This window comes from Ruditapes philippinarum, unplaced genomic scaffold, assembly GCF_026571515.1.
Source record: "Ruditapes philippinarum isolate M1 unplaced genomic scaffold, ASM2657151v2 ctg1459_1_1_1_1, whole genome shotgun sequence".
NCBI classification, from domain to species: Eukaryota; Metazoa; Mollusca; class Bivalvia; order Venerida; family Veneridae; genus Ruditapes; species Ruditapes philippinarum.
The window spans coordinates 9,034-123,912 of NW_026865326.1; the positions used below are offsets into that span (position 1 = coordinate 9,034).

A 114,879-nucleotide genomic window follows, 5' to 3' on the forward strand; every position below is an offset into this window, starting at 1 on the left:
GACAAAGGCCATCTGACCGATATTACATTTATAAACAAGGGGTCCTTATTTAGAGGTTACTCTGTTCTGTGAAATCAGCCACAGTTTTTGAGGAATGGCCTTTATTAATAGGATGATCTTAATTCAAAGAAAGTCTTTAACACAAGTTTGACTGTATAATGATAATTAATCTTTGTCATAATTGAATATTTTGACATAATACCAGGGTTTTTTTACATTATTCATACATGATTTCAAAGAGATTCTTCATTTGTATAAAAGTTTAAGATAAAGACATAATAACTTTATATTCAATATACTAACATATTAATGGATTATTAAATGGCAAATTTCCCTTTTGATCCCCATTATTTTCATTTCTTAGATCCTACAGAAAGTCTAGGTCAAGCGGAAAATAATTGGACCACTCTGAAATTAGAAATGTTTTGATTCATTTCATTTAAATGATCTAATTCTGAAGATTTCTAACACTACATGCATATTCTCTGTATAATTTACATCATAAACAATATTGTACTTCCATTGTAACTGCATTGGTGTGTAAATGATGTAATTTCCAGAGTAAAAATAATTATTGCAGGTCAATATGACATTTAGAGGGCTGATATAGAAGGAATATTAATGCAGTATGGGTCAATTGGGTAATTTTTTTGACCATACCTGTGCAGATAAAAGCACTGGTACATGTATCTCAAGAAAGTGTGTGAGAATACAACATAGCTGTTAGATATGTAGACTTAATATTACACAGGTTATATGCTATGTTAGACATAATATCATAATGTAATCAAGTTGCAGACATATTATCAGTGTATTTACATCAGATAATATGGCACCTGTTAATGTCATAATTTATCTTTAGTTAAATTTAATTGATAAAGTCCTCCTTGAACCTTTTTAACAAGTTAAATATGAATACCAAGTTAATAGTAAATGTATGTTATCAAGTAGAATATGAATTGAATCTTGCCAAATGGAATATGAATGGTATCTTTCTAAGATAAATACAAATTGTATCCTACCAAGTTAAATATGAATTGTATCTTACCAAGTTGAATATAAATAATCAGTTGTATCCTGCCAAGGAGAATATGAATTGTATCTTAACAAGTACAATAGGGCATAGTATCTTACCATGTTGAATATGAATTGTATCTTACTAAGCAGAATATGAATTTAAATATGAATTGAATCTTACCAAGTTAAATATGAATTGAATCTTACCAAGTTAAAGATGAATTGAATCTAACCAAGTTGAATATGAATTGAATCTTACCAAGTTAAATATGAATTTGAATCTAACCAAGTTGAATATGAATTGAATCTAACCAAGTTGAATATGAATTGAATCTTACCAAGTGGAATATGAATTTGAATCTTACCAAGTAAGATATGAATTGTATCTTACCAAGTGGAATATGAATTATATCTTATCAAGTTAAACATGAATTAAATCTCTAATACACAGTTAATTATAAATTGTGCCTTACCAAGTTAAATATGTAATATAACTGTATAGGTAAAGAACTAAAGATAAAACCATAGTTTTATGTCACTATTGGTATATTCAGAACATGTTTTACTATATATACATTGTTTTGTTTCCAAAGGTGCTATTTTTTATTTCACAATCATTGTTCACAACAGGATTATATTGATGTATTATACTTTATTTTACTCATTTGATATTCTAGGTAGTCTCAGATATGTTGTATTTATGATCGAATGGAGGCCCTTTTTTGATAAAAGTATTTTTCTATATATAAATATATTTATAATATGTACATTTAGGGTTATGAAATGTTTACACATTATTTTTTAAGGTTTTGTCTGGTTTTACTAATATTGAATATATTTTTGTTTTGTATGCACTCAAATTTACTTTTCTATCTTAAACATTTCAAATATAAGAGTTATTTGTGTTGAGTGCAGATGTTATAAATTATGAAGAAATAACTATTTAAGACATGTAAGTACAATTTATGAACTTGATAAGTCATGACATAGGGCATACTTATTTTGATTACTTTGATAAATATTCTAAACAATATATTTGTACAGGTTAAGTAACAATGAATTCTGTTTTTAGCTCGACTATTCGAAGAATATGAGAGCTATTGTAGTTGCCCCGGCGTCGGCGTCCGCGTCCGCGTCGGCGTCTGCGTTGGTTAAAGTTTTTTGTAAAGTCAAATATCTCAATTATTACTTGAGATATTCAATTGAAACTTACAATACTTATTTATAGTAACAAGGTACATTAGATTGACAAGTTGGATAACTCTGCCTACAATATTGACAGAATTATGCCCCTTTTTAACTTAGAAATTTTGGTTAAAGTTTTTTGTAAAGTCAAATATCTCAATTATTGCTTGAGATATTAAATTGAAACTTACAATACTTATTTATAGTAACAAGGTACATCAGATTGACAAGTTGGATAACTCTCCCTACAATATTGACAGAATTATGCCCATTTTTAACTTAGAAATTTTGGTTAAAGTTTTTTGTAAAGTCAAATATCTCAATTATTGCTTGAGATATTCATTTGAAACTTACAATACTTATTTATAGTAACAAGGTTCATCAGATTGATAAGTTGGATAACTCTGCCTACAATATTGACAGAATTATGCCCCTTTTTAACTTAGAAATTTTGGTTAAAGTTTTTTGTAAAGTCAAATATCTCAATTATTGCTTGAGATATTAAATTGAAACTTACATTACTTATTTATAGTAACAAGGTACATCAGATTGACAAGTTGGATAACTCTCCCTACAATATTGACAGAATTATGCCCCTTTGGAACTTAGAAATTTTTTGGTTAAAGTTTTTTTGTAAAGTCAAATATCTCAATTATTGCTCGAGATATTCAATTGAAATTTAAAATACTTTTTCATAGTAACAATGTACATCAGTTTGCAAAATTGCATAAATCTGCCTGCAATATTTGCAGAATTATTTGCCCCTTTGAAACTTAGAAATTTTTGTTAAAGGTTAAAGGTCTTCAAAGATATTTACTTGAAACTTTACACATGCACTTAGGGTCATAATTGGAGGGTCATAATTGTATGTCACTGACCAAGTTCCATAACTCCATCTTGCATTAAGGCTGATTCATATCCCCTTTCTACTTAGTCTCTTGGTTAATGTTTACATGCAAGTTTTACATATCTCAATAACTATTAAAGATATTTATTTAAAACTTCTCATATGCAATTAGGGTCATAATTGTAGGTCACTGACAAAGATCCATAATTCTATCTTGCATTTAGGCTGATTTTTCTCCCCTTTTTTCAACTTAGAAATTCATGGTAAAGTTTTGCTTGTAAGCTGTTATCTCAATAACTACTTAAGGGTTTGTGTTTTTTTTGGGACAATTTTATGCATTCATGATAACAAAGCAGTGATTTACTTGATAAAACATCTTAATAACAAGCCTTTGTACCTTTTCTGTCAAATTTATGTATTCATAGGTAATTAGTATTATTATACTCAATAAAACACCCTTGTGACATTTCCTTCCGAATAGTCAAGGCAATACTGTATAATTAGACTCTCTCTAAGGCCTATAACACAAATTTATAAAAAAAAATTAGCCCTTTTGTGAACTTAAAAAATTATACATTATCAAGGCTCTTTTACTATCAAGCACTTAGAATAGTCGAGCGTGCTGTCCTACCGACAGCTCTTGTTGTTGCTAAAATAACACATCAAGTAACTGCAATAAAATGAACATATGTCTGCAAATCCCCTGATTATGTTCTTGAATGAAATTTGACATTTATAGAGTATTTGTATCGAAAAATTAATGTTAAAATGATGCTTAGACACTTTAGGCACTACATTCAAAGACAAAACTTTATTTCACCTGTAATAGCTTTGCAGACATTGTTTATTTTTAAGCCTAAAATAAGATACCAGGATTCTTTTGCTGTTACATATTTTTATAATAACAAAAACTTATGGAGGCTTGACAGTAATTGAAGTGTATGTGATTTGAAATCCTTTATATGTTTGTTCTGTTTTATTACCAATCAGTTGCAAAATATACATTCATTCATTTTACATTCATTCATTCATTCATGCACTCACTCATTCAATCAATCACTAATTCATACATTTATTCATTCATTTATTCATTAACTCATTCATCCATTCCATATCATATTATTACCTTCATGGCACATAAGTATCTTTATTCAATCAAGCTTGTTAATGCAGTTCTGCTTTTATATGGTTTTAAAACCTTATGTTGCCGATTAAAATTTGATGGTATATTTAACACGATAACAAAGTTAAACAAGATAACTAGAAGTTCAGGGCACTTGGTACACACGGATGACTGCAGTAGGATTGCCCATATTGGCTTGGCTTCTGTTAGTACATAAATATTTTGCATTTAATATGTAATCTCTAATATCTTTAATATATGAATCTCTAAGTACTGTTTAGGTATGCATAATTAAGTAATTTATGTAATGATTAATAAATGAAGGTATTGTAAGTTGTAAAGCTTGATTGATTTATATGAAATACAAAAATGAATCAATCAGTCGAGGTGATTCCAGGAAAAATATGTGATAGTTATTGGTATTGGTGATTTTTTTTTATTATTATATTATGTGATAATAGAATGACTATAAATTAAATTTAATCCATTAATTTAATAGAATTCAGTATTATTTTTCAGAACAACTCTTTTGCATTTCTTAAGGTGTTATTAGAAAACAACTACAAGGGCAGTTCTAGATTTTTCTTTTGTGGTGGACATAATTCAACATAAATCAATATTTGGACTATTTCTGGATGGACATTTCTCCTTGACTTTTAGGATATTTTGAGGTGAAAATAATTCATATCTTTTGAAATGTATTGGAATTGACATAACTTTATGATCATGTATGTTTTGTGATTGATATTGTTACTGTGTGTATACCACACTTGCAAAAAATTATACATGTATAAAATTATGCAAATAAAACAATTTTCAAACATCAAAGAATATGTAAAATGTGTACTGCAAATATTTGTGCACATTATATTAAATCAATAAATTAAATGCATTCATTTTTTATTGGAAAATTTGACTTAGAATTTATAGAAAATAAATTTCTAATTACCTCCCTTTATTTACATGAAATGTTAAATTGGGTAATATCTTTATAAATAATGCTTATTTGAACCTACAATATTGACAAATCTTAATTTGAGCATCATATTTATGAAATGAAAAAAATGTGTTACAGGACCTTTAAAAGTAAAAAAGTGAAAAAAAAATAAACATCTTAAAGGATTTTATGGTTAAGGGTACAGCACTAAGTTAATGTCTACTGCATTTATTGAAATATTTGATTGAACATTTTATGAAAGAATAATTGAAATTAGAAATACTTGCAGATAAATGAAAAAGGAAAATAGTTCAAAAAAGCAAACTCAATTTTATTTGAGTCTGTTGAGGGATAATGATTATGTTAATATGTTAAAATATTGTTAAATTGTAGATTTTAATTTCTATTATAAATATTAATTTTCTTTGCATGTTTTTATCACACAATGTTTCTATTTTGTCATTATTTTCTATGAATACTTTCAATCAATTTTAAAGAAGACACATATCTCTTTATCTAATATCTCTTTTCTACAAAAAAAATATATATATATAGTAAAAAAAAGCAATGTAATCATATTCAATTGTATTATTTCTTTTGTCTTTTTTTATGATTATTTTTATATATACATTTTTGTCTGATTATATTCATGGATTTTATGCTCTTTTTTTAACATTTTCAGTATTATTTTTGTATCGATTCTGACAGCTTGAATTTTTGTATTTATTCTTGAAATGGAGTGTTATTATAAAATATATTATTAATTTTATTTAAATGGATTGCATTATCTCAGCAGACAATCATAACATATTTTAATGATGAAATGTATATTTAAATTAAGTCCAAACAGTTTTTTGTTGTTGTATTACACAAAGAAATTCAAATTAAAAAACCTATAAGGAAACGAGTTATGCAAAGGGAGAAAACTCTATGTGAAATGTAAATAAAATGAATTATCTGGTTTTTACAGGCTTCGTGATGACCAAAAGGAAATTCAAATTGAATATCAAAAATTTTAAAACATTTACTGATTTATGAAGAATCAATACGTTAATTGAGTTTAAAATGTTTATTTCCATTAGACCCCATATTTAGGCCTCTTTGTAAAAACATGGCTGCCGTGTCTATTTTAGTGATATCGTAGGGTTTCCTTGTCATTCAACAGTTGTCATTCCCTAAAAGATTGATTTCAATTCACAACTTCAAAATATTTTGACACAAAATGTCCAGTAAATTGAGTTGTCTACGTGATTTTTTTCTCTTATAACGCCCTATTTTGAAGATCTGATTTTTAAGTAAAAATGTTTAATTTCGTGTTTGATAAAGTAACGTTAACATGTATTATGAACCCAAAATCAATTTGGTAAAAACCCATAATTTTTAGTGGTTTTAAAAAAAAGTTACAGCGAAACATCATATCATATTTTGTCTGGTAATATGACGGATCCCAGTATTCTAATATTGACACAAATGGATGAACATCATTATATGCCGAAAGAATTTTGGCATATAATGTTATGCACTTGATCCTCCCTCAATCATTCTGTAAGTTACCAATTTAATGTTTGCACTGTATCTTTTGGACTGATGAAAAAAATACTAAAAACTTCTGGACAGAATTATTTTATACAAATTTGTTTTAGTTTGATAGTGTTTTGAAGCTTACTGAAACACTCTCGAGCAACCAGTACTAAGCAATGAATGTAAAGTTTCTTCCTCATGGAAACAATGGTTTGCCCCTGACAGAGATTGAACCCACATTGTCAGCAGTTGTCCAGCATGTTAACCACTTGACTTTCCTGCCACTCACTAGGCAGAATTGTTAACCTTACCTAGGCAATGTACCCAGCCTCGGTTTCTCAAATAAAGGTCAAGGTCACATTGGGTCTTTATGTATGAATTTCCAAATTTTGTATCTACTCTGTATCTTTTGAACTAATGGAACGAATGTCAACCAATGGAAGGAATTTCAAGTTATTTTCACAATCAGATGATGTACAGTACATAGATTTGACCTTCCTCAGATCAAGGTGAAGGTCACACTAAGTCATTTTAATTTTGAAATCTTTATTTAAGTATTTATTAAAGGGAGATTGCTCTGTAAAGAATTTTTAAATAAAATGGTCAGTAGATGACCAATATTAATTTTGAGATAAAAGGTCAAGGTCACAGTGACAAGATAATCTATTGGCAAATAAAAGAAACATTAGGTAGCTTGACAACTTGAATAAATACTCGTTATCACAAGAAGAAGTAAGATAAAACAGGTTTCTGACTAAGTTCATGAATGGGACTACTCTCTTCTTGAAAGATTACTTTTTGATTTCTTCCTCAAATAAATTTGCATTCAGGAATATATCGCCCCAATTTTGCGGTGCTCTTGTTTATGATCTGGATAGACCTGTACAATGTTTTGATGTGATAGCACTTCAGTAATAAGACATTCCATAAAGATGGTTAGTTTGATATTGTGTTGTAGGTTGTTGTTTTTTCTTCAGTGTATGTTTTTTATTAATACCAATATCAAATGGCCACTTGATGCACATGAATTTTTGTTTTTTCCTCTGTTTTATTCACCCTAACGACACATTGCTGTGTGGATACTGGTATATAAAAGATTTTATTATATTTGTTAGAGATATTTAATACAAATGTATAGAAATAAACATGTAAAAGGTCAATGATAAAAAAAATCACATTTAGAGAGGAAATAATTATCTGATAGAACAAGAGTCTAATGCAATACAAAAAGTCAGACTGACCTATAGTAGGTGACACACTCTGAAAAACAGCACCTACAAACGTCTTGAAGACTTGTATGTAAAAAGGATTATAAGATAGAAATGTTTATACCTTCTCACAATTACTGTGCAGTCCTGTTTTCTATTATGTTCCATATCTTTTGTAAGCATTTTGTACTTTTATATCATATATTCTGATTGTTTTGTTATACTTTGTTGCTGAATGCTCATATATTCTGATTGTTTTGTTATACTTTGTTGCTGAATGCTCATGTATATTAAATTTTCTGGTCATTAAACTGTTGCCAAAATATTGTTCTTAGATTTTTTGTTAATTTTTAATACACATATAAACCTTTTTATAAACCCCCACCAAACATTTGTGTGTTTTTGAGTGTGTTTATACTTGGCGCCGGAATAAACGATATGTCCGAGAATGCAGCATCCTTGCTGGTCCACTATGGTAGTCTCATCGGGGACATTTCATGCTGAATCTTCGGTAGCCAGTTCTTTGTTCAGTGGTGGTGAAGGAGACGACAATACTGCCAAGGCAAGGGCTTCCTGACCAACGATAACAAAAACAGCCTTTGTTAGCGCCAACCCTCCAGAGTTAGTCAAGACAGGTCAACCAATCATCTCTGGTACTTATGGCGACTTGACCTTGACCTGCCGTTTGCCTTCTCCGTGATGTGCACGCCTCTGGAGGGATTTAGAGAAGGACCCCCACCAAACATCGTTTGTTGGGGGTTTATATAGTAATCAATTTGTCCCATCCCTGTCCAACCGGTAAAGATATTAACTAGAAACTTGGTGAATCAAAGCAATATCACAATACAACTGTCTTTGTCATGTTTCATAACTTAACGTTGGAATGTTCCTTCAAGTTGACCAGACTGGCCTTGACCGGGATTTATAAATGACCCTGACCTTTATGGTCATATTATTGAATTTTGCTCTTTTCTTGCTGTAACTGGCTAAAAAAAATTTTGTGAATGAATTGTCTTCACATTGAGAAATTTTAGACACAACACCTTTTAGGACAAGACATTTATGAAGATCAAACTAACTTTGACCTTGACTTCATGAAATTATTGAATTTTCACTGTTTTTTGCTATGATTGGTTATTTGTATATGGAAATTATTAATACCTGGACAAGCATGACATATCAATGCAAAATTACAATGTATCTTTGTGGTTGTGTGTCAAGTTTCATAACTATGACTGTTAAAGTTTGACATAATTGTGTGTCTTTTCTAACTTTGAAAATACGAAAATGTTTCAAAGTGGCTATAGCTAAGTTATTTATGAATGAATTGTCTTCATACTTGGACACAGCAATCCTGAGAGATAGACCTGCAAGTTGATGAGATTTACATTGATCTTGAGTCATAAATGACCTGAACTTTCACAATTATTTGTTGAGGTTCTATCAAATTTTGATCAGCATGGCTCATGGAAAATCCATGCCAAAGTTGGTGCTTTTATACCTTTATACATTAATATCAAAGTTTGGTGCTGTTATATCTTTCTTCATTTAAAATTACTTGCATACCAAAGTAGCAGAGTATCAGAATTAATGACTTCCAAGTCTGAATATACTAGATACTATAGTAGTTAAACAGTGCATCAATATGCAAGGGGTTGATAGATCAATAAGATATCTTTTTATTTCCTTTTTTATTCTAGTCATATTTTATTTTCTACATTTTATAACAAAGAAAACATCTATCACAAATGACCATAAAATAGTCTATCACAACCCATTCTAACACAACCATAAAAAGCAAGTAAAAGTGATTTCATAAAATTGTTGGAAAATATCATTCTGTCACTGACCAACATTAGCCAATATTGTTCATTCCGATGTCAACTGTACATAAACCAAATACAAGCTCTAAACAGAATCTGACATAAACACATGTATTATTCCAAAATAATTTATAATTAGAAAAAAAAATGATATTCATCCTCAACATTTTATTACAGAATTTACAAATGTTAAACATGATGTTAAGGGAGTTAACTAGGAACAAATTTTGTTGATATATTGAGATTTACAATAATACTAACCACCAGATTATTTGAGATATGTTAATGCCTTACAATGGCATTTAAGAACTACACTTTTTACTATTTTTCACCTTAAATTTCAGCTCTTTGAAGCTAACAAACTGTATAGCTATATTCTAAATGAACTATTTTATTTTAACTTTTTTTTACTTCTTATCAATAAAGCATTCCAATACACTACACAAATTTAAGATATAATAAAGAAAATGTGAAATAAATAGAACTACAAAGTACATGTAAAACTGCAACAATCTGTATGTAAACAGGACGGAATGTTTGGTTTAATGTTGGAAATTTTGGAATTAGTTTACCGATAATTAATAATATGCTTTGAGACAGATTAACCTCCTTTCTAAAAACACATAAAAGGCATTAGCATGCTCAGATCTCCATGGTTACAAGGAAGAACACTGGAATGTGAATGGGTGGCTTCATTAAAAATTTACAAATAAATAAAAAACAAAAAAAACAAAGACAAATAAAACAAATTACTAACACCAGTTGGATAGACAGAATTTCAAGTAAATCTATAAATACATGTATATGTACGTAACAAAGACATGGAATGTGTTAATAAAAAAATGGCGATACTTATAAAATGAGATTTATACAGAATATATTTCAAAAATGATTTTGACTGCAACTTTTAGACTAATACATGCAAATAATAAACAAATGCTTCTGGCAGAACTTTTAAACAAAAGTTTTATACCATTACTGTGGTAAAGTATCACAAATAAATATAAATATATATAATATAAATTGTTTTAAAAATGTAAAAACAAAATAAATATTGAAATAAAAACAAGTTTCTATCACATCAATGTAATATAGTACAGTTCATTATAATTCCCCCCAAAAAATAAAATAAATAAAAATAATCTTTGTGACTAAGACTTTTTTAATTTCTTTTCCTTTTTTTGTTAAAAAAAATCTTTGTGTTTTGTAAAAGATAACACAAATAATCTATTCTTTGGGTTAATAGAAGATACTGTGGCAAACCTTGAGGAAACATTTCTTTTCTTTAGCATTATACTTCAATAAAGACTTGTGTAGGTGACTTTTCTTTGCAAAAAAAATCATTCCCTGTAGCATATCTGATAAGAACAATTTAAATATGCCAAAAAGGACTAAAAAATCAAATACTGAAACATCTCAAAATAGTACAAAGAAAATAATGTAGAAAATATGATAAAATTATGCTATATCTAAGATTAAACATGTACAATTCATAATTATTGAGGGTTAACTGCAAAACCGCTGTAAGTCCTTCTTTATTTCATACATGTTACAGCAGTTTTGCAGTCAACCCTCAATATATATATCACAGGATGTCAAGGATTGTGGAATTTCGATTCAAATTGAACACTCATATCTAGCACAATGTAAAAACATTTTTACAGAATCAGACCTATTTACAAATGTTACCAAATAGTTATCAAATAGTAAATAAATTCACCTTTAATAGATTAAAAACAAGATAATAATATGCCTGTAACAATTTCACAACCATTTTTCTCAGTAAAGGAGTATTCAATAGAAAGTGAGACATCTCTACCTTTCAATAATGCCTTTTTCAGATAATTTCATTCATAAAACTTTTTAAAAAATCATTCCTTCAACTCAATCCATTTTAAAGTCTTCATAAAAGTTTCGTCTGCTGTAGAGGCGACTATTTTTTTGCCCTGCTCCAATTTCTCTAATGACACTACAAGCATCTACAAGGTACAGCAAAGTTGATTCTATGAAGAATTACACGACCTTTCTCTACTTACACAAATGATATTTTTGATCTAATTTCTACCCTGATAAGTCAGAAATCAATTTTCACCACCATTGTGGTGTTCAGCCTATTAAGTCAGACACTGTTAATAATTGTCATAATTGTTTTATTTTGGTTTTGCAGACTGTGGTCTAGTTGAGCTTTGTTCTCCATTGGTCAAGGGCAATGCCAGGGCTGGTGGTCCGAATGGATCAACCTGTTAAAAAAATACATAAATGACAATTTTAGAAAAAGGATAATTTAAGTGAAATAATTTCAAATTAATCAACAAACTACAATTTATTATCTTCTGAATGAAAAATATCAATTATCATAAAAATATTAATAATACTGAAAAAGTAAAAAGCAACCCTTTCATCATTAAATTTGTACAATGAACATGCCCATCTTTGAATTTTGAACTGTCAAATATGATCTAAGGGGTTTGAAAAATCAAAATGCTAAAATATGCAGGCAAATATTAAGGGCCTTAGTTTGTATGGCATTGCTATATACTGGTATCTATTCAAAAAGGCCTGTCTTATCAAAACTCAAACTAGGTAAATCAATATTAATATTCTAATATTATATATAGTTCTTGAGTTACACTTCTAATTAACAAATGTTCCTGAATGATTACATAAACTCTTACACACCACATTGTGTACTACATTACAATATGTGAACAACATTTCAACAATTTGAAGTTACACATTACATAAGGTCTGGGACACAAAAGGGACTCCTATCATAAATCACAGTAAACTGTTGTCCTTTCAATATTTTAAGTGATTAATCATCACATTATGATTCCTTAACATTTAGTCTGCTAGTGCATTTACTGAATCTACCAACGTGACCAGCACAGACCAAGATCAGCCGGCACATCCATATCATCTGATCATGGTCTGAGCAATTTCCTATTAGAATGTTCTGCTAAGATTGCAGAATTAAAATCAGTAACTTTCCTTGCATCACAAGAAAACTGATAAAAATTGCAAAGTGCTGAGAAATTTTGTGAATACCCTTTATATACCGTTAAAGTCTTAATATAAGCTCTGCTGATCATTGAATTATGTCAAAACTATTTTCAATTTCCAAAATGATTCCCAAATAGAAACTGTATGCTACGTACATCCAAAAATATCATAAAAGATTCTATTCTACACAATATTTTAAACAATACAAGGTCACTGTACAATGGCTCAGTACCTCGAACATACTCCCAGACAGATATTTCAATATCTGGTACCAAAATATATAATGGATAATAATTCTAACAAATACATGATTATTGTAACTTATATATGTTCATTTATTCAACAATACTGATAATTATTTTTCTTTTATACAATTAAAACATAAATATCAAAAATATTTAAAATCACTGATATTCAGGTATCATGTAAAGATAATGAGCAACTTAACTTGAGCGAGCATTCAAGAATCAGTCTCTAGTGGGATTCAAACCTACAGCTGTGGGGGGCAAGTGATTTAAAGTTTGTGACCATAACCATTCAGCCATAGAGACCCCACATATTGAGGATGAATCTGATTCAAGACTTAAGTAATGAACACAATGATATCTAAACTTTAAGGATAAATTCATACAATTCAGATATCTGAAATATTAATGCTTGTCACACTGATATTTATCATACACCTATAGTTTTTGCCACTCTGTAAGAACAATGTGGCATGGGCTTGTATATTTTTTTGATGTGATGTCTTACAAAAATAGCATCAAAGACACCCTAACTGTTATAGTTACAGTACAAGCATGTCAATTTTTACTGCAAACTGTTCTTATTTTGGGTATGTGATAAACAGTATATTTGTATAGCTCCACTATTTATTTATTGACATTATGCCCACCAGAGGAATTAGAATGGTATAATTTTACAAGATCAGTAAGGAACAACCAACATAGCAGGTTATATGACCATATGTTAATGGTTGTTTGCATATATAACCTGAGTCAGTAGGTGAAGGTTATATTGCAAATAAAAGTATTTATATGGCCATATATCCTGTCTTGAATCTTCAAAACAAATTTTAATACAGCAAACTTCCTTTTTAAGAGAAAAACTGTGATTTCTTCATAAACTGACAGTAGCCGTGTGTATGAAACTATATTAACCTCATGATTATCCAATGAAAAGTGATGTTACAAACATGCAGTATTATAAACATGTATATTACATGTACTTACATTAACTTTTGGATTAGCCGGAGCCTCAACACGAACATCTGTTGATGTAGGACCATATTGTTTATGAGCACGTGACCAGTTAGCTTTGATCTCTATATCCAGTCTGCTAGATTGTCCATGTTTGAATGGTTTACCTGTAGATACACATAACACCTCATCCTTCTCTATAGCCGAGAACTTTGTTACCTGTATAATAAATCAAAAGATTTTTTTAAAAAACAATCATTATGGCACTGATAACTATTCAAATACATTTGAAAATGGATTAAAAGCATGTACCTAATACTGATATTTGCTGACCTAATAACTGAATTACATTGCCATTCAAGTTGTAACTTTTATATCAATTTTCAATTTATTCCAAGGATTACTTTGAAGATTTTTACTCATGATATTTTGATTTTTCTTCCTTTTTCAGACAAACATTCCTTGAAGGTAAGAAGAGTTTATACCTCTTTTCCCTCCATTGTGAAGAATCTCCTGGCAGGTTGCCAAAGATTCAGTCTCATTGTAGCACTATCGAGAAGATGCTGGAAACTGTCACCCCAGATATACGTAGCTCGCTCCACAGATTCTCCGTTAGGATAGGCCAAGATGCGTTTCTAAAATGATAAAATAAACACATATACATAAATTCATATACGTATACCAGTAATCAAGCTGATTAAAATCAGCTCTAAATAACGCTCCGACATGATCAGAACTTTTTGTAATACATTTTCTATTTACTGAACTAAAAAGTGGGCATTATTGTTAGTCATGAACTCACATTATTATATGTATTATGTATATAGTCTGCCGGACATTTTCCCATCACAATAAAATATCAACTTACAGTATCTGGCTGTTTGTATAAACTTTTATTCAAGTTCAGTGTAAGAGGAACAGTTTTCTCTCTCTGGTTTTGCTTTACTTCTGCAAGGTGCTCCTGTAATTAACAATCAATCAAATGAATAACTAATATATCAACATATATATAAACACAAATTCTGAAGGACACAAAAAAGCAAAGAAATAAAATCCCCAAAAAATTGACATAGCAAAATATGACTCTTTAATTCATTTAAATCTGACACTATGGAATAATATATTGTAATTTAATGGTAAAATGTCAACTGCTAATAAGAAAGCATCTATAAAAAGTAACTTCCCTAAACTGATTATTAGTGATGTAGTTGCATATGTCACAAACTTTAATTTACCACATCAACTGACAATGTTTATCTAAAAATCTAGTGGCAATTCACTGTATGCATGTGTTCCTGTAAAAATCCCTTGGCTATTTTAATCAATATATAGAGGATATTGAATTTGTGTAGATTTAATACTAAATTTATTGAACAAGTTGAATAAAATCAGAGGCTCGCATAATATTGTTTTATTCAACGAGTTCAATAAATTTAGTACTGAATCTACACAAAGTCAATATTCTATTTATCACATATCTAAAAACAGAATGGTTTACAGTTAAAAAGAGCCATTTTTTGTTGATGTGCCTGTAGTGTAATGCCAACATTAGCCCACTTTAACATTATGTTTGTATATATAGCAAATTACATGTAATAGTGTTATTACACTAGCATGATATATCAATTTTTTTAAATGGGTTTTTATTACACTCCTGTGCAGTGGTTTATGTAATATATTTCAACGCTATATTTGTAAATATCACCAAAGTGTGATATAAACACTATTAACACTATTGTAATATCATATTTTTTTATTGGTTAATTACACTCCTGTGCAGTGGTTTATGTTGATCAACATGTATATAGTAGTAAGATTATTACCTGTAACTTATGGACAGTGTCATGTTTCTGTTGTTCTTCAGGGGTCGGCTCCTCCCAATGACCTTCTACTACCACCGGTTTATTGCTATTCTTGGTGCCCTTGTACTCTCCAGGACTTAGTTCATCAAGTCTTCTCCCTGGGGAAATAAAAATGTTCAACCATTTATTTTATAATATTTGCACATCATAATATTAACAAGGTCGTTTGAAAGTTGACACAACTGAATAATATACTTGTTAATCAAAAATTACGGGGGTATTTTCATTTTAAGCTGATCAAAATTAGCTAAGTGGCTCATGTGCATGAATCTCAACCCAGGGATCAAGGGTTCAAACTTTTGTGGTAACTGGACACATTTTTTATTACCTCATCAGGACTTGTTTATTCAGAAATTGACCTTCATAGTGACTCTTAATTCCAATAGTGATCATTCAAAAATGCAACATTTTGAGCAACATATGTATAAACTGATTTAATTAAGTTGATCCAGCTAAATACATTATATAATAAAATTATATAACGTACAATGACAATATTATATGTCTGCCGTACCTTTCATTTGTCTAAGGACATGTTTCTCGATGTCGAGTTCTACAGACACTGCTGACCTAAATGCTCTCTTCTTCTTCCTGTTCTCCATCTTTGATTCAACAACTGTAAACAAAATTGCATAAGTCAAAAGAAGAGCTATGAAGGGTTACAGTAATGTAACCTAAAGGGCATGTAATATATCAGCAACTGCTGCAGCAGTTCAAGTTATTGTGTGGAAACATGGATTTTAAAGGGTGCATTAATTTGCCTTAAAAATAAGTGGAGCTAAAATCGCAATAATCTGTATTTTCATAATTTCATATAAAAACATACTTTATCAGAAATCTTTCAGTAGATAATCTTAATGGTAGATTCTCCAAAAAGTTGTATGATAGAATGTCTCTGTTACTTAGCTGACTCAATATTCTACAAAAATATAATGTTCCAGAACAAATATTCTGCTGCTATTTTAAGCAGGTTTTTTACAATTTAGCAATGATTTAGTGTATGCGCCATTTGCATCATATTTCTTTCATACGTTTTTTTTTTTAATTATTTTTTTATCAAAAATGACACAAAAAGTTTGTAAACTACCAACACACTTTTGAAGCTATAGCATAAATGATCACTTACCTTCGGGTGCAACAAAAGGTTTGCCACTAGATACCCAGATTTCTATAGGATAACGTAGAATAGTTTCCTCAGACGGCAGACGTACTTGACTGAGTAGGTATTCTCTCTGACGTGAAGTTTTATCAGCTTCCTTGGCGTCAGTTTCTAGAGAGTAAATAATATTGGAAACAATTACAATAATAGTTAACAAATATTTCTAGAAAAATAAATTTCTACATGTATCTTACCGCTAAATTTGTGTTAAAAATATTACCTCCCTTAAATCATGAATAAAACCATTCAGAGTACTATGCTCTGAAAGCTTACATATTTTTAAAACTTCAAAAAATCGTATAGAATGTAAAATTTATATACATTAAACCAACCATTTTGACAGTATTCTTTTTTGTACTTATGAAAAACATTTTATGCTAGTAAACTCTTCAATTTTGGAAATACAGGACAATGAATCTCTAATCATCAAAAACTTAACCATTTTCATACTAAGAGTCTGAATAACTGATAATTTCCTTTTATAAAAAGTTTTCTAGATTTTTTTTTCATGTAGATATTTTTTTAAAATACATGTTACAAGAAAAACAGAACACTTAACATTTTGATTTTACATAATTTGCTAAATTTTTTGCTTAGTGGCTTGCATCTAAGAGATAAGGTATACAGCAATAACCTTACTCAAATTACATATTCATTGTTATGCTTACCTCCCTTGTCAGGACCTTCATCTTGCCCCTCCCCTTCATCATCTTGCCCCTCCCCTTCTTTTTCTTGTCCCTCCCCTTCTCCTCTCTGAAAGTTTTCTTCTTCACCTAAAAGAGACAGTGTTACAGGACTTTAAAGCCAGATTAAGCCTCAGAAATGAATATTTTTTTTCTTTCTGTAGAAAGAGCATACATATGTTTGGTAATGCCCTTATAATGGAATTGGAACATGCAAGATGTTAAATACCTGAAGAAAATATCGCTGGAATGTGAAATAAATTGCGAAAAAGTAGCACAATGAAAACAAAATAGTATTTTGACTTCAAACAAAATACTTAATCACTTTAACTGAACTTGAACTACAACCCACCCCCTTGTGCTTGCCTTTTTGAATATCTATAACAAGAGACTGATGTTATAACAAAATAATAAATGTTTACCTATATTTAAACAGGGAAATAATGTGTTTCTTTTGTTACATGCTCAAAATGTACTTTTTTCACATTTAAACTTACATTTTAATAACTGACATAGCATACTTGTATACACATCATCTGTCTATAATATAGCTAATAACAGATGAACAACTAACCTTGTTTACCCTGGTATAGTTTTTCTAGATGATCTGCCATCAATGTTTTATAGTTTTGTATCGCCCGTGAAAATTTTCTTTATCTCGTCATGTCCATCCTCCGTGAATTTCGTACAGTGCCTGTTCAACGTTCTCTGTGTACCTGTTTTTAAATTTTACATAAATAAAAAAATTTTTACCGTGATTATTCACTATTGAATATCAGTAGTTAAATAAAAAAAATACGTTTTTATGTCCCGATTCAGTTCTCTACCGAAAAAAAATAACAAAATTTTTTTTTATTTTTTTTATCATTTTAGGAACATAGCACATGATCAAAAAAAAAAATACATTAAAGATAACATATAAAAATCATATATATAAATGAATCATAAAAAGCATAAAGAGCACACCCCATTATTTAGAACTACTTAATTCAGTGAAAAAATAAATAATATTTTATTAACTATTTAATTTTACTTTTATAAAATAAATTTTTTTGTTATTTATTACACTAGTCAATATTTTTTATACGAAAATACATAACATGTTATCTATGTTACCAGTTAAAATATAGTAGAAAAAAAAAAACAATATTGTTATTTAAGTACATATTAATATCATTATTCCCTTGCTTGAATTCTGTTTTCAATCAATAACATTTAAAAATTTGGTAAAAAATTTATTATACATTTTAATTGTGAAAATGAAAAAAATAATCACGATTTTTTCTAAGAAATTTGATGAAAAAATTTTTTTTTTACAAAAATTTTTTTAAAAAAAACAATAGCCAAAATTTCCCTTTATACTTACCCAACAAACCTTGAGCCAATTTTCCCTGGTTTTTTTTCCTTCCCCCTTTTTCTTATCCCCAAGCATTTTTCACAGTCTGAAGGTTTCGACATTGATTTCCTTGGTTTTATGGCCCTTCGTTGCCTCGACATTTAGCCTTTCTCCTCCTTCTTGTAGTGTCAGTATATCGTAGACGATGACACTTTCCCATTGAAAATAAAAACTTCCCAATTGCTGTAGACTAATTTTGCTTAATTTGATTCAACAAATTAAAACACGAGATCAACCTTTTCTTCAATTTACCATCAGCTGTCAGTTTGACAGCATGCTTAACTATTTTCAGTGCTTGATAGTAAAGCACGAGCCTGGAAAATGTAGAATTTTCTAAGTTCAAAGGGTGCCGTAATTCTGTCAAAATCCATGTTCGAGTTATGGGCCTTGGATAGTGACCTCCTATCATGCTCTCAAATAAGTGTATGAAGTTTAATTAAACATTGAAAAATACTTGTAAAAAAAGGTAACTGTGAAAGAATAGAAAATTTAAATTTGAAAACAAAAACTATATATTTTTTTAAAATTTTCTTTACAATAAGGAACTTTCACACCACTTGCCATTGCAAAAGAAACTGTGTTTTTTTCTAAGTTTAGAAATTTTATTCTGCTTATCCGGGGGCGCACACATGCACACTTTATACGCCTCGAGCGCTCTCTTTTTTTTGTCTGATTGGAACTCTGCATATATCCCCAAAAAAGAAACATACACAAAAATGAAAATATGTGAGGGGAAAAATAAATTTTTCCCAAAAAATATACAGTAGTTAAGTATCGTATTTTTAATTTCAGGAAAACCCCAAAAATCAAAAACGATTACTTTAAAATTTTAATTAGATCAAAAGAAACAAAGAGTTGTCAAATGGGCATCGCACATGCAACTATTCAATGTACTTTACATTACATCAAACATAATTTTTTTTAAGGTTATAAACAGGAATAACTTAGTAAAAATCCATGCTAGAGTTACAGATTTTGGTCTGTGACCTTCATTTATAATAAATGATATTTCAAATTTCCTAGAAAATACAACAATGACGTCATACCGGTTGATCAATCTTTGACGTGTTTGCTATAGCGAATGTGCAGACGTCAGCTTTGTTTGCAGCCGTAATCTCCTTGTCGGGGAGATCTGCATAAAATGCATGAATAAATCCACTCTCAGCATCGTATCTCCATCTCTGGTGAGCTTTTCCAAACTCATTTGTTCTACGTGTCTGTAACATGACCTTGCACCCAATAAAGGTCAAAGGTCGACCCTCCTCGTCCTCTGCAAACGGTTCATTGTTTGGCATGGAAACGGTGAGCACTACTTGCTGACTATGTCTGGGACGAATTTCTCTGAAATTTCATTAAATTTAACGGGTTTTTTTTATTTCAATAAATTCAGCATTTTTGTTTCAATAAATCAATAAAATATAAAGCTAATTCAATTCCACTTTAGCTTTTCCATTCATTATCTGTTAACACCAATATTGATAAATAGGGGTGTTGATAATTCTTATATTTATCACCTGTATCTTTTACCATCTAAACAATATGAGCGAGTAAAAAAAAATAACTAGTAATTGAATTGTTAGACACTTCAATTCCCTCATTTACAATTCTTCAAATATTTAGAAGAAAACGTATAACCACATTATATACAAATCTTAACATACATAGAGTTTCTGTTCAAAACATTAGCTTTCAGTGTAAAACCTGACCTTTTACATCACCAGTGCATTTTTATTTCAGTGTTACTGACATAGATATTACTGAACACATACCCATTTTCTTTCATCAGCCATTGCTGGTATATATCATCAGGCCTTCTTTTCACAAGATGTACCTCAACAATACGACCCTCGGGCTCCGACACGCCCAACACCAACTGACGATTGGTTGCCAGGGCAATATATCCATCTTCATAAACAAACCTTTGTAGTGTATCTCGGGAAATCTTTGTAATTGCTTTTGGTCTAAAATAATTGAAAATGCATGAATTAAATGGGTTGATTACAGTAAAGAGCTTTTTTACATAAATACCTTTCCAAGAAATGTTGCTTCTGACTTGAACATATTAGCATCTACACAACCTTCAACTTGCATGGGAGAGTAGTTCATGTACAACATATGTAGTTCTTGTACAAATTGAAAAAGAAGGATTTGCAGACAAAGTAATGTAGATGAATTCATGTAAATGAATTAGAAAATACTAATAAACAATTATAGCTATTTCAAAAATTACATTTAATGTAAAACTTTTTTAATTAAAAAAAATAAGCTTCAATATAGTCTATTTCAAAGCTACTGCTTATTTATGTCTCTTATTTGCAGTTTTTTCATATGATAAAGTTAACAAGCAACTATCACGCACAAAATCTGGACTGTAAAAGAATTCAGTACTATCTGCAGAATTTGAACCCAATATAGTGAAGGACACATAACATCATCAAACTTCACAGACCTCTTCAAAGACCTCTTATTTGTCATTATATTTTACAATTAATACAGTCATGTATACATTGATTTCAAATATAGAATCATATTTTTTCATCAAGAAAAAAAAAGAGGTAATATTATATGGGACATTAGTATCATATTGAAAACTTACTTGTATTTTTCATACATCTCCCTGTCTGTGTATTTATTAGCTTCAGGATCAGTGTCAAAACTATTATTGACATTCACCAGTCTCTCCCAGGGCCATTTAAGATTGTTCAAGCGTTTTTCTGATTTCTCATGAGCCATCTGGTGGAAGGTTTTAGTCCCGTCCATATCCTCTATAGTTCTGAATAAATAAATTTTGTTAATTAAAATATTGTAAAATAGATTGATGTTATATTGCATTAATGTGAAGTCCGGCCTGGCCTCTTTCTTATGACAAAATTTTTATGCAACTTGATCATTAATAAGTCCCAAATATAGAACAAAAGGTAAAACATTTGTATTTTGTAAACCATTTCACCTGTTGATACATATTACAATATAAGCTATCAGACCAAAAACTGTAAATTATTAAATAAAATTTTTTGTACATACAATAACGAAGGAATACATACTGTATTTGAGGGTTTGAGTCTACACTTGGAGGTAACCCGGAGGCCATACTCTGTCTCTCCATCTCGGTATCATCGTCATCCTTTGACCATTGTCTGTTTATAAGAACCGGTGAACCTGCTGACATACTTGGGTCAACTTGTAACACATATTCTGTAAGTAAACAAAATAAACATTCATCATTTCTCTTGAAAAATCCTTGTCTAGTGTTGCAATTTAAGAACGATGGGGAAAAAACTGTTGGGAGCTATGGCCCGGTGCTAGCACACACTAGCTTTGGAATTTAGAATTTCCAGGCTCATTAGTTTTATCAGGGAAAGAACTAATTTTCTTGAGCAAGGAAACAATTCATCCTAGCAGCCTAATGACAAGCTGTAAAAAGTGAATGTGCCTAGTGCATAAATTTTCATATTATAAAAATGTGAATACTATTACTTTACTTTATAGTCAAATATGATACAATGTTTAAAATAAATAAAACAAGCAATTATCATAGTATTGCAAGCAATCCATAAGTCCCCTACCGGTAAGAACCCCATCAACATTCTGAAGGGCCATTGGCCATTCCCTAGTGTTTCAATTTTTCTCTATTTTAAGTAAATTTGTTGGAAAAGTTCTTTAAAAGTGATCACAGGAAACAGTTTTTATGAACAGACAGACAGACGGACTGAAGGACACTCTGAAGTTAATATTTGAAACATCCCTGTTACCAAAATATAACATTTTAAAAGCAAAATTCTTAAAGAGGAGATAACTCTTGAATTAAAGATGCAATTTCATAAAAATTTTCAGCTCTTTTTGACTAATCACAAATATTGTTATATTTGCCATGTTTTAAGCCTATTTATTGCCAAGGCAACTGATATTTTTCCAAAATAGGAAGAACAGATAAGACATGCATAATCTCAAGACTGCTATCTACCCATATGTCAAGTTTCATAAAAATATTTCCAGTACTTTTTGAGTTTTCACTGGATTCAGTTTATGTGTAAAATTTGCCATATTTTCAGTCTATGTGTTGCCATAGCAACCAGAATTTTCAACATAGGAAGAAAAGAAAAAGACGTGCATAATCTCAAGACTGCCATCTACCCATATGTCAAGTTTCATAAAAATATTTTCAGTTCTTTTTGCGTTATCACTGGATCCAGTTTATGTGTAAAATTTGCCATATTTTCAGCCTATTTGTTGCCATAGCAACCAGAATTTTCAACATAGGAAGTAAAGAAAAAGACGTGCATAATCTCAAGACTGCCATCTACTCATATACCAAGTTTCATAAAAATATTTTCAGTACTTTTCAAGTTATCGTGGGATCCAGTTTTGTGGACGGACGGACTGACGGACTGACAGACAGACGGACAGATGGACAGACGGACGGACAGACGGACGGAGGGTAAACCTAAAGTCCCCTCCGGTAAACCGGTAGGGGACTAATAATGACAAAAAGTTTGAAACTGTAAAAATAAAAAAAGGGATTCAAAACGTACAATATGATAGGCAATAATATAGGTCATACTGCAAAATAATCAAAATCTTTTGCAATACACTTACTTTCAGGATTTCTCAGTGCTGCGTACTGCCTCATTTTAGCAACATCCTGGGATATCTGAGACAACAAGAAACGTCGCTGTTGTTCCATTTTCGTGAGTCTAGGATCCGTCCAGATCTCGCCACAGGAAACATACACCAGCTGGTCCCGTTTTAATGTTTTCAAGGTGAAATGCTCATTACCATTCTCATCAAACAATCTACGTCCAGCAAATGGTAGACTGAGTAGTGATGTGCAGTGGTCAAGGAACTGTTAAAAGTAGATCATAATATTACTAATTAATGTATACGAAAAGGGATTTTTTAAAAATAAAAAAAATCAGATTTTCTTATATATATTTTTACGGTACACAAAAAACATTTATTTGAAATCAATATTTTGCTACGGAGAGTTGTATGCTTTTAAATGATAATAGCTGAGTGTGTTAAATTCAACTTAAATAACACAGAAACTCCTTGCTTAAAAACTATTAAAAATCAATCATAAGTATTTAAAAACAATGTGATAGTACAGTGTTTTAAATTATATATTCCAACACACTTCACACTATTCCCCTATCAAACAGACAGGGCAATCAAGAGCATTATTACACTATATATGCACAGCATAAAAAAACAAATGCTTACACATCATATGACGTCAGATTTAACATCAATAAACCAAATGACATCAGGAAAATTACTTCTACGCTCAATGTAGTTCAAGTATAACATATTTTTTCAATTCTCTTTTTGTCATGTTAGAATGGAAACAGATATGACTTTTTCTTGCATTATAGTATAATAATGCATGGTTTATCGTTAAACAATTTGTAATTAATCACTAAGGCCTATCAACCTTCATGATTATATTTCTGTGCATCTGAACTCGAACCATGCATTATTCTACAACAAAGCATTCTCAAAACTGGTTCAATTTCCAAAGTATTATTTGCCAGTTATAGGTTCACATTCTTAATCTACATACCATGCTGAACTCAAGTTCCCGGATGGACAGATCTCGACAGTGTAGATTAACATCAAGTTCGATGTTATCTGTAGTGTTATCCTGTTGTGACATGATGGCCTCCTCCTGTTGCTGTTGCCGACGACGATTTTTCTTGTCAGGTTTTGGTGGCTTTTTTGATAAATCTTTCATAAACTGGACAAAAAAGAAACAAGAAATAATGTCATACTGCTACAATGTTGGCATGATATAAACTGAAGCTCAAAATACTTGTTTATATTTCATCCCTATTCTCACTAAATATCTTAAATGGACATTCCATGTTTCAATCTGGACAAAACCGAACGGAACAGATCATTTTACTTCTTTCCCAGAGTAAATGGCAATACAACATGGGGATATACTATAAACAGATACAATATGATAAACAAACTTCCGATAGTACTTTATCAGCTGATGAATAGTGTTTTGATTCAAAATAGCATGAAGATTCAGTAAAGATTCATAACCATTCATAACATTTCATAAAATTTCAAAATATGTATTTACTGAATAGGGAACAGTACAGACTATGATCAGATGGCATGGAAATGCTGGCTAATATTGGTCTGCACTGGCCGGTGGATAGATTCTTCAGGCTAACAGTAAAGTAAGCTTTAAAGTTTTGACATTAAATATTTTAAAATATTTAAGAAAAAAATATAATGTTACTATACATTTTACTATATTTTTCACAATTTTTACAAACAAAGCACACTTATGTAACTGCTAGTTTAAATTGTGGAGCTATTCTTACATTGGTAAGATTGGGACCAACAATCGGTACAGCCATTTGTAAGTTCCTCTCTCCGTTCTTTACAGCCAATAACCTAAGTGGCGTCACTGTAACACAAAAATATTTTAATTTATTAAAAGAAAATAATTATTTGCGACTTTTATTCAATTTAAAAACATGGTCCATTTTGAAAATGGTCAAATCTGAGTATTATATGAAAATACGGTAACTGATCTATAAATACTTTTGTTATCTTCTTTTTCTTCTCATTTGCCTGATATGGTATATAAATATGGTCTGAAATGAATATCAAAGCATGCGATACAGATTGTGTTTTAGCTGTATCATCTAAAATCAGTATGAAACTCATACAAATAAGATCACTAGTAATCATTCTGTCTTTTTTACTAAATAAAATTAGATGTTGTTCCTTGCTGGTCTGCCAATTACAGAACATCTTTGTGGAACATCTAAGGGTAACCAGCATAAATATAAAGCAATACTATAAACAACTCTGTCAAACATTTAGACTAATACCTACTTTCTTAATTTTTCTTTACACAAATAAACAAGTGTACACAATCAACTATGAATTGTTTACTATTAAAGATATATTCACTATGTTATCAATTATATACATACTTCCAACAAGGCCATCATCTGCACTTTCTTTCTTGTGTAGTTTTGGGGCAAATGGTAAAATATAACCCTCCATTGGCCAGTCATACTCCTGATAAAAAAATAAATTTCATAAATCATAAAAATAGGAAAGATCAACATGGGAGAGTGCAATTCACCAAACACAGCCCCAACAGTATCCAGCCACACAGGACTATAGATAAGGCACCAAACAAATAAAACAAGGGTACACAGGTAGAATAACGACGGGGCTATAAGCTTTCTTATAACATACTATCTAAAATATATGCAAAATCCACAAGTTGACAAGATGTTTTAACTTATTAAAAGATACTGATAAATGATGCATACTTCATACTTAATTTATTATATATACACAAAATTATTTTTACCATTCTCTAACTGTATATAGATCAATTATAACAATAACCACGAGTGCCATTTTTTCTTACATAGTTTCATGTGCTTCCTTTTATCATTGATGTCTATATTTAACATCAGAATGCAACCTTATGGAAATACAAAGCAAGATGAACCACTTCTAGCAAGGCCATTAGAAACATGTATTTCCATATATAAAAATACTGACACTGTAGAAGTCATATGGTAAATGTCCCATTTTATAAGTTGAGGAATTATTAGTTGAAGAAAACCTGAAAAGACCCTTTAAACATTATTTCAGGCTCAGGTGGGCACTTATGTAGAACCACCAACCTTCTGTAAGCTTGCTGGATAGCTTTCAAACTAAGAGGACTAAGGGGGAAAATGATCTAGAAACCATTCATACCATTCAGCTAAGGAGTTCCCCCACACCCACCTTATAATTCAAATACAGACACAAAGCAGCTTACCATATTAAGTTGGCCATCAGCTTTGACAGGCCAGGAGAGAGCTTGTTTGTTCCATTCTGGATTAGTAGCATCATTAAACTTCCACTGACCCAAGTTTCCAAACTTCTCCTGTTTCAGGGCAAACCTTGGTAAATAAAATATAAAAGAAATATATAAAACATTTACATGCTAATACCAAATTATTCTTAGGCTGTCCATCATACTTACCTATCAATTTAAAGATGAAATTACAAAATTCACTTTACTTAACTTTATCTAGTTATCATAGAAAAACATTAATCTACAAAGAACAAAAGATAATACTTGAACTCTGTACTATTGATACATTCTTAGTATAGGCATATTCCAAATATTTTGTTAGGTTCAGTCATTACAGGATTCCGGGCTACCTAATAAACAAGCTGAAGAAACATTTTAGTTAGTAAAGGACTTTACATACATACCTCTGATATGCTTTATCTTTCTTGACAAGAGGTTCAGTAACGAGCATATATACTCGACTACCTGGCTTCACTCCTTCTGGTTGTTCACTGTCTTCTGTCTCCTCACCAAACTTCTTACCCAGGTATGTCAATAATAATTCTGGATAGGCCTAAAATATACAAATGTAATAATGTAAGTAACTTTAATTATTAGCCTACTGGCAGCAATAGATTCTACCCATGCAGACTAAGAACAGCTAGCACATCAATGATTAAAATGGATCAGGGAAAAATACTTTATCCAATGACTCTTTTAATTTTTTTGCTTACTGCTTTATTTCTTAGTAATTAAAGCTTTCAACAAGATTCATGCTATTTTTCAATGGAATTCAGAAATTATTCAAGATTTAAACTTTCCCCCTTTTTAACTCAATAAGGATAGTATTGGATTTGTAATTCAGGGCACAGTCTCTGGTTTTGATCTTCAGACAAGGCAAACTATTTCTGTGACATAAATCTTTGTAAATTTAAGGGTCATTTGTTTCACACCAATGGTGAAGAAATTATGAAGGATTATAAGCCATTCCCCGGCAAAGAATCTGGTAATTACTAGCTAGTTATCCAGAAAACTTGGTTAGGTAGACTGACTCTGAGATATGACCAAAATGTGTTAAAATCAGCATATAACAAGACAAACAGTATTTAATCAATACGTAATTTGTTAGCCACATACCTTAGATGCTACTGTAGCATCCGGGTTAAATGTCCAGAGTTGATGAGGGTTACCAACCATTTTTTTCTGTAGAGCGACAGCATATCCTGTCACTCTGGTTTCCTTGCCAGTCAACTTAGTCTCAATCTTTACCTCAGTTACCGCCAAACACAGCTGAGGGAATGGTTTGATGTAGATGAAACCAGACTAAAATATAATAAATGTAGAAATAGTAAAGTATTCAGGAATATTATTGTCAGTGTTGCTTTTTTATGACACATTAAAAAAAACAACAACATATTACCATCACATGTCAAGTACCAATGTTCAATTGTTATGAAACACCCCTGAGTGTGCTTCATTATTTATAATACAATAAGTAACAACAGGTAACTGGATAATAAACTGCATTCTGGGATTAAATTTATCATACTAACAGGTTACCCACAGTGGTTAGTCAACCTGACTGATAGACATCAACTCTAAACAATTGGCCACAGGGGCTTGTTAGAGTTATTTTGTAACCTATCAACAACATAGTATTTTCAAATGATAATATTTTCTCAAAATGATATTTTCTCAAAGCAATAGCGGTTGGATAGACTGCACATTTGCAATTCTCAATTTTTCTTTCAATTATATTTTTGTAACTTCTCAAAAGGGGAAGAATGCAATAAAATTAATGGTAGAGTTATCTGTCAAATTTCAAGTGATTTTGTTCTGTATAAATGAGATATTAACTTCCACAACTTGAGCTAAGTGTTACAACAAAATATACACTTAATTGAGTACAACAGGTGACCTATACTTCAAATAAGCGAAATTAAAATTTTGTTGTTAAAATAAACATGACGACAACAAACCTTTGATATGACCCAGATCTGGGACTCCGCTGGCCAGAGTTCTTTGTGTCCTTTTGGTAACTTGTGGTTCATGATGATCTCAGGATATAACACTTTTTTTGGACTAGGCTGAAAAAATAAGAAAAGACAAGTCTGAAGTATGAGACATTATAAAGGTATAAGATATAAGGTTTGAAAATTATTTTTGTATGGAATATAATATTGACCTAATATTTACTTTTCTGAATTCTGAAATCTTAAATATATTCATTAGAATACAATAATTTCACTTAAAGATTTATTATGCTCAAATTTGATATCTGAAAATACTGATAATTGCTATATAGTCTCTTTTTAAGTGCAAAATAATCATCTTTTGAGAAAAAAAGAGACGATATGTTACATTTTAAACTTAACACACTATAGGTAAACATGGCATGAATACAATGTCATTTAAAAAACTGGCACTTTTGTTTTTATGAAAAGACTAAAATTGGAATGCTGCTTCACGCACATAGTTTATACATCTTCATATTCAAATAAGATAAATTCAGTAAGAAGTAAGATTTCTAAAATTTCTGCAATGTAAGTTATTTATCCAAAGATGAGCTTAGTATATCTTAAAATGGTTAGGAAATTTTTCAAATTCAAACTTCAAACAACAAGTTTTTTATGTATAGATCTACAGATATAACATATTACCATAAACTGTAAGAAATGTCCACGTTCATCTAACTCAGCCATGGTGGCATTGTTAAGAATTAAGGACTGCTCAGTCTCAAATTTACACTGATGATAGTCATAGACGGCCGGGAACCCAATACTTGCATCGTAATTCTCATAGCTGAAATGCAACAATTTTTTTTCTATGACAAGTTTTGCACCATAAACTGACATCTTAACTAATTATGATAACTGAATTTGTGTAATGGACTTGCCTAATTTTTAATATGGACCAGTCTATTAGTCATTTAAGGGATTTCACTTATCAAAATATTAAGATTAAGAGGTAAGCAGTATAGTGCATTGTTAAGCTGTACAGATGTGCAGGCTGACTTGCCTGGAGTGTTAGCATAATTTCTTGATAATACTGCTGGCACTCATTTTAAAAATTCTCAGACCTTTGAACATTTAAACTATGTCAAATCAATCTTAATAAATCCAGCTCTCTTACAAAAGGTCAAAGGATCACAGTACCGATGCACAAACCAAATTAATTCATGAAAATGCAAAAGTTGATTTTCTCTAGTAATAAATCTTCAAAATTGGTCACTAAATTCTTAGTACAGTCAATGTAACATTTTCAAACCCAATCAAAAAAGTTTTCTAATACTAAAGAAGAAATGTAAAGAATTGACAAAAAGAGCTTACTCAGTCATTCCATCAATAATGCCATCCTCTGGCATTAGCTGTTCTCGCAAAATCACCTTTCTCTCATCCAACAACTGCGTTCCTTTTGCCATATCAAATATAACTTGTAGTGCATATGCTACAATTAAATAGAAAAATATATATGTAACAGGTGCTAATAAAATATATGAAAATCGGCATGATATCTGAAGAAGAAAATTTAACAAAAAGGAATAACAAGCATTTTCATTTCTTTCATATAGGTAAAGTGAGATTTGGGCTTTGACTGTTTTAAACAGAGTTGTTATGACACAAGGCCAAGAAATGAAATATCATCACTTGACTTGTAGTATTTGTCACATTACAACATTCAGAAGAAACAAAACATAACCTGTTTAAACTTTTAACAACTAAAGGTTCTACAAAGCCCTACTATTTTTTAACAATACATTAGACTGTACTCAGAATCCCATGATTAACATTTCATCATAAAATATGATAAAATGTTAAACATAAGATTAAATCAAGATGTTAAAAGAACAATTTGATGCAAATATCACAGTCAATTTACCTATTACCTAAATGACATTGAGATAATAGAAATTCCAAACCTAACAAAACATTGCGATCGGAAAACAAGATCATATTTAAATTGTGTCAACAGATGAAAATACTATAATTGTGCTTTAAAAAAAGACAAAAGAATCAGCAATTACTAAATGGTGATATGTATGCTTCGCCAAACGAGACCCAAATTTCATCCTCCGATTGTAGAGTGAACACATCTGTGATCTCACGTCCAAACTGATTGAAAATCTTCTTGGCAATAGGTGCTAATTTGGGATTTTGTGGATTTCCAAATGCACCTGATAACTCATCCAGAAGCTGTAACAGAGATTATCATTTGAGTGTTGTCAACAGTAATATAGAGAATACATGTACATGGTTAATGTCGGAATGGTGAAGGTTTATCCAGTGAGCAAGAAATGTATCTTGGCAAGCTTTAGGGAGCAAAGACTCACTTTCGCAGTGAACCGGATAAGATGTCAATTACATGAATTAAATTTTGTCACATAGGATAAAATTTTATGTTTATACACTTTTGGATCTCAGTCGAGATTCTTTAACATTTGAAAATCCCTAGAATAAACATATGACACTTACTCTTTGTAACAAGATCTCCTTCGTACTTCCTTGAGTAGCTTTGCGTACATTAAAGTAGAAATCTCTCGGAGCATTCACTGTTCCATTCTCATGCACCTGAAATAAGCAACCAATATGACATACAGTTTCTTAAATGTTTTTCAAGTTTTACACTTTACATGCTGGAAATGAAAGTGTTTTGCCTTTATCACCAGTATGAAGTCAAGCAAGCCTGCGTGTTGGTGCAGTCTGCCCAGGCTTTATACTGTTGGCTGACCCACTTTAACTTTACATGAACAACAAAGAAAGTACAATATTACTCAATGTTACTCTTTAATTGCACTTAATATAGGTTTTGCAATTCCCTAAGTCTATAAAACCAAGGCTGTCAAATTAATATTAGTTATATAATTAATTATTTCAATGTTTTATCATTTCCTTGTAAATAAAAAGGTGACGGGACAATACCTTGAGTTTCAAACCCGGTGTTCCAACCATTTTGTATGACCTACTTTCAGGCAGTGTTTTGATATGTCTCATCCTATAATTTGTCCCCTCCTCCTCCTCCTTGTCCACCATCTCCTGAAGGTTCAACAACTTCTCCTCAATCCTCTCCAGTGTGGCATTTAACTGCTCTAGGTCACGGTCAGTCTATAACAATAATAACAGCATAAAGGATATTTTCTTATCTTTCATTCTCCTATTCTTTTTATTGATTCTTATTTGTATAAACAGAATAACGTGTGATAACTTTTATTATTTTGAATATTGAGAAAAAGATTGTGTATAATCACTATACATCATAATTTATAGACAATCTATTACTCCTTATCCATTATTCCATTGCATGATATTAACAGCAAATTTAAACATCAAATAACGGATTTCACTTTGTGAAATACGCGATTTAAAAAGCTGAATAGGCAATTTAAAAATTCGAAAAATCAATACAAATCAGTGCAACATGGGCAATTAAAAAAAATCTATAAAATTCAGTGTAACATGTAATTCAATAATGAGAAAAAATTTAGTTCATATATAGAACTTTATAATGAGTAAAAATCAGTTCATATTTATAAAACATAAAATAGGACATACATAAGTAAGGGCTTCCTCTACTTCATCTTTTGACATGGAGAGAATTTTGATGGCGACCTTGATCTGATCTTCCTCTCCGTCCTTCATGTGTGACAGCTATAATACAATATTATATTTACATAATTATCTTAAAGTACATCATTATCATAAAACATCTACATGTAATACAGTTAACAGACTATATCAGACATTTTACACATGTAAATTCTTTGTAGGCATACTTCTATTTTTATAAACCATCACACTGCTGCATATTCAAACTGGGTCTGTCCCTACATTTATTTTTGAACCAGTATCAATTCTAAGGCAATCAAGATTAAAAATTTTGAAGTTTAATAGTCAAAGTTGATTGATCAACTCAGTCAACAGTACAGAGCCTAGACAAAATACACAGATTGGTGGAAAAGGCTTTGCAATTTGGGTTTCAACATACTGTAGTAAAAGCTTTTACTCATTTTCATAAATATTACCAAAAAAAAACCACCACAGAATAGCATCCATCACGTATGTTTAATACCAAAATTTCAAAAGCATTTTTGGATTGTTATTTAGTAACTAGATGCATAATTGTATAAATTTTGTAGAAATCAGTACTTCTCCCATTCCGCTATTTTTTTTTTTTTACAGAAGACCCCAAGATATATTTCAAACATTTAAGATGACTATACAATAGTTTCATTACATCAAGAAAAGTACATTTTATTTAAGCAGACATCATACCTCTTTCCTGAAGGTTTTTGCCTCTTTGATGCGACTTCTGAGGACCTCTTTAATTGTGATCAAGAAATCTCTGGTACCTGATGGGCTGAAACCCTCACTGGTTGACACCCATACAGGTCCTAGAACATAGGTACCCCCTGGCTGCAAACATTCATCTAAAATTGGTGCTGAAAATAATGGACAAATTAGTATTCAGTATCTTTATTCAGCAGCATCTTATATAATTATAAACAAATTATTGTGAAGCTTATGTCCATGCTATTTTTATATAGTTGTTTATAATAAAGTGCCCTTGCAACAGACTAAAGTTGTAACTAGTCTGGGGAATTAAATCTTCACATACAGTGCTTATGTTTCAAGGTTGTTTTAAAAATATCCTTGCTATCTTTTCAAGAACCTAGTAGACTTTTGTGTTAGAAATTTCAATAATATTAACAAAGTTGACAATCAATAGAATCATTTTTTTATAAAACCTACATTAACACTATAATTTTTCATATAACCATTGATAATAGCATTCTTAAAATCAGTTCTTTCACTTCATTTGTAAGACTTTTATTTCATGATTAAGATACTGCTTAACACTACATGTTCATACAAATTTACAGACTTGTTGTATAGCCTCACATGGGCAGAACTAGTAGTTTGTAAGTTTATACAAAACTGTTCTTATTAAATGCAGATTTTGTTTAAAGTTTATAAATCACTAGTGTATTAACTCTAATTAAAGAAGATAATCGTATCACAAGAAAGAGAGAAAACACTTACTTTCTGCAAGTGATGTGATTTCATTTCCTTCCCAATCATATAAAATCCTTGCATGACTCCGTAGATCAAGTTTAGCTGTGCATGCCACTAGAAACTGAAATTGTTCAATGTATAAGACTGTCTTTAAAACTCCTTCATATTTATCTATTAAAAAATAAAATAAAACTAACATCTTCAGTCACAGGTTGAAAATTTCTTAATGCCAAATTAGTGTGATTTTTTTTATATTTCATACATTAGGTTGGTCTAGTCTGTAATTCTTGCCCCGAATCAATCCAAAAATGTAACTGCAGTCTAGTAGACATGCTATCTGTCAAACAATGTGTGCATTCTAGACTATGGTTTGTCAAATTAATATAATACTGAGAAATCAAAGAAACAGACAAATGGCTGAGAAAACCTCAAATCCTTTTGGTGGCTAAATAGCTGTGTAATAGAGGTAACATCCTCTTAACCCATTACTTCATGAGCATTTTGTGAAAAATGGCTGTTTTCATTGAAAAGTCTCCCGTTACAAGTTCAAATTGCTATAATACTATAAAAACTGCTTCAACACTAATCAAACTTGGCACAAATGTTGACTGGACCAATGCCCTTGCAACAACATGCTCAGGCTTAAATTTTCTGTTACCATGGCAACGAGGGGACATCTCAAAATTGCCAAAAATCACTATTTTGCGTTGATTTTTTCCATCAAAATTGATTTCAAAGTGCTGCAACTACTCAATGGATTGAGATAGAGTCAAATGCTTTTCAGCGTTGGTTACACGTTACCTTATGATCAATCTGGGGTCATTTACAGCCTCTCACAAGTCCAAAATTTTCTTGGCGATGAGGGGGACTCTGCCCCCCTTCAACCCCCCCCCAAACAGAAGGGGGCACATCCCCCTTCTGGCAACCCCCTGATGTATCTTTTGGTTGGGGGGCCGCGCCGAAAAAGAGGTCACTTTTTTTAACAACATTTCTCAAACAAAAACAAGTGTTGGGGGCCTAAATAAGGCATTTTTTCATCATTTGAGACAACAAAAAGGGGGGGGGGTGAAAAAGGCGTTAAAAGGCGTGTATATGAAGTAATGGGTTAACCAAAGGAACTGAAGTTCAAGCCTTGCTTGGATCAAAATTTTTTTCAGCACGTGACACCAGTACTGGTTAGTCCTGGAGGCAACTTGAGTGTAATTAATGTAAATGTTGCGAGATCTTATTTTTAAGGTTATTGAACTTCAGAAATAAGTGACCCAAATAATATACCTCTTCTATATTAGACAAATCAGCAACAACTTCAACAGGTTCTGTACATTTACCATTTCTGTATACAATAATACGTACACGCTTCACCTCCGCTAGCTTCCTACATTACAAAATATACATCATTTATATCATTGTTTATAACAAATACTTTGAAATGAAAAGAGTTCTATAAATAGCATCATACAATTGTCGCCGAACTGCAATCTCATTTTGTTTATAAATGAAAAAAAACAACAAAACAACCTAATCTAAATACTGTTAAGAACTATTGTTAGTGACAGTTTTTCTTATTCTCATGACAGTTTTCCTTTACTTTTAGTTTATACCAATTTATTTTAGTTTGACTGTGTTGGAAGCTATAAGCTTATTAAAACACTTTCGAATCCGTTCCTGGAACCAACAAGTACTAAGCAATGAGTTTAAAGTTTTGCTCACAGAAACAAAAGCTTGCACTTGACCGGGGGGTTGAACCCATGCGGTCAGCAATCCTTAAAATATTTGTCTGTTGCTTTAACCACTCGGCTGCGCCGCCACTTTTCATAAACAGTTTTTCTTCTACCAGTACCAGCTTTGACAATTTTCTCTTAATATGATATATACATGTATTTAGAGGTTGTCTTAATTAAGTTTATACATATCAATATCAATTACAAACATGAACATGTTTAAACAGTAAAATATATGGAGACCAGACTATGTCAAATGGTGGATATTATAATCAATCATTGCATGAGGTGTTCTTAACTAACTTACTTCATTCTCTTAGACAGTCGTGGTTTAGACACTTTTTTCTTGCCCTCTTCTGGTAACATTACTCCAGTAAGGGTCCATTTAGCACCATTATTCAATATTATATTTCCTGAAAGATAGTGAATATAATATAATTATTCAATAATCATTTAATATCATTTAGGCCAATAGGCCATTAATTTTGAAAAAAAATCAGCTGAAACATTTTTTAAATATGTAAAAATATCATATGCAAGGCCATCTGTGAGTAAAAAATATTAATGACACAGCTATTTCAGCCCATCGATGTGTAAACATCAGTAAAACTGTGCATAAAAATATCATATGCAAGGCCACGCATGATCAAATACTAGTTAAAAAGCTCATTTCATTTAATAAGTAATACCATATTTGGGCATTCTCAAGTTGTGAAAATGTAGGAGAATTTTGGATTACACTAACTAGTGTACTTACTTTTAGTGGTTGCGTAAGGATCTTTATAATTCTCTCCAGTAGATATATACACCTCTGAATCCACAGGGATATCTTTCTCAGTAAAAACCTCTATCCCATCTTCCAGGAACACACGTCGGGCAGCAAATGGGAGGTTTAATTTGTCCGTACAAAACTCTAACAGCTGTATGGATACAATAATGGTAATTAAAACTTACAAAGCTAAAAATCTTAAATGTATCAATCAATCTAGACATAACCTTTCATTTTTTATAGAAAATTTCAAAATAACTACTGACTGAATAGCAAAACAGTGAAGACCAAGATAAATGACACATTTAACTTATACAAAGATTATATAATGATAATTAATTTCTAGTTTGTGTAGGAAGGAACAAGCTTATAGCAATGAGTGTGAAGCCACTTGATCAAGGAAACAACGGCTTGCTAATGATGGGGTTTGAGTTGAACCCACACAGAAATTCTTAAATAACTAGCCCAATATTTACCACTCAGCTACTTTACCCCTATACTAAAAAACCTCAAGAAAATAGTTGTGTCACATTATGTCAAGGAAACACAAAAACAAATAAGGATAATAATATACATTGTCAGAACATAAAACAGCTTTATTTGACGACACGATTTTAGTTAAAATATAAAATTATTACTATTTTAATGCTTGGTGCTGCCAGTCTGATGAAAGGTTCTCGTGTTCCGTTCCTAAATGCTGTAACACGTATCGTATGTGGTTGTTTCTTATATTGTGATTTGATCTTTCGTCCTGAAAATAAATATTTAAAAATGCTGTGTAATGTACATATTTTAGCAATATACAATAATTTGAATACTTTTTAAGTTTTACTTTATCTCACATCATTGTACAGGCCAGAGTTTGCAAATAAGCTGTTCATTAAAAAAGTCTATGTTTATGCTGCAGGATGTAAACAACATAGCACCTCAACAATTGGAATATGAAACAGTGGAAAAATGGCACAATGGAAAAAGAATGAATGTTTGCCCAGTCATGCTCTTGTAGATCCATTCTTTTAAAATCCCAAACACAAGCATCAGCTAAGAAAACATATGGCCAGCTAAGAAAACTATGGCCAGCTAAGAAAATATAAGGCAAAGTAAAAAAAATTAAAACTTCTGATTTAGAGTCTAATATTAACACTAAATTGATGTCTTAAATTAATTTGTCTGTTTTTCAATCTGGCAAAAACCAATCATCATTTTTGGGATTTTTCTAAAAAATACTTGTACTGACTAAATGGCAAACAGTGCAGACCACGATAAGACAGCATGTGCCAGCTGGTCATTGTGTGCACTGGTTGCATGAGTAAAATATTAAGCTGATTATGGGTTAAGTAAATTTCAAAGTCAGATTATTACCTCCATAGTATGTGGCTGACTTGCCAGAGAAAGGTCGAGCTCTGCTGTAATATGACAAAGTAGATGCAGCACTGGTTGGACGGTTTAACCTAAAATTCATATAAAACAATGTACATTATTATAAACTTCAGGACAAGCAACTCGGTAGATGTGCATTGAATAACACCTACAACGGCAATCCACAGCTCATTTAAAAAAAATTTTTTAACTGTTCCATACACTCTTTTCTCAAAATGCTAGTCATATATAGAACAAGCAAGAGAAACTAAAAATATATATAACCATAACAATGTAATATTAATCAATTTCTGGAAAAAGGAGATTGATTCATAGCAAAAAGTTTAATCTGAGAAATTGTAGACTGTTTGACAGAGTCTGTTGATAAGAAATAATGAAAGATGCTACATCTCTGAAGCCACCTAGAACTGAATAAAAGCAGTATTCAATAGTCAACACTTTGCTTAAGTAGTATTTAATCTTAAACACTCTTTCTTAAACAGTTTTCAATCTTCAATACTTTTAAATTTTGGAAGCAATGATCCCAATGGATGAGAAAACACTGATAAAAACTTCAGGTAAATGTTTAGCTATGTCAGACAACACTTTAAACTTACTTATTTCTTTTCACAGGAGCACTTGCTGGTCGTTGTCGGGCTTTCAAACTTTTCTCAGTCACAATAACTTGGTACATTTCTGGACCTTCATCGTTGTTGTTTCTGGGGGTGGCAGGATCCCATAGACTTGGATCAGCAATGAACTTTGCGTCAATTTTTGGTTTTCCAGAGTTACTTATGTTAGAGGCAGACACTGGCCGTTTTGTGCGGTATTTATATGTGTAGTCAGAATGAGGAAGTTTCTGTGTGTAGGGTGAAGGTTTTGGACTCCTGAAAAAAAAACGGACACATACATAACATGACTTGTGTATAGTGAAGGTAGATTTGAAAAAAACTTAAAATATTGAAAACAAGAGCTGTCTGTAGGACAGCATGCTCGACTATTCTAAGTGCTTGATAGTAAAAGAGCCTTGATATTGTTAAATTTTTTAAGTTCACAAAAGGGCTAATTTTTTTTTATAAATTCATGTTATAGGCCTTACAGAGGGTCTAATTATACAGAATTGGCTTGACAATTCGGAAGGTAATGTCACAAGTTTTTTTTTATTGAGTAAATAATACTAATTAACTATGAATATATAAATTTGACAGAAAAGGTACAAAGGCTTGTTATTATTATTAAGATGTTTTATCAAGTAAATCACTGCTTTATTATTATGAATGCATAAAATTGTCCCAAAAATGGCACAAACCCTTCAGTAGTTATTGAAATAACAGCTTACAAGCAAAACTTTACCATGAATTTCTAAGTTGAAAAAGGGGAGAAAAGTCAGCCTAAATGCAAGATTGAATTATGGATCTTTGTCAGTGACCTACAATTATGACCCTAAATGCATATGTGTTAGTTGCATAAGTTTTAGATAAATATCTTTAATAGTTATTGAGATATGTAAAACTTGCATGTAAACATTAACCAAGAGACTAAGTAGAAAAGGGGATATGAATCAGCCTTAATGCAAGATAGAGTTATGGAACTTGGTCAGTGACATACAATTATGACCCTCCAATTATGACCCTAAGTGCATGTGTAAAGTTTCAAGTAAATATCTTTGAAGACCGTTAACCTTTAACCAAAATTTCTAAGTTTCAAAGGGGCAAATAATTCTGCAAATATTGCAGACAGAGTTATGCAATTTTGCAAACTGATGTACATTGTTACTATAAATAAGTATTTTAAATTTCAATTGAATATCTCAAGCAATAATTGAGATATTTGACTTTACAAAAAAACTTTAACCAAAATTTCTAAGTTCCAAAGGGGGCATAATTCTGTCAATATGGTAGGCAGAGTTATCCAACTTGTCAATCTGATGTACCTTGTTACTATAAAAAGTATTGTAAGTTTCAATTGAATATCTCAAGCAATAATTGAGATATTTGACTTTACAAAAAACTTTAACCAAAATTTCTAAGTTTAAAAAGGGGTATTATTCTGTCAATATTGTAGGCAGAGTTATCCAACTTGTCAATCTGATGTACCTTGTTACTATAAATAAGTATTGTAAGTTTCAATTGAATATCTCAAGCAATAATTGAGATATTTGACTTTACAAAAAACTTTAACCAAAATTTCTAAGTTAAAAAGGGGCATAATTCTGTCAATATTGTAGGCAGAGTTATCCAACTTGTCAATCTGATGTACCTTGTTACTATAAATAAGTATTGTAAGTTTCAATTGAATATCTCAAGTAATAATTGAGATATTTGACTTTACAAAAAACTTTAACCAACGCAGACGCCGACGCGGACGCCGACGCCGACGCCGGGGCGACTACAATAGCTCTCATATTCTTCGAATAGTCGAGCTAAAAATTGGTAATTTAATATCACTTAATTGATTGTTGTTCTGATTTTACACCAAATTAAACAGATATTTGGTCATACTTAGGTGGTCATTATACTCAATGTACAAGATCAATTGTGACAGAAAACTTAACCTTGCCCTTGGATTTAACCAGCCATCCCTTGATTACTTATTTATCCCATGCTCTTCCTAATGACCTTAGTGGGTGAGTGCAATACCACTTAAGGCATTATGATAATAATATAATAATATACATTACTTGTGATACAAAATATTGTAAAAGTGGTAGACTGAATGACTTCCCTTTCAATGGAGTCTAAAGGACACCTTTTTTCATTTTTATAACACTACACACTCAATTATAATGCCTGTTACTGTTTGTCTGATCAATTTCTAATTTTAAAACTAATAATTTTCTTTCCTTGCATGTGTAATAATCTTATTTCCAATATTAAAAAGACCTGAATGACAAATAACTGTCTTTCCTGACAGCCTCATTCAAATGATTCAGAACTATATCTATATAACATATAGCACTACATGTACATAATATTTAGTTTGCTTCATAAAATATTACCATACATCAATATTATGAGAGAATATTTCTACTAAATTATTTCTAATGTTTTTCCTTGGTGACTCATAATTCAAATTTATCTTTGTTTACTTTTGTTTATAACTTGCACAATCTGATTTATAACCTGTTTTAACATGACATCTATCAAATGACATCTACAATTCAATACATCAGAAAAATAAGTAATGCATTATAAATAAACTGTGGAAATGGAGAAGAATAAAAATGTTTTTTTTTCACTTCCAAAGCATGCTCTTTCTTTCTGATAACAGTAAATGTTAATTACAGTATGGTAAATGTAATTTAAGACCAAAGATCATTATCTCGGAATAAGAGAGAAATGTTATATAATGTTACAAAAATAAATCTGAGCATTTTATTGCAATGGCACTATGCATAATTACTAAAAGGCAATATATTACCAACAAGAAAAAAATTGCTTACTATATACTTTTTCCGTCTAAAGTATATATAATTTGTTACTGTTGGAAACAAAAAGACCATAAAAGCCGTAACAGGTTTTTAACAGTTAGTGGTCAAAGTAAGAAGCTAGAGTCCAGTAATATCTTGCAAACAAGTATAAAATATTCAAAGCTTTTATGATATATTGTAAACATTCATAATGTTATTTCTCATGTTTTTTCCAAGTCTGATCTATTCAAACAAAATTGATGAATAAAAATTAAAAAAAATTTTTTATACCTTTGCAAAAAAGAAAACACAGCGATGCCAAAATTAGATAACATTTGCTACATCTGATTAAAGACTACAATGTATATTAACAATTTATTCAGTATTTGAAGTAGATGACACACTTACTCTTCTCTTGTCTGTTTGGTTTTCTTCGAATTTCTCAGTTCATCAAGGTACTGGGCAATCAGAAGGTCCTCATAGCTGACTAGCCCACCTGTGCCACCATGTGTCTGATTCTTTAGATTTATTTGTTGCGTGGTCGTCACAAGTTTCCTTCCCTTAAGACTCTCTGCCCACCGCACAGTCGACATGTTTTGACCTGTAAATGAAGAAAATGATATTACAGGGTTGGCACAATCTAATTTTGATTTATGCAGGCATTGCAAAATATTTTTAGAGTCACTCATTTGGACGAGTAGCTTCTAATCCAATGTGCAGGCAACGTTTTTTCTACTCATCCTGCATCAAATTCTCTTAAATTTTACTGGTAATTACAAGCGGACAAGTGGAATGTTCCATCTCTGAACTTATGTGCCTGTTTTTATCTGAACCACTTCTTAAATTGTCTGTATGATATATATATAGAAAATTCTTGAAAATTTCAACTGTCTGTACAGGCTGTAAGACACTGAACTGAGCAATAAGAACAATTGATTAATTTAGTCCCTGTTTCATAAGAATTTCTTCTAATTCCTCTTATATTTTACTCATTTTTGGACATTAATCAAAATTTTTCAAAATATTACTGAGGATATACATGTATATCACATACAAACCTCTTCATTTAAATTCTTAACAACTTATAGAAAATATTTTGTGCTCAACTAGAAAATAATTGACCTGCCATAAAAAATAAATAACGCCATATTAAGAGCAGAGTGTACATTAAACCATTCAAATTTCTGGACTCTTTTTTATCTCTGCATTATTATGTAACAGTAGAGGATATTTTAACCATTGTAATATCCATAATTTATTTTCCATTAAATTGAAACAGGATATGCAACTGTTACCATTTTCTTTCAAAACTCAGTTATGAACTTATCCTACAAAGTAATAAACTCTTAAACATGTATGTGTACATTCATTATGTAAATATATCTTTATCATTTCATAAACTTGTTAAATTCCAATATTCACATAACAAAATACTTAAAATTGGAATAAGGTTACTATATAATACAACAAATTTGAAAATGTTGCAGGTTTGGTTTCATTGAGCATATTGATGAAGGGTAATTAAATAGAAGTGAACAAAACTAATCATGTCCAAAAGGTAGCACCTGCTTAAGTCTGAAGTAAATGTTAATTTGTTGCATTAATTGAAATACCGGTATAAAAACACTTAAAGCTGCATGCCTCCAGATGATCCAAAAATTTTCAAGAAAATTAAACTCGAAAAAAATGTACTAAGATTTTAAGAAAAGTAAAAAGATTAAAGATTCGAGTAATAGTTTGCATGAATAGTGGGAATAAGAACTTATTTTTCAGTATCCATTATTATATTTTTACTGTATTACTAACGCAGTAAGGGCTTACAGTATTAAGGGCTATTTTTGCTTATTTTGACCTGTTTTTGGTCATTTAAGTGGGTTGCAAGTGTTCCTTGCAATGTGTAAATTATTTTCTTGGCTCACTTCACAATACTTCAATTTTTAATACATTTTTAAAATTATCATGAAAATTAGCATGAATCTGGAGGCATGCTGCTTTAAATCTAACACAGAACATAGACTGTCAAAAAGAAAAATCTTTAAAGAAGGCTTAAATGACACAAACACACATTTCAGTTCAGTTCACAAATTTCATTATTTGTATAAATTTTTGATAGATGGGAATTAGATATACAAAAAGCAATCCAAAGTAAACATCAGATTTATTTACTCAATTTTCTATTAAATACAAGTGGGTTGTATGCACATATATCATAATGTAAGACCAAAATTGCTGGTTAGGCTCAGGATTGAGATGGAAAGCAAAATGTGGGACGTTTACATTATTTATTCAAATGTTTTTAAAAACAGGTGTGGATTGCACATTCAAGTTTACTCATAACATAAAATAATATTAATCATATTACTACTGTAATATAAATATCAAAGGTGTTCTGTTCTGAAATGTTAAAAAAATATCTATCCTTATAATCAAATATTTGTTGTTTTTTTACATAACAATACATCATGTGCAACTAATATGCAATTATAATAGATAATAAGATATTTTTATTTAAACATTAATTACTCTTCAAACTTAAACAATGGACACAAGCAGTTTAAGGTGTTTCGATATGAAGATATTAAAATTAACCATTAGTATGGCATTTGTCGCAAAGGAAGCTATTAATAGCTGACCCTATATAGGTGAAAAAGCAGCTATTAATAGCTGACACTATACTTGTGGCAAAGGCAGCTTTTAATAGCTGACCCTATATAGGTGAAAAAGCAGCTATTAATAGCTGACACTATACTTGTGGCAAAGGCAGCTTTTAATAGCTGACCCTATACTTCTGGCAAAGGCAGCTATCAATAGCCGACTATACAGGTGGAAAAGGCACCTATTAAAGAGTTAAAACCAATAAGAAGGAATACCTTGCTTGCATTTCTCATTTGAGACATCACGTTGGTTAGTTGGGGACTGAAAACGAACATGTTTTCTATCTTCTAGTATCCTATACACAGTCATAGACTCCATAGTTAGTCCAATCAACACTAATTACACTTATCACTTAAACCACTTTAATATTTTCCATAAGTATAGATATTTTATGTGTAAAATTTTTCTTTCTCTTAGACGTCTTTATACATATTGTATTTCAAATGCACACATTTTTTCCCCTTCCAACGTTTTAACATGTTATTCAAATATTATTCCTTGTTTCATTGAAGAATGATCTCTAACTTAACATCTTCACAGAAATTATTATATATCTGTATCCTTTTCTATCTCATTATGTAGTGTTTTTATTCATCTTGTTCTCCTTTACTAAATTCTGGTATAAATTCCATCATCATCGGCTTTTTAAATAAGCACTACTTTTAATAACCATTATACACCTTACAAATCCTATAGAAGCATTATTTCGAACAAATAAATAATAAAAAGAAAAATACAATATATTTCTGAGAGTCGCAAAACGTATATATGGTGAGATATATGATCCATTAGCTTGGTTTAGAGTATAGCTTGTATATATTTAATACTTAATCAATAATGTCATGAAACCTTTAATCTAAGGTGTTGACTGCTATAGATAGGGAGTTGTTAACTTCACAGCAACTGTCAATGACTGGATACCGCCTATAATCTAGGTGTTTAAGGTACAACATCCAGTCATAGTCGTTATTTACAACTTTGTCACTCAATATAATTATGTAGTCTATAACAATGCATGATTGTGTGTGAGCATTGAATTTTATTGAAAAATTGTGATGTTCATGTGACCTATAGAGATGGCTGCTGCAAATTTGTGAATTTATTTACCTTAACTGAAGAAAGGAGAAATTTTGCAGTTTCATTAATTTGTAACAATGACTTTAATACGATTGCTCAGACATTGCAGATATTTCCCTTGTCTAACAGCTGTGGTAATATAATCTTACATGGCCATTTTTACTGTACATGTACCATATTACATGCTATAAAACTTATTTTTTTAATACTACATGTTTGAAACACCTTTTCTTATTGGTCAATTCCAATATTTCCATATTTATATTTTACATATTTGCTGATTGATGTATTTTTATTATTCTGAAAGGAAAATTTTAATGATTTTGTAGAATTATCAATTATTTGTTAAGACATCATTTAGGGGTGCTGTAAAATGCTCACCTTGCACAGGTGTGATTATATAAGCCTGCTCTATCATTTATACTGACCAGAAATATATGTAACTAACTATAATGATACAATAGGAAAACAGCAAGTTGACAAGATTAATGTTTCAGCTCTTTTATTACATATATTAAAGATATACATCTTTAGGTGAAATACTTTTATTGCAGATATTCATTTAAATCTGGGAAATTCTTTCTGAAATTGCCTAACTTGAATAAAAGATTGAACTATTTATATCAATCAAACACGAAAAATAACAAAAGGTGAAGAACTTTCACTAACTTATCTACTTTGTTATACTTTAATTACCATATGTTTTACCTTAACAATCTCACTTCTCATGAAAAGCATGGCTTAATAAATCAATTTTCATCATCATTAATACATAGCTAAGTGGGTGTGTCAACACATAAAATTTTATGTAAAACATAATTATATAAATGTTTATTTTATATGCAGTTTTTTTACATTAAAATAGAGGAAAAAAGGAATCCCTAAAGAATGCCCAAAATGGCAAAACTTAAAATGTTGCAGGCACTGATTAAGCTTGTTCATGGAGGGTACAGGAAAATACAAGCCATCTTCCATAATAAAAATGAACACTATTTTAATGTTTCCCTAGGGTAGTGCTATAATTTACTATTTCATAATGTTCTGAGTGGTTTTACCATGAAACATTCATAACAATACATGACATGATTTAAATGCAAGGAAGTGTTGTAAATTGTCATGCACTTAAGAAAAATTATGTTTTCCAGATATATCAGGGTTTGATATATATCATCAACTAATTATTTCATACCAGTATAATTAATAATAAATACCGTAATTAATTATCAATTAAATGTCATCTGTTTTACTTTCCACTTTAATGTCATTATGTTACAATAGTCATGCAATCAATCCTCAGTAAGAAGGTTTAATAACAATCATGCACATTTCAATTTCGGTATCATCCCAACATTTATGACAGTTGATTACCAAGGCTGTGGAATTTGTTTTTTATTCTCAAAATTTAAGAACCAAATATATGTCTAGGTCTTATAAAAATGTTACAAATTACTTTTATTTATATCATATAAATGAGCTTTTTTTTCAAATTACAACAATTATGTAGGTGACTTGGGAGATATTGCTTGTTTTTTTATTCATACCTAAAATCAATATAAATACTTGGGATGTAACATCAAAATGAACTTAAACTAATGGTTTTCATATTCTGTCACTGATCGGCAATGCAATCTAACTGTTTTCATACTTTGTCGCTGATCCGTAATGCAGAGTTTCACTTATTAAACACATTTCCGATTTAAGCTATTGAAAGATCAGTTGGGAGTCAAAGATCAATTTTTCGATTTAACATCAATTTACTCTTAACTGAAGATTTAGACCATATCTACAGCAGTGGGTATTACTGGTGAGATAAACTAACACTGTGACATTCAGAAGTAGTTAAAGCAGCATGCCTTGACATTCAGGGTAAATTTCATGAAGATTTTGAAAATGTATTTAAATGTAAAATATTGTTAAGTGAACAAAAAAAATAATTTACAGATTGCAAATGGCACTTAGTTATAGAAAAATACCAAAGTAAGTCAAAATTAATAAGCAAAAATAGTCCTATAATGTTAGTTACACAGTAGAAATACAGGGATACATACAGCAAAATCAGTCATTTAAATAACACATGAATTAATACTTGAATCTTTTTACTTTTCTTATAATCTTAGTACATTTTTCTCAAGTTTAATTTTCTTGAAATAGTTTGGCTCATCTGGAGGCATGCAGCTTTTAATATCTAACACTAGTAATTAAATACCATTAAAGTCTACAGTTACATTACTTAAAGATGACACAAAAATACAAGAAACAGACTTAATGGTAACTAAGCTCATAAATTAATCCTTTCACATTAACAGATAGCTTTTTCCTTGTGAGAAAACAACTAAATATTTTGTTGTCATAAAAAACCAACAGAATGTTGAACTGCTTAAATAATATTATAGTCCCACTTTTAGTACTGCAGTTAACTTAAACATCTCTAGTAGTAACACATGAACATCATATAAACTGCAATTTGACACAATGGAATAATTATCCTTAACTTTTGTAACCCAATCTTCTTGAATTAATTTAAAATATAAAGCATTCAAATATCTAAACACAAAATTCCCCAAGTGCTCAGTTTCTTTAAAATCAACAATAAGATTTATAAATGATTATTCCTAATTTCAGTTAGCAGCATTGAAATGCACCGCATGCACAATATTCAAAACTTTAATTTATTTAAAAGTTTATACCACACATACTCATATTCAGCATTAACCATGTTTTCAGACTTGTAATTTGAATTAAATTACAAACTGTGTTTACAAATCCAATTATTTGCAATTATTTTTTTTAGATACATCTATCATTTCAATAATAAAAGGGATCTGTCTTGCAAAAGATTTTATCAATATTAGATTTAAGTTGATTGAGAAAATCTTTTCATTACATTTGATTTATTCCACAAATTTCTTAATGTTAAAGAAAAGACGAAAAACAAATATATCCAATGCTGCTATTTTACATAAAAAGCCTACTATTACACATATTCCCACTTAACACAAAGAAAACGAGTATCTGCAGGTATATATCATTATTTCATTGACCACTTTCTGTTTCATTAAAGTAAACTCGATGATGTTTTAAACAAATATGATTAGCAAATATTGAAGCAATAGTCAATAATCCTCAGCTTGTGCTACTTTCCGACAGAAGATTTAACCAACTGTCGACAGTTTATATATAATTATCAGCTAAAAGGGCGCTTTGTTTACAGTTTCTATAGAAATAAGAATATCATCGGTGAATCCTCACCAAATTATCTCCATTAGTTGTAATTAATAATGCAGGGAACAGACATACCTCAGCGAGACACGGTCACTCGGGTGCTTTTCATCACAGCATTATAATGATTTATGCACACTGATCACAGCCAGGTGAAAACACAAGGTTTAAAAAATATTACTTCAGTTTAACTGAAAAATACCAACTTGTTTTGCAGTTAATTATATTTTAAGTTTGAAATTATTTTTTGTCTAATAATAAGTAATAGAATTGCGGTATTCAAATGAACCATAACACATTTACATTGGTAAATCAGCTGAAATTAATCATTGTAGTAAATTGTCAGTTTTAATAAACACTAAATTGGTTAGTGTTTTTTAGTCATCATTTACAATTTTGAAACAATTTTGCATTGATCTATGCATCATACTTCTACAAGCTCCTCCACTATTAGGAATAAAGCATTGATGAAATGCCTGATGTCTCATTGAATAGCAGTATAATGGGCAATCTCCTGGATGTATGATGCTGTAATTGGACTCAATCGAGGGATTGAGATGTATGGTGATCAGATACTGGAACTGTACAATCAAGTGCAATGTAAGCCATACTTTTAAGGTGTTTCGTGTGAATTCTAATTTATTGCCGCAAGAAGTGTAGTGACTATTTTACAATATATTATTATTTTATGAATAATTCATGTATGATTGACTGTGACACCAATTAAAGATATTTTGCAGAAGAAACTGATTGTAAATTGTATACTGTGTTGGTATTAAAATGTACCGTTTGTAATCTGGATAACTTAATTGGCATTTTGAAGGATTAAATTCCATTTTTGGACTCACATCTCAAGCTAGTGTAATAAAAATCTGGAGAGGGGTTCACATCCTTTAAGAGCTATTGAAAATTGCAGACTCGGTTTTATAGAATCTGTTGATGATGAGATAATGGAAAGTGCAATACATGTATATCTCTTCAAATCCTGTACACTAAAAGTACTGGAATCAGTGATCCTTGAAGAAACATAAAAATATAAGAACAATGATTTATAGGGCAACTTTTTACAGCTGCCACACAGCACTAACACCTTCCTTTGCCTGTAACCAGTACTATTGTTGTAAGTGGTAGGAGTAAAAAGCCATATGGAGAGAAAGAGAGATACACAGCTGTGTCATCTGAGGAAAAAAAGTCAAATTTTCTAGAGTTTTACAGTCAGGGAGATCAGTTATATATATAACAAATAAGAGAAGTCTTAGAAATGAGACCTGAAAAGACTGGGACAGTGGTGAGACAACATTAAATAATACTGGCCATGACTTACTGTATAAGAAACAAGAGCTGTCCGTAAGACAGCGCGCTCAACTTTTTTATTGCTTGCCAATAAAAAAAGTTTTTGCAGTAAAAGGCAATACAAGAATCTCTGTATTTTTAAAGTGAACAATGGCCATGAGCATTAAGATATTTAGTGAAGAATTATTTTACTGAATTGTGTGATACCCTTGAACACTGCAGCAAAGTTTGAAATGTTTAAGTCAAAAGAGGGCTGGTAAGAAAGAAAAAAAAACTGAGTTGAGCCTTAAATAAATTTAATAGTATGGTAAAGTGAACAAGTGGATAGGAATGAATTTTTTTAGATTTTTTAAGTTTTTTAGTGCTTGCCTATAATACAAAACATTGACAGTTAAGGGCCATAATTCAAATAAAATCTTTGACAGAATTACCTTCTCCTGGACATGTTTGGGAATCATGATTGTAAACAAGTATTCCAACTTTCAAATTAATATCTCAAACAGTTCAGTCAAAAAGTGGACTGGTACTAAAAACTTAACCAAGATTCTAAGTCGATAAAAGGCCTTAATTTTTAAAACAAATCCTTGACAGAGTTACCTTCTCTTGCGTACAGATGGGGGTAATGATGTGAAATAGCATTAAAAGTTTCAAAGCAATATCTCAAAGGGTTAAGGCAATAAGTGGATTTTACCCATATTCAATGTATTTTCTAAGTCAAAAAGGGGCATAATTCTGTCAAAAACCTTGACAGAGTTATGTCCTCTTGTCTGTTGATGAAGGTCGTGATGGTAAACAAGTATGGTCAGTTTCAAAGCAATACCTCCAATGGTTTTGAAATAAAGTGAGGTGGTACAAAAAACTTAACCAAGCTCAATACACTTTCTAAGTCAAAAAAGGGCCATAATTCTGTCAAAAACCTTGACAGAGTTATGTACTCTTGTCTGTAGATGGAGGTTATGATGGTGAACAAGTATGGTAAGTTTCAAAGCCATACTTGTAATACTTCTGAAATAAAGTGGGGTGGTACGAAAAACTTAACCAAGGTGTGACGCCAACGCCGACGCCGGGGCGAGTAGGATAGCTCCCCTTTTCATAGAAAAGTCGAGCTAAAAATCATCAATTTGAGGGTTAGCCTTGGAACATTATTTCTGACTTTGATCAACTTTGTCAACCTTGTATTTTTACTGTTTTAAGTTAAAACGACACTGTAAGTCACAAACTGACATCCTGGTTTGATCTCAGGTGCCCCTAATCTAACATTATTTACAGGCTCATGTATAAAATTATTATTACAAACCTTCATAAGCTAGCATAAAACTAAAAGGATGTCTTGCAAGTCAGTAACCTATATCATTTAACACAACAGGTCCCTGTCAATTTAAGTTTCATATTTTGTATTGTTTATAAACAAGACTATGAATTAAGAATTGTATGAAGAGAAATGGGTTGAAAATTCCAATTGTCTACAATTTTTTATCGCATGACAATTAAAAAGACAAATCAAACCCTTGACATCTAACACTGTAAAATAAGACACCTCTTAAGGACCAATGTGGCTCCACAAGTAGAATATGCATCTGAAGTCTGGTCCCCCATAAATTGATCAGACTGTCCTACGATCTTCATGTTGGGTTTAATCTGACTTTGGATAAAAAAATTCTGGTGTTACCCAGATGCTAGAGTCACTTAAATGGCACAGACTATATCATATTGTCTGTAGGCTCTCCATGATTCACAAAATAACTAATGATATAGAGCCCATATTTTACCCCATTAGGGAAAGCCTCCCAATATGCACACATGCTGAGCTATAGATTTATCCCAGCCAAGACAGACTACTTTAAATTCTCATTCTTCCACTGGAACAGCCAACCCCATATTATTGTTTCATTGCTCACACTTAACCAGTTCATATTGAGCATATCATCACCACAACAAATTACTTGACTGCTTTTACGCAAAAAGTCTGAGCAGGGCCGAGGGCTTCGGTAGGGCTGTAGTGCTCTTAGAAAACATGTATGACGTGTATCAATTCAAATAAAAACAAATTAAAAGTAAATGAAAATTTCAAAAAAATATATATCCTATATCCGATGAGCTGCGAAAAAATCCTTAGATAACTGGGTGCTGCCATTTTGAAATCCTCTTGAGCTAAATATAGATTGATGCGCTTTTAATGAGCTTCTACATAATTCAGACTATTGCTAGCAGCAAATGCTAAATAACACTTCCGGTGAAAGAATGATGTACAAAATCAGAAAATAAACATGCATTTCATTGACAAAAAATATAGTAACGATTATAAATAATATGAAATTAGGCAAAGCCTATGAACGGGGAAGTCGTTAAAAAAATCCTTTCATTCTTTCCGTTTTAAAGGTGTCATTCGATATTACATACACCGCTTCCGTTTTCACTCGGAACACTCGACGATTATTACTAATCCGAAAAGTTGAGATTTGTTCCGTTATCGGAATACCCCGCCTATTATCATTGACATACATTGTAAATGGCGGCACCCGACTAGAACTGACACTGAAAATTTCATTGATAGGTATAGAATTCTATATATTTTTTATTTGATTTTCTTTTAAATATTCACGTGTAGTCTAAAGCCGGGCAAGCCAAAGCCCGGACCCGCTTCGCGGGCCCGGTCTTTGACTTCCCCGTATAAAAAAGTTACTTTAACATATCCTTTTTGATAAATAAGCGCATTAAAAAATAACGTGACCATGTTATACTAAAAGCATTATTCATAGGAGCTTTCCCCGCCATAGGTAGCGCCTAATTTCATATTACATTTAACAACAATTTACATTTCCGACTGTTCATTTAATATATGTCTACATCTACATCATACTGCCTAACAATCAATTGTGATTATGACTAGCAGGCCATGTATAAAATATATGTCTTCTTTTACTTCACTTTTTAACATTTCTCAGTGGTTTGACGTGCTGACTGTCTACACGGCAAGTGGGTACTGACTAAGGGTTAGTGACATTTTACAGGCACTATTCCTGCTGGCTGGGGACCTAGAGCTTTATTGTAGAAAATCATTTGCTGAGAAGGCTGACATGCAGTTTGAATGTCATCTCTTTAAAAGTCATGTCATAAGCTATTATTTTGAAACAAAAATATCATCAAAGTATTATCAAAAACAAGTGCATGCAAGCACCTGCTTATTTCAATTAACTGTGATAAAGGCTGTTTTTATGCAAAATATATACTTTATGCCGAAATGAAATATGTTGCTGATGTTCTATTAAATACATCTTACTTACTTGTTATGTTTTATTCTACTTTTCTTCTTTGTTATCCAATCAAAATATAAGGATACAGTAAAACAAAAGTTAATTGGAAAAATTGACAGTGTCGGCCATCTTGAAATATTTGGAATCACCTTGGAGATGACGTCACAGCATTTCTGCGGTGAATAATTAAATTTTGATAACCAATAAATCAAAGTAATAAAAATCACTTCAAGTTGAATATGATATTTTTCATTTTTAATAAACATATTTTTGATATTATTCAGAATTGTATAAAAATTTATTAAATAAAAGTGGGTGTACATTGCAGCCTCGTTTTCATCATAATCAAATTGCAAATGGCTGCCATTTGTGAAGGATGATACACCTCCCACTAAAAATTTTGCCGAATTTGTGAAGTTTCGTTACTTTGATACATTTATACTTTTTGAAAGGGTAAGCCTAAAAGTATTTTGATTAAAGGAAATCAATGACACTATGCACTTGATTGTTGTCTTGCAACTAAGCATGTTTAATAATATTCATAATTATTTTATTTTTAAACATGGTTTTAAAGAAGATGACACATGACAAACATTTCTTTAAAACTACGTGTCACTTCATCTCCCGATTACTGTTACATCCCTTTTTATTCGAAATAATCTTAATAAAGTGGTGTAATTTTGTGAAGAGTCTTCAAGCACAAAGTAAATTGCAGTCAACCATATTCAAAATGATAAATTTATTGGAGTTGTGTTGTTTATTTTATGCTTTTAAAGTGCTTATAAAGCTGTTATCATCATCAGCTAATTGTAACCTGCCCCACATCCCTGGGAATAGCAGGACGTTACGATCATTGAACCCTTGGCAAACAGCACATCTCTGGAACATCATTCCTCCCCCCAGCCCCCATAAATATTGTCTAACTAAAAATGATACCAGTTGTAACAATTCTAACTGTTTAGTGGCAACATATAGGGATCACCTCCCCTTCATCTGTGTATGTCAATCCACAAAACTTTCGGACAAATGTGCATTTTTAACGTAGAAAGTACAAAGAGTACACAAATTTTTCAAGGTCTGTGCGTCCAAAACGCACACTTTTTGCCGATGGGGAAATGAACAAAATCAGCAATAAATTGGTGGCCCGCAACCTATACTGTATGTAAAATAACCAAAATATGGTGGTCGTTGACTTAAAACGCTTGACAAATTCGAGCACTTGCGTGTTACGTCATAATATTGTAAATCATGAGGGAGAACCAGTTAAAACTATCTATTTTTTTAAGAAACACAACAGTAAGTTAGTTCTTTACTTTGCAAAAGGGAATAACCTGTAATAATCTCAAATATATATATAAATTATGCACGGATGTAAATGCAAACCAAAGTGTGGCAGACTGATGTATTTATGAACAAAAATTTAGTCGGCCGTCATGGCCTAATATTCCTCCGCGGTCAGGCGAAAATATTAACTGTCAGCTGACATGTCACATGACCAATGATTTACGTAAAACTTGATGTCTGTCTTCATTTTAAACGTATAAATACTACATTGTTATTGTTTGAAAAAAAAATAGAATCTAATTAGAACATACATTATAATGAAAAAAAAATAAAATAAGAAAATTATCTATTCAATCCCATTAATCCAAATAAAAAATAATTTTTTGTTACTTTTGGTAGAATTAGCAAATTTCTATTTTTCATTTTTATTTTATCTGATCTCAACAAAGTTCTGATTGAGTACTATTGTAAGAAAATGCCAAAAGAACAAAAACAGACAGTCATATCAAAAGCAGCTGAGGCTTTCAAAGCATAAAATGAAGCTAGGAGCATTGAAAGTATGATTGTTTGCATCAAAACATTTGAATTTATTGAAATCTTGATTTAAAATGTGCTTTTCTTGTGTTTTTTCATCATTTTATTTCTCTGGAAAAGTGGTACCCACATTTTTTATACTGAACCCACTTTTTTCAAAACAGGTGGGTCTTGTACGGGTCCACTTTTAAAATTATCAGTGGCCTGGGCATGCAGAGATAAGTACTAAAACCAAGTCTAGTTGTGCATATCGTTGGCTTTTTATTTCAATAATTATAGATTGTATGGACTACTCCTAATTCAGAGTCTGAGGGGGAGTAATGGGGTATTTGGGTACAGAAACCAGAAATTCCTGGGTAAACAATAAAGTTATAGAATAGGATTAAACAAATGCATTTTTTTTTATCATTTATAGATTGATTTTGTGCAAATAAGCATAGTTTGATCATCTCAAATTGGTTGTTTTCAGGAGCTTCTGGAGGGTTACGCGGAATAATTAGAACTAAGTCTAGTTGTGAATGATGTTGTTGTTTTCCAGTTCTGTGATTTTTGTTAAAGTTAAGGCCTTGTGTGACTAAAATGGCTTAAAACATGAAAGGAAAAGTAACATAAGTACCATTTTGTAAGTGTGTCCGTCCGTAACATTTTCGTGTCTGTTCAATAACTATGTCATTTATCAAAGGAATTTGAAATAAATTTGTAATTTTTTTCAGGATTAAAGAATAAAATTCCAGGATGCCTGCAGTAAAAGGAGATGGCATGAGAGGCTTGGCAGTCTTCATCTCGGATATAAGAAACTGTAAGTACATGTACTGAGGTTAATACTGCTGTAAGAAATTTGCAATTTTTATAACAGTGTGTTCTTGTTAGAAAAAATAAAAAGGCAAATTTATATAAGCCTTTTGTTTACATGGGGAAGAAACTCAGAATGTTCATTATGATAAGTAAAAAACCTGATATAAACCTTGAGTTTTTTAGTCTGACTATGCGAAACATACGGAGAACTATTGGACACACTCAGTCACTTAGTTTTTGCATGAAAGTTGGTATCTCTAAACCTACTGAAGGGAATATTTTGAAACTTTTCACACTTTTTTTGAGAGCATAAGTAAGGTCACTGTTTAAAGTCGATAACTCTAATATGGATTTTGACAGAATTATTGTCCTTCTTTGAAATATGAAAATTCTGCATTATTCTCTTGTTTCTTTAAACCCCCAATGATAGTTTAGGCAGCATTTAATTTTGTCCTTAATCTTATAAATAGACACTTATTTTACCAATATGAGACATTGTGTCTCACTATAGGAAAATACACGTCATAGTGAAACTTCTACATAGGTATTATAGGTATTACATAGAGAGATTGTTACATTATTTGGCTCTATGCTCAACACTGTCAGGCATCGTTTTTACTGAAAACTTAAGGTCCATTTTGCTAAGGTCAGGTCATGAAGAGGTCCGAGTTCAAATAAAGAAATGAAAATCTGGGTATTAACTTTTTAGTTGTGAACTGTGAGATTTTATTGTAAATGTTTACTATTATAAGACTGAACATTTGTAATTGGTGACAAATTGGCACCCTTGTTCCAAATTTTAATAAGTTAAAATAGATTTTTACATTTTTGCTAATACAGCCTTTATTAATTGATCAGTGTCTTTCATATTTGTAAGGAACATTCCTCTGTAGGTCCTTTACCTATTTGTGAAGTAAGGAGTCACTTGTATCAAGGTCATGGGTGCTGAAAAGAAATTTCTGCTCTTGCTAATACAGCCTTTATTTATCGTCAGATCTTTTATATCTGGTTGTAACATAATAATCAAGTCCCTCTAGTCTAACTTTGTAAGGAGTTAAGGGTCACTGGGTTTAAGTTAAGGTCATAGGCACTAGCAATTGTTTTTACATTTTTGTATATGCAACCTTTACATGTATTTATTGACATGTGCATTGAAATACAATGACAAATGTGCAGGTTCAGGTTGGGGAGCATCTGTCACAGTAAGTGATATGTCTTGCATTGACATTGATTATTACTGAAACATGGTATTCAGGTTGTGATGTTAGATCAGAAAACTTCATTAGACAGTCTCTGGTTAAATACTTCATGGGTACAAATTGCTATACAAGAATATATGTAGTATGTCCTTGGGGAGGTCAGTTTTTCCAAGGTGTTTTACCAAGTATAGATTAGAATTGAATAACATTAAATGTCACACCATGTATATTTAAATTGAAAATACTGTTTACATATTTACACATCTGAAATATTTGTGAGAGGATGGAACAAATTAACTATGAGTGTTCATTTTGTCATTTAACCTGATCATAAAATAACTGGATGTTTTTTGGTTTTTTTTGAAAGAACAGAAAAAATAACTGATGTCAATTAATTATTCCTTAACCTGCTGAATTTCTTAAACTTGTCCAGCTTCACCGCATTTATTAAAAGTGCAGGCTGGCCTGGCATTATACGGGTGGCAAAAGCTACATGTAGTCACTTTTCAGGAGGGTAAGGGTCTAAATTATATAATTAAATTTCAGAGTCACCAAATACCGTTACATTTAATTTTTGTGTCGCTTTGAAAAGGCGACATATAGGGGTTACTTTTGTCGGCGGTATCGTCCCCTTAAGCTTGTCCAGAGCATAACTCAGTCACTGTATGTGGGATTGACTCCAAGCTTGGTATGCATGCTTCTTTCAATAACCTGAAGTGCAGTGCACAAGAATCGTTACACTGAGCTTCTTAAATTTTGAGTTATTGCCCTTTGTTAATTTTCATACTTTATTTTTATTCTGGCCATTTCTCCTAATCTATGAAAGCTATGGACTTGTAACTTCATAGGATGATAGATCTCATTAAGAATAGGTGCAGTGCACAAGAACCGGTACTCTGTACTTCATGATTTCAGAGTTATTGCCTATTGTTTATTATAATGCTTTATTTTTGTCTGGGCCAATACTCCTACACAATAAAAGCAATTAAAGCTACATCAATCCTGATGTATCATTTTACAATCATTTCAAATGCCACTAAAGTTCAAGGTACATGTACATTGTAAGAGCAGTGTTTATAAATAACCTATATATAAGAAGAAAATGATGCCTAAGTGACAGCTATACTGTTCACAAGGCAACACATCCCACTGGCAGAGTTCTAGTTAATATGTGTTTAATTTCTCAGTGTCTATTCTAGGACGCGCGATCGCGCGATTCACGCTTATATTTCACAGATCGCGCACAATTCAAAACCATGTGCGTGAAAATCGCGCATCTATAAAAAAAGTTAATAAAATCGTAAAAAAATTCTGGAAACATAGTGATCCCTCGGAAGCATAATTCCATCTCGCATTTTATTTGATTGTTTTGTTTACATTTACACCGGAAACTGAAGGGAGGTAACTGTAAGCTAATTATAATAATTTAGTACCGTATGGTACAGGTTATGTGAGTTGACGGAAATTAACGGAATGTTCCGTACCGACCGGAACTAGTGTGCTAGGTCTGACAGTTGGGCGCCATTATAGTGTAGTAAATAATCAAGAAAAATAAGACAATTCCTAGCTTGGCTACGATCTAGACGTAAAAGATAGGTCGATTGTTTTTATTGTCAGTCCCTTGATAATCAATCGCGACAGTTCTATAATAATTTGTTTTCGTTCATAAATTAAGGGAGGACAACTTCTGCTGCCTTAAATGAATATTTTCGTTTTAAATTTTTCATCGGTTGAACGCCTCATTGTAAACTTAATGCAGACGATTTAAAATTGGCAGTTTATATTGGCACCCCTTGATTTTGAAAATCGCCCCCTTTTTTGAAATAGAGGGGGGAAAATCACCCCTATTTTTGAATTCCTAGAATAGACACTGTTTCTATGTTTATTTCAAATGAGTGAATAAAATCAAAATTCCCTTAGCTTCCTTGTAAGAACAAATTTACTTTAATATAATTTAGTAATTAAAATAGTTACTGCAATTTTTTAACAAATATCAAATTATTATATTATTTTCCATGAATGCTCTATGTAAAAAGTCTTGTGAGTCTGCTTTAACTTATATTGAAATTTTCTTTGACAGACAAGTTGGCTGTTGAAATCCTATTTTGTGTTGTTGCCCACATTCTAAAGATGTTTATTGAGTTAAAAGTAAACAAGATTATCCCTGCAGATTTAAGAAATATTCTGATTATTTACGGACTTTTCTCCCTGGTAAAGGGGTGAAGGACTTATAAATTTTTATCTGATCTGTGAAAAAATATAGTTCCAGTGAAAGAATGATAAACGTGTCTAGATATTGCTTTTGTAGTGTCTTGGAGCAGTTTTAATAGCCGAATAATACTCAGAAGTTTAAAGGTTCCTTGATTTTAGTTTGTATACATAGACTTTCAGGATGGTTTAAAAAATAATGAAACTTTGAAAGTTTACAGGACCTGGTTATAGTTGGCATTTACTTGCAGCATTTTACATTGATTTCAGTCTGTCCTTTGGTGAATGCTCTAGGGCAAATGACCCCCTTAAGTGTATATGATTTAGTGATTTTTAAATCTCTGAAAGTAATAAAGGTCCGTTTCTAAAAAGTAGTTAGGACATGGCCAGTATGCAATCTCTAGAAGTTCCATTTTTATTTATAAATAAATTTCATTCTAGCTGTTTATGTTCTGTATACATGTAGTTTACAAATATTGGACCATGTTCCTGTGTTTATGTTAGAGCCCAAGATCAATATACTGATTTTGTTTAGGAAAGTAATCATAGTACATGTATATATTTTTATATAAAATGCATGAGATTTCTAGAATATTCTAAAATGTAATCAATACAATACTGCTCTGGGGTTAACATCTCTGGATTTTTCCCAATATGTTAGTAATTAAAAACGCAAACAGTAATATATTTTCTATAATAGCAAGTAATTAAAATGTGGACAATTTTCAATTCCTATTAATTGAATTCAAATAAGAATTGTAAATCAAGTTATAAATACTGTATCAGAAAGAAAAAAACCTGCATAGAAAAATCAGTATGTTGTGGAGATGGGGTTGTAGCTTGATGTTGTTATGAGTTTTATATTTCTCTGCCTAATTTGCATTTAGATGAAAATAGAATCCTCAGTTGTTTCAGAGATAACATTTTGTTGTTTTACATAATGATTGTCATTTGTGTTTATATTTTTAATTGGTTAACGTTTATTTGGCTGAGTTAGTGTTAAGATTAAATGGACTTAGAATTGAAAAGTATTGAAATGAATATAAATTATACAGCCAGCTGTATAGTCCAGTTTAATTGCACGGATGTGCTGACTGACATTAAGTCCTTTAATTCAATTGTATATTTTTTTAGGCTTAATAAATGGTAGGACTCATATTATTTTAACCATTGTAAGAGTAGGCTTCCTGGAAATAACCTACGCAATGGTGGTCTTTGCAAGCAATCAATGTTGCTAAAGTTTAAAGCCTTAAATAATGGTAACAATTTTATAGACACCAGGTAAAATGTTAGAAATGAGTATTTATAAATATGATGTGTGTGAAATGTTACAAATAAGTATATATCACAGGGGGTAAAATGTTACAAATGAGTGTAAATCAAAAATTTATAAACTCTAGTCCTAGTGGGTAATGTGTTTCAAAAAATGAGTATAAATTCCAGTTAGTGACATTTTATAAATGCACCTTAGTCTCAGTGGTCTATGCTTAATATAGTGTAAAATCCCAGCAAATTAAATATTCCTATTACAAAAGATTTATACTGTATATAAGCACTGTGTATTTTACTCCTTATGTTGGAGAAAGCCGAAAATCATTGGTTGGGTAATAGTAGAGAGTTTGGCAATTCTGATGATTTGTATTGATCAGTGTTTTTGTCTGGTTGTACTTCTCTCATAGAAACCATTGATCAGTTCAAATCTTCTCCAATACCAGCACCTAATTAAACATCACTTTATTCTATTTCATGGAATTGTAAATGTCACTTACTATATGTCTTACATTTATTGATATTGTCATGTTTAATTGACAACCACCATGGCTTTTTTTTTCAAGGGGCATTTCCCCTCAAGAAAAATTATTTAAAGTCAAGTTTTTCCTCCCCTTTATGATTTTTCCCAAATGTCTTTCACACAAATTTTGATAAAGGCAGGGCCTTTTTACCCTTCTTTGCTGTAGCCGGTATCCGGCTACTTCCCCAAACCGACTTACTACCTTTTTTCCCCAAAAAACAGTCTAAAATTCCCCTTCTTGCGAAGATTTCCCCTTTCAAAGAAATGTTAAATTGAAGAAAAAAACTTGTAAACAAACTTTCTTGTTTAAAAATAGATCGTTGTTTTTGTCCGATGAAAGCTAATTATTCAATTACCCACTAGAGGGATACCTTGATTTAATACAATAGATGTTAACTCACAGACTCGGTCTGAGTTTGCAACTTTTTAAAAACAGCATGCCAGGGAAAACTTTGCTGTCATATTTTTTAGTGCACATGTGATATTTTACAACAATATGGCGACCAATTTACAATGTCGCTTATGTAAACAATGTCACAGAACAAGAAGAAAATACAATTGAGTGATGTTTGTAATTGTTTACTAAAATTTAACGAATTGTTGACCTTCCTGTAAGTGCAAGAGTATCCAATACATGTATCCCCTTGCAAGTTTGTGTGTCCAAGTAGCACAATATATGGCCAAGTGTGGGAAATGTTTTACACTTGGGAAATAGTGAGCCTAGCACAACAGTGCCAGTAATAGTGATACAGTGGTAACTGATAATAATGTTCCTTCTGAATCAAATCAAGAATCCTCACAGTCATGTCCTACGTAAATTTTCTATAATTAGGAAATATTAGTCAAGGTATTCTTGGGCAAATATAAACTGGCAATAAAATGATCTGGAAAAAATCCCTTTTACTATGTTAACTTATGTTGGACAGAAAGCTCCTTAAGTGTGTTTGGAGGAAAATATGCAAATATATTATGATATTTCCCCCAAATGTGTAATTTAAATAAGTATTTATAGTATATCTGGTTATAAAACAACACACCGACTGCCTGTGGAAAATATATTTTCCCCAAAAGTATGAAAACCTCGCATTTTTTCCCCACAAAAAGGGCTAGGGCGCCTTCCCCAAAACTAGTGAAAAGGCCCTGAAAGGAAATACATGTATATATAACTTGTACTTATCTCTTGTACACACTTTCTAATTAATAGGGAAAAAACCCAGAATCTGTCAAATAATTTTGTTTTCGAGGAAAATTGTTATATACTTAGAACTTATTAGTTTGTTGTCATAAAGAAGCAAAAAGCAATAAAGTTCTCTACCACATGGTGCTTTTAGATTGAAAGTCAATAAATTTTTGTGGATTTGCAGAGCTTAGAACTATTCCCCAAAGAAATAGCAAATTAGTATATATCTTTATTATTAAATCAGTATGTGATACAAATTATTGTAGCGTGTTGGAACAAGTCTTTGAAATGTGTTTCTAAGTGAAAAAGTGGCAGAAAATCAAAAGTACTGTAAAACACTTATTTTTCGCGAGAACCTTATTTCGCGAATTTGAGGCAAAATGTCCAAAATATTTATTTCGCGTCAACATGAATTCGCGTCTTCCCGAAAAATGTAAAACCGGAAACCAGATGTCATTCGGATATTTTCTGTCCTGTCCGTTCACTAACTTTGCGTCGTTTATTGTGCGACGAATGGATTTATAACTGTATCGATTTTTCTGATAGCTTGCGATTACTTCTTGTTAAGTGAAACCGTCTGTCTAAAAATGTGTCAATAAAGTGTGATAATTATTTGATATGTGTTCACTGTGTTTGTCATGTATTCCTGATTAGCCATTCAAAGGCAAGCAGACGAAAATCAATTAAACAGTACTGTAATTTGCCTAACCTGTAGTAAACGATTATGTTTACCCTCCGGCTTAAACTGTAGTACGATACAATAAGATACAATAAATAGATATGTTACAAACAACTCGCAGGTGCTAAATTATTTGTACCAAATACCGAAACAGTTATTCTGAAAATCGTATTTTCTGTTGTTGTTTTTTTTTCATACTAGTAATCTGTACTATATGTGTATGCTGCAACAGTTGAATAGCTACATGATGTAACTAGAACTGGTTTCGATACTTTCCCGCAGATATATATCCATGTGTACGCATTTTCGGATATTGTTCATTAACGGACAAGTGTATAGACAAAGTGAAATATTCGCGAGAAATATGAATTCGCGTCTTAGAAAACTCGCGAATATTAGCGAAAATAAATTTCTCGCGAATAATAAGTGTTTTACAGTAATCAGTGATTGGAATGTTTACCATGGTAACAGTCTGTTTGTTTTCAGTTAGAAATTATTATTGAATAATCTGGAGAAAATTAAGTTGGTTATAATTCAACTTATTTGGTTTCAATGTAAGTTTGAATTGACCTCTTTCTCTTTGTGGGGTTTGAGATTAACAGACTGAAGGGTCACTTAAGCTAAAATATTTTTTTTCTTATTTCATCCTGAGAAAGCCTTCATTTGATTATTAGTTATCTTAGGTACTTTTATGTAGTTTCCTTGCATTGACCTCTTCCCTGCCTTTGAGACTTGTTGACAGGGTCAATGTGAAGATATCTGACGCCATTACTGAATCTAAAACACCCCTCTAATATAAACGCCCCCTCCCCTTTTTGACAAAAATCCAAGGAAATTAGAACTATTTTGACATAGCTTCCTTGTGCTTCTAGTTTATATAATCTAGTGTAAAATAACACAAAAAACAGTATTAAAAAACTTTGACAATTGATATATAAAAATGTATTTTATTCAACACCATCTCTTGTCAGTTTAACTTTTGTAAGGACACTGAAGTTTGACAACTTCACAAAAGATCCCTTACAAACAAACATAAATATCAGGATCAAGTAAAGAAGGGTATTTTTATTGTTTCAGGTAAAAGTAAAGAAGCCGAGATAAAGAGAATAAACAAAGAATTGGCAAACATTAGATCCAAATTTAAAGGTTAGTAGTGTGAATTCTATACTACTGTATACAATGTACAGATATGTAAATAACAATGAATGGTATGATCCAAAATACAGTTGTTTTTTAATGCAGCTGTTTTGAGCATTTTACCAGAAAACAATCAATGAAGGTGTTAGGTGAAGAGTAATTAGTCTTGTTAATAAAAACAGAAATTGATGATTAGCTGATGATTTAATTCTTTAATTTTTCTGGGAAAAAGATGAGAGTTTTATCAATGTTGTTTACCATTTAAATTGATATTTATCTTATATTGTATTGTGTCATGTTACTATATATGGTATCAACTGTTGTCATGTTGAGTAAGTCAGATAATAACCATTAATGGTATACATTTAGAGTTCTAATGTTGTAATGTAACAGTATTTTAAAAATTGTACATTTAATGTATATACATAGTTTTTAAAAGAAAAAAAGATTAGAATGAAGTCCATGATATAAAGTTTTCCTTCTTAACTTGGAGTTCTTGGATCAATGCTTTTCAAAAAAGGTATTATCCTAAAGGCTGATTAATAAAATCTCAAGGGTATAACTGTTTAGTTGCTTATTGTAATTTAATATCACAATTGACAAGTATTTTTTCCTTGAAACTTGAAACAACCATATTTATAGAAAGAGAATTATTTATTGTTTATATAACCAGTAGGAAGTATTATGTTTTATAACCAGAACTGAATATTATTTGTTATTTATATGATGTTCAGGAGACAAGACATTAGATGGCTACCAGAAAAAGAAGTATGTGTGTAAGCTCCTGTTTATATTTCTCCTCGGACACGACATCGACTTCGGTCACATGGAGGCAGTTAACTTGCTCAGCTCTAATAAATACACTGAAAAACAGATTGTAAGTTCTTGATACTAGTGATAATAATATCTTGTTTATGTCAACTATGTAGTCAGGCATATGTATGTACTAGAATATATGAGCTGTGTCACGACAAAATCAACATAGTGCGTTTGCGACCAGCATGGAACCAGACCAGTCTGCACATCCGTGCAGTCTGATCAGGATCCATGCTGTTCGCTTACAAATCCTTTTACAAGTAGAGAAACTGATAGCAAACAGCGCGTATCCTGATCAGACTGCGCGGATGCGCAGGCTGGTCTGGATCCACACTGGTCACAAACGCACTATGTTGGTTTTGTCGTGACGCGGCTCATATGCATTCTGACCTAACTATGTATTGCTGCCCACTTAGAGGTACTCCGCTGAGATTTTTTTATGTGAATGCACTAGAAATATTTTACCAAGATTTATGCACCATGTAGGTCTAGACCAATAAATTTTCTACACATTTTCCCAGATCATTGCCTCGCTCTAGTTTTCCGGAATAATCATTTTCATTGTGGAAGATGGCTCCAAAATGATGAGTTGCACCACTAGGCAAAGAGTTGCACAAAAATTGATTTCAATTTAATTCTAAGTAAATTTTTTATATTATCTAATAATCTTTGGTAGATTTATCCATTTTAAGTGATTCAAGAATCTCAAAGTTTATGTTCTTAGGCTTTTTTTTACCTCAGTGGAGCTGCTTTAATAATAGTCTCCAATAGATAGTTAATACACTGAACAGCAAATAAGTAAATTTCCTTATGGCCAGGAAAGCGTGAATACTAGTACATTGTTGCTTAATTTGAGACCATAGCTACAATAAATACACTGGAAAAAAAAAATTTAAGTAGTTTTCATGATCCGACTGGCGATTCTTACTTCCTTTTATCACCATTATAGAGTTAGGCCAGTGTGCATACATTAACAAGTGTTATATGTGCAATTAGACTAGACTATAATGCAGGCCACTTAATAGATTTGGTAGTGAAATCTTTTGAATTAACATTGGACTGTATGTATGTAGGAGAAGCACAATGGTTAAAAGTAGTTGTAAGTACTTGTTAGTAATGGAGTCAAGAGGTAACAGCTACTTGACGGTCATTATTTCAAAACAATACAGCAGTAAAGTGGCAGTCTATTTATATATAACTGCTGTTAATTGATGATTATAATACTCCTTGTTAATTACTTAGTTACTAATTTAAGTGTTGTATAATACACTCTAACAGAAAGTGTTGTCATTCACACATAAGAGGGCTACTATTCTAATTATGTGAAATAAAAAAAGTTCAGGTTTTGTTTTAGAAACTCATGAGTTTGTGAGTTAATATTTTCATTTTGCAAGCTTTCTTGCAAAATTGATGTAATGTATGAGAAACTATTGATGGTATAAAGCCTTGCTTTATAACCAATTTTAACTGAATCATTTCTGCACAATGATCTTATAAGATTTTGATGAAAATATAATAAGCAAAAAACCTTGTTTGATAAGCAGAATTCTAATAAGATTTAATGAAACTGACATGTTGATATCCAGAGATAGAATTATATGGTACAGTATTATTTTGTTCATTATTAGGCCTTCAAAAATCATTTGGTGCTTGTGAATGTTATTTAACAAGCTTAAATGGACTTCCTATTTAACACTTGGGCTGCTAGCGACTGACTTTACCCATGGGACCAGTGCAGACTGAAGATTACTCATTAGCGTGCACATTCATGCCAACTTACAAGGTCTTGAGTGTTTGCTATTCAGTCAGTACATTTTTTGAAATTTTCCCTAAAAATGATTGGATATTTTTTTCCAGATTGAAAGATGGACAAGCCATTTAAGATATTTAGCAGGGTAAGAATTACATGCTAATGTCACAAAAATGATTATCTTTTTATAGGGTTACTTGTTTATATCTGTGCTTATTGGAGCGACTAATGATTTGATGAAGTTGGTTATACAAGCTATAAGGAATGACCTTGCTAGTAGAAACCCTGTACACATTACCCTGGCTCTACAGTGTGTGGCTAACATTGGCAGTAGAGAGATGGCAGAGGGTCTTAGTGTTGATATACCAAAACTTCTAGTCTCTGGGTAAGTATATCAAAACTGAACCAAAAGCGTTAAGCCTTTGCCACCAGTATAGAGCCAGGCCAGCCTGCACATCCGTGCAGTCTGACCAGGCTCTATACTTTTGGCTGACAAACTTTAAATATTCAAATTAATATCCCTAAAATTGATAATGGACAGTCCCAAAATGGAAGTGGGACAAGTCCATTTAAAATATTCAACATGTTAAGGGTTAATAAAAAGAAAGAGAATAGTCTATGTCAATATTCATGATAAAATGTTTCAGATTACATCTGGCTTGGCTGTGTAACATGGGTTTGATACTATCCCCACACAGAGTTGATATTTTTATTCATAATTTTTGGGATTGTAGAAGGGACATAGGGGGTGGGTAGGGACTACACACTGTGTTTAGTATCAAATCACAGCATCTTGCCTGTGTGCTGTAAAGTGTTCTGTTTATCTATTTAAAGATACATGTATATTTTAATCACCTGGCAATATGTAATGTAATGTTTTTCTATTGAAGTTTTGTTAAAAATAGATAGAACGGAAGGAAAAATGTTAACCATTCTGTTTTTCTTTTCTAATGAGGGAATTTGATTTTACACATATTGAATGCCCTCTAGCTTACTGTCACATGGTATAATCTGTTATTTGTTTTATAGAGACACAATAGATGCAGTGAAGCAGAGTGCTGCCCTGACATTGTTACGTTTGTTGAGGTCATCACCTGATATTATACCAATGGGAGAGTGGACATCTAGAATTATACACCTACTCAATGACCAGCATATGGTAATTGTATACATGTTATATATGTTCATACATTGAGCATTGAATAAAACAAGTCTTTTTGTACTGTCAGCTGTGCTTTGATAGAGTAGTTAGATCTACAAAAATACACTTCAGCGAGAAAGTCTTACTTTAAAGTTAGGCTTTTAGCATAATTCAACAGAGTTACTACTTGAAGCAAGATCCATTGTCAATAGCCTTTCAAGAATTTATTCTGAAGAAATATACATTAATCAGACAATTTGACATCTTGCTATTCTTTCTCATTTTCCATATTACAAATAATCTTGAGGTCTTCCTTCACCAATAAAGCTGGAAAGTCGCCATATGACCTATACTGTATTTGTGTGATGTAAAATCAAACAAACGAGAGAAAAAAGGTGTGAAAAAAAGAAATATTTTACCAAAATTTAAGACAGCTGCGAACCCTTATCACTTTAAGAAACTACATTTAATATTAAATACAGTTAAAGTGAGTCACTAAAGTAATGTGGAAATATATCACATTTTCCTTGATTGTATGCCAATGTTACAGATTGTAATTTACATTTAATTTATATTTCAGGGTGTAGTGACTGCAGCTGCAAGTTTGATAGAAAACCTGGTGAAGAAAAATCCAGAGGAGTACAAGGGCTGTGTCTCTCTAGCTGTATCCAGGCTCAGTAGGGTGAGTGCTAGATTTATGTCTGTCTGCTTAGTTTGAACCTGGGACACTGGGACATTTGCCTTGTATGTGAAATGCAGTCATAAGCTTATGTTACAATAAAAATGCAACAATAAATGCATTATTATTATTGAAATAAATGCATAATGATTGAAACATAAGCTTATAGAGTGAATTGTATGTACATTTTGCAGATGTCCAAACTGGTGAGTGGTGACAAATGTGCACCTTTACTTTTCCACTGGGGAGGTGGGGGGAGGGCAAATGTATGTAATGTATACTGCTTAGCTCATCAGGAAGAGCATTAGGTCTAGATTGGTGACATTTCTCTATAACTCAAATGGTCATTTGTCACCCACCTTAAATTTCCACCTTATGTATATCCTGCTTCATTGCTGATATATAATAAATAAAAAAAGAGTTTTGATCCGTTAAATGGCCAGTATAATAGGTTATATGGCCAATATAATCAGTTGTAATCTATTACACCAAAATCAATAGACATGGTTATATTTGTATACACTTTCAAAAATCATTATACAAGCACTCTTCCTTTATTTGTGGAAAACCAAAAATGAGTTTATAAATTTACAGCAGCATTGTATATAGATCATATAAACATTATGGAAATGAATTTTTGGTAAAATAGATGCCATTGTTTTGTATTATAGTTATATAATGTATGTTTCAGATTGTGACATCATCATACACAGACTTACAGGACTACACCTACTATTTTGTTCCAGCTCCCTGGTTATCTGTGAAACTTCTTAGATTGTTACAGAATTACCCACCACCAGGTGTGTAGCATATAGATTCTCGTGTATAATGAAAAAAATAAACAAGATTTGCATTGAACATGGCTTAACATCATTTTATGGAAGTAAATGACAGTAGCTTTAGACTTAGTCTTTATATATAATTCAAATATAAAATTGTACAGCATTGCTTTATTGTATCATAGTTTTCAGACCTTTTCATTTGAAAAAAAGTTTGAGTTAAATGATAAATCCGTAAATGCACAGTGTGTATTAAGTGAAGTGCAGGTATTAGTTAGGCCATTATTTTTTGATATTTCGGTTTACAGACCCGCCGACTCTGTATTTTGGGAAAATGAAAAAAAAAAAAAAATCTGCCCCCCCCAAAAAAATTCTGTGTTGTCTTGAAATACGCTGCTAATAATACGACTTGTCAAAGAAATGTCGCGGTAAGTATTTTAATTAACTGTTAAACCTACCACATGCCAGACTATTTTACCTACGATTTATACAGTGAGATACGCAACCGGTTATCTTTACTCGAGAATAGCCTGTCGTCTGCTAGTTGGGCAAAGTGTTTATTGGTGTATTATGAAAGAATGTCTGTTAAATGGGGTCAAGCCATTCTCACAGAATTATAATTAGGCTTTGATCATATTTCATCAATGCATTGAAGGTCGAAATGCGTAAAAATGTAAAACAACCAAACAACCAAACAAAAAAAAAACACGCCAAATTACGTAAGCAATTAAGGACAGAGCGAGAGAAATCTGCTGCAATTGACAAGATCAGTATTTTCAGATTTAACAAAAAAAAAAAAAGTCTTTAAAAGCAGATTGAATACAGGTTTCAAACAAACAAAATAAAAAAAAATGCCCGCACTTACTTTTAATAGATTTTTATGTCAAAAATTGACCCGCTAATTATCCGATAAAAATATTTTCACAATGGGCAAAATTTAACATGACTTTGTGTAATCTTTTCTTGACAGTTTTTTTTTAACATCTGATCTATAAAGAAATGAGTGCAAGTCAGCTGATTTTCGGCACCTTTGATGATTCAGATTACACAGCAGTGTGTAAACATCAAAGAATAACAGATTCTTTTGAAGAGCTCGCTTACCACTTGTCATAAGTCATTGTGTGTAGATTTCATCTGTGTTTTTAAACAATGGCAATATGAGCAAAAGTTTTTTTTTGTGTATTTAAACAATCTTTGGAATAGACAATCGGCGATGTATTTAATTTCATTGCTCTAGTAAGTACTATGTATATGTATGCACCACATTTATAGTTATGAAAACTTTTTTTTTTTTTCCCGCCGCCGACCCTACCTTTTTTTGGAAAAAATCAGTAAACCAAAATATAAAAAAAAATTGGCCTTATAAACACTCCAATTATCACACTGTCTGTCAGGGGATAAAAATAGATCATGCTCGTTGATGGACCACATTTTTCTGGGGTTTACAGATTTTGACCACATGTTAAATGTTAATTAATGCCTATTATACAGAGCATTAAAACACTGGGCTATCTGATTTATGTAGGGGGGGGGTGGCTATGCCGCCTTGTACAAATCAGGTATCATGTTTCAATGCTCTTTCTATTATTTAATAATGACCTTGAAATAATTTGAATTCATTATGTTTGTTCTGTACAGAGGATCCGGCTGTAAAAACTCGGTTAACCGAGTGTTTGGAGACGATTCTAAATAAAGCCCAGGAGCCACCAAAGTCAAAGAAAGTTCAGCATTCAAACGCAAAAAATGCTGTACTGTTTGAAGCAATTAATTTAATTATACACATGGACAGTGATCCTAACCTTCTAGTCAGAGCATGTAACCAATTAGGACAGTTTTTACAACATAGGGAAACTAATTTAAGGTAGGTAAAAGTTTTAAAGGTTGACTCTATATTTGTATAGATCAATGTAACATGTTGTAAATGACAGGACTGTAACCTGGAGAAATGGAAATTTTGATATGGCATTGCTCTGAACACTAATGAATTAGTTTGGAAATTTAAGCTCTTAAAAAAGCTGTTTAGCTTTTGTCATTAAAACTTTGAAGCTTTTCATGTGCAATCAGCTAGCTTATCTCTACTTAGGTGCTCACTCATTAATGAAGTAATACTTAGTGACATCTGAGGTCTTTCTTCAGCAGTAGGTCTGAAAAGTCGTCCTATAACTGATCAAAATTAAAGCATGGGGAAAAAAATAATGTCGGGGCGTCCGTGGCCGAGCGGTTAAGGTCGCTGACTTCAAACCAATTGCCCCTCACCGCTGTGGGTTCGAATCCTGACAGGGATTTTGGATTCTTTCATGTGAGGAAGCTATCTAGCTAGCTTACGGAACGTCGGTGGCTCTACTCAAGTGCCCGTTTGTGCCTGAAATAATGCAAGGAAGGGCACCCGAGGTCTTCCTCCACCAGTAAAGCTGGAACGTCGCGATATGACCTATACTGTGTTGATGTGACGTAAAACCCAAAACAAACAAACAAACAAAAATAATGGTTAAATTTGATAAGTAATTCACCAAAAAGAAAACAGAAATCTTTTCCTACTAGGACTAAGGAAGTATCTCATAGTTAAAGTGCTGAAATTTTGAAAGAGAATCAGTTTAATATTTAATTTACATTATTCATAAAAGCTTTTCCTTTTCTCCTTACATTATTATGCATGTATTACATGTATATGTATATTGTCTTATTATTTCAGATACCTTGCATTAGAAAGTATGTGTTTGTTAGCAACATCAGAATTTTCACATGAGGCTGTCAAAAAGCACCAAGAGACAGTCATCACAGCTTTAAAGGTATGTTCATATTTAAATGAACTGTCATTGATTTTAACAGTGTACACCATTGAGTTGTATTTTGAAGAAATTCTTCAGGTAATTGAACCATTCTCAAGTCACCTTCCAGGAACTAGTCACCTTCCTGGAACTAGTCACCTTCCTGGAACTAACAGTCCTGGTGCCATATGAGGAAACATTGTTGTGACTGTTGTATGTGAGATCTTAACCTCCATCTATATCATTGCTCCTCTTTTTCTTTTATTATGCCCCCTCATTAGTGGGGAGAAGCATATCTAGAGATTTGGCCAGGCTGTCGAGGTGTAACACCATCCTGCTAATGACTTGACAAAAAAATAGAAAGTATCTATGTCCCATTTCTAGATTTATACTGAAGAAAGTGGACACAACTGATTTATTATATTATATTTCCAATAGCTTGCTTAGAACTGTTATATGACATAAGCCTAATATCATCTCTTATCACAGTGTATTGTTTATGACATTGATGTATTGCATGTCATACTGATATCACATTTTCTCTGCTGACGGATGCTGATGTTGTGTCTATTTTGTTGTTATTATTCTGAAGAAGCCTTGACAATATTCAGCAAGAAAGTTTAATGTTATTAATCATACTGATCAAATTACAAAATGTCATGAATTTAATTATTTTGAAATTATTATCTAGGAAATTGTTATTAGTCTCTAAGAAACATTCTATGCATGTACATTGATTTTAATTAAAAATGACAGTTTACATTTATATTAAGGTTATTTATGGTATCACAATAAAGTACAAACTCTTTTAACTGAAATTCTATTATTAGCTTTTCTGTTTCAAATTAAATGCCAGGCTATTATGGAGTCATTTTGCAAATTTTTTAATGTAGCCCATTTCTTAATTACTTTAAAAGGTACATGTATCAACTTCAAGCTTGGCATATTCACTTTTCATAATCAGACATAGTAACTTTGTAAAACAAGAGAATTATGCTGAAAGTTAATTTTTGGAGAAATGCCACTTCAGTGGAATATTTGTTAAAATTACTTAGTGGAACTATCAAATGTTTTAACATGAAACTTTGAATATTTGCCTGTCGTGACATGGCACTGTTGTAAGACAAGGAGTATTACCCAAATGTTATATTTTGGGAGTTCCAGAGTTATGTCTTTTTTAACAGAGATTTATGATCAAAATTGCTCCTTAAACAGAATGAGATGAAAACTATAATAAATATCATGAAACTTGGAATACTTGATATATTTTCAATATCAATGCATTTAAACTCATTCCCTAACACCATTCCTTATCCTTTTTTCTATTTCATATATTGATCTGTCAGAAATTCAGTTTAACACAACTTTAAGACATTAACAATATATAATAACCTAGCCTTTTCTGTGTACAGACTGAGCGTGATGTAAGTGTTAGACAGAGGGCTGTAGATTTACTGTATGCAATGTGTGATAGAACAAATGCAGAGGAGATAGTTGGTGAGATGTTGGAGTATCTAGAATCAGCTGACTATTCTATCAGAGAGGAAATGGTACGTATTGTTAATATTTGCATTTGTGAATTTTCCGTGCCACCACATTTAGTATCCTATTCGTGAATAAAAAGCAGTTATTTCAAGTTCTGTAAATTTTTGTGTTTGTAAATTTGTAATGCCACTACATTCAGTTTGCAATTTTTACATTTAGTTTCTTGTCTGTGATTAACATTTAACATCTATGAAATAAAAACCAGTTTATTTCAATAAAAACAAACAGTGCTTCTGACTTTGAAAAAGAACTCTTTTGAAATCGATCTATAACTGGTATTATTATATAATCTATAAATAGCTTTGAAATGCCTTTCCCTGATTGGCTAACAAGCAACTTTTTGTAAAAAATAACAGGTCAATATCAGAGTATATTCACTGTTTTTTTCCCTAAAAATAGATTTTCAGAGTATATTCACCGTTTTTTCTTCTAAAAATAGATTTTCTGGAAATCCCACTAAAGACGCGAGACTATGACGTGACGTCATGTTAAGTTTGTTGTTATAACAGAATAAACATTTAGTGACTCGTATATAAGAGTCAAATAAGTCTATTTTAGTGACCAACAACAATACAAATAAGCGTGTCAATGCGCTTATTTAAAAAAGAAAGGGCCAAACTATGGAAAAAGTAGACAAGATGAAAAATGGCAGATTTGATAAACCATATAAAAGCTATTTATAAATTATATAATAAAACAGATATGTACTTTTTAGCTGTTGAATATGATGTGATATGTACTGAAAAATTAATATTGACCTCGGCTATCGCCTCGGTCAATATTAATTTTTTCAGTACATATTACATCATATTCAACAGCTTAAAAGTCCATATTTGTATAATATTGGCTACACTGAAAAATAATTTTCAAGAACGGTGGACTGGTATGGAGGTTCATTCATTAAAAATAATTCTGGTTTTTGTAAATAACATGTTTGAAGTTATAAGTCGCTTAAGATGAGACTAAACTAAATTGTAGAGTATTGTTGAAATTGGCATACATGTTTAAGATACCCTGTTTTTACTCACAGTGATTTGTTGCTACATATTTGAGGCTGACAGCACACATTGAATCATAATAAAATGTAACAATGTAAAACTGCAGTGTCTAAACATTTTGTCTTATACAGGTATTAAAGGTGGCCATATTAGCAGAGAAGTATGCAGTAGATTATACGTGGTATGTAGATGTGATCCTCAACCTGATACGTATAGCAGGAGACTATGTGAGCGAGGAAGTCTGGTACAGAGTTATACAAATTGTCATCAACCGGGATGATGTACAGGGATATGCTGCAAAGACTGTGTTTGAGGTGAGAGGTCAAATTAGTCTGTATTTTAATAAACATTTTTAAGATATAAGTATTTTTAATAAACATAATTTATTTAAAACTCAACTTTGAATAAGTATTACACTCTTGAGTATTTTAGTATAAGACTATGGTATATCAGTAACTGTATAATTGGGTTGATGATGGGAAAGTTCAGATAATATCAGTCACTCATTGGGCATCATTTTAGATAAACAATTTCTTGCATATCAGACTGGCATTTCGGTTAGTTTTACCTGTGCTGGAAATTTCATTTCATACTCTGTTGTAAGAAAATAGTAACAGGTGAAATGACATTAATTTCCATGGAAAATTGTTTTATTAAGGTTGTGAGTTAAAATATAATGTTATAATGGAATATGATAGAATATGCAAAAAAAAATTGACATGTTTGCAGTTCGGATCAGAATAAGCATCTAGCGAGAACCGCCCATTGGGCGATAACAAGGCCTGCCACAACATATGACAGATATTATTAAGAAACCTAAATATATATGATTAATTATTAAGTAATTAGAGCAATTTGATTTTTCTTATGGATACATACTTTCATTGAGTGTTTAAGTGTTACTTTAGATTAAAAAATGATATTAAGTTTACTTTGGGAAAGGAAAAAAGCAAAAAAAAACAAAAAAAAACTTTAGACATAATCATTTTACAATTTAGTAATTTGTTACAGGCATTGCAAGCCCCAGCATGTCATGAGAATATGGTAAAAGTTGGTGGCTACATCCTTGGTGAATTTGGTAATTTGATTGCAGGTGATCCAAGATCAAGGTAATTAACTCCTGCTCCTCTTTATCATGTTCTAATTGCTTATAACTGGTCTAGTTGCTGTTTTATGTAATAAAGTCTAATCTTATATTGATACATTAATGTTTGAAGGAGCTTATAATGAGTTTAATTATTTTAGCAGCTTTCGCTTAATTATTAGTCAGTGGTAAAATTTGCTTTCCCCAGAACTGGAATTTTAATGGATTACTTCACTTAATTGTTTCATGTGAGGAAACTATGCAGCTAGCTTACAGAATGTTTGTGGTCCTACTCAAGTGCCCGTTTGTGCCTGAAATAATCCCAGAAGGGCACCTATGGTTTCCCCCCACCAGAAAATCTGGAAAGTCGCCATATGACCTTTTCTGTGTCGGTGCAACATAAAACCATACAAAAAAAAAATATGATGTAAAACTTTAAAGTATACAGACATTATTTTAGCCATACTAAACATCTCACTTGTATTTTCAGCCCTCTAGTCCAGTTTCAACTCCTACACTCGAAATACCACCTGTGTTCTCCATCTACAAGGGGTCTCCTTCTTTCTACATATATCAAATTTGTCAACTTGTTCCCAGAGATTAAAAACACAATTCAAGACGTAGGTTACTTATTTTTCATTTTCACATTGTCTTTAAAAGCTTTAATTAATACTGTAGGCTTTAGTTTTAACAATCAGTATATGATTGTTGATATATAATTTATGTAATTGCTTGAATAATTGCTTGTAACTGGTCTGTTTGCTGTTCATTATGTAATAAAGTCTAATCTTATATTTTCACATTAATGTTTGAAGAAGCTTATAAAGAGTTTTAACTTTTAACTATTTTAGCGGCTTTCACTTCATTTTTGTCAGTGGTAAAATTCACTTTCCCCAGAACAGGAATTTTTAATGGGATTACTTCACTTAATTGTTTCATGTGAGGAAACTATCCAACTAGCTAACAGAACATTAGTGGGTCTACTCGGGTTCCCGTTTATGCCTGAAATAATCTCGGAAGGGCACCTGTGGTCTTGCTCCACAGAAAACAGTCATCATATGACTTTCAGTATTGTGCAACGTTAAAACTAACATATACAAATTGATTTTTGGTAAAACTTAAAGCTAACAATTATTTAGCCATATTAACATTTCATTGTTTTTTCAGCCCTCTAGTCCAGTTTCACTCCATACACTTCGATCACCTGTCGTTTCCTCTCAAGGGTCTCCTCCTTGTCTACATATACAAATTGTCAACTATTCCCAGAGATTAAAAACACATACAGACGTAGGTTACAATTTATCAAAATGTCTGTAAAAACTTATAATATACTGCAGGTTTAGTTTTAACAATTCAGCTATATATTAGATTAAATCATGTAATTGTTCGAGTAGAGCCCAAATTTTAATCATTAATCATGTAAATTGTGAATCTTAATGCACCTTGACTGCACTATTATACAGACAGACCTGACAGGTTGCAGTCAAAGGATTAACCTTTTACCTGCAGAACTTGTAAAATGGTCTTGTTTTGGAACTGTCCATTATCAAATTTTGGATATCATGATGAAAATTTTAAGTTAGTCAGCCAAAGCAGTATAGATCCTGTAGATGCTGATGTTATGTAGGGGCTTGCTCTATCTGGTAGCAAAGGATACACACAAACTTGTTCCAGGTAGTTAAGCATATGCACACTCAGTGATTATTAAGCGCATAAATATACAGTGCTAATACATTTTCTTTTCATATGAAATGTGCTACATTTTTCAATCATTGATTTGAAATTTGAATTGTTGTGCTCAGACGAGTAACAGTCATTAGAACCTAAAATGTATATAAAATATTTCATTTTATGATGTTGTTGTTTTAAAGGGTAAAATATTAATTAAACTGAATACATGTGACTTAATGACACAATGTAAGATGTGGTATTTCATCTTCCAGGTATTAAAAAGTGATAACAATATGCGTAATTCCGATGTAGAATTACAACAAAGAAGTATTGAGTATTTACAACTTAGTTCTATAGCAACTGCTGATGTTCTGGTAAGTGGATATGTTTATCTTTGTCACAATTGTTCTTTTGTTAACTACTTGTGTTCCTTGAGTGTGTGTGGGAGGGGGGTGTAAGTTTATTAGTGGAAAATGATTCATAAGTCATTTTGTCTGAATAATTATGCTATATTATGTACCAAAGTATCTCAAAATCAAAGTTTCATAATTATGCATATGTCTCTACTTTACTCAGTGACTATATGTTTTGCAGTCAAGTGCGGCGTTCTTTGCTCATTTTGTAATCCAGGGGTGGATGAATTGTTTTCGTGGCAAGACGAAAATTCTACATGAGAATTGATCTTGGACATTGGGTCAAACTCGCCATGGATTCAGAAATTATGTTGCATTAGTAGTCCTGTCATTTATGAAAAAATAGCTATCCAGAGTAAGACCAGAATATATGTTAAAGTCCGAGATAACTTTTTAACCAAACCAAACAAACAAACAGATTTGCAATCATTTACAAAAAAACATTGGGTACACATTAATGATTATTTACAACATGAAGTTTTCTTGGTGTGATACAGATATTTCATTGATTTACTGTTTAATCTGTCTCGTACTAAATCTCATACTAAATTTATTGGCATGTTTATGTAAAGAGCATGTATTTTAGTTTTCAATCTTGATATATGAGTTATCTGTCACCAGGCAACGGTATTGGAAGAAATGCCGCCGTTCCCAGAGCGAGAGTCGTCAATCCTTGCTAAACTGAAGAAGAAGAAACCATCGAGTGTACCCGAAGGTAGCGAACAGAAGGAACACACAGCGACCAAGCTTCCTCAAGCTCAGATGTCCAATAACGTAGAATCTAACCCACCTACTACCATCAATCTAATGTCTCAGGTATGTCGAAAATATCCTACCTTGAATACACATGCTTATGACAACAATTTTTGTTGAAATTGTCTTGGAATATGCATACATGTATACAGTCAAAAATCTACGATATGTTGAATTCATCTTGCCTTGAGCATGTATAATTCAATGTCTTATGAATATCTCTTCTAGAATTAGTGTTTTGAATGCATTTTGCTGTCTGATTTCTCCTGTGTTATGCAATCATACATTCAGAATTCATTCTATATAGTAGTTACTTAACCATACTTTATTTAGGAGGAGTTTTAACTGGAGAGATGTAGCGAAGCCTTTGTGTATAATTTACCTAGGTTGTAACAAATAACATATGTTCTATTTCATTTTATTAACAAAATTAAATGTATATATAACTTCTGGAATAATCAGTAATTGTGTGGCTTTTCTCAAAATATCTTGGCTTACTTTGTTGGATGTTATACTGTGCTGTTAGTTTGTAACTGTAACATAATTATGCTATACATGTATTTAACAACTAAATGTACTAATAACAAAAATTGCTTCCCCTTGTGGCTGAGGGGTTGCCTTTAAACATTGAGGCATCAGAATTGCAGCCACTGTTGGTAACACCTGCGGTTAGTCAAAATAATCTTTCTTGTTTTGGTGCCATATGACTTAAATTGTGTTGGTTCGTCATAAAACCAAACAATAATTACTAATCCATCAATAAAACTATAATATTGATTATAACTCATTTTGATATTTGCTATTTCTATCATGAAACCACATAATAATGTTTATAAAAAAGAATGTGTTGTCCTCATGCATCTTGATAAGGGATTTATATATGCCCGAAAGAATTTCGGGCATATTATGTTATACCCCCTGGCGTCCGTTCGTCCATTAGCAATTTGGTTTAAGGAGCATAACTTAAGTTCCATTTGGCCCACAATATTCAAACTTCATAGGGTGATTGTCCAAAATACGTGGAAGATCCCTATTGATTTGGGGTCACAAGGTCAAGGTCACTATTACCTTAAAACTGAAAACAGTTTCAAAAGCATAACTTAAGGTCTATTTGGCCACAATTTCAAACTTCATAGGATGATTGTCCATATTGGGTAGAAGACCCCCATTGATTTTTGGATCGCAAGGTCAAATGTCAAGGTCACTATTACTTTAAAACTGAAAACAGTTTTCCAGAACATAACTTAAGTTCCATTTGGCCCACAGTGTTCAAACTTCATAGGATGATTGTCCATATTGGGTAGAACACCCCTATTGATTTTGGGGTCACAAGGTCAAAGTTCAAGGTCACTATTACCTCAAAACTGAAAACAGTTTCCAAAGCATAACTTACTTCAAACCACTTGCCCCTCACTGCTGTGGGTTCGAATCCCGACAGGGACTTTGGATTCTTTAATGTGAGGAAGCTATCCAGCTAGCTTACGGAACGTCGGTGGTTCTACTCAGGTACCCGTTCGTGCCTGAAATAATGCACGGAAGGGCACCTGAGGTCTTCCTTCACCAGTAAAGCTGGAATGTCGCGATATGACCTATACTGTGTTGATGTGACGTAAAACCCAAAAAAACAAACAAACAAAGCATAACTTAAGTTCCATTTGGCCCACAATATTCAAACTTCATAGGAGGATTTCTATTTGAAGGAGGTAATACTTTATTTAATTCCCATATCTTACAAATGCTTCACCTTACAAAAAAAAAAATAACACTTTTGGGCATATAATGCTCCACCTAGCGGTGCTCTTAATTCTTCGAGCTCTATGATCTGTTCAATGTTTCCTTATATATGACATCAGTACTGGTTAGTTCCAGGAAGCTAAGCTGAAAGGCATTTTATAATGATATAAGTTTAACATAGGGTAAGTAATAATTTGATTTAACTATGAAGGCTGATGCTCTAGCGTCAGTAGACAAGCCTTTGACAGCTTTGACAGAGGTCACTTTAGCCACTGGTGATGAGGCTGTAGGCGCTGCCATTTGGGATTTCACAGAAACCCCGTCAGAAACCCCGTCAGTTACTCTGACCACCTCTACAGGAATTACTCTGGAAGGGTTTGATATTGTATGCCAATATACAGCTTTATAAACAACCCTGTAGCAGTCCATGTTTCAAACATACCCAGAGCCTTATAAGATGGAGTAAAGAAAGAAACCTTTTGTCTCCAACCATCATCATTAATGGAAATCCTCTGTTCATTTCATGATTCAATCCACTTCTCATATAATTATTAGTGAAAACCCTGCTCATGACATATCAAATTAAACCATATGCTCCTTCCCATCATGCTCAGTCAAAAGCCAGTACCTAATACTCATTTCAGACACAAATAAAAACTGTGAGCTATGAACAGTCAGTTTTAAATATGCTCAATAAATAATTTCCTTTAAGGACTTTAAGTTACTCTAAAAGCTTTGAATAGCCTAACCATCAGCCCCATCCCCCTCCCCCCCCCCCACCATCACCACCCCTCATTCATCCACCAGCACTTCAGATTTCAATTAAAAAACAACATTAATAATGTCTGAATGTACTGGTCGCTAGCCTCAGTAAGGAGAGCATCAGGTTAGTAATCCAGGCATCTCTGATACGATTCCTTCAGCAAGACGTAATTTCTGCATGCACTTCAGTCTAATGGCCATTTGATTAAGAAATCATGTGAAATTAGTAGTTGGTTATTTGCGAAGAAATTGGTAATCACTGGTTAGTTATCCAGTTAAGCCAGTTTGGTGGATAGGCTGCAGAGATAGGACCAAAAAAAATGTGTTAAAATCCGAGTAAAAAAAAAATCTGGCTGGCTTTTAATCCATTTTTGCTTTGTCTACCATTGTCTTCATTCATATCCAAAAATGTCTTGGCATAGAAGAGCTTCTTAACCAGTTTAATTCATTGGATGATGGTCTGTCCCCATGTCATAGAGGTGTGTGTTTGTAAAACATGATAGAATATTTATAGATGAAGAATTTGTTATTCATTCTAATGAGAATTTTAGTTCGCTGCATCACAGAAAAGTTGAAATAGAGAGAGACTCTCATAAAGGCAAAATGTATTTCTTCTGTAGTCACCCATTATAAAATTATAGTAAATCTATATTATATTTATACTTTACATGTACATCTTTTGATGTATTCCTAGCCTACTCTAGTAGCTAATGGCATTAAAGAAATTAAATATTGTGAAATTGTAAAACAGAATCAAAGTTGTCACCATGAGTATTCTTTGTCTTCTAGGTAGTGTTTTCAAATGCAATAGTATGCTTAATAGCTTAGTTCAATAATTATACAAATGTAGACATTATTTGATACAAATAGTATATATAAAAATTCTCTGTGTATCAAAATTTTAAATACTAATACTATAATTAACATGTAGATATTTTGAATATATTATATTTCATAGATATATGTACATTAGAATTGTAGAGAAATCATTAGCATGCAACTGTTTGAAAAAATGATATATGATCAAAAATTCTACACATTATTACAATGCCGCAAAAAAGTTTTGTTGACCTAAATCACTCCTACCTAATTTGTGTAATTTACTTACTCTAACATAAAATCAGATTAAAGTAAGGGCTTTCAGTTTCCAAATGCTATAAATAAGCTTCCAACAGTATAGAGTCTGGTCAGACTTAACAGATATGCATTGTATTTTGTAATTAGGGGTTATTGGTGTGACCCTCGGGGGGGGGGGGGGACAATTAATTTAGACATTGAGACTAATGATCAGTTAACTGTCATTACTGTAGAAATCATTTGGTTTTAATAGTCAGTCACTTGCGGAGAAATTTGTAATTACTGTATTGTTATCCTGGAAAGCCTTATAGGGGGAGCAGCCCTGATATGACCGGAAATGTGTTTATGTAATATACATGTGTAATTGGCTTAAAAGAACAGAGTAACAAATCTGCAGACAGACCTACATCTATACTATTCTATATCATCGCTAACCTTTCAGAGAATTTAAGGTCATTTTTCAAGTTGCATGCTCATGGTTGATATAGTGTTTTACTAATGTTTGGGCATGATATGTGGAATATTCCATTTTTCACAGGGGGAGAGCAGTACAGATGATGTTATGGAAAAAGTATGACATTAATTATAACCCCAGAACACTTACTCCCCAATCATTCTGAAAGTCAGGAAGTTATTTGTTGACAATCCTAGAGATAAAAGAGGAATGCCACAAAGCAATGTTTTATAATACTGTCTTAATTGTTTAAAGGGGAGGGGACAAGAATATGTCAGACACCAGGGTGTTGTGTTTTGAAGACTGTCTATTTTGGGATTAGCCTGTTTTCTATTTTCTAAGATATTCAGGAGGTCACTTAGTTATATGTACATGTAGTTATATTTGTAAGGCTATTTTTGGAACAAGTGTGAAATTTGAACTTGAGCTTCCGTGTGGTGTATATTGGGAGACAATGTTTCTATAATTTTGAACCTGTAGCCAGTTGAAATTGTGTTCTGGATTTGCCCTGCTTTGAATTTGGAATCACCTATATAAATTGCAAGGAAATCCAGTATCAAAATATAAAAATTGAGCTTCAAGCTGTATAGAATCCAGTTGGCTGTATAAAAGAGTCTACCTTGCTCTATAATTGGTGGCAAAGGCTGATCACTTTCAAATCGAGCAAGTTAAAGGTTAAATTTTGAAATGTTATTTTAAAATAAAACTCATGTTAAGGTTTGTCTAGAAAGCTTCCTGACTTACAGAATGTTTGTACACAATTCACCCACCTATAAACAGATAATACATGTATGGTCTCACTATTAACATAGATGTTTTTGTGTGTATATGTTTGTTTCTTTGTTTTTAAATGATTGTGTTAGTGTTAAGTGAGTGTGTGTAAAAACTGCACATCAGAATTGGAGAAAAACAAACTCTAGAACAAAGTTAGGAGATTGGTATATAAGTTTAACAAATATTCACAATATAAGTTTAATTTTAATGTTTCTTATGTGAAATATGGCACAATTTCTGATATCATAATTGTTCCACATAATTAATTGAGTAAAGACTACTAGTATTCTTCCTTGTTTTGATTTATTAAATAATTTGTACACTTGTCACAAGCTTTGCTAATTTGAACAATTTTGAATTATGTTCAAAATTGAATGAATGAATGAATTGATTGTTTGATTGATTGATTGATTGAGCCTGCCTTCACCTGCCTTATTGCTTGCAAGCTATCAGCATGATTAGCACCAGGGATACATGCATACACTAGTCAAAAATAATGTTACAGAAAAGATGTTAAGCCAGATTGAAGTTTAAGTAATTTTGTAAGGTATTAATCAGAGAGGTACTGTTTTGTGATTATGTTTTTCTTCTTCATTATTTGCCTAGAAAATGTTTACAGATTTTTAATTTTTACCATGATTTGGAGCTTGATTCCCTATATGTTACACATAAAGTTGTAGAATGACATTTCTATAGTATTTATTTTATCAATGTATTTTGATTTGGAAAAGTAAGAAATAGCTTATGTAGCCTCTAAAATAGAAATGTAAATGTGTTTTGAAAACTTTAAGATAGAGAATTTATATGTCACTGTATATTTTTATTATCACAAAACATTTATATTTACCTTTAGCTCTGAGCTGTCTTTGAAAAATAAAAAGAAATGAATTGTAAAAGTTGATTTTCATCATTGTATAAATACTGGGTTGATATAATTTCAGGGATCCCCAGTTGGTGGCTCAGCAACAGTTGATCTACTTGGACTTGGCACACCAACACAAACGGCACCTAGTGCAGGTGGTAACGGTGATGGCCTACTTGTAGACATGTTTGATACACTGACAAGCAACAAGCCAGCACCTGCCACAAACGGCATGGACTTGGGCGGACTCACAGGAGGAGCAGAGGAGGCTTTCAAAAGGTAATTTGAGCTGCACCATGATTAAACCAACATAGTGCGTTTGTGACCAGCATGGATCCAGACCAGTCTGCGCAGTCTGATTAGGATACATGCTGTTCGCTATCAGTTTCTCTACTTGTAATAGGGTTTTTAAGCGACCTGTGTATATCTCAGAACAGAAAACACTGGCTCAGATCTGGTTATGGTCACTATTAGCGTAGAAATATTAAAATTCTAAATATTATGTAGCATTATATCTTATATTTTAAGAGGCAGAAGAAGGTTTGAGCTTGTGTCCGTCCATTGTAGTGAATGGCCAAAGTATCAAATTGCAGTTTGCCCCTATTTTAGAATGAAGAATTAATAAAAGAGTCTAGCTTATTATAACAGTGATGTTCTTATCTTTCTTCAGGCCTCTTTTGATGATTTTTACACAAATCTTAATTAATGTTGAAAACTTGACTTCACCGGAAGTACTGCAACAGTTGATTTGAATAAGTTATTGTTTCCGCTGTCAAGCATGACTGGTAAACACAAATGTATGTATAGATATAGTGCATGCTCAAGTCAAATAATAAACCGCAACATTACATCACTTTGGTAGTGATGATTCTCTTTCCAGGTTTATATGTAAGAACAACGGTGTGCTGTTTGAGAATGATCTTCTACAAATCGGTGTAAAGTCCGAGTATCGTGAGGATTTGGGCAGGTTGTGGGTGTTCTATGGTAACAAGACAACATTCCAACTTAATGCATTCTGTGTGGATATCAGTCAGCCTGGAGGTCTTACTGAAAGTATCCTTCTCAATTAAATGATCTTTTTGACTTTAAATACTAATTGTCGGAGTCATTGAAATTGACAATCTATTTTACTTTCCGTATCTAGTTTTTGCTGTAACAATGAGATCTTTTTTTGCTGTGTCTAATCCAATCGATATATATCTGATATTTTGAAATTCTTCTCTACTGTGAAAGGACTCGCTGTGAAAGTGTCAGATCTTTTTATAATAGTTTATTGGTAAGCAAGCCAGAAAATCAGTGTAGTACATCAGACATTATTTTTGTTAAGTGCTCAGTGTAAAATATTGTCATAATATTCAAATACCTTATGAATATGCTGTTTAAAAAATCATTGTTGGGCAACACTTATTCAAATTATATAGGAAAGAGTTTCAGAAAAGCTTAAAGTTTTCTTCTGAAACCAGATTTCAATTTTTGTGTAGTGTAATATTTTATTATACATTTATAAGAAATAAATATTCTTAAAACCCAATTAATTTAAAAAGAAATGGTTAAAAGAGGTAATTGTAATAATTTCATAAATGTCAAATGATATTATTTTAAAGAAAAAGTTTAGTTTCCTTTACCAGTGTAAGGTTTGAGTATACAACAGAAGCCAGTTGGTGGTGAGGTAGAGGCTGGAGCACAAGTTAAACAACAGTTCAATATGGCATGTGTGCAAGAATTTGAAGATGCTCCTATCATGAGTATACAGTTCTTGTAAGTCAATTTTAAGGCTGTGTAGTAACTCGCCACCTTATCTAGTGAAAATAAAATACACACAGTACTGATCTGTTTATTTGTACGCCTGCTTAACTCAGTAGGGAGAGTATCGGATTTGTAATTCAGGTGCCATTGGTTCGATACTTGTGTGAGGCACGATTTCACTGGGACAAACAATCTCTAACATTGAGTCTAATGGACATTAGTCCCTCACTGCTGATTAAGAAAAACATTTGTGATAACCAGTCAGTCACTTTTGGAGAAATTGGTTATTACTGGTTAGTTATCCAGAACAGCCTGTTTGGTGGACCAACCACCAAGATATTTCCAAAATTTTAGATATTTTTAAACAAGTCTAAAAAGAAAACAGACAAGCAGAAAGTGCCTCAGTGTTGCTTTGATTGCTAACAATAATTAATTAGTTAATACTGTATATCTATTCAGTAATATTTCTTCATATAAAAATGATATGTAACTCAAGCAAGAATAGAGTATTTGTGTCCTCCTAATTAGATGGGTCTCTTTGATCATGCTGTTGTCAGATTCTAAATACTGTTTACAGGTAAAAAAGAAAAAAGAAATATTCTTCAATTCTTTTATCATTATAGGTATAGTGGTGCCCAGCAGAAAATCGCACTGAAGATGCCAGTGGTTCTAAATAAATACATCTCACCTACAGAGATGGATGCCAGTACTTTCTTCAACAGGTGGAAGGCACTTAGTAGGTAGGTACAAGTTTGGACATAACCATGGTTTCGGGAATAAACTAAGCAGAGAATACTTATTCCTAAAAAAATACATTAAATATTCCATGTTGCTAATAAGCTTTTACTACAAGGCTTTTGAATTGTCTCACATTCATCATTACAGCTAATAAATAAATAAGGTTAAAACAATAATATTATATTGACTTAAATTCCTTGTTTTGATTCCTGAAGAGGCATGGAGCAATCCCTGCGAGAGCAACATCCTTTGGGGAAACAAAGATTTCAGTTTGTTTCCTGAGAGTTGTTGGCCTTAGAGATATTTAAAATTATTGTGAAGTCTAACTTTGTAAAGAATTAAAACTGTTGTAAAATGTTAATTGCTCATGTAAAGAACGCTCTATGAGTGTCACACTGTAGTACATATGGAAAGTTAATTAACGAGTTAATATTTTATGCTAAAATGTTTTATTTCAGCCCAAGCCAAGAAAGTCAGCAGATATTCAAAGCAACATCACCCATAGATACAGAACAGATAAAAACTAAGGTATGTGACTCTTTCTTATATATAGAAGTTAAATCCTTAACCTAGGGGCATCTGTGGGCAAGAGCTGAATGGTAAAGGTCTTAGACTTCAAACCACTTGCCCTTCACTACTGTAGGTTTAAATCCTGCCAGGGAGTTTGAATTCTTTCATATGAGGAAACTATCCAGTATCCAGCAAGCTTACAGAATATCAGTGTATTAAATATATACCACCACCCCTCACCCACAAATAAAATCCAAAAAATGTTTTATAAACTTATCACGACTCCAAGACTCACTAGATGTATAGCAGAATACATTGTGTATACTTGAATTGTTTTAATGTATATATGGTATAACAATATAGTCACCTGTGTATTTATTGTGTATTTTAAGTTGATCGGATTCAGTGTAAGTGTTCTAGATGGTATAGATCCAAACCCGGAGAACTTTGTGTCAGCCGGAGTACTACATACTAGAAACCAGCAAGTTGGTGTTCTTGTCAGATTGGAGCCAAATAAACAAGCACAGGTATGTTCTAGTAAAACTTTCTTACATCTTAATGAACAGTCTCCAAAAGTTTTTATATAAAATAGATAGTTGATGCATATTATCATCTTGAGGAAGTTGAAAAGAAATATAACACAAGGGCCGACTCTCCTAGCATCCAGTCTATAGTTGGGTTTTTATACCCCCGCACAACAAAGTTGTAAGGGGGGTTTACTGGAATCAGCTTGTCCGTCCGTCAGGCTGTCTGTCGGTTTTTTCTTGTCCGCCCAATAACTTAAGATTCCTTTGACCTACAGTTGTCATATTTGGCATGGAGGTTAGTCATGATTAGTAGATGACCCCTATTGATTTTGAGGTCACCAGGTCAAAGGTCAAGGTCACAGGGGCCTTGACTTCAAAAAGCTTGTCCGCCCAATAACTTAAGATTCCTTTGACCTACAGTCTTCATATTTGGCATGGAGGTTAGTCATGATTAGTAGATGACCCCTATTGACTTTGAGGTCACCAGGTCAAAGGTCAAGGTAACAGGGGCCTTGACTTCAAAAAGCTTGTCCGCCCAATAACTTAAGATTCCTTTGACCTACAGTCTTCATATTTGGCATGGAGGTTAGTCATGATTAGTAGATGACCCCTATTGATTTTGAGGTCACTAGGTTAAAGGTCAAGGTCACAGGGGCCTTGACTTCAAAAAGCTTGTCTGCCCAATAACTTAAGTTTCCTTTGACCTACAGTCGTCATATTTGGCATGGAGGTTAGTCATGATTAGTAGATGACCCCTATTGATTTTCAGGTCAAAGGTCAAGGTCACAGGGGCCTTGACTTCAAAAAGCTTGTCCGCCCAATAACTTAAGATTCCTTTGACCTACAGTCTTCATATTTGGCATGGAGGCTAGTCATGATTAGTAGATGACCCCTATTGACTTTGAGGTCACCAGGTCAAAGGTCAAGGTCACAGGGGCCTTGACTTCAAAAAGCTTGTCCGCCCAATAACTTAAGATTCCTTTGACCCACAGTCTTCATATTTGGCATGGAGGCTAGTCATGATAAGTAGATGACCCCTATTGATTTTGAGGTCACCAGGTCAAAGGTCAAGGTCACAGGGGCCTTCACTTCAAAAAGCTTGTCCGCCCAATAACTTAAGATTCCTTTGACCCACAGTCTTCATATTTGACATGGAGGTTAGTCATGATTAGTAGATGACCCCTATTGATTTTGAGGTCACTGGATCAAAGGTCAAGGTCATAGGGACTTTGACTTCAAAAAGTTTGTCCACCCATTAACTGAAGATTCCTTTGACCCACAGTCTTCATATTTGGCATGGATGTTGATTATGACTATAAGGTGACCCCTATTGATTTTGAGGTCACTGGGTCAAAGGTCAAGGTCACAGGGACCTTGACAGAAAAGCTTTTCTCTCAATTGCTAAAGAATGTCCTGTCCGCAATGTATTGATTTTGACATTTTCACATTTGAAGCATGTAGAATACATAACTTAGCAATGCACTGGCTTAGTAACCTCAGATTTGGCAGGGAGGTTGTCCTTGAGCTCTAAATGGCCACTGTTGATTCTGACAAAGTGGTATGCGGGGGTATTCACGCCATGATAGTGGCAGTTCTAGTTAGCTCCAATTTTGAAGGAAAAAAATGTGGAGCTTTTGTCATGACCCTCTTGTTGTTTTCAGCATTGGTTATCCTTGTTAACAGCAATGTCTCAGAAACTAGCAAATATATTCACATTAAACTTGGTTTATTTGAACTATCAAAGATATGGTCTTTCTACTTATATATTTGCCACTGTACGTTTGACTTATATGACTATTAGTAAAATATTTTTCCGACATTTGTTCTTGCATTTGTCGGGCACACAAAGTTTCAGCTTTTGCTAGAGATTTTTCAAGAAATATATGTATACTTACATAATACAATTTTACATATATAATTATTCTTGAGTTCTCATACTATAATTATGTGATTTCATAGGCTTTGATCTCATTGTGTTAAGTTTGAATTCTTCTTTTAACTGTTCCAGTTTTTAGACAAATATTGTAAGACACATTTTTAAGCAGTCACAAATTGCTTTTATGTCTTTCTGCTATTTTATTATGCCCCCACTTCAAAGATGAGGGGGTATATTACATTGCATTGTTCTTACGGTCCGTTGGTCCGTAGACCAAATGGTTTCCGAGTGATAACTAAAGAACCCTTAGGCCTAGGAACTTCAAACTTGGTATGGGGATTGGTCATGACCTGTAGATGACCCCTATTGATTTTGGGGTCAAAGGTCAAGGTCACATTGACCTTGTAAGTAAAAACGGTTTCTGATCAATAACTAAAGAGCGCTTAGGCCTAGGAACTTTAAACTTGGTATGATGATTGGTCATGACCAGTAAATGACCCCTATTGATTTTGGGGTCAAAGGTCAAGGTAACATTGACCTTGTAAGTAAAAATGGTTTCCGATCAATAACTAAAGAACGCTTAGGCCCAGGAACTTCAAACTTGGTATGGTGATTGGTCATGACCAGTAGATGACCCCTATTGATTTTGGGGTCAAGAGGTCAAAAGTCAAGGTCACATTGACCTTGTAAGTAAAAACGGTTTCTGATCAATAACTAAAGAACGCTTAGGCCTAGGAACTTCAAACTTGGTATGATGATTGGTCATGACCAGCAGATGAACCCTATTGATTTTGGGGTCAAGGGGTCAAAGGTCAAGGTCACATTGACTTGAAGTTAAAAATGGTTTCCACTCAATACCTAAAGGACGCTTAGGCCTAGGAACTTCAAACTTGGTATGATGATTGGTCATGACCAGCAGATGAACCCTATTGATTTTGGGGTCAAGTGTCAAAGGTCAAGGTCACATTGACCTTGTCGGTAAAAACAGTTTCCGCACAATAACTAAAGAAGGCTTAGGCCTAGGAACTTCAAACTTTATATGATGATTGGTCATGACCAGTAGATGACCCCTATTGATTTTGGGGTCAAGGGGTCAGTGTCATATTGAACTTGTACTTAAAGACGGTTTCTGACCAATAACTCAACAACTCAAGTTGCCTTGGTTGATATTTTTATATTAAACTAAAAATGCTTTTGGTATACACATTTGAAGGTCTTATAACAACTAGGCAGTCAATAATGAGGCCTACATGATTCATAAAATTTATGCATATATTAAGATTTGTAATAACTTAAATTGCTGCACACAACCTATGGGGTCACAATAATTATTACCTTGTGACTAGTCATGACCAGTAGATAACCCTTATTAATGTTTTGTTCACTGGGTCAGAAGTCATGCATAATAACCTGATCACATGACTAATTGGTTGCCGATAGGGGGCATACATGTTTTATAAACATATCTTGTTATTCTTTAGTTTTACAGTTATTGTGATATTTGATTTTAATTATGTTGTATAAAATTTTCAGATGTACAGACTAACTGTTCGTGCAAGTAGGGACAGAGTGGCCAAAATTTTATGTGATTTATTGCAATCACAGCTCTGATTTGTGTGAGCACTATGTGACATGGACCTGTTTGTAAAACCAGGATAGTTTGTGTCTACAAAAAAAATGTAATAAGGACTCGTGTATGGAGTCTTAAATTAACATCAACTAATTTATCAACATGGAGTATTAAATGCTAGGGAGTGAAACATGTTTGAAATCAATTGAACAAAGTGTGACAGGGGAAGGTGCTTTAAATGCGGCATTTTCTCGAGAGAAACTTAATGCAATGAAATGTTTCTGAAATAGAAATGTACTTATTAATTAAGATTTTTATCTGTTCATTATTTAACATATATTATAGGATAACGTATGTTCATACTGAAAGTTTGCGAAACCATATTGTTTGAAATAAAAAAAAAATTCCTTTTGCATAAAAAAAAAAATAATTTCATTCAGTAATAATCATTTTTTGGACGGGTTAAGTACATGCTTTAAAGAATGTATATGTTACATTTTCATCGTTCGCATTCGAAATGGGACCATATATATAGTAATCTAGCAAGTAATGAAATGTTAATATATATAGGTTAGTAATTTTTCTGGGCAGGATGACAATTATTGGCAAGCTGTGAGGGGTTAGGTTTATACAACATAGATGTGTGATAAATTTTTAGAAGATTTAGAATTTATAGAATGTAGCTTGTTGTGAGCAGGTAGAAATTGTTCTCTTTGTAAGGAATATTTTTATGTTGTGTCGACTTCTGTGCAATTCCATTCTCTGTTTTATCATAATTCTTGTATTGAAATATATGCCCATATTTATGCCATGTTGATACAATTTTTTTCTGATGCCATTCATCTGTTATAGTAAGATTTTCAGCCATTTTATTTTCATTGGTGATGTTAAAATTGATCTATATTTAGAAGAGCCTGAAGTAAATTAAGACTTGGATTTCAATTAAATAAGTTATTTTATACTTATGATGTAGCAATTTTCAGATATACAATACAGCAGAATTGTATAGAATTGTAAAATGACTGATTTTTGAAAATTTGAAAGGAATATAAACAGATGGATAAAAATATCAGTTCTTAATGTATGGAAGGAATATGGAGTCATAATGAGTTACAGTCATTAAAATGTTCAACAATATTCATATTTAAAGGGCACTTTCTGCATTGCCAATTTCGATTATTGTCCTGTGTTTTAATTAAATGTTTAGGTTATGAATATGTTTGAATGTCATACTGGGATTACAAGATAAAATTCAAGATAAGTTTTTACAATGAAATATAAACAATGCTATATTTGGAATGAGAATATTAATTTGATTAATTTGATGTTTATATTGACCACAAATCATGCTTCTTTCAAAGTATATAAGAGGCCAATGGAGCTCTTCAATAATAAAAAAATGAGCATCTGTGGGTGCAGAACCTAGTCAAGACTGCTTAGTTGTATAGACCAACATGGTTGTATACTAATGGCACTATGAGACACTATCCCTCATTGCTTCCAAAGATTTAATTGTGGGAAAAAAATAATCAATATCCTTATTCGGAAATGTACCATTGTGTGTTTGCTATTTATGTGTATATATTTGGTTAATATTGAAACTAGAGCCTGATTAACAGAAAACAGAATTTCAGTCATATATTTTAAATTCCTGTGATTTTGTTTAATGGAAAGAGTCTTCATGTTGTATTGAATACAGAGGTCACACAACATTTCTCAACTTGAAACAGCTTAAAACTGTTTAAAGATTTGACAATTGACTTAAAATGAAGCTTTAATTGGATGTTTTGTAATTTTTTCCCCAGGTTTTCACAGAATACTGTTAAATGTTTGTGACCCCTGTATTTGTATTTTATTACATACTTCATATTTACACAGAATCATTTCATTTCCCCTGCTACTAGCTTCATATGCATTCCATGTAACACAACCATATAACAACCCATATAGTATAACACATATATGAACCTGTTTTATACACAACAACTCATATAGATAGTTCTAATCTTACTACAAGTGCTATGTAATTGACAGCTATATACTCTGTGTTGTACTTTCTTTGTTACATTGTAACGCTATATTTCTACAATATTGAAGTTTAGTCGTCTTCTTTATTCCGTGACCTTTTCCTGAAGGCTTAACAGAAATTAACAAACATTTTTGAGCCCAATAAAGATGTACATTTTACCTTAAGGCTATCAAGTTTGTTTTGACAGCATTTTGAAATATAACTAGAAGTGTGAACGCGTTTTTAGTGTGTCGAGTGCATTCCGAAAGTTGCTTGAGTGCTAATTGATTCTTAATTAGTTTATGTGATAAAAGCTTTCTAGCCTCCATATAACTGTGTATGGCTTCTCATTAAGATATACTCACTTGTGTAAATTATGTAAACTGCATATTTTATGATAATATTGTACATAGTAGAATATTAAATTTACCGTATACATGCTGAGATGATTGTAATTTGTGCATGTGTTGTTGGTGTTTTTGTAAATGCTAAAGTTATATCGTAGATTGTATAGAGAAATGTATTATAATTGTGTACAGATAGATTGTTTAGTGATTATTTTAACATATAATATGTAATGAACCGTTTTTTGTTGTTGTTTTTTCCACACGTGTGAATATGTGATTTTTGCACAAACAATGTTGAAGATGAATTTCAGTATAGTTTTGTAAGCAAATTTTTTTTGTAAATCGTAAAATAAAATATCATACCTTTTGAAAATTGTAAGCTATATTAAGATATTTAAATAGTGTAAGATGTATTGTTATCTAAATGTCTACATGTAATAACACTCAGTTTTTTGGTTTTCATTTTTTGATACATATAAATTGTCTCCATGTTCAATGGTAAGAAAGTTGAAACTCGCATATATAATGGTTTTGATAATGACAATTAGTTAATCTGTGTTTGATTATATTATAAACATGAGTATACATATTGTATATTAAATATCTATTTATCACTATTAAACCAGCAATGTTTTAATCATTTATGGAAACAGTAAGACGTAGCCATGTTTATTCTGAAATTCGTATTTTATGAAATCAAATACAGTGAGGCTTAAGTCAGTGTGTTAAATGGCAGATAATGTGTAATAATACGAAAGCTCATCTAAATTATATAAAGTATAAAAAGTAGTTAACACATGGAGAAATGGTGTTTGTTCTGTGTTAATCTATGTCTATCTTTATGGCAATTAACAAGCAAGTTGGTTGTGAAGCTAAAAATAACTCATGACAGGTTTTGTGTCCTAAAACAAGCAGAAATGTTAGCAGTGAAAGAGTCTGAGATGTGAGCTTTAGCTGAGAGTTGAGCTTTTACAAGGCTTTGACAGCAATGCTAGCTTTACAAAAGTTTAGCTTTACAAAAGTTTAGCAGAGATTAAAGATTTTACAAAGCTTTAGCAAAGATGTGAGCTTTTACAAAGCTTTAGCAGAAATGTTAGCTGTTGCAAAGCTTTAGCAGAAATGTAAGCTGTTGCAAAGCTTTAGCAGAAATGTAAGCATTTATTAAGTTAAGGCAGTATTGTGAGCTTGAAGAAAGCTTTTGCAAAAAGTAAGGTTTGAGAGAAATGCAGTGATTGTTGTGCTGGTTTGGTTTATAATTGTGCAATAATCTATATCACCTCAGCTTGTGTGTCTCTTTGTTCCTTCATACATCATTTTGTTTTCCTTTTTATTCAGTATTTGTTGATGAAAATAGCTAAAACCATCTATCCTGCTGAATTTGTGTAGTAATGAGCTTGTCCGGTTTCCATTTTTGCAACTGTCCATTATCAATGTTGGGGAAAATCGAGATGTAACTTTGAAGTTTTAACATAAACTTGGTCAAGAGTATAGAGTCGGTTTAGATTGTACAGATGTATAGACTTGACTTTACACTGCCGACAAAGGCAAACCATCTTGTTTCCCACTTGGTAAGGATTAATATAGTTCTAGTGTACTTTGTATAACATTGAAACGCAAACCCATTTAAATTCAAATTCATGAGGTTTTAGTGATGGATTGTAGTATAATTGAGGGTGGTGGTTTTACCATGATGCCCATTATTACTGGAATTTTCTGCAAGAATCCTCCTGTAAAGGTTTTTTCTGAACTATTAAAAGTATATTTCAGCTTTATATCAATAAAATTTGTCACCTTAGTGCAGTAACAGATTAACTCCTATTATACTAAATTAGCAGTTAACCCATTATTGCACTAAGGTGAGGAAAGACTGTTTGCCACAATTGCCCCAGGCTATAATCGGAATTCTCATCCAGTATAATTTAGGTGTCTCCTTTAGGGTTATGGCATATGTTCACTTATTTCTAGATAGGTCTGTTCATGAACTACCAAGTTATTGTGGGTCCATGGCCCTGCTGAATTATTAAAGACAATATCATCATGAACTGTGTTAATGTGTTAAAGAGTTAAGATACTGTGTTAAATGTTCGAGTTTGTGTAATTATTTTGACAATTAGATAATTTCAATCATCTATTAACCCATTCTGTACAGGTGTTGTTTTTATGGAATATATAGGTGGAAGAGTGAAAATAAGTCATTTTCTTTTGTAGGATATCAAGTACAGGTAAATGAAGAGGAGACTGTACTTGATAGAAATTATCCTTTCGTTTTTAAAGTATGAAAATGTTATGAAATAAATAAAAATGTCCATATCTGTATACATTTTGTTGTTATATTTAATGGTTTATATTTTTATTATTTCACGGTTTTTACGGTAAAGCTATAACAATACTGACTGTCCATCTCTCATCACTATTGGTTTCAAATGACATGAGGATTTTTCTTTGCAACTGTACTGAGTTTGTTCAAATGATAACAACGTGGTCGAACTTGACAAAACCATAGGGGTAACTTGATTTTACATGGTCTCGTTAAAAAAAACCAATAAAAATATTCTAGAGCTTATACATGTAGCATTGTAAAGTGGACAGTACTACTGATGCTTCCGGGGTCAAAATTACCTGCTCAGGGTCACTGGATTGATTTATATATAGTCGATAAGAAAAAAAACTTCCCTGTAATACAAAACCATTCGAAGGATTACGAATGACAGGACGTCTGACATTAATACCAGCAGCATGCTATCTTATTGTCTGGGTAGATACCATAACGAAGAAGCCTTCTGATAACCATTGCGCCGGTCATGATCAACAATATATCGGTATTGTAACATACCAACCCAGCTCTTTTCATCTGGTGGGACGTGAGCCGCCTTTTTAGATTTTGATTCATTATAATAAATGCTTGCATAAACGCTGGATTGTGAATTTTAAACGAGGTCACAGAAATTCAGACATGTGCACTCAGTGTTTTTAGGTTCAAGAAGTCGTAGTGCTTCATCTGTCGTCATACATGTACAAGTCAACAATTCTCTTGCATTGCTATTACACAAACGCTATAAACTTTATTTGTCCCTGCTCTACACATTCTATAAACGACAGCCTACTGTCAACGGTTTAATGCTTACTGGCAACAATTACGGCTTAATGCTTACAGGCGACTGTCTACTGCTCAATGTCGGATACCCTGATTAAATGCCTACAAGTAAATGCCAATTTTTTACACCATTCCTCCAAATGAGTTTTATATATGCTACCATTGCCCGACATTTAAAACAGGCATCCAAAACTAGGTGTATCCCCGCGCTTCTATTAACAATAGTCATGGTCTTACTATAAAGCCGATGTCCCATCTGTCGGTGATACATGAACACACCAAGAACCAGGGTCGCCTTTAAAATTGGGCAACTACCGTCTCCAAAGAGCCAGAAGCACTTACAGTGTTCGTTGATGTCATAGATATGGGCCGTCAAAACGCAACAGTAACTAAGCTTAAAGAAAAAAAAGAACCAGTGTCGCCACTTCTGTCTCAAAAGAGCCAGAAGCACTGACAGTGTACGTTGATGTCAAAGATATGGGCCGTCAAAACGCAACAGTAACTTAACCTAAAGAAAAAAAAAGATGAATTTCCAATACTTAGTTCACAAAATAATTCATGACACGTGTAACATTACTCGTGCTCTGCTAGTCGTTTTGCTCAAAATTCACGCGCTTGAATTACATGGCCAGTTTAAATGGCCAAGGAAAAACACTGTTTTGGAGACTATAAGTTTAGTCGTTTAAATGGCCAAGGAAAAACACTGTTTTGGAGACGAATAGTTTAGTCGTTTAAATGGCCAAGGAAAACACTGTTTTGGAGACGAATAGTTTAGTCATTTATATGAATTATTAGCAGGTAAAATGTGACTAAGACCATTTTTGCGAGGTAACGCCGATTTCATACATAATGCACCGGACCAACGCTGGTAACCTTATATAAAGTACTTGAATAATATTTATATGCTTCTCTTTACTATTTTAATGACACTTGTAGTTCGGCAAATGTCTATTGTATACCAAATTGTCTTGTAATTATTTATATCGACTGGAAATATTTGTAAAGCTGGTTAAAGTATAATGTCATAGCAACCATATGCGTTTATTCATTAATTCGATTTACGTTAAAATATTTCTTTCCCGTTTTCTTGCCGTTACACGTTTCAGCTATAGTAGCTTTGATACATTTGTATGATTATGCGTAAATTTCACATTTCTGCGTTACTGGATAAACATGACTAACTTGAAACTAGCAGTGTTACAAAACAAATATGTAACACGATTTATAGTTATATTAAGTCTACTAGGAAACGTTTAAATGACCTGTCGCTATTGAGACTATGTTTTAAACTATGTATACCTTTCATCATTTTTTTCTTAAAGTTTTTTATCAGCAAGACACATTTTACTGACATATTGATGCATTATCATTAGAACAATGAATTTGTAATATTATTTATTGCATCACATACTTCAGTTTTTGTAAAGTTTATTTTACAGAGATTGTGCGTCTTTGGTCAACATGTTTATGAATTATATTTAGCAATGAAACTAAATAAGAGTATATGAACGTTTTTGTTTAAAATGTTCTTGTTCTAACAGTAACTTATGATAAGGTCGACAATGCAAGGGATTTATTTAATTTATGAAGTCAATCATCTTAATTAGTCCGTATTTAGTGAGTAAAAAGATGGACTAGTAATCCAAAAATTAAGATTCAATAGAAGTCTTGAAAGATTTTTCACATTGTAACAAGTTAATTAAGAACTTTAATAAAACTGCTTGACTAAAATCAATTTTATAAACTAACACTTAAAGGCTATAAACTGCTAAAAAAGCTTTTAATAAAGAAAGAAACAAACAAAGAAACAAAAAACAAAGAAAGAAACGAAGGAGTGATAAAAATGAAAGAAAAAGTAGACAGAAAGAAATAAAGAAACAAAGAAATAATTAATAAAAAAGTAAAGAAAGAAAGAAGATTTGAAACAGGAAGGTTATAATCAAAGAATTATATGTCTGCATGATAAGCTGATATAATCGGGACACCACAAATCATAGACACCACAAATCATACTCTCTAAATATCTTAACTCGTTAAATCATTTTTTAACGACGAACAAAAATATTGTTATGATTTCTTCAATATATTATATATTCAATATTTAAATGAACAGAACTTTGGATTAATTGTTTAATTGAACAAGTGACTTTAACACGTTTTTTTAAAAAAATACTTTAGTGTTCGGAGAACTGTACGTTATTACCAGAACCACTTGCATGTATATAGTTGAAAATTTTCTAACATAGAACAAAAAGGAAAAATGAGCGCTACGCCACACATTGACAGAGCCTTAGATGAAGTAAAAGAAATGCAAGAAAAAGAAACTGCCCTAGATGCCAAAGCAGGTAACGTGAATGACTTTTATTCTTTTTATCAAGTTTTTAAATTAAATCAATCAAGTACAACCAATTACTTTCGTCAAATCATAAATAAGCATTCGATTTTAACTTTGTGAATTAAACAAACATGTTTATGTTTTGAATTGGAATAATATATGTTCCAGTAATAAAATGATAATAAATAAAATTGTTATAAATAAATCTAAGGGGAAAAATGAAAAAGTTCAACACTTCTTGACTATACCGTTTTTAAGTGAAGATGTTGTAAATTTTGATAACGCGGTAATAACTGAAAAAATCAATTCGTATTGTTAATTTTGTTTTTATATTATATCTAGAATGAATCTCGAATAAGATAAATTTTATATGCCTTTAGTAGCTTATTACTGATAGTGTTCATTTTCATTAAGAGCAACTGGTAGAAGAGACAAAACAGTTCCAGAAAGTCAATAACAAAAAAGCCAAAAACAAAAGAAGAAATAGAAGATATTTTATATGTTTCGGTTGTTGCCGAGACACACAAAATCAGGACTAACATTAATGGCCAAAAACTGCTACTGGCTTACAGACATAACAGGGTTAGAATATTTGAAATTGTTGTATTATATTAATAAAATAAAGTTTAAAATCAATTACTGTTAAGTAATATTTATATTTAGAAGAGAGAAATAAGAAGAATGTTTTTTTATACATATATTGATCTCACATAGTGAAACAATAGCGTTATTGAGTAAACATCATCGGTCTGTTTAAGTGGCATACCGAGGACTTAGAACTGATCTACATTATAATAATTTCATGATAAGCACAAAGATAAAGATTATTTGTTTAATCGTTTATGTGACGTAAAGCAAACAGAATTTATCTTGATGGACACCTGTATCGTGTTCACGACATTTTCATCATTGATCAGTAATGCTTGCAATAGTTAGTCCCCTGTAAATGTTCAAATATTTGCATGTGGTCGGTTTGTTATAATTTTTCGTTCATGTTTAAGATAATACTATGCTCATTATTTGGTACAAAAATTCATTGAATATGTAGGATTTTTTTCTAAATATGTTTTATTTGAATACGAGAAAACTCAAACCATGTTTGGGAAACTGCATTCCTAATTTCTCGTCAAGTTTCTTAAAAAAAAACAGCCAGTTTTTATATCGTGTTTACCTATAGGATGCTGAGTTAAAAACGTAACATGGTTTCTCAAATGATGTGTTTTTTTTATAGAGACTAAGTAGCAATGACCAGTTTTATCAATTATGAAATTTAAGCATTTATTAAGTAATGTTGCATCATGATCTTGATTATAGTTTCTCCGAAGAGAGAATCTATTGACTTTGTCCCTGAAGTTTTTTTTCTGTTTTTTTTATGACATCTTTGTAACTGCTTTACTGCTTGCCTGGTAAGATTGATTATTATCATGCTTATATTTGTAATCTCGAAGGTGAGTGTTCATTGTCCTGTGAGAAGCTGTATGAAAAATGTCCATTGTCTTGTGAGTAGTTGTATGAAAAATGTCCATTGTCCTGTGAATAGTTTTGTATGAAAATGTTCATTGTCCTGTGAATAGTTTTGTATGAAAAAAGTTCATTATAATCCTGTGAGTAATACTATATGAAGAAAGTTCATTGTCCTGTGGATAAGCTGTATGAAAGATGTTCATTGTCCTGTGAATAGTTTTGTATGAAAATTGTTCATTGTCCTGTGAGTAGTGCTGTATGGAAAAATGATCATTGTCTGTGAGTAGTGCTGTATGAAAAAATGTCATTGTCCAAAAGAGGTCTTATAAAAAATATTCATTGGTCCTTGAGTAGTGCTGTATGAAAAATGTTCCATTGTCCTGTGGTAGTGCCATATTTGAAAAGAATGTTCATTGTCCTGTAAGAAGTACTGTTTGAAAATGTTCATTGTCCGCGTGTGGGAGTAGTGCTGTATTGAAAAATGTCCATTGTCTGTAGTAGTGCTGTATGAAAAATGACATTGTCCTGTGAAGTAGTGCGATGAAAAATGTCCATTGTCCTAAAAGAAGGTCTGTTATAAAAATATTCATTGTCCTTATGGAGTAGTCTGTATGAAAATGTCCATTGTTTTCCTGGTGAGTCAGTGCCATTAGAAAAATGTTCATTGTCCTGTAAGAAGTACTGTTGTTGAAAAATTGTTCATTGTTCCTGTGGAGTAGTGCTGTATGAAAAATGTCCATTTGTCCTAAAAGAAGGTCTGTATAAAAATATTCATTGTCCTATGAGTAGTGCTGTATGAAAATTGTTCATTGTCCTAAAAGAAGGTCTGTATAAAAATATTCATTGTCCTATGAGTAGTGCTGTATGAAAATTGTTCATTGTCCTGTGAGTAGTGCCATATGAAAAATGTTCATTGTCCTGTAAGAAGTACTGTTTGAAAAATGTTCATTGTCCTGTGAGTAGTGCTGTATGAAAAATGTCCATTGTCCTAAAAGAAGGTCTGTATAAAAATATTCATTGTCCTATGAGTAGTGCTGTATGAAAATTGTTCATTGTCCTGTGAGTAGTGCCATATGAAAAATGTTCATTGTCCTGTAAGAAGTACTGTTTGAAAAATGTTCATTGTCCTGTGAGTAGTGCTATATGAAAAATTTTCATTGACCTGTGAGTAGTTGCTGAATGAAAAATGTTCATTGACCTGTGAGTAGTGCTGTATGAAAATTGTTTCATTGTCCTGTGAGTAGTGCGGGTATGAAAAATGTTCATTGACCTGTGAGTAGTGCTGTATGGAAAATGTTTATTGTCTTGTGAGTAGTGCTGTTATTTTGAAAAATGTTCATTGTCCTGTTGAGAAGTACTGTATGAAAATGTTTTCATTTGTCCTGATTGTAGTATTGCTGTATGAAAAATGTTCATTGATCTTGTGAGTAGTGCTGTATGAAAAATGTTCATTGTCCTGTGAGAAGTACTGTATGAAAAATGTTCATTGTCCTGTGAGTATTGCTGTATGAAAAATGTTCATTGTCTTGTGAGTAGTGCTGTATGAAAAATGTTCATTGTCCTGTGAGAAGTACTGTATGAAAAATGTTCATTGTCCTGTGAGTATTGCGGTATGAAATTGTTCATTGTCCTGTGAGTAGTGCTGTATGAAATTGTTCATTATCTTAAGAGTAGTGCTGTATGAACAATGCATATTGTACTGTGAGTACTGATGTATGAAAAATGTTCATTGTCCTATATGTGTAGTACTGATTGAACATTGTTTATTGTCCTATAAGTAGTGCTGAATGACCAATCTTCATTGGCCTATGAGTAGTGCTGAATGAGCAATTTTCATTGGCCTATGAGTAGTGATATATGAACAGTGTTCATTGTCCTGCGAGTACTGATGTATGGAAAATGATAATTGTCTTATGAATAGTGTTGTATGGATAATGTTTATTGTCCTATGAGCAGTGCTGTATGATCAATGTTTAATGTAATGTGAGTAGTGCTGTATGAACAATGTTTATTGTCCTGAAAGTAGTGCTGTATGATCAAACATTCATTTTCCTATCAGTAGCACTGCATGCACATTATTCATTATCCTTTTGATAGTTATGTGTGAAAAATGCTCATTGTCCTGTGAACAATGTCCATTGTCATGTGAGAATAACCGTATGAATTGTATTCATTGTCATGGGAAGTGTCGTATCGTTAAATAATATTCATTAATATGTGATTAGTGTCGAATGACTATTAATTTACATTTATTAATTATTAACATTTTGTTCTGTAAATATTTAACTTTGCTACCATGATACAATCATGCGTTTTGGAACGAAAAGCCGCTTAAAGCTTACCACGAGATAGCTAAGTCGTGGCCACGAGATACTATGTCGTGGCCACGAGTTACTAAGGCGTGGCCATGAGATAGCTAAGTCGTGGCCACGAGATACTATGTCGTGGCCACGAGTAACTAAGTCGTGGCCACGAGATAGTTAAGTCGTGGCCACGAGATACTATGTCGTGGCCACGAGTTACTAAGTCGTGGCCACGAGATAATTAACCAATCAGATTACACCATTTTATACACACCAAGAACCAGGGTCGCCTTTAAAATTGGGCAACTGCTGTCTCTAAAGAGCCAGAAGCACTAACAGTGTTCGTTGATGTCATAGTTATGGGCCGTCTAAACGTAACAGTAATTTAACCTAAAGAAAAAAAAGATGAATTTCCAATACGTAGTTCACAAAATAATTCATGACACGTGTAACATTACCAACGTAGGGAACGTGTTACAGTATCGCGTTTTCCGGTTACAGTATAGAATTTAAAAGATGGAGGATTATAATTTATGGGAAGAGAGGTAGGTGATTTTTATTCCGGTCCATACTACAAGTAGTTTAGTTTCTAAAAGATGTTTTTGTGCTTTGCTTGTAAGGAACAGGATCGAGAGACCAACGCAATTTTCTCCCATTCCGACATTATTTAAGCATGCCTAGAAAAAGTTAATCTACAAAACGTTAGTTCTTTGTGTTTAGAAACGTTTATAAACGTAACTGACTAGTTGAACCTATTTTCCCGTTCGTCAAATGCGTTTGAAAAAATAAACAATGTTACAGTATAGAGCGAGGTTAAATTTTGCAGGGTTACATCATAGACCTAGCGACTTTGATCCAATTTTGTTACAGTTTATATATACCCAGATTTCGGTTACAGTTTAGATACTTGCCAAATTTCAAACAAAGTTCGTGTATCCATTATTTTATGAAATAACTCAAACCTTTCTATTTAATACATTCTTGAAAGGTTGTATTGCTTATTTTCTTCAGCAGAAAAGATATAAGTTAGCTATTTTCCTAACTTTAAGTTTCAGATTGAGATTTTTTGCAGAATAAGTAATGTCCTAAGTAAGGACTGTTTTCACGACAAAAACAGTAACTTTTATCAAATTGTATGGAGAGAAGAAAGTTTATTGCTTGATTCCATTACACATTATAATAATGCCTATTAGTTATTAATTAGAGAAAAAACAGAATCCTTAACGAAGTCCAACACGGAAAACATGAAAATGTTGCAGGCTGATTTGATTGAGCCTGTTCATGGACGGTAGTGGTAACTGCAAGCTACCGTTCACGCCTCCCAACAACGGCTTCAGCAGAATTCACATTAAACATGAACTGGTAAACTTTAGATTTTTCAACATCTGTGGATGTGTTCATATGGCGGTTTTTATGAAGCCTTCAATGTGACACATTATTGCAATTCCTTGAAAAGCGGCATATTAGCCCCAGGTTATAAATTGCGTGTGCCCTAAACGAGAATACAATGAGTGAAACTAAATAAAATTTAATTTTGAGAGGGGATTGGAGGTTATGAAGCTTGCATACCACAGATAAGCTGTCAAAAGACACAGTTAAAAGGCAGGGAATACCCTAAGGGTGATTCAACAGTATTTAAGTGAGAAATACTGCAACCTTAAAACTTATTTTTAGTTGGAATTTCCATCTACAATTATTCATTTTGTAAGTATTTATAAAGGGTTTGTTACATTTGGCTTTCTCGACACTGAGATCATGTGAAAACATTCCTGCTTTAGTGTAAAGAAAGACCCCAGATACCCTTTGTGAAACATTTCAAACACAGTCGGGCACCTAACTAAAACCACCGACCTCCCGTAATCTAGCTTGATAGATTCCTCACATACAAAGAATCCAAAGTCATTATGGGATTTTAACCACAGCAGTAGAGGAAAGATGAGTTTAAGTCGACGGTCTTATCCCGACTGTGCCACTATTATGTACATGTACCTCCATCAGGCTCACTGGAGAAGATATTGTCTATAATTTTAAATATTATTTTCTTTTTCAGAATAATGAAAACTTCTATATAGGATGTCTGAAATAAAATAAAACGACTTTTAATTTAATAATGACACATTCGAAATGACGCCATGATCATAATTTGATTTGAATGCTTTTTGGTTCGAGAGGAGATAGCTCTTTAAACATTGCCTTTTTTAAAATCTATATTTTGCCTTTTTTTAATCTATATTTTGGGTTTTCGTATCCCCGATTGCAACCGAAACTATTTGAACAACTTTGGTAGAAAGTCATGTAAATTTTATCACATTCAGTCAAGAAGTTACTGAGTGGATGAGATTGCACACACATGTGTACGACAGACGGACGAATAGCCATCGGGCCAATAAGCTCACCAGTTGAGTTTCTAGATGTATCATTCATACAATTTACCTAGTATATAAAGAAAATATTGAGGTCTAAGCTGTAACCGAAATCTGGGTATAAACTGTAACAAAATCGGATACAAATCGTTAGGTCTATGCTGTTACCCTGCACAAATCACCTCGCTCTATACTGTAACATTGTTTATTTTTTCAAACGCATTTTACGAAAAGGAAAATAGGTTCAACTAGTCATTTACTTTTAACATAAAAGACTGACGTTTTGCAGATTTACTTTTTCTAGGCATGCATAAATAATGTCGGAATGGGAGAAAAATGCGTTGGTCTCTCGATTCAAATTTTCAATCCGTCAAATCTGCATATTTATGAGACAATATAAAGATAAATCTGCGGTTCAGGGTATGAATAAATAAATGACTAGATACCGGATTCTGTTCCACAAAAACATTTTTTAGAAACTAAACAATTTGTAGTATGAACCGGAATAAAAATCACCTACCTGTCCTCCCCACAATTTATCCTCCATCTTTAAAATTCTATACTGTAACCCGAAAACGCGATACTGTAACACGTTCCCTACGGTGATTACGCGTGCTCTGAAAGTCGGTTTGCTCAAAATTCACGCGCTTAAATTACATGGCCGGTTTAAATGGCCAAGGAAAAACACTGTTTTGTAGACGAATAGTTTAGCCATTTATATGAATTATTAGCAGATAAAATGTGGCTTAGAACATTTTTGCGAGGTTACGCCGATTTCATACATAATGCACCGGACCAACGCTGGTTAACCTAAATAATATTTATATGCTTCTCTTTACTATTTTAATGACATTTGTAGTTCGGCTTCCCGTTTACTTGCCGTTACACGTTTCAGCTACAGCTTTGCTACATTTGCATGATTACGCGTAAATTTCACATTTCTGCGTTACTGGATAAACATGACTAACAAGAAACGTAGCAGTAAACAACATGAACAAATACTCGCACGATTAATAGTTATATTAAGACTACTAGGAAACTTTTAAATGACCTGTCGCTATTGAGAGTATGTTTAAAACTATGTATACCTTTCATCATTTTTTCTTAAATTTTTTTTTAAAACATATTTTACTGACATATTGACGTATTATCATCCAAAGGATTTATTTAATTTATGAAGTCAATCATTTTAATTAGTCAGTATTTAGTGAGTAAAAAGATGGACTAGTAATCAAAAATTAAGATACAATTGAAGTCTTGAAAGATTTTTCACATTGTAACAAGTTAATTAAGAACTTTAAATTTAATAAAGCTGCTTGACTAAAATCAAATCAAAAACTAACACTATAAGGCTATAAACTGCACAAAAAGCTTTTAAGAAAGAAAGAAACAAAGAAAGAAACAATGAAACAAAAAAAAAAACAAAAACAAAGAAATAAACGAAGGATTGATAAAAAGGAAAGAAAAAGTAGACAGAAAGAAATTAAGAAACAAAGAAATAATAATTAATGAAAAAGAAAAGAAGAAAGAAGATTTGAAACAGGAAGGTTATAATTAAATAATTTTATACCTGCATGATATGATAAGCTTATGTAATCGGGACACAACAAATCATACTCTTTAAATATCTTAACTCTTAAACGATGAACAAAAATATTTGTTATGATCTCTACAATACAATGTATTTAAATGAACAGAACTTTGGATTAATTGTTTAATTGGACATGTGACTTTAACACGTTTTTTTAAAAAAATACTTTTGTGTTCGGAGAACTGTACGTTATTACCAAAACCACTTGCATGTATAAAGTTTAACAATTTTCTAACATATAGAACAAAAAGGAAAAAATGAGCGCTACGCCTCACATTGACAGAGCCATAGTTGAGATAAAAGAAATGCAAGAAAAAGGAACTGCACTAGTGGCCCAAGGAGGTAACTTGAATGACTTTAATACTTTTCATCAAGTTTTGAAATTAAATCAATCAAGTACAACCAATTTCTTTCGTCAAAGCATAAATAAGCATTCGATTTTAACTTTGTGAGTTAAACTACAAACATGTTTATGTTTAGAATTGGAATGATATATGCTCCAGTAATAAAATGATAATAATTGGAATGGCTATAAATTGTAATATAATCTAAGTGAAAAAAAAGAAAAAGTTCAATACTTTACTATTCTGTTTTAATGCAAAGATGTTATAAATTTTGGTAACGGGGTAATAACTGAAAAAAATTATTTCGTTATTTTAAATTTGTTTTTATATCTGGAAGAGAATTTTTACATGCATTTAGTAAATTATAACTGATATCGTTCATTTGCATTTAGAGCTCCTGCAGGACCAGGCAAGAAAGTTCCAGAAAGTCAAAAACAAAAGAAGAAATAGAAGAAATTTATGTTTCGGTTGTTTCCGAAACACACAAAATCAAGACTAACTATAATGACCAAAAACTGCTAATTAATGGCGTATTAACCCGTCAAACGGAATAACTGGGTTTGAATATTTGAAATTGTTGTATTATATTAAAAGATAAAGTTTAAAATCAATTACTGTTAAGTAATATTTATATTAAGAAGAGGGTATAACAAGAATGTTTTTTATACATTTATTGATCTCACATAGTTAAAAAATAGCGTTATTGAGTAAACATCATCGGCCTGTTTAAGTGGCATACCGAGGACTTAGAACTGATCTACATTATAATAATTTTATAAGCACAAAGATAAAGATTATTTGTTTAATCGTTTATGTAACGTAAAGCAAACAGAATTTCAGCTTGATGGACACCGTATCGTGTTCACAACATTTTCATCATTGATCATTAATGCTTGCAAGAGAAGAAAGTCCCTTTGTAAATGTTCAAATCTTTGCATGTGGTCGGTTGTTATAATTTTTCGTTCATGTTTAAGATAATACTATACTCATTATTTGGTACAGAAATTCATTGAATATGTGGGTTTTTTTTCTAAATATGTTTTATTTGAATAAGAGAAAACTCAATCCAAGTTTGGGAAACTGCATTTCTTATTTCTCGTCAAGTTCCTTTTAAAAAAAAGCCAGTCAGTTACCTATAGGATGCAGAGTTAAAAACGTAACATGGTTTCTCAAAAGATGTTTTATTTTTTTATAGAGACTAAGTAGCAATGACCAGTTTTATCAAATATGAAATTTGAGCATTAATTTCATTACGTAATGTTGCATCATGAATATGATTATAGTTTCTCCGAAGAGAGAATCTATTGACCTTGTCCCTGAAGTTTTTTTCTGTTTTTTATGACATCTTTGTAACTGCTTTACTGCTTGCCTGGTAAGATTGATTATTATCATGCTTACATTTGTAATCTCGAAGGTTAGTGTTCATTGTCCTGTGAGTAGTTGTATGAAAAGTGTCCATTGTCCTGTGAATAGTTTTGTATGAAAAATGTTCATTGTCCTGTCAATACTTTTGTATGAAAAATGTTCATTGTCCTGTGAATAGTTTTGTATGAAAAAAAATCATTATCCTGTGAGTACTACTATATGAAGAATGTTCATTGTCCTATGAGTAGTGCTGTATGAAAAATGTCCATTGTCCTAAAAGAATGTCTGTATAAAAATATTCATTGTCCTATGTGTAGTGCTTTGTGAAAAATGTTCATTGTCATTATAAGTAGTGCTGTATGAAAAATGTCCATTGTCCTAAAAGAAGGTCTGTATAAAAATATTCATTGTCCTATGTGTAGTGCTGTATGAAAAATGTCCATTGTCCTAAAAGAATGTCTGTATAAAAATATTCATTGTCCTATGTGTAGTGCTGTGTGAAAAATGTTCATTGTCATTATAAGTAGTGCTGTATGAAAAATGTCCATTGTCCTAAAAGAAGGTCTGTATAAAAATATTTATTGTCCTGTGAGTAGTGCTGTATGAAAAATGTCCATTGTCCTTGGAATAGTGCTATATGAAAAACGTTCATTGTAATTATGAGTAGTGCTGTAAGAAAAATGTTCATTGTCCTTTAAGTAGTGCTGTATGAAAAATGTCCATTGTCCTAAAAGAAGGTCTGTATAAAAATATTCATTGTCCTATGAGTAGTGCTGTATGAAAAATGTCCATTGTCCTAAAAGAAGGTCTGTATAAAAATGTTTATTTTCTATGAGTAGTGCTGTATGAAAAATATTCATTGTCCTGTGAGTATTGCTTTCTGAGAAATGTTCATTTTCTATGAGTAGTCTGTATGAAAAATATTCATTGTCCTGTCAGTATTGCTATATGAAAAATGTTCATTGTAAGTATGAGAAGCGCTGTATAAAAATGTTCATTGTCCTGTGAGTAGTGCTGTATAAAAAATGTTCATTGTCCTGGAAGAAGTGCTGCATGAAAAATGTTCATTGTCCCTGGAATAGTGCTATATGAAAAATGTTCTTTGTAATTTTTAGTAGTGCTGTATGAAAAAATGTTCATTGTCCTGTGAGTAGTGCTGTATGAAAAATGTTTATTGTCCTGTGAGTAGTGCTGTATGAATAATGTTTATTGTCCTATGAGTAGTGCGGTATGAAAAATGTTCATTGTCCTATGAGTAATGATGAATAAAAAATGTTCATTGTCATGTGAGTAGTGCTGTATGAAAAATGTTTATTGTCCTGTGAGAAGTGCTGTATGAAAATATTCATTGTCATGTGCGTAGTGCTGTATGAAAAATGTCCATTGTCCTTTGAGTAGTGCTATATAAAAATGTTCATTGTCCTGTGAGAAGTGCTATATGAAAAATGTTTATTGTCCTGTGAGAAGTGCTTTATGAAAAATGTCCATTGTCCTATGAGAAGTGCTATATGAAAAATGTTTATTGTCCTGTGAGTAGTGCTGTATGAAAAATATTTATTGTCCTATGAGTAGTGCTGTATGAAATATGTTCATTGTCCTGTGAGTAGTGCGGTATGAAAAATGTTCATTGTCCTGTGAGTAGTGCTGTATGAAAAATGTTCATTGTTCTGTGAGTAGTGCTGTATGAAAAATGTTCATTGTCCTGTGAGAAGTGCTGTATGAAAAATGTTCATTGTCCTTTGAGTAATGATGAATGAAAAATGTTCATTGTCATGTGAGTAGTGCTGAATGAAAAATATTTATTGTCCTATGAGTAGTGCTGTATGAAAAATGTCCATTGTTCTATGAGTAGTGCTGTATAAAAATATTCATTGTCCTGTGAGTAGTGCTGTATGAAAAATATTCATTGTCCTTTGAGTAGTGCTGTATGAAAAATGTATATTGTCCTATAAGTAGTGCTGTATGAAAAATGTTCATTGTCCTTTGAGTAGTGCTGTATAAAAATGTATATTGTCCTATAAGTAGTGCCGTATGAAAAATGTTCATTGTCCTATGAGTAGTGCTGTATGAAAAATGATCATTGTCCTTTGAGTAGTGCTGTATGAAAAATATTCATTGTCCTGTAAGTATTGCTGTATGAAAAATGTTCATTGTCCTGTGAGTAGTGCTGTATGAAAAATGTTCATTGTCCTGTAAGTAGTGCTGTATGAAAAATGTTCATTGTCCTGAAAGTAGTGCTGTATGAAAAATGTTCATTGTCCTGTAAGTAGTGCTGTATGAAAAATGATCATTGTCCTGTGAGTAGTGCTGTATGAAAAATGTTCATTGTCCTAAAAGTAGTGCTGTATGAAAAATATTCATTGTCCTGAAAGTATTGCTGTATGAAAAATATTCATTGTCCTGTAAGTAGTGCTGTATGAAAAATGTTCATTGTCCTTTGAGTAGTGCTGTATGAAAAATGTTCATTGTCCTTTGAGTAGTGCTGTATGAAAAATATTCATTGTCCTGAAAGTATTGCTGTATGAAAAATGTTCATTGTCCTGTAAGTAGTGCTGTATGAAAAATGTTCATTGTCCTTTGAGTAGTGCTGTATGAAAAATGTTCATTGTCCTGAAAGTAGTGCTGTATGAAAAATGTTCATTGTCCTGTAAGTAGTGCTGTATGAAAAATGTTCATTGTCCTGTGAGTAGTGCTGTATGAAAAATGTTCATTGTCCTATAAGTAGTGCTGTATGAAAAATGTTCATTGTCCTTTGAGTAGTGCTGTATGAAAAATGTTAATTGTCATGTGAGTAATGCTGCATGAAAAATGATCATTGTCCTGTGAGTAATGCTGCATGAAAAATGATCATTGTCCTGTGAGTAATGCTGTATGAAAAATGATCATTGTCCTTTGAGTAGTGCTGTATGAAAAATGATCATTGTCCTTTGAGTAGTGCTGTATGAAAAATGTTCATTGTTCTTTGAGTAGTGATGTATGAAAAATGATCATTGTTCTATGAGTAGTGCTGTATGAAAAATGATCATTGTCCTGAAAATATTGCTGTATGAAAAATGTTCATTGTCCTATAAGTAGTGCTGTATGAAAAAATGTTCGTTGTCCTATGAGTAGTGCTGTATGAAAAATGTTCATTGTCCTGAAAGTATTGCTGTATGGAAAATGTTCATTGTCCTGAAAGTATTACTGTATAAAAATGTTCATTGTCCTGTAAGTAGTGCAGTATTGTCCTGAAAGTATTGCTGTATGAAAAATGTTCATTGTCCTTTGAGTAGTATTGTATGAAAATGTTCATTGTCCTGAAAGTAGTGCTGTATGAAAAATGTTCATTGTCCTTTGAGTAGTGCAGTATGAAAAATGATCATTGTCCTTTGAGTAGTGCTGTATGAAAAATGTTCATTGTCCTGTAAGTAGTGCTGTATGAAAAATATTCATTGTCCTGTGAGTAATGCTGTATGAAAAATGTTCATTGTCCTTAAAGTTTTACTGTATGAAAAATGTTCATTGTCCTATAAGTATTGCTGTATAAAATATGTTCATTGTCCTATAAGTATTGCTGTATGAAAAATGATCATTTTCCTTTGAGTAGTGCTGTATGAAAAATGTTCATTGTCCTGTAAGTAGTAAAGAGTGAAAAATATTTATTGTCCTGTGAGTAGTGCTGTATGAAACATGTTTATTGTCTTTTGAATAGTATTGTATGAAAAATGGTAATTGTCCTGAAAGTATTGCTGTATGAAAAATGTTCATTGTCCTGTGAGTAGTGCTGTATGAAAAATATTCATTGTCCTGTGAGTAGTGGTGTATGAAAAATGTTCATTGTCCTGTAAGTAGTACTGTATGAAAAATTTCATTGTCCTGTAAGTACTGCTGTATGAAAAATGTTCATTGTCCTGTGAGTAGTGCTGTATGAAAATTGATCATTATATGAAAAATGTTCATTGTCCTGTAAGTAGTGCAGTATGAAAAATGTTCTTTGTCCTGTGAGTAGTGCTGTATGAATAATATTCAATGTCATGTGAGTAGTGCTGTATGAAAAATGTCCATTGTCCTGTAAGTATTGCTGTATGAAAAATATTCATTTTCCTGTGAGTTGTGCTGTATGAAAAATATTCATTGTCCTGTAAGTAGTGCAGTATGAAAAAATGTTCATTGTCCTGTGAGTAGTGCAGTACGAAAAATATTCATTGTTCTTTGAGTAGTGCTGTATGAAAAATGTTCATTGTCCTTTGAGTAGTGCTGTATGAACAATATTGTCCTTTGAGTAGTGATGTATGAAAAATGATCATTGTCCTATAAGTTGTGCTGTATGAAAAATATGCATTGTCCTGTGAGTAGTGATGGATGAAAAATGTTTATTGTCCTATAAGTAGTGCTGTATGAAAAGTATGCATTGTCCTGTAAGTAGTGATGTATGAAAAATGATCATTGTCCTATAAGTTGTGCTGTATGAAAAATATGCATTGTCCTGTAAGTAGTGATGTATGAAAAATGATCATTGTCCTATAAGTTGTGTTGTATGAAAAATATGCATTGTCCTGTGAGTTATGCTGTATGAAAAATGTTTATTGTCCTATTAGTAGTGCTGTATGAAAAATGATCAATGTCCTTTGAGTAGTGCTGTATGAAAAATGTTTATTGTCCTGAAAGTAGTGCTGTATGAAAAACATTCATTGTCGTGTGAGTAGCGCTGCATGAACATTGTTCATTATCCTTTGGATAGTTATGTGTGAAAAATGCTCATTGTCCTGAGAAAAATGTCCATTGTCCTGTGAGTATAACCGTATGAATTGTATTCATTGTCCTGGGAAGTGTCGTATCGTTTAAAGAATGTTCATTGATATATGAGTAGTGTCGAATGACTATTTATTTACATTTACATTTTGTTCTGTAAATATTTAACATTGCTATCATGATAGAGTCATGCGTTTTGGAACGACATGAACCACACAAAAGCCGTTTAAAGCATAAAGGAGGATATTTGTTTGTTTTCGTGTAACAATGTTTTTACAAAATCATTTAGCCTTAGTCTTTACACGTCCCATTGCGGCACTTTATAACACGAGGCATGCAGTTAATCCTCGATTTAGGCACTGCACTTGCTTATCTTTGTTCAGAGGCTTCATTAATGTGGTACCAGTATATGTCTGCATGCTCACGTTTCTGTGTTTTAGTCAAGTCAACATCCCATTTCGGCAAGATAATGCGAATATTCGATATTATAAGACAATTCAGTAGATTAACACTTTTGTTTGACACAATAAGACAATGTTAAGGCATTTAAATACCGAATTTTGACGAAATAACATAGCAGTTTGATAAAATAAAGCTGTGCTTTGACAAGTCAACAGCAAATTTCGACAAGAAAACACTTCTGTTTCAAATGATAAGACAGTATTTTGACAAAACAGCTCCACAATTTGACCAAATAGCGCGACCAGTTGACATAATATGACACATTTCAGACAAGCCAGAACGACATTTTAATATGATAACACTACTGTTTGAAATAATTAAACAATGTTAAGACAAGTCAACATCACATTTTGAAGACATAAGACTACTGTTACGCTTAATAAGGCAATGTTTAGGCAAGTCGACAAAATATTATGGTAACCAGGGGCGTACATGAGCTATTATGATAAGTACTCCTTAACTAGGGTGGTTCGGGGGCATGCTCCCGCGAGAAAATTTTTGAAAGAGGAAGCGATATCCTGGCATTTTGTGACTATCCAGAGGCTATATTGACAACATATTGGTGATGATTTTAAACTGCTTTACTAATTTTAAAATATGTTAAATGAACAAGTGCGTTACATATACCATAAAACTGTTTTTTTATATTTATAATCGATTTTTTTGTCATAAAAAATTTGTTGTTTTGCGACCAACAAACTGATGTTATAGCAACAAATCTCCCGTATTCAGTAAATTTTAAATTAAAAAAAAACAAACAAGCTCTAGACGTCTGTTTCGTTGGTATGCCAACTTGTCCACTCGGCATTTACTACCCTATCTTTATAAACATTGATGAGGCCTAGACCAGACATACGCTCAGTCTCCAACGTAAGTACTTCTGACGTTTTAGTTCAGTTGTTGCCGTTGACAATGGCATGGCCATTAAAACCGTCAAACAATGCCTCATGTTTGGGTAATGAGTCTTGCTTCCTTACGAAAAGATGGGACCGCTGGACGGCAAGTGTCAAGTTCCCGTGAGTCCATCACATAAGCCACAGCTAACTCTGAGCCTCGGACAAAGATGTGTTTATTCACATTTAAGCTTGCGTTAAATGCGAGGTACAATGCCCCAATGCTCTCACAGGAAAGAATGTCATTCTGCACCTTCATAAGTAGCAACTGTTGTAACAATATATTATTTTAAGAATGATAATAGCGTGAACATTATGACTTATTTAGCTTGTTAAATATTTCATTACATTACAATATAAAAAATACCGCGATATATTACTAGTACACGCTAAGATATGTTAAAATTAAAAATCGTTGCGTATAACATAAATTATGTGGAGTTAAACATATAACTCACGTGAATACATGAAAGGATTCATTTAAGATATTTTGTGATAAAGTAAATTCATTAGCAGATATACGACTTTAATAATGATGTTACTTGCTTGATGACTCATCGCCACAAAGAATAATTATCTCAACTTCTAATTTTAGAATCTGGCGATTCTTTTAAATAAATGCATAAAATTGAGATGAAATTGTACATTCTTTTCTTTTTCTGCCTTTTCGTCACGGCCAAGTAATTATCTGCAGATACGCCATTTCGAAATTACATCAATTTGTTAGTTAAAAAATGAGAACAAAAATCAAACATACAAGGCGACGTATGCAGATCGCAGCCCTCTACACAATCCTGCCACACCAGCAGGGCACCCAGATGGCACCCAACCAAACGTAGAAGAGGGGGAAGGGCCGATACGGGAAATAAAAATCGCCGAATAAGAAGCACGTTGCGAAAAACATTTAGCCCATGCTTGGGGAATATCTCGGGGAATATCTCCACCAAGATAGGTCCTGAACCAGACACATTAAGCTTTACGTCACTTATCTCCGCTGAATCTGTATAAGATATTGCAATATAGATCATTTTAAAAGATATATGTTATGAATTTTTTATATAATGATAAAGTCGAAAGAGTCAGAAGGCCTATACGAATACATGTGCCCCGACCACACTACCCCCTCTGTTTTTATCACTTTTTAGAACTTTTAGCGCATGTGACTTTTTGTAATAAAAGATTGATTTGTACGC

At 32.1% G+C, this 114,879-nt stretch overlaps 3 protein-coding genes across 7 annotated transcripts in view; 2 read left to right on the forward strand and 1 right to left on the reverse strand.

Moving 5' to 3' along the window:
• LOC132728645 (phospholipid phosphatase 1-like) overlaps positions 1-627 on the forward strand; it is a gene marked incomplete at its 5' end in the record, with an annotated part of 5,580 nt that extends 4,953 nt beyond the window's left edge. The window contains one exon of the mRNA XM_060714316.1: positions 1-627. This exon is cut by the window's left edge and continues 413 nt beyond it.
• Positions 628-9,512: 8,885 nt separating this feature from the next.
• On the reverse strand, positions 9,513-44,073 carry LOC132728633 (doublecortin domain-containing protein 1-like). The gene is made up of 38 exons (XM_060714304.1): positions 43,924-44,073; positions 41,462-41,654; positions 38,262-38,531; positions 37,648-37,736; positions 36,924-37,036; positions 36,274-36,436; positions 35,824-35,929; positions 35,071-35,170; positions 33,823-33,916; positions 33,055-33,221; positions 32,335-32,430; positions 31,705-31,887; positions 31,258-31,353; positions 30,810-30,978; positions 30,115-30,232; positions 29,446-29,587; positions 28,765-28,872; positions 27,923-28,108; positions 27,211-27,359; positions 26,768-26,891; positions 25,920-26,007; positions 25,299-25,384; positions 24,524-24,697; positions 23,560-23,806; positions 22,008-22,158; positions 21,560-21,736; positions 20,733-20,924; positions 20,010-20,304; positions 19,007-19,146; positions 18,142-18,218; positions 17,553-17,657; positions 16,852-16,995; positions 16,240-16,341; positions 15,687-15,823; positions 14,732-14,824; positions 14,349-14,498; positions 13,897-14,082; positions 9,513-11,901 (listed from the first exon to the last, which is right to left on the reverse strand). The coding sequence occupies exons 1-38, from the start codon at positions 44,024-44,026 to the stop codon at positions 11,812-11,814; spliced, it is 5,403 nt and encodes a 1,800-aa protein (XP_060570287.1). The 5' UTR covers positions 44,027-44,073; the 3' UTR covers positions 9,513-11,811.
• An 8,794-nt stretch (positions 44,074-52,867) lies between these two features.
• Positions 52,868-91,600, forward strand: LOC132728652 (AP-2 complex subunit alpha-2-like). Of its 5 annotated transcripts, none has more exons than XM_060714328.1 (25): positions 52,868-53,004; positions 55,083-55,168; positions 63,300-63,368; positions 64,094-64,236; positions 66,117-66,310; positions 66,955-67,084; positions 67,647-67,748; positions 68,437-68,545; positions 70,163-70,385; positions 71,217-71,313; positions 72,705-72,842; positions 73,967-74,149; positions 74,847-74,944; positions 75,410-75,539; positions 76,863-76,964; positions 77,625-77,819; positions 79,702-79,875; positions 81,868-81,900; positions 83,499-83,698; positions 84,282-84,472; positions 85,054-85,177; positions 85,789-85,905; positions 86,362-86,431; positions 86,806-86,940; positions 90,350-91,600. In XM_060714328.1, exons 2-25 carry the CDS (start codon positions 55,105-55,107, stop codon positions 90,425-90,427), a joined length of 3,099 nt encoding a protein of 1,032 aa, XP_060570311.1. In that variant the 5' UTR covers positions 52,868-53,004; positions 55,083-55,104; the 3' UTR covers positions 90,428-91,600. The 5 variants fall into 5 exon arrangements, with proteins under 5 accessions (XP_060570311.1, XP_060570312.1, XP_060570313.1 ...); XM_060714329.1 differs by having other exon boundaries at positions 84,300-84,472; XM_060714330.1 differs by lacking the exon at positions 79,702-79,875 and having other exon boundaries at positions 90,350-91,599.
• Positions 91,601-114,879: the final 23,279 nt, after the last annotated feature.

Bases quoted from the DNA above. Each gene is read 5' to 3' on its own strand.
- LOC132728633 (XM_060714304.1), bottom strand. From the start codon at position 44,026: ATGGAGTCTATGACTGTGTATAGGATACTAGAAGATAGAAAACATGTT. The intron at 41,655-43,923 runs GTATTCCTTCTT...CTTCATTTACAG, and splicing joins AAATGAGAAATGCAAGCAAG to GTCAAAACATGTCGACTGTG. The intron at 37,037-37,647 runs GTAATAATCTGA...ATTTATTTTCAG, and splicing joins GTCAGCCACATACTATGGAG to GACGAAAGATCAAATCACAA.
- LOC132728652 (XM_060714328.1), top strand. From the start codon at position 55,105: ATGCCTGCAGTAAAAGGAGATGGCATGAGAGGCTTGGCAGTCTTCATC. The intron at 64,237-66,116 runs GTAAGTTCTTGA...ATCTTTTTATAG, and splicing joins AATACACTGAAAAACAGATT to GGTTACTTGTTTATATCTGT. The intron at 71,314-72,704 runs GTATGTTCATAT...TTCTGTGTACAG, and splicing joins CAGTCATCACAGCTTTAAAG to ACTGAGCGTGATGTAAGTGT.